The sequence below is a fragment of the Leiobunum rupestre genome, chromosome 10, assembly GCF_980474605.1.
Source record: "Leiobunum rupestre chromosome 10, qqLeiRupe1.1.hap1, whole genome shotgun sequence".
NCBI classification, from domain to species: domain Eukaryota; kingdom Metazoa; phylum Arthropoda; class Arachnida; order Opiliones; family Sclerosomatidae; genus Leiobunum; species Leiobunum rupestre.
Window position 1 is genome coordinate 32,326,485 of NC_143393.1, and position 144,179 is coordinate 32,470,663.

General features: G+C 36.8%; 5 protein-coding genes and 1 long non-coding RNA gene across 6 annotated transcripts; 2 read left to right on the forward strand and 4 right to left on the reverse strand.

Annotated features, from left to right (window-relative positions):
* The first annotated feature begins 4,443 nt into the window (after window positions 1-4,443).
* LOC149925413 (uncharacterized) lies at window positions 4,444-10,983 on the forward strand. Its single transcript, XM_090159894.1, has 7 exons — window positions 4,444-4,779; window positions 5,173-5,207; window positions 5,575-5,594; window positions 5,654-5,693; window positions 7,901-7,942; window positions 8,060-8,177; window positions 8,699-10,983. Exons 1-7 carry the CDS (start codon window positions 4,620-4,622, stop codon window positions 8,743-8,745), a joined length of 462 nt encoding a protein of 153 aa, XP_090016020.1. The 5' UTR covers window positions 4,444-4,619; the 3' UTR covers window positions 8,746-10,983.
* Window positions 10,984-27,967: 16,984 nt separating this feature from the next.
* Window positions 27,968-28,830, reverse strand: LOC149925414 (uncharacterized). The gene is made up of 2 exons (XM_090161746.1): window positions 28,744-28,830; window positions 27,968-28,674 (listed from the first exon to the last, which is right to left on the reverse strand). The coding sequence occupies exons 1-2, from the start codon at window positions 28,760-28,762 to the stop codon at window positions 27,968-27,970; spliced, it is 726 nt and encodes a 241-aa protein (XP_090017872.1). The 5' UTR covers window positions 28,763-28,830.
* A 10,526-nt stretch (window positions 28,831-39,356) lies between these two features.
* LOC149925415 (death-associated inhibitor of apoptosis 2-like) lies at window positions 39,357-40,002 on the forward strand. Its single transcript, XM_090161406.1, has 2 exons — window positions 39,357-39,377; window positions 39,562-40,002. Exon 2 carries the CDS (start codon window positions 39,570-39,572, stop codon window positions 39,930-39,932), a length of 363 nt encoding a protein of 120 aa, XP_090017532.1. The 5' UTR covers window positions 39,357-39,377; window positions 39,562-39,569; the 3' UTR covers window positions 39,933-40,002.
* A 1,148-nt stretch (window positions 40,003-41,150) lies between these two features.
* On the reverse strand, window positions 41,151-68,082 carry LOC149925416 (uncharacterized). Its single transcript, XR_016476856.1, has 5 exons — window positions 67,875-68,082; window positions 63,528-63,566; window positions 44,837-44,878; window positions 43,419-43,482; window positions 41,151-41,274 (listed from the first exon to the last, which is right to left on the reverse strand). It is a non-coding gene; the product is annotated as an uncharacterized LOC149925416 (long non-coding RNA).
* Window positions 68,083-68,544: 462 nt separating this feature from the next.
* Window positions 68,545-91,626, reverse strand: Pi3K92E (phosphatidylinositol 3-kinase 92E). The gene is made up of 18 exons (XM_090161747.1): window positions 91,581-91,626; window positions 89,198-89,377; window positions 88,883-89,114; window positions 88,055-88,509; window positions 78,571-78,640; window positions 78,326-78,507; window positions 78,042-78,266; window positions 77,739-77,975; window positions 77,378-77,635; window positions 75,651-75,772; window positions 73,250-73,553; window positions 72,548-72,666; window positions 72,378-72,487; window positions 71,167-71,245; window positions 70,321-70,494; window positions 70,129-70,246; window positions 69,160-69,305; window positions 68,545-69,100 (listed from the first exon to the last, which is right to left on the reverse strand). The coding sequence occupies exons 2-18, from the start codon at window positions 89,348-89,350 to the stop codon at window positions 68,839-68,841; spliced, it is 3,246 nt and encodes a 1,081-aa protein (XP_090017873.1). The 5' UTR covers window positions 89,351-89,377; window positions 91,581-91,626; the 3' UTR covers window positions 68,545-68,838.
* A 797-nt stretch (window positions 91,627-92,423) lies between these two features.
* LOC149925418 (uncharacterized) lies at window positions 92,424-107,033 on the reverse strand. Its single transcript, XM_090161748.1, has 6 exons — window positions 106,902-107,033; window positions 103,462-103,529; window positions 97,791-97,901; window positions 93,740-93,781; window positions 92,769-92,807; window positions 92,424-92,444 (listed from the first exon to the last, which is right to left on the reverse strand). The coding sequence occupies exons 1-6, from the start codon at window positions 106,987-106,989 to the stop codon at window positions 92,424-92,426; spliced, it is 369 nt and encodes a 122-aa protein (XP_090017874.1). The 5' UTR covers window positions 106,990-107,033.
* Between the last annotated feature and the right edge of the window lie 37,146 nt (window positions 107,034-144,179).

A 144,179-nucleotide genomic window follows, 5' to 3' on the forward strand; every position in this document is an offset into this window, starting at 1 on the left:
AATGTCACCGGAGAGAATGACGTCACCTATCTCCCGCTCAAGGTTCATAAATACGCTAATAGGTGGTTTTTTTTCGCTTGTCCGGGGACAAAAAGTGTAAACTTTTTACCCTAAAACGTTTTATTCGCCGGTTCTCGGGGTAAGATTTACCCTGTCCCGAATTTTGTTCGCTTGTTCCGGAGTATTAGGGTTACACTTTTTACTCCTCCTCGAAAGGAGGTGTAGAGGGAGTAATCTAGTTTTGTCGTCTGCTTAAATTTCGTTTCACGAAAATATGATGGGGAAACTTTTTTAAATAACCTTTAACCTTTAAATACTCCCTTTTTACTCCAACTCGTTTTTTTCGTCAAGACAGAATTGTAGTAAAATGACGTCATATGGCTATACTTTTTAACCTGCTCAAAAAACCCAGAACAGGCGAAAAAAAACCACCTAATAAAGGTTGCCTACTTAGCGGGGTTTTCATTTTCCCGTCGTCTGCTCTTCGGTCTTCTACGCCAGCTATGACGTCAGTGGGAAGCCTAAAGACTACTGATGCAACCTTTACTGTGTGTCGACATTGCTTTCTTAAATGTTTTTTAAAGCATCGTTTTCAATTAAAATTACCTTTACATATGCTAATAAATAAACTGAATAGTCTGTTATATGATTTGCAAATGCTCTGAAGTTTTCATTATTTAAAGGTGGTTAAAAGAGGAAGGTCTATTTTTGTTTTTGGGAAAAACTCGAGTATTAATAATTCAATTCAATGTAAAACGAGCAATATCTCATTTATCAAAGTATTTAATTATAATTGTTTATTAAACTTAAATAAAATATTTCAGTTTTAAGAATATAAAAGGAAAATTTATTCACAAAGTTATTAGAAATCACTTAATTATATAAATATTACAAATAACTATTGATCAAACTTCAATTTCAGTAGAGTTGTAACTACTGATTATATGTAGTTAAATATAAAGATTGAGATCAAAACAATAACTAAATACTTTTTTCTCAAGAGTCCATTATCATTATTTGGCGATATTTACAATGTTAAATAAAGTGTTTTTTAAAACACGGATATTGCAGTAATTATAGTCCTGAGTTGTTGTTCCACTAGGCTCACTGAACTTCCTGAAGTAATTTTGATAAAATACGCGAAAAGGTAGATTTGTCCATAATTAAAAGGGATAATACAGCTAAATCCTAAACTTCCTTCTCACAGTCCATAGGTGGTTTCTTCTAACTTAACTCATCAATTTGAAAGCCCGCCGTTTGTTAACATTTCAAATTGCCCCGAGGCTTAAGGAAATCCAAACCTTTACCTGTACAACGACACATTACCGTCCACCGCAAATCGTTTTCTACAGGTGGAAATGAAACATCGAGGAGCCATAACAACAAACAACGCAATAGTTATCCAAAACGTTTGCATATAAGAGAAAAATCTTTACGAGTAAAGAAACAGTCTACCATGTTTAAAAACTAAATTAAACTCGATCACGGCCCCCTGCACGCGCTCACGTGAGTGCGTGCGGGGGGGGGGGCGTAACTCGATTGACGTGGACCAATCAAATGCGGGTTCTTAAGGTGACGTAATCTAAAATCAAATTATTATTTTAAGTAACTCAAACTAGATGGCAACGAGTCGTTGCCGTAGTCACTCTTTGAATCGTGATTGGCTGATAATGACGAAACCCCCGAAAATGTAATTGGCCCATTTCGTATTTATACGGAATCATTCTATGTTGTAAGATTTCTATGGACTTGGTGCCCCAGGCCCTGGCCTAGTCGGCCTATTGGGTAATCCGGCCCTGGGTGGCGAATTGTGTAAGTCAGGCAGGGGCGTAGGAACCAGGGGGGGCAAGGGGGGCAATGCCCCTCCCTAGAAATTGGCTGGGAGGGGCAACTAACGTTATTGCCCCCTCCAACTTTTTGGTCAGTTGAAATCTTCACAATTCTCAAATTATAATTTTAAAAGCATAAAAAGCTTATAGAACCACAACTGTGTTTAAATTTCAGTCTTTTCCCGCCAATTTGCATAGTAGTAAAAAGTACACATGCATTCGGAGAAGCTACACTCGATTAAAAATTCAAAACCATTCTCCAGACCCCTTTTTGTTTCTCTTTGCCCCCTCCAACTTCTAGAACGTTCCTACGCCCCTGAAGTCAGGCTTAAAAAGTTCTTCTGAAAGTAATGGCTGCCGGTGACCATTTTAAAGGGAATAGAACCTCCAATGCGTTCTTTATGGAAGACCCCAACAATTTCCTGTATTCCCTTCACAATCAGCGATTATCAGCGCCGCAGGTGTGAAAAGCCATGAGAGGCAGCGGACAATATTGGAACCCTCGGAGGGCGACAGAAATACCAGAGGTTATATTCCCTTTAAATGGTGGATCTAAAGTGGAAACTTTTCGCTTGTTCTGGAACAAAAGGTGTACACTTTTTACGCTAAAATAAACTATTCACTTATTCTGATGAAGAGAAAAACACTTTATACTCCTCCTCAAAGCAGGTCGGAGTAAAGAGAGTAAACTGTTAAAACCATCTGCTTATCCAGAATTTATCTGGTCAAATGGCCACAGGCAGCCATTTTGGAACAACGTTTTTTCTTTTTACACCGACTACTTTCCACCACAGAATCGGAGTAAAATGACGTCATAGGTACATTAATTACTCCGAAATACTAGAACAAAAAAAACCGATCATCCTATAATGTGGATATAGCTTTCGCTTGTTCTGAAACAAAAGGAGTACACTTAATTATTACGCTAAGTTGAACTATTCGCTTGTTCTGGTGGAGATAATTACTCTACACCGTGAACTATTCGTCAAGGTCAGAGTACTGGGGCTACACTTTTTACTCCTTTTGTAAAGGAGGTGCGAAGAGATTAAAGAAAATCGTCTGCTTATCCAGAAATTATCTACTAAAATGGCCTAAGACAACCATTTTGGGAAAACATTATCACCACCACAGAATCGGAGTAAAATGACGTCATAGGGTTACTCTTTTTACAATACTCCGAAAAGTATCCACCTACTAAATTAAACTAATCGCTTGGTGGAGATAATTATTCTATAAAATATCGAGAATCGAGGTCGAATTGCCGTTCGAATTTCACAGAATAGCGCCCCGGGTGGTAGTATCGCGATCCACGTTATTCGTGACCGAAAACTATCGTTACGTCCCCTTTGATAGTGGCTAAAGCAGGCGTTATTAGTTTTTCCTCGCCTTTATTGGTAAATTTGACTTATTAAATAATGATACTTGCATTTTAATATCATACATCGTTTGCTTATAATCATTGAATTGGGAATAATACTGCTAGATTTACAATTACGATTTCGGTTGCCATGATTACGCGGGACCTGTTCTGAGAAGACTGTACGAAATTCATCTATACAATTAGGCGGTAGCGCCATCTATATTTTGTAAAGTTATATGGCTAAAAATAAATAATTATTAGCTAACTCACCGTAAATTGTGTTAAAAAGGATCATGTTGACAGAATAAAATTATTTTTAAACAACTTCAAAGGTTTGTTTGTTACGAGAAATCATACATTTTAATTTCGCGTCAGATTCGCGCAAAAATTCAATTGCCATATAGTGGCCACCACCAGAGACAGATGCCGCCACGGTAGAACGATAAAGTTGATAGATTTTCCTTATTGAAAGAAATTGGTCCCGTGCCAGCCAGATTTATTTGTACCTCTATTTATTCCCAACTCAATGCTTATATATTTTTTTATTATTATTATTCGGGATTGTAACGTGTGGGACAATTCAGTCCGCTCGTCCACCTGATTAATCAGGACGAGATATGTGTAACGGCCACGCCAACGGGGGGATACGCGGGGACAGGGGTGGTCGAAATACCGCCACGGGATCCCAACTTTGGCGTGCCCGTTACACATATCTAACCCCTGCTTACTCGCATCGGCCCAGAGGAGAAAACAGAACAGCTGTTTGTATCATAATATGCCTGTATACCACTAAAACAAAACCAAAAAAAAAACAATTGCCGACGAAAGAGGATATAGAGTTATGTCAGTTTGACGTCACGGCACGTCACCCATGTTTTGTCCTATAGATAAAAATCGCGACCAAAATGGCGACCATGGACAAAGCTACGGAGTGCCATTACTCTATAGTGATCGTTTTCGCTTACAAATAAGCAGGCATTTAGCACTGTCCACATAGTAAGGTCAGGGATAAAATAGACCAGAGAGCACTGCAGCGCCACTTAGATTCGTAATAGTTTTTATAATGTAACATTGGACAGTTAAATTATTTAAGTAGAGTACGAATTTTTTTTGGTTTTTCGTAGTTTTTCCGTTATGTAATAAAATATTAAATTATATTGGTTTTATAACATTTAGCTTATTTCTGGCACCGTTTACGGTTGAAAGTCTGCCTTCAGTGCTTTCGTCTGCTATATACCGAAATATAATGGCTGCTTTCAGGCTTAAGAATTTCTTATACTCATGTAATTTTGTTTATTTTACTAGTCATGCTTAATTAAAAGGCAATTGAATTACGTAGTAATTAATATCAGAGATAATATAAGTTACTATTTAATCTACGGTATCCATCTTTCATATTCAATACGGGCTGTGCGGTTGGTAATATTGCGATGGCGGCGGGTACGAGTAGCATTCGACATGGTTCAGCCTGGGTTCAAAGAAAAATGAATCTTCGACCTGTTCACCGAGGATGCCATCTAATTACTGATGAAGTTATGAAACAAGTACCGGAAATACATCAGTTTGCTGTTGGATTTTTTCATATTCAAAGTAAGAGCTTTATTTATTTTCAAAAATGCCTCGTATCCATGTATAACACTATGTTGCTGGGTAAAACAACTTGTGTATATTGAAATTTTTCTTTTGGGCTACCTTTTGCTGTAAATATCAAAGCGCTTTATTTATTTAGTGGGTTAAAATCTCCACCAATTCAAAGATTTAAATTATGCTGTGCAAACAAAATTTTATATTAATCTTTTATCTCTTAATAAGAGATATTATCTTATATTACACTGTTTGAGAGATGGATTATATCACTTTGGATATAAAACATTTTTAGTGTTTTTGCAGAATTTTTTTATTAGCTTAAAACACATTTATTGCACCTTTTTTATTGATTAACTTTTTTCAGGGCCACTAACACTAATTCTTATTTTTTTTTAGTTATGCACACATCTGCTAGTCTGGCACTGAATGAAGTGAGTTTTTCTAAATATAGTAGATTTTGATATATTACCATGGTGTTTTTTAATTTGCCATTACCTACGCTAATTTCGTATGATGCACGGTGGTCTGATCTTATAAAAGATTTTACATTTTAGCTAAGGCTGTTTTCAATAATCAGCCCCCAGTTAGTATACATGGATAACTCAAAAAAGGGTCTATACCAGGGCCACAAATTCATATGGTACTTACCAAAAGTATTTTGAGATTTAAATAATATGCACATTTGTGAATCAACCACAACTGTCTTTGGCCATTGCTTCATTGAAATATTGGCTTAGATTTGATGTATTCCAATTTAAATAAAAAAGGTTTTTACTAAATACATTTATTTTTTTTTAGAATTGGGATCCTGATGTGAGGTAATTTTTAAGTATACCTTGGAAATACGAGACAATCAAGATATTTTATTAATTTGCAGAGAAGATATGGAGATGTTCCTTAACAGAGTTGTGCCGGAGGTAATTGTTTATGTTATGAATTATTTTCATAAAGGTTAAAGTAATATAAAAATGCTTTAAAAATACAATGTTTTTCATTTTTGTTCCACTTTTTTCAAAATGGAAAAAAAACCAACTTTTCATAGGGTAATTTTTAGCGCTGACTGATATCGTAATTTAACCGATACTGATTTTGAGAATTTACTGATACTGATATCTAACCAATTTTTCCTGATACTGATATTTTCAATAAATTAGCAAATCTAAAGGTGACTCCATCTGCTTTATTTTTGAGAATATCTGAAAATATTGGTATCCGGTAAAATTGGTAATTTTGATATAGATGCGAGCTTATTAGTGGCAAAACACCCTGTAACCAGCTTTGACCCATCACTAGTAATTTTTCAAATACAAGTGGTCCACTAAAAAATTTAGTTTTATATAAACTTTTTTAAATATTTGAACAATTTTTCTCTGCCTGTACTATTAAGTGTTAGTTGCACAAATTGTTTGGTTCATTAGAATGATCGGGTTCCAATGCACGATTTATAAGAATCATTTGAATCAGTAAATATAACCATAAGCAAAAGTTTTGGAAACCAAGTTTTTGTTAGCTCAATGGACCCATGGTCGGAGTGCAGGGTCAGGTTTCACTTTTTTTATTTATTTATGGTCACTACATCATCTACCAAGCCTGAACGACTTATGTGTAGGAGATCAAGATATGTACAAGTATTCAAATCATAGTAAAAGAACAAAATAAAAACGGATATAGGATGGTGGGGTGGCGGACTGGTTAGCACTTTCGCCTCGCAGCAAGAGGAGCCGGGTTTGATCCCAGCTTGTGGCACTGGGTGAAAACTCGGAACAACTCCTTCTGCGTAGAGTTTGCAAGTTCTCTCACCGCTGGTTTAAGGGGTTTCCCCCCGAGATCTTCGGTTTCCCCTTCCATAAAAACTTGTTGGGGTTAACGGTAATAGTTAGTGTAGGGAGCTGTTGGCTCGAACGCATGGCATGCAGGGTTTGTCACCACCCTCCTACGTATTGTAACCCGGCCACCTGAACTAATGGCTTCAAAAGTCGCATGATGACTTAGGCCTAAGGTGGTGCCTTGGGTATTAGCTTAGATGATGATTATTATAACATAGCTAGATATTATTACCAGGAAATAAGGTTTTGGGAATATTTCAAGACTTTTGAAAAACGATTGGGTAAATCTTCTGGAAAAAATTCCATGTAACGTCTATATGGGCACTCACTGAAATTGTATTTTAGTAATGAAAGTCACATCTCCTGTGGCAGGAATTGAATTATGTCATTTGGGTTTCTTAATGCCGATCCCCCTCTAAAATATGAAAAATATAACTTCTGTTTCTTGTGTGTAACAATATTTATTGAGCATAAGCAACAAACAAATTTACCTGTAGTACCAGAAAAAATTATAGTAGCTCAGTAAGATAAAAAGTCACATATTAAGAGCCCCTGTATCATCTGGCTCTCTTACTAAAACTGGAGATATGTTTTCAATACTTCTGTACCTTCCTGGTTCCATCACCACAGTGTTTTAGAACCACAACATCATCAATTTAAAGGGATCGACCAGCCTTGGTAGGGAAGGAACATGTGTCACCTATCTGGGCATTAGTTTTGGTATTTCACGTCAAAGGAGAGTGGCACTACAGACCAAATTAATTTAATGTGTATTTTAATATGTAACTATAAACTTTAAACTTATGAAGTTACTTATAATTACCTACCAAGTACTGAAATATGTTTAAATAATTTAAATATTAATTTCACAGCGGTTAATGCTTGAAAAGTCATGTCTAGACAAAGTAATTTAGTCATTTTAAACGAAGGGCGGATCATTCCATAAATCATTTAAGGGTGTTCAAATAATTTAGAGAGCACAAACGGTGAAGAAAACTGGTTTTTAAAGGGGTGCATCAGCCGCCATGATATTGGATAAACATGCGTCTCTGCTCAGCCAGTCCGGACATTAGTTTAGGTATTTCCTGCCAAAAGAGTGGCGCTGCAGAACCGGTTTAGGAGGAAGCACATGTAACTCCAACCTTGCGACACTAGTGAGCCCTTTAATGAGGATAATGATATTACCGAATAAATTTTATTTGTATTCTTAAAGCCCTTAATCTTTTTACTAAATTGTTCAATGTTCCCTTAGCAATTTTCTGGTTAAACCGCTCTTTCATAATCAATTTGTTTTTCAGACTCTACCATTCCGACATTCTTGTGAAGGACCGGATGATATGGTAATTATAATCTTAAAAATATGCGCTGCTAATATCCTTAAATGCTAATTCATCTAGGCATTAGAGTTAAGACTAGGTTAAATCAGGTTTAACTGAATTCAATTTATTTCTTCTTAGCCAGCTCACATAAAGGCGTGTTTTCTTGGTTCAAGTTTAACAATTCCAGTGACAGATGGCAAACTAAATTTAGGCACCTGGCAGGGCATTTGGCTATGTGAACACAGAAATAGAGCAGGTAACTATTTACTATATATTTTTTCAGTTGCCAGTAAATAAACAAATTGGAATGATGAAATTTAAAATATATTCGAAAGGCTATGCAAGTTGTTGGGATTTGGTTCTTGAAAAATATGTAACAAGCTGTTTTCCCCAGTCATTCTCCCTCTACCAATTTTGAGTTTTCCCAACTATTGATAGATAGTTTTACTGGGTTGACTGCAGCTTTATTTTGGTATCCAGAAAAAGGTTCCTGGTTACCTTGAGGAGTTCCGCCCTGAAGCGTTTTATACGAGAGGTTTATGGGATTTTGAATCTTCAAGAATTCGAAATTAATTTGTGGTGATTTACAGTTTGAGATTTTTGTACAGATTTTAAAATTTTAAAGTTGATTTATGAATAGGTAGGAAAATTAGGTTGTATTATAATGTAGTGATGTATTATCTTACTATGTTAGCAACTGATATACAGGCTAGAAAGTGCAATTAAATATTTCCTCTTTAATTTTCATTAAATGGTTTTGGTACACTTTATTTTTAGGTTCTCGAAAAGTGGTGGTAACAATAAACGGAGCGCTGAAGGAATGATTGTGTTATGTGTCCACAAGTTTCATTAGTTGGATTCATATGAATTCTTCCATAAAAATAAAAATCACAGTCATGCTAAAATATATCAGAACTGATGTGTCTCGCACGTGGCTGAGAGATATACTTTTTTTATCCACGAGAATGTGCTGTGTATGTAAATTCCAATAATCTCCACTGCCAATTAAAATAAATGATGCTAAATAATATTTTCTAACTTGGGTGCAGAAATTTCGGATACTGGTACATAAAAATTTAATTTTAAAATGTGATTAAACTTCAAAACAATTAATTTGAAATTTTAACTATGGTAGCAGTTACATTGTGGCGTGGGACCCCCCTAGGGATACTGTGGTAGTTTGACTGAAAATTTTTATTCAAAATACAACTGTTTAGTACCACCTTTTGCAACAGGTGAGCACCCTATGAGGAAATATATTAAATTTTTAGTTATTAATAGTTGTTTAATTATTTCTTAGTTTTAATAATAAAATTACTTTAAAGGGCAAAGCAAACGGTCGGGCACAGTTTGACGGGAAAATCTTGTAAGGACCATTTGCAATAGAGGAAAATTTGCCTTTCATCTATGTACCCCTAAACCAAAATGTTTCTATGCACCGTCCTGGTTAGAATATTGACAAGAGTAAATTTTAACAGTCTGAATAATTTTTTTGATGGAAATTATTCAATCAAAGATACTTGTTTTATGTACCAGTACCAATTTATCTGAATTGGGTTTATAGACTGACTACATAGATATTTGGTTTACCCAAAACCTCTCTAAAATCATTAAGAATATCTATAATATTTGCATTAACAGTATGATACGATTTAAGAAATGAAACTTGCAGGAACCAGGTCATGATGTAAACATGAATTTTAATTGCCGAATTTAAAGCCCCTTATAGGTTTTCCAGTTAATTTTTCGTTTCAATATATAATCATGAATTTACTATGGTTTTGAGTTTCTATACTGTTAAGAAATACCATAAGTGTATAATATTGTTACATAAGAGACAGACTGCATTACGGGCTTCGTCGCCGTTTTGCGTTCTCTTGTTAACGCGTCACACGTAGCCTTTACAGCGCACCGCTAGGGGATAATTTCTTCTTGTGATGACATCTCTCCGTTACTAGCTCTCAGTAGAATATTCCCCAAAGTGACAAATTTATGGAACAATATTATAGATTTATGGAAATAACTAATATTTTGTTGAAAGACCAAGTTAAAATAAACTACTATCCATTATTTTTCCTACATTCAAGAAATGGCATATCAAAATTAAATTTTTTTTGAAACATTTAGAAGAACTTCTGGTACTATAGAAAAACGTTTGGTTTCCAATTAATTAAAAAAAAGTTAAATTATATCTAGCCCCTCCAGTTGGTTAAGCTATTGAAAAACTTTTAAACATCATACCTGTTTAAAATATATCTCAAAATAACTCATTATATACAATGATGAGTAATTTTTTTAAATGGTTGGAAAAATTGGAATTTGAAATGTTTAAAAAAATTCAAAAATTGAATAAATATGACAATTTCAAAGTTAATATAGACCTTTTATTGAAAAAGCAAAAAGTAACGCTTGGTGTAGTTGAGGTTCACATTTGTCTTTATGTAAGTGCGTACGGTTTATTTGTATATTTCAAGCGTGAAGTTTTGTACAAAGGTGTACATATTTAAAAACTATTTTTTCTCCATTTTAGATTTGTCAACGGTTTATTTGCTCAAAATATTTGTACTAAATATCCAATGAAATTATGAAACATAGATCTTCCGTAACCTAGCAGTATTCCAAAAAATTGCCAAAAAAATTTAACTATTAAAGGTATAAAATTAAGCCAAATCCAAAGGTTTTGCATAAAAGTATGATAATTTTTTATAAAATTAAAATACTAATACATAAAAATATTCATATTTATTGAAATTTTTCAAGTCAAACAAGTGCACTAAAAATTATTTGAATATGATAATTCAGATCATAAATGGAAGAATAGGTAGTAATACTCGTGTCAAACTTTTTTGGCTAAAATATGAAAATTTTACTGAAGCTTTGTATAACTAAAATACCATAGTAAAGACACTGGACCAAAACCGTTTTCAATAAGGTCTCTATGAAGTTGGATTTAGGCAGCAAATTGTGTCAAAAATCGGGTTTTTAATTTTTATGGCACTAAATATTATATAGATTGTGAATACGCATGTCAATTGAAAATTAAATTATAATATAACCTTGAATTTGTTTTTACTTTCTTCGTAATGTGATTAACAAATGTAGCATAAAGATACCCTCAAGACTGTTTCGATTGTGGAACAGTGGAAGTCTTAAAGGCGGATAAGATATTCTATTTTCTCTTTTGGGAATTATGGCCCCTGCTAAACTGAATTTGTCTTGAGGAGTGACAGTTTGGACTGCTTGACCAAAGGCTGAGACTGCTTTTGAATAGAATATCTATAATGAGCATCACTCAATCTGTTAGAGCTATCAAGCAAGTTGTCAGAGATCAGGGGTGTAGGAACATTCTAGAAGTTGGAGGGGGCAAAGAGAAACGAAAAGGGGTCTGGAGAATGGTTTTGAATTTTTAATGGAGTGTAGCTTCTCCGAATGCATGTGCACATTTTCCTACTATGTAAATTGGCGGGTAAAGACTGAAATTTAAACACAGTTGAGGTTCTATAAGCTTTATATTGCTTTTAAAATGATAATTTGAGCCTTTTGAAGATTTCAACTAACGCCCCTGCCAGAGATGTCAATTAGTTGTCACTCAGTACAGGATGAGAGGGGTGGAAATTCCCTCTCCTCTTGGTCTTTAAAGCAACTGGGGGCTCTATCTTGGATTAATAATAGCTTCTATTATTAATCCAAGGCTCTATTATTGCCAGTTGCCACCTGTATTAAGAAAATTTGAAAAAGCCCCTGTTATTAGAGATAGCCATGAATCTAACCGATTCTTCGAAAATAAACGACTTTACTGGAGAGCGTGGTGCTATCTATTTATGTCAAAGGAAGCTAAAATTTAAAATAGCCGAAAGATAACGTCGTCAGAGAGCCTGTATAGTGTATTATAGTTAGACAACTTATAATTTATTTCTTGGGCTTTAACTTAAATTATACATACCATGTAAAAATAGTTTATAATTGCTGTAATTTATGTTATTGACCAATTAACAAACGATCCAATCAACGCGAGAGATACTTATAAGTACCGCCTTTTTTATTTCGACGCTAGTGACATCTATTGAGCAAAGAGCTACTTCATGTCGAGCCGGCACTTGCTTTAAGCAGTGAAGGAGGGGAGAGTCAACACAAGCTCCGCCACTGTTCATGAAGTATTTCCGTAAATGAAAAAAACAAAACAAAAACGGCGTGACTTGTGCTTACAGGACCTCTAGCTCAGTAATGCCACAAGCGGCGGAATATTTCTTATTTCATTCCTTATATACCGTCAGACGCTTCAATCTTGGAGGAGAGAGAAGCATGCTGTATTATGTAGGTGAAAAGGCTTAAAGGGCAAGCAGAGAACTTACCCCCCCCGTTCGGCACTGTAAGTAAGTGATCTGCATGTAGACGGAAAAAACCCTTGAGAAGTTGAGTTTAAATTTCAAATTAAGCCTTGCGCGTTCGATTGAAGTTTTATTATGAGTTAATTTTAATTATACCGTAATTATTTACAACGCGACGTTATTTTTAATCACGCTGGACTGATGAGATAACTGGAGTCACCTGTTGAGCCAAAAGCGGTTGTACTTGCTTACTATTTGGTACTGAAACCGGTATTTGCGTTATAGTCAACCGGATCCAATATCAAATCAAAATCAAATCAAATATTTTAATTCTTTTTAGGTTTGTCTAAGGTATTAGAGGGCCAAGTCTTCATGCGACTTATAGCCCTCTTTTTACAAGTATATCATAAAATAACAAAAACAGAAGTAAATATATATTGCGGGCAGTATTGCCTAGTCTCTCAGCCAAGATCATTAGTATGGGCCGTTCTTGGATGGCTGTTCTGATTGCATCTCCGACTATATTGTTCGGTTGTCCGGGGTCATTTCCTCTTACGAGGAGTGTACCCGAGGTGTAAATCACCGATTTTGATGAAACTCGTGGGGTATGTAGACCTTGGGGTAACATGAATTTTCACCAAGGGAAAAGTTCCGCTGGGCTACCGTTTTGCTATGGCAACCGAAAATGTTTTTGACAACATAAAATGAAAAAATCTACATTTAAAAAAGCATGGGATTTTCTCGGTTTCACCGGGGGGCTACTTGATGAATTTCACCCAAAATTGTCAAAATTTAGCATTTTAGTTGAAATTTAAATTTTTATTTTTTATTTGGGTTTTCAAAAATTTTCACATGCTTTTTTAAATGTAGATTTTTTCATTTTATGTTGTCAAAAACATTTTCGGTTGCCATAGCAAAACGGAAGCCCAGCGTAACTTTTCCCTTGGTAAAAATTCATGTTACCCCAAGGTCTACATACCCCCCGAGTTTCATCAAAATCGGTGATTTAGACCTCGGGTACACTCCTCGTTAGTTCGGACGATATTTTGAGAAATTTTCTATTTCTCCTGAACAGGGACCCATTTGCAGTCCTGACTAAATAGGATCGTGGTATAACTTGTTTTTACACTGTACTCCTTAGCCACGAGGCATGCGCTTTACGTGGATCTAGTCTGACCTGTTATCCTATGGATAATGGAGGTAATTCCATTGACTTGGGAATATTAATCTAGAGATCCAATCAAATCTGCTCCCCGCGAAACAAGTTTTTGAAAAATACGAATGTGCCGTCTGCTCTAAAATGACGAGCAAACGTTATCATATGACCCGTGGCGCCATCCATTATTTTGAAGAAAAAAAATCTTTTTGCTTGAAAACGCGTCTTATTTAAACGAACCATTGAGAGATAGACGGCGCCACGGGTAGAATGATAACGTTTTCTCGTCATTTGGGACGCCGATGGGAGCAGACGACAGTATTCTTATTTTTAAAAACTTGTTTCGCGAAATACTGAAATCCGACGTTTTGATTGGACCTCTAGATTAATATTCCCAACTCAATGGGTAATTCGTAGGTCCCCTTATCGTTAGGTTTTTTCATTTTATCTTGTCTTGCTATATTTCGCTCTGGGATGCCTGGTATGACCTGCAGCATTAATAATACGTTTTATACCGGTAGTAGTCTTTGCGTGCGCCTTGCAAAAATCATTTGATTAGGACTAAATCCCATCATCTTGCGGTGTATTACGCCATTCCAGCATTGCTAGATCGATGTCTTGCTTGGTATAGATTGCCTTTTAATTGAACCAGACGCTTCGCCACCTTCACGGCAGACTCAGCCTTGCCGTTTGATTGGCTATGATACGTTGACGTCGTTATATGTTTGAATCCCCGCTGGCGAGAGATACGAAATTTGTGCCATTAGCGGTCACCCGGTCTTGTGGTATGCCGTGTCGAGCGAAGTGTTGTTTTGTAGCTCGTACTAATGCTGATGATGTTGTAGAAGGTAGGGAATCCAACTCCAAATAAAAGCTGTAGTAGACGACTGTTACCAAGTAATTTCGTCCATTAAATATAAATATATCTTGTCCAACCATTTGCAATGGAGCTTCGAATAGAAGTGTCTTCAGCTTGTTGAATGCTGTTTTCTGTGCTTCCTGCCACGTGAACAGAACATTTTTCACGAGGAATAGTCGTAATGGTTCACTAATACTCGACATAGAGGGTAGGAAACGTGCCAAATAATTTACACTACCCAAAAATCGATGTAGTGATTTCTTGTCTGTAGGTGGAGACATATGTACGATTGCTTTAACTTTCGCAGGGTCTGGGCGGATACCGTTTGCTGTAATTAAATGGCCTATATAAGTGACGACCAACCTGAGTTTGTCTGGGTTCATCCTCTTGGGCTCGTTGCAATAATGCAACTAAGTTCTTGTTGTGGTCTGCGATATATTCCCTCTTCCGAGTAACAAGATGTCATCAGCCACGTCCTCCAACCCATCCATGCCCTCGATAACTTCAAGTATTCGCCGTTGAAATTCCTCGGGTGCCGATGTTAGTCCAAATGGGCATCTTTTGTATCGGTACCTGCCAAAAGGGGTCCAAAATGTGATGAGGTCTGAACTTGCCCCTTGTAAGCTTTATCTGATGAAATCCATCTTTAGCATCCAAGACTGAGAATATCTTTGCGCCATTCAGCTTATGGAGGATGGTATCGATGAAAGGTATCTGGAGTTTTCGAGTTCTGACATGTTTATTTCTATACACTATGACCAAGCTACTGATCCACGCGGTGGGCTTGGTGACTTTTTCAATTATGATACGTCGGCTCAAATCATCTAACTTCTCCCTTAAGGGGTCTAACAATGCCACTGTTACTCTTCGTGGTGCATGCTGCACCGAAAAAGCTGTTGGATCGACGTCTATGTGATAGGATTGGCCTATACATCCCAACCCTTCAAAAACCTTTGTAAATCTTTGCACTATAGCCCTGGCTTCAGCTTGTGCTTGACTCACTGGATCTGTGACTGGCCCCTTTCGTGGTTCCGCTTGCTGTGTTAGTCGAAAAGAATCTGATTGATACTCTACCGTCTGGTAAACATTATTTATCGTCACCAATCCCATCGCTATTGAAGTAGCTGCTGAAAGCAATGGTGCCACTCGACCTTCTACGACTTTAAACCCTAATTTATGAATAATCCTTCCTATCGAACATCTCAATTGACATTCTCCTAATGGTATTAACATGGATCCATGGTACAACCGTAATTGTGTGGTTGATGGGATTAATGGAGGGCTGCCGTGTTGTTTCAGGGTACAATAGTCAAAATATTAGATAGTATTACAGGTGGCTCCTGTGTCTATTTGCAGTGGCGCCGATCCTATGGGGGCGGCGGGGCCGAAGCCCCCATTGGGAAAAATCAATGGGGGCTCTGCCCCCATTGGTAAAAACACCGATGTTAAAGGCCATTTACTTTTCAGCATCCGTAGCAAGAAAGTGTTGCCAGCAGCCTCATTCCAAGTTTATTAGTGTGCTTCAGCCCCCATTGGGAAAAAAAGCGATCGGCGCCACTGTCTATTTGACACTTGAGTGGTGTAGGCAACTGGCTTGGTTCATGTACAGATAGCGCATTCCGTAAAATTTTGTAGGATGCTCGGTTCTGCCTATTATTGCAATGTCCTCAATCAGGAATAATTCTTCAGTCTGTCTAGCTTGATTAGGATGTTGGCCTTCACTAGCATAGGATTGGTACTGCGGTACAAAAGGCATCTGGGATACTGGGTAGGCAAATGGACTACCATAGTACATTGGTGCTGCTAACTGCGAGGCAGGGTGAGCCGCACTTGTGACTAGAGGAGGAATGGAAACCATTTCTTGAACCTGGTGGATCCTGATCTTTGAGTCATCGGTATGATGGGGTTGATCCCGCCTTATTTTTTCACACGCGGCCCGATAATGATGCAAAACATGACAATAATTGCAAGACTTCCTGTATGCTGGACAGTCCTTAGGTCTATTAGCATGGAATTGTGGGCTCATACAGTAGCGGCGCTAAGGTTTTTTCACAGGTGGGCTAATTATTTGGTGGCCCCTAAGAATTTTGTGGCCCTTACAACCATGGAGTGTAGCTACACTCCATTTTACAAATTTAGTGACCCCTTATAAATTTTCCAGGAAGCGAGAAGAGCAAGGTCGTTTTCTTCGTGCGGCTCTCGTCGCGTTTACTGGACCCCTATGACGTTGTATCTGACCTGGAGGGGATACGCAACGGGGGCGCATTCGGGAAAAAATGTTGCTCCTCTCTTGAAAACGTTTCTTTTTCTCTTTCTCCTCCTGCGCAGTCGCGAGTGACGTCTCTGGAGTTCGTGTTTTCGGAAGACCGAATTAGAGGGGGCATATAGTTTACTTTCATTTGTCTGTCGTTCCTTTTTTCTTTTTAAATATTCTCAAACGATACGTTGAAGGAAAAGTCGCCCAATTTTAAATTAGATAAACCAGCAATTTTCAATTTCAGTTTAATTTAATTTAATTTTATATCCTTTCATTTTTCATTATTTTTGGAATCTATTATATTATATTGTATTATAATATATTATATTATATTTAATATAATATATTATATTGTATTATAATATATTATATTATATAGGCTTCGTGCGTAGTTTAATTTTGGTCATAAGTATCGCCGCCTACCGACCGAGGTTTAAATTGAATATAGGAAAGCTGTCTGCTGAAAGCTCAACCGAAAAACCTAGAAATTCAAAAGTTATCTGCTATTTCTTTACATATATTTCCTAAGCTCGAAGCTTATAATACGAAAAAACAAAATTTCAATTAATATTTTTAAACCTTTTCACGGGTAATTCTTCGTAAAAATAATATTATTTTATTTCTAATTCCACCATGACCTAAAACTAACATGGATCGAAATGATTTTATAATCTATTATATTTCATAATATTATATGTTAAAATCTATTATATTTCATAATATTATATGTTAAAATCTATTATATTTCATAATATTATATGTTAAAATCTATTATATTTCATAATATTATATGTTAAAATCTATTATATTTCATAATATTATGTGTTAAAATCTATTATATTTCATATTAATATATTTTATAATCTATTATATTTCATAATATTATATTCCATTGTATTATAACTTGGTAAAATTATAATTTAAATATTATGTTACTTATGTTAAAAATAAATAAAACTACGGTGACGTCACTTGCGTTTGCGCAGTGAGATAAATATTTATACTCGATTCTCAGGACAAAAGGGAGAGAGACGACTTGTTGCCTGACATCCAGTGACGTGTTATTAGGGGGGAAACCGGATATCTTTCCCCGTTGCTTTTTAACGGGAGCGTTTGGTTTTTCTTGTATGAAAAGAGGCTGTATGCGCCAACCTATATAAGATATTTTTCTAGGAACCTTGGGGGATACGTGCATGCCCGGGGTATTTCCCTAAATTCCCTTTCTTTTCTTTCTATTGTCCATTCAACTTTCTATCAATTTCCGCTCCCTTCCTCCCGAATCTAAGTGTTTATGGTCTACTATTGAGTAAACAAATTGATTTTTTTCTCGGAAATTTTTTTTCGCAATAAAAACAAGTTCTAGAGATAAAGAAAATTCATAAATTGAAATATGTGGCCCTTTTAATAGAAATATGTGGCCCCTCTCAGAAAGGCAGGGGGGCTAAAGCCCACTTCAGCCCACCCTTAGCGCCGCTACTGGGCTCATACAATACTTGCATCCACGCTGTATTGTCTGACTGTTAGACGCCGAGGTACGGGAGTATCCCTGAATTGAATTGATCCGATTTGGAATTGAGTGGGCCGATGTTTCTGAACTTGATGAACTGAATCTGAGATGTCTTCTGAGTTAGTTGATTTGGCCGCCTGGAGGCTGGGAGTCTAATTTCTGCAATTGCAATCGTGAGCGCTACCCTACTCTGAATGCACTGAGTGGTTGATCGATCGTGACTATCGTTTCTTCCCGATACAACTTGTCTCGAGTTTTCCGATCCGTGGTATTCATTACAAGCTTGTCCCTGACAAATCCATTCGCCATGTCCGAGGTATAATTACAATCTCGCACTAGCTGGCGGAGTTGTATATAACATTGATCCACCGTCTCCAATGGAAGTTGATGTGCTGCTAAGAAGAGAGATCGTTCATATAAAATATTAATTTTAGGTTGAAAGTGTGATTGCAATGCATCTAAAATTGTTGTATCTTTCTGTAGTTCTTCCGCGGTCAGCGGCAAACTGTACATCGTTTGCTTACATTCTTCCCACATACATGCACGTAACAGAGCCACTTTAAAGCCATCACTCTTAGCGGTGAATTCTGAGAACATCAGGTAATCTTCATAACTCTCACGAAATTCTTTAAAATGTCGCGCTAGATTCCCAGTCATGAGCATTGGTTTTGGGTATGGGCCATGTAGCTACATAATTGATAAAAAATGTAAACGTAGAATGAGGTACCTTGACTTGACTAGGTAACACAGCGGGCCTTGGCAACGAGTGGGCCTTAGCGGTGAGTAGACGTAAAAACGCAGGTGGACTTCGTTGTGACTTGGAGAGACGTTTACTAGCTTGAATTATTGCTTCTCGTCCAACCGACTTCTGGCACCATATTTATAGTGTATGTTTTAATAATAAACCAATAAACTAGTTTAATTAAAGTCTATTTTGATAGTACATGATCAATTGAGCGCGTCATAATGGTATTTTTCTTGTCTCGCGTAAAAACGTTTAGACGTTTGAAGGTTGAGTGTTGTTTTTGACGCGCGTTGGTGGAAACAAAGCTCGAGCAAAGGCTCGAGGCGACCGAGAAATAATATCTAATTGTTGAGGAAAAACAACTTTTGTCGTTTCATTGCGGGTAACACAATAAGCATATATATATTGATTTAACGAGTTGTTGGAACGCTGTGGTTATATGCCGGATTAATAATATTGATTAATTAGGCATTTTAGAATTTTCCGAATGGGACTCGAAGTTTCGATAGGCCATATCTTAGCAGCCGTTCGATGTAGCCGGATAAGAATGGCAATTTCTAAATATGAATAGACAATTTGAATCCAAAAATGCAGGTTTCAGGGGCGTAACATCATTTTTAAAAAAGTTGTCAAAAACGATATTTGGCGTTTCCGGCGGATATGGAAATGCTAAACGTGAATCAAGACATAAGTATGAAAGATATTAGTAAAATATTAAAAATAAAATTGGTTTCAACTTGATATCATTCATAGTTTTAGAGATAATCGCAAATAAGTGCCAAAATCCCAACAGCCGAAGACTTATTTAACAGAATGTACAGGGGTACAATGTACCCCCTTAAAATTGTAAAATGTGCCAAATTGGTCTTTAAGGGGCGCTAAAAGCCTGCTGAAGAGGAGGGCGTCAGATTAAATATTCAAGCTGTACCCCCCTTAATCCAAAGCGTTCCTACGTGCCCGAGTCGTATTTATCTTTTTGTTGGGCGCAGTCTTCCTACAAATCTGATGTGTCAATTTGATACGTAAGACTGTCTGTAAACATAAAGTAAAACTTTAGATTTGGCTGCGGAATAGTTTTCAATACGTACCAGTATATCGGTCAAAAGTAGAAGCCTTTTCACCGTTCTGCGGTTTAATGACGCCGTTGTGAAATCAGTAGCGGCGCTAAGGTTTTTTCACAGGTGGGCTAATTATTTTGTGGCCCCTAAGAATTTTGTGGCCCTTAGCGGGAACCTTGGATTGACCATATTTCGCAAAAGTGGTGAAATGGAATAAAACCCAAAATTTTCCAGGAAGCGAGAAGAGCAAGGTCGTTTTATTGTTGCGGTTCTCGTCGCGTTTTCTGGACCCCCTACTGACCTTGTATCTGACCCGGAGGGAACACGTGCATGCCTGGGATATTTCCCTAAATTCCCATAAGCCCCTTTCTTTTCAACTTTCTCTCAATTTCCGCTACCTTGATTGATTTTGAAAGATTTTTTTCAGAAAAACGTTTCTTCGCAATAAAACAAATTTCTAGAGAAAATGGAAATTCATAAATTAAAATATGTGGCCTCTTAATTATGAATATGTGGCCCTTTTAATATAAATATGTGGCCCCTCTCAGAAATGCAGGGGGGCTAAAGCCCACTTCAGCCCACCCTTAGCGCCGCTACTGTGTGAAATCTATCTATCTAAAATCGCGACCCGCATATAGGACGGTTTAGAATAAGCTTCTTCTTGGTAGAGTAAATGCCCGCAATGTCATTTTGAAAAATTGTGAATTTTCAAACGTCGAAGAATTTTTACTTTACCGCGTTTTCGGGGGTCGGGACTAGTTTTAAATATTTACGCAAACGAAGTTTTCCATGGTTTTACCCTTGATTTTTTAATTTTTAATTAAATTTTAATTATAATTACTTACCGAAGACTGCGTTGTTCATTAATTTGAAATAGTCTTTTTCAAAATCATTAGCCGCCATCTTCCTTTTCTCTGTCTTGAAGTCTATTTAAGTCTTCAACCAGTCCCCGCTGCCCCAGTGGTAGGCACGCGCGCCTGTGAAAAAGTTAGTAACAAGTTTTGGCAAGCTTTCCTTAAATAAAATGATCAGTTCTGTCATTTGACCCGTAGAATAAGGGAAAACAGCTTCAGCTTTAATGGACATCGCTTCCGGTGCCAGCGGGTAGCAGTTATGATCATCGTGTAGACTATAGGATACTTTAGATCAATCGCAACGATGAATCCTTCTGTCGCTCCGTCGGGACAGTTTAGTATTTCACGATGACTGCTAGGCGAGGGATCTACCCATTTGAAAACCTGCATGCTGGGTTATAGTTCCGTACACGTTGTTATAGTCTATTAAAATTAGAAATTAACACAATTTCAAAATATCTTATGTTTTTTCATAAATCTTACCAAGATAACAGATGTAACTGTTAGGTTTGGTTGGATCGTATGTATCTAGATACCTTTTGTTGGCTTGTGCGAAACGATGGCTTATCATTGATACTTATACCGTTTTCTATGAAGAGATGCATGTCCTCGTACAGAAAGTGCTGCTTGTCACACAAATCCCGGATCTAGACGATTTGACATACACACCTGACGAACATTCTGGAAAACGTCAGCTAGAAAGAGTGTATCGGATAACAGATAGATATCATGATATCGGCGTTTTAAAAACCAAACCAAGTAGATAAATATGAGGTTTATCCAAATAATGTATTATACCTAAATTATCCACTCTTGAGTGTTTTCCACACGTTTTGCGCGTGTTCATAATCGGTTTCAGATAAAAGCTCGTCTGTTAACTAATTAAAAAAGTAATCGATGGGCGGTAGGCTTCAAACCGTTTTTCGGTACCTATGTATGAATATGGATAGTAAATTAACTTCTTCCGGTCTGAAAACCGAGTTCAATAGGGGAAACTTGCTAGGCCCACCTTTAACTAAATTGAAAAGTTGGGTCTCAAGTAAAGCTGGTAAAAATCGTATGGAAGCAACGAAACTATGAGCTTGTCTAGAGTAAAAGAAATGCACGTTTTACTATTTGTAGCTATACCATCTATATTTTTCATCTTAATCTTGGCAATATGTTGTATAATACGATGCGCATCATATCTGTGGGATAATAAATGTTCAGTATAACATTAAGATAACAATAAACGATTAAAATACCTACTTAGATTGTGAAGAAAAGGTGGAATAAATTTTGGCGCTATTATCTTCGAATTGCAACTTTGACACGCTTATCCTCTATACACTCCAGTGTAGTGGTCGAGGTCGTGTGTTTTGACCCAAGGTTTTTGCTAATGCTTCTTCACAAATGTAACTATGCGTCGCTGCCTGGTACGAATCTCTTGCGTCACCCGTAAGTTGCATGGGAATATTTCCTTCAACTTGTCAGATATGATCACAGATTCGTTTAAAAGCATTTTTAGAAACTTCAAAGCGCCATCTTTCCCTCGGTAGGTCTCGTGTTTTTCAAGATTGCCTATAAATAATAATGTTAAATAAACAGTGTTTGGGTTTACCAGTGGGTCCGATTATGGTGTATGAAAACCCGCATGTGACGTGTAAAGGAAGTGTCGTGGTTGATGATAACGTATTGTCGGGGAGACAAGCTGACACCTTTGATTGCAAAGTTTTAAAATCCGAAACTATGATGTATGGAACCTGAAATAAATTAAATTTCTTAAATTTATATTCAAATAATTTATAATAAAATTACCATTTGCTTGATGCCGAAATACTCGGAACTTCAAAACGGGTTCGTTATGTGTCATTATCACACGCTGCGGGTCATGAACATTGCAATCACGAATGTGATTCGTGTGAACTTCCTCTGTATGACAACGACGACAGTAAAATGTTTTGTGATCGTGTTAAATGAATTCACTTAAGAGACGACTAAGATGACGTGTCAATACATAATGTTTATTTTGTACGTGTACAACCAAAGAAAATCGATTTCTCTTGATTCGTGCACTTTCGTTTCACTCAAATATTGCGGAAAAAATCCTTTTTCATGAGCAAATGTGTTTATTGAACAATTATTCACTTCTTCGAATTTTTAAGTTTATAAGCATCAAGTTCAAAAAGGAAAGTAATTTCCAAAAAATACTAATATGACTAGGGGTTTTAGTAGCTGGGTGAAGTTTGGCTAGTATCTACCAAATAAAACATTTATTGTCACTAGGTCAGGCATCACATTCAACGTGGCTCGTTTATTTTCAATCACAGGTGGTAATTGAAAATAAGTTCCACCTACGAGAGGTAAGTACTGGATAATGTTAATTTGCAGAAATAAAATTATATCCAAAACCTAGCCACTGCCGAGACCTTCATAGTTGTTCGAACTATCCGCTATTTTGTCCTGACTTGAGTTTATTTGTTCTGGGATTATCTCGGGTGACAACGTAGAGTGTGTAAAACCTCTGAAGTATGACATTGCCGCAACGTCCGTATCAGTATATCCGAGTTCCAGAGTATCACCATGTACCACTTTATTCCCTTCTTGTTGTTTAATGTGTTTATAAGTTAAGTGTCTAGCTTTGCACGGTGTTCATTTATGAACAGTACGGGGTCAGAACAACCATCTAATTCTGTTTTTCTTGCCGATAAAATAGCGTCACCTAGAGCGTTAATTTCTTCGATTTGATTTGCAACTGGAGGTATATCAACGGCTTCTTGGAAATCAGCGTCTAGAGGGTTGACAACGGCTGGTGGATCATCAACCGCTTGTTGTTGTTGACAATCCCAGTTGTTCATAAATTCCAACAGAGCTTCGTCTTCAGGTTGCGTACTTAAATGTTCATTGTCGTCGGGTTGCGTGCTCAACTGTCCACGTAATTCGGAACGATCGATTGCCCGTATCCGTGTTGTGCATCCCAGTTTTCTATAATATCCCATAATCCCTTGGTATATTTCGTGCATAATAACATTATTGTCATTATTAAACATTCCTCCTAGAGCGTTCATTGCGCGGTCACACTCGCTGTGCGTTATTTCTAAGCGCGCCGGCAACATTTGCGTAGCTTCCACTTGTAAGACATAATCATCGAGTTTATCGTAATCGACTTGCGTACAAAATAGCTCATTTTAGGGCTCGATGAAGAAACTTTGATTTTCGGAGAATACGTTCAAAGAATCGTCCGTAATCATTTATAATCTCAGAGATGAACTTGTAATGGACGTGGCTGCAGATCGGACTGTGCATTATCTCCTATAGAAAGTGTTTTTTACAGGGGAATTCCATCTTCACCCTTACAAAACCCTTTTATACCTATTGGTGGGTCTAACATAATACAACACTTTTTCGGGTTCATCACTTTACCCGAGATTCCCATTGTTTAAAAATGACGTTTGTCTGTGTTTACCCCAAACACAATATTGTGCAATTTTGGGTTACATCCACCATCCTCTTTCCCATTGGATAAAAATGACGTAGTCATAGTAAAAGTCTCCAATCGGGATAAGGGGTTTCTTGTGATTTTCTTCAAAGTGCACGTGTCATATGATTGTCATAAAAAAGGGGTTACTCTGGGGAAAATGGTTCCTTTCTTAGACGGATTATTTACGATCGACTGTCTATCTCCCGTGGTTCATCGGAAACTAGCGAACATGCACCTGATGGTTTTTCCACGACTGGGGTAGAACCGAGTAGAACTTTACGGAATAATGGTTTCACACTATATTTAGTATCTATAACTAGACAATAAAAAAAAATGGTACCATTAGGGGATTTCATCATTTACTTAGCTTTTGGGGTCTCATTGAAAAGACCCACGCCAATATTCTTAATATTGATGGATTTTTGTAAATACAATGTCTCTCAAATTTACAAGAATTGTTATTGTCACGATTTTTTATTTATTTATCTAACAAACTTTAGACTAATATCGCTCATTAGAGATTTATTAATAGCGATGATATCTCCCTACTGATTGGAGCCCTTGATGATTTAGTTGCAATCAAATGCAGTGGCGTAGCTGGGGGGGGGGGGAGGGGGTGGCACGACCTGGGTGCCACCCGCTTGGGCGTGATTTGGGGGTGACATCCGACCGCGAAAAAAATAAAAATGTACACAAACTACAGACTAGTAAGTAGCAAACGATGATATGCGCCCCGGGTGTCGCCCATGCTAGCTATGCACTGGTCAAATGGTTGGTAATAATAAAATTTTGGATCCTATTCAATAATTAACCCAAAAGGGTTAATTTTGATTTGGAAATAATGCACTCCGCCTTTTATTTCTACGACACCGCCCAAAGAAAGTGTCTTCGAAATAAAGAGCCAAACTCTCGGTTTCAGGTGGGAATTTCGTAAGTAGAACCTCAAACGCCTCAGTAACTTCGGCCACAGGCAAAAAGGCCAAGGCTGGTAGTTGTCGAACCTAATTGAAGAAACGTGTATTAGACCTTATAAATGTTAGGAATTTCATACCCATCTCTCGTAATTGGAATTGCGTAAGGATTTCGCCGCTTTTGCTTTTGTCGACGTATGTTCCTTTTGAGAGTCAAGGTATTTGAAGTCTGCTTGCCAAATCCTCACTGACTGATTGTGCCATATCCAAAAGGATTTGGTGAGGTGTCATATGAATTTCCTCTGCGGAACGGTTATATAACATAACCTTTGAAAAATGGTATTAATAAATTTAATACTTACCTGCTTTTCTCTTCATCGTGGATCTAGCTTGAAGCCCTTCAATCGTCACGACATCGCCGCTATGAGTGTTTTCCCCAACTTTAAGTAATACCACTTCGTCTAAAGTATGGACCCGTGCCTTGCACATTTTACGTTAGCGGCATACCCAATAGATTTTACTGCTTACGGCGCACAGTGGGACGAAGCGGGGAAAAAAGTGGGCATTTGAGGAAAATTTTAAATCGATGAAAATTTTTTCTTGGGTATTTTAGCTATTATCCTTGATTTTATGATGCCTTTAACCATAGCATACTGTAATACCTGAGATTTCTGTTTGCAAGTCATATTTTATTTTGTGGAGGCCATAGAACCTGTTAAAGTGACTAAACTCGTTAAAAAAACTTGTATATGTTTTGTCATCCTAACTAATTCTTTTATACAAAAACCATAAATTAAAACCAATTACTTCTAGGTTATCTATGTATATTTTTAGTCTCTGTTATTTGACGCATTCCAATTTAAAAAAAAATTGCTCTGTCTATGGACATCTAAAATCTTAGTTGCTCTTAAAAAGTGGTAAGATACGAATAATTCTTAGATTTTAAAAAAAATTATCAAATAATATTATACAAGTAGTCATATTTCTCGATTCTAGTAGTATTCTAGTTTATAAATATCAATAACCCATATCCATCCGGGTCCCTCTGTAGCACAAATAAAATAAAATAAAAACCCCTACATTAGCTCATTAAGATCTACATTAATTGGAAAACCGAAACCCAAAGAATTGTGGCCTGAGACTTTATCTTTATTCAGCGACTACCATTATCCTTTTGACGATGAAATTAACGAGCCCGATTAGTGTAAACTTATGTTCTTTATTGTGGTTTCAAATGATTTAAGCTTCAATTAAATTTATTTATTCTTATTTATCATTTTAATTTTATGAATTACTAGATTTTAAGTACTTATGTAATACACGTGTAAAACAAAACAATAAATTTTCGTTGGAAACAATTTCTATTAGATAAAATAATAGGTCTATCCATTCAACGTAAATTATTCTTCGTAGAAAATTTACAAATGGAATTTAGAGTGGAAAGCTTCCACTTTATTTTTATTGAAATATTTCCCAAAAATAAATACAAACAGATAATTGATTAATTTTAAACCAAACACTTGCAAGAACAAGGATCAAGAGCGAATATCTGAAAAAGTAATTGTGCTACAACATCAAAAAGTACTTGAGGTACTCATTTTGGTGAAATTCAATGACTGTCAACTCGTGTTTCAGGGTGATTATAGCTTTTTGCTTTTGATTTAAAATTGAGCGCCATTTTATTAGTCAATTTGCATTTTTGATCTTTATTTTATCGACTTTCTGTTGTGCAAATCCGATTGAATCAAAGCTATGTAGACCTAGAATAGGACGTGGAACACTTTTCTAATTGAAACCATCTTCGTAACTCTTACGGTTTTCGAGATAAATTTTGGATTTCGATGACCTTGAACCATGTCTTCAAGGTCATCGAAATTTTCATAGTAGGTATTCCCCTACTCACTGTATGCGACCTGAAAATTTAAATTTTCTACCTAAAACAGGTTTGGAGATATTCGCGGCGCCTACTTTTTTCTCGTTTCGTCCCACTGTGCAGCGTCACGTTTATTTACAGTGTACGTATATCCATCGTGGCACAAAATATTTCTTCCTCGTTGGGAACACTTTTCTAATAGGCTACTCATTTCAAGATTGTGTGGAAGTAAACACTTCACTTATATATATGTATCATTTATTTAAAAAACTGTATAATATTTTTTATAAGCGACTTTTTCTTATATGTATTAAAACTTTTTTTGCGTCTTTTTATATATAAATATATATTAATTGTTTGCATAACCTTTTTTCTAAGCGACGTTTTCTTATATGTATTTATCAATTTTTTGTTAGCGACGACGTTTGAATGAAAAACTATTAATAAGCGACGACTTGTCCATCTTATGAACTTTCAGAGAGGGGGATGTCCCGCTGGTGATTGAGAATTTCATTCTCAATCACCAGCGGGACACAAAGAGCTTGGCTCCCTCCGTTCACCCGCGCCTCTCCCGTTCCTCCCCCACCCGCGCCCCCATCTCAATCACCAGAATTTCTAATCACCAGAATTTCTAATCACCAGATTCTCGTTCACCCGCGCCTCTCCTCCCTTGATCACCAGAATTTCTAATCACCAGATTCTCCCGTTCACGGGTTGCTTTCCCCCCAACCCCCATTCACTGGATACTTTATCTCTCGTTCACCAGCTCCTTTCCCCCATTGCTTTCACCCCTTCTAATCACCAGATTCTCCCGTTCATCCCTTAATCACCAGAATTCCTAATCACCAGATTCTCTCTCTCTCTCGTTCACGGGTTTCTTTCCCCCATCCCCATTCTCCAAAATTAGTTTTGCTCGCACAGATATCTGGAGATTAGATTTTTACCCGTTTGCTTATCGCTTCAGAACTCCTTAATTACTAATCTCTAGGCAATAAAAACAAGTTATTTACATTTAATTTTTTTATTTTAGAACTTTGTTTACATGTTAGTAGGTACTATCAGATATTCCATTAGATGGTTATCTTGTGCATTACTCAATGAAAACAAATTAAAGTAGCTAAGTTTACAGGTTAATTGATTATCTACGAGTAAATTAGTAAAATCTTGTAGTACTTCCGAGGGTGATTTAAAACAGCCAAAATAAGATTTTACTTGATGGTACGAATTAAATTGATCTGGGTACAAAAATAAACCCTCGAAAGGTTTTCCATATAATAATTCATGAATTTTTTTAAGGTTTTTAACAATAGCTAAGTACATGCATTCGATAACATTTTTATGTTCGTTTAAAAGATTTATTTGAAACCGAATAAAATCAATTTTTTTTTGGAACTCACCGATTTCGCGAGCTCCCAGATCCAGAACATGACCGTAGGCAGAGTTCAATTTGATGTTGTTGGTTGTGGCGACGACGGATACGTTGTTGTCGTGATAGTCGATGATGTTGTGGGTTAGAGACGATGCTCCGGTTTGCGTAGCGGCGAAAAGCTCTCCCCAAAGAGAGAGTAGATTGGTGAAAGCTTCGGAGGTCAGGAACAGAATATTTTCGTTCGATTTTTTGAAGAAGAGAACTTGTAATTTTGATCCGTCGAAACCAAAAGAAATGTAGACTGATCCTCCTAACGTGATTTTTATGTTGATACGTCTTTCTTGGCCCCTGCGTTTGGATACGGTATGCGTCTCGGCTATAGAAAATGAAAATGTTAAGCCTTTGTCTATTGAAATAGTAATAGTATTAATAAAATAATGCTTACCAATAGATCGTTTTTCCATGTTTACGGTAGATGAGGAGAGCAAAGCGGATGCACTTCTTTTCAGTTCAGCGTCTCAGAGAGAAATGACGCATGTGAGATTAATCAGTTCCTATCTTGTTGAGATTAATTCATCACGTGATCTAAACTTCAAATAACCCTCAAATTCTATCGGCTCTCTCTCTCTCTCTCTGAGATAACAGTTCTAGACACTCGAAATTAAACCGTCCCGTGCTCGAAACTGCCTCTAATTATTCCCATTGACGTCACATATTAATCCACTTGGAAGAAGAAAAAAACCCATTGTAGTTTCCTCTCGAGAGCTTGTGATGCAATCATATCCTAGAAAACAATACAATTAATAGAAATTAACATAAAATTAGTATACTTTTAATACCATTTTGTGAACTACAGTGAAAAAAGTTACAATTTTACGGTAGAAACGTTTTCAAAATACCACAAAATGAACTCAAATAAGAAAATTGTAATTAAAATAATCACTACGGCTATAATTTTAGAAGGTTGTTTCAGGACGGTGATTATGGCAGATGTTTGTACTTCAGTGTCCATATCGGAAATGAAGTTAAATGGAATATTTTGCGTAAATAAGTATAAATTTTAGCATAACCCTAATATATTCTCGAGAACTGAACAAGTTCTTTGGTAATAAGAGATAAGCTTACTATCTTCCCCTAGGCCCTATATAAGGGGGGTGCCTGAACCGGGGGAACGTCACTCTATTGTTGTTCTTTGTGCGTCTAGTACCAGGATTTTTGAAGCGCGCGCTCTCTCTCTCTCTCTACGTAAGTTTATTTTGATTTTTTTTTATCGTAATTTTTTGAATAAGGTTTAAGTAAATCGGCATTAAAATGAAAGGTGTACAATACCCAGAAATTAATTTAGTTGATACCCCGGAAATGATTATAATCGACTCCCCTGAATTGATTGATATAACTGATAACGAGCTCCCGGAAGTACCCATAGTAACTTTACCCAATTCTCCAGAAATGGAAATAATAGATTTAACTGATACCCAAGACCCTACCCTTTCCTTAACTACAGTAACTGATTCGCAATTGGAACGTTTAAAAGAAATGACAATGGTACGAGATTATCTTAGAGAATATCAACTAACCCATCAAATCTGTTCGCCCCCTATCGATAATTTACCTTCACCCCTTTTAAGACCTAGTTCTATTCCACCTGACGAAGTACGTTTTTCGCCCTCGTATACGCCTATGGATGCTCCCTCACCCTTTCTAGAATCAGATGACACATGTCACTCTTTATCTTTGGAAGATAATTTTATCATGTCGTCCCTCAGTACGGACAGCATTCGGCGCTTAGCTGAGAACGTACAATTTTCATTTGTACGCTAGTACTCGAAGGGAGATAACCATGCAATTTATTCATCCGTTTAATTGCGTAACGGCAGGCCCGAGTCAGAGTGGCAAAAGCTATTTAATTGAATCTATAATTAATCACGAAGAAGAAATGTTTGTTCCGGGTTTCAAAGAAATACATTGGTATTACGGAGAATGGCAAGCTCTATACGATAAAATGAAGCACAGGGTAGTTTTTAAAGAAGGATTGCCTGTTTTATCTGATTATGACGGAAAAGATCCTATATTATTAGTTATCGACGACCAGATGAGCGAGAGTAAAGGTCAAATTGGTGATTTATTCGTGAAAGGGACCCATCACCGTTCTCTAAGCGTTATTTTTATTACACAGAACTTATTCCATCAATCAAAAGATAGCAGATCCATTTCCCTGAATTCGCATTACATAATTTTATTGAAAAGCCCCCGAGACCGTCAGCAAGTGGCTTATCTCGCTAGACAAATGTTCCCTGATAAGTGGCGTTTTGTAGTTGACGCTTACGAAGACGCGACTTCGAGACCTCACGGTTACCTAGTATTCAATTTAACTCAAACTTGTCCCGAAGATCAAAGAGTCTTGACTAATATTTTACCGGGAGAAACGTGCTACGCTTATCTCCCTAAATAAATAAATAGAACTAACATTTCGTAATTTCTATCAGTTATGAATCATGTCTCGTAGAGTACGTATCGAGAGAGACGCTCTCCGATATCTCGGTCGTTGCAAACCCGTTCAAAGAAAAGCCATTTTAGCTAAAGCCGACAAATCCCTCATAGACGCTATCAGTGAATGTATTCATAACACTTTAATTGGTAACGTAAAACTATCAAATACCCAAAAAACCAGGTTATCTCGTCATAAAAATACCCTTCGAAAACTAGCTAGTAAGCGGGTAGCTTGGAAAAGTAAAAAGAAATTGTTAGTTCAGTCTGGGGGCGGATTTTTCTCGTTTCTTCTACCCGTCGTTTCAACCCTTCTTGGTTCTATATTCGGTAGTAAACAATGAAACACGCCAGAAAAATGATTCTCGTCCCTAGCGGCGTTTTAAAGCCAGACCCGTTCCCGCACCCCCTCGCTCTGACAGTCTCTGAATTAGACGTTAAGATGGACCAAATATTAAATATGAAAGATTTAGACGACGCCTCGAAATGGATTTTATACGAACAAGCTTTAATGAGACACGGAAATCTACGTAAGCAAGCCTCGGCTCCTAAAGAAATCGAAATTGCCCCCGCATTCGACTCGCTAAGTAGGGACTGGATAGACGATTTGCCTTTGATATATTACCAAAAAGCGCAAAGCATGGTGGATCAGTTGGAAACTGTACCCGAAAGAATACGGTGGGATGAAAACGGGGAGCTCGTAATAAACGGTCGACCTATTAAAGGTTCCAATATTAGCGAAATTACCAAAGCGTATTTAAATCCTAAAACCCACCCAAAACCTATCGGATATTTCGCGTTTATTTCCAATTTAACCCAATTTAACTCTTCACCGGCTATCCAAGGCTTTCCCTCCCCGCTAGCTCCGAGAACCCGACAACGACGTTCTCCCGTTAAGCGCGAGTATCCGGTTCCTCAAAGTGGGCGTGCGCGCAGGACAGATAAGCCCCGCCCCACTCGTAGCCTTGACCGAGATCACTCCTCCACGTCTGACTCTTCTCTTCACTCTTATAAACAAACAAGGAGTCGCGCGCAAAAGTCTAAAGTATGGGCGAAGCTATTTTAGAAAAAATATATTTTAACCCGAAGCATCCGGCTTCTTTCGGAGGCGCTGAAAGGTTATTCCAGTCCGTAAAGTCTCACGGCTTAAGTAGGGAAACTGTAGAAAAATGGTTAAGAGGAATCGACGCTTTTACGATGCATAGGCCGAAATATAAAAAGTTTCAACGAAATAAAATAGTAATTAGTAATATAAGGGAACAATACCAGGCTGATATTAACGATATGCGCTCGTTAGAGGCAGATAATGACGGATACAAATACATTTTAACAATTATAGACTGTTTTAGTAGAAAAGCGTGAGGGTTACCTCTTAAAACTAAATCGGGGAAAGAGGTTTTGAAAAATATAAAAATTGTTTTTAAAGACGGAATTCCAGATAAATTTCAATCGGACAAGGGCACGGAATTTAGGAATAAAGAAGTACAAGGATATTTCAAAAAGAATAAAGTTAAATTTTTTAGTACCGAAAATGACGAAATAAAAGCCTCTATCGTAGAAAGGTTTAATAGAACGTTAAAAACAAAAATGTATAGATATTTTACCCATCACTCCACAAATAGATATTTGGAAGTCTTACAGGACTTGGTCGAAGCGTACAATTCCTCTTATCATAGCTCAATTAAAATGGCCCCTAATGACGTTTCGGAAAATAACGTATTACGTGTGTACAATAATATCTACTCTAAATATTATGCCGAGAAACTGAAAATGAAACCGCAATTCCAAGTAGGGGATTTGGTTAGAATAAATACAACTAAAATGATATTTCAAAAGGGTTTCGAAGCTAATTATACCGAAGAAATATTTAAAGTCGTAGCTATAGTTAAAAGACATCCTCCCGTTTATAAAATAAAAGACCTATCAGAAATCGATATAAAAGGGACGTTCTATTCGAGAGAGCTTCAAAAGGTCAGGGCGCCTCGTTCGTTCAAGTTAAACAAGATTTTACGTCAGAGAACTAAAAACGGAGTAAAACAATTGTACGTTAGTTGGCTAGGATATCCTCCATCGTTTAATAGTTGGGTTAATCAAGATGACGTCTGGGATTTACATAACACTTCCTAGTAATACTAGAGATAAGAATAAGAATAATTCAGAAAATACTCTAGCCTCGTATTCTACAACGTTGGCCAAACCCATTAGTTTACGCGGAGATTGGGAAATTGCTCTGGTAGAAATTATTTATCCTTTATCTTTTTATAACGTAAGCGAGCCAATGGGATGTGGAATAGAAATTAAGGAATTACTATCGAAACCTCCAGCCCACATAGTAGATTACAAATATACCTACGACTTCCGCGAGATACCTCAGGGCTACTACAAAAATCCTCATGAACTTTTGGCCGTACTTAATGAAAGTATTAAAAGTTTGAACCTTGATTTAAAGGAAAGCGCTAATTCAGAGTTCGATAATGATTCATTAGGAAAATTTGAATATAGTTTAGAAAGTGGACACGTACAATACACTTCCTATAGTAAACATTATTATCAACTCGAGTTAACGCCAAAGTTGAGGAAAATTTTAGGATTTAGAGATAATGTTACTGATATTTCACCAAAGGTAGCATTCAGATCAGATTCCCCTATGCAATTAAACTTATTCATCCCCGATCTTATGTTCGTGTATTCCGATTTGGTAGGAAATGAAATGGTTGGGGATACATTAGCCCCCCTTTTGCGAACAATTGTTGTAGACCAAAACGCCCCCAATGGATCAACCGTTTCAAAAACTTTCGATTCTCCGCATTACCTTAAACTGAGTAGAAATTATTTTGACTGTATCGACATTAATATAAGAACTAGTTTAGGTGAATTCGTGCCATTTCAGTTTGGTTCAGTCACGTGTAAAGTACATTTACGACGAGCTCAGTAAAAAAAAGAATGGCTTATCAGTACGTCGATAGAAATTGTCCCTACATGCAATATTATTTAAATCAGGCGGGGGGCGGAGTAGATTTACCTTATTTCTCTGGGTTTGCGGGACAAAAAGGACACGGAATTGGTAGCTTTTTTTCTGGGCTAGCTAGGTTTGTATTCCCATTCCTAAAACAGTCTGCCAAATACGTGGGAAAAAGGGCCCTTTCTACAGGAAAGAAAGTACTCGGAGACGTCTTGCAAGGTCAGGACTTAAAAACGTCGGCCAATAAACGAATGACAGAAACTGTGGACGAAATGGCAGCGCAAGAAGGTTCGGGTTCGGGTCGTCGCAAGAGAAGAAAAACTACTAAGAAAGCATTGAAGAAGAAGAAAAAGAGTTCAGTTAAACGCCGCAAGTTCACGCGTACGGTTCGCGATATTTTTGCTCTCTAAAAAAATGGAAGTACTTAAAAGCGAATTAAATATTTTCAATGAACTACCAACTCAACTCAGCGTTGAAAAGGGTCAAACGGTATGGTGTAAGCCAATTTCATCTATCGACAGCAGTTCTATCATCGAATTCGTGGTACCGGGTACGGGAGACTCTTACACAGATTTGGCAATGACAATGATATATTGTAAAGTAAAAATCGTCAAAACCAACGGTGACAACTTGGATGCCGGGTCTAACGTTTCGCTCGTGAACAATTCTCTGCATTCGCTATTCAAACAATGCGAAGTGAAACTCAATGATACGACGGTTTCACCATCGGCCTCAAATTATCCCTATAGGGCCTATATCGAAACCTTGCTCAACTTTGGGTACGATGCAAAAAACACTCACCTTGCGACATCTGGATGGTACGATGACACGGCTGGAAGTATGGATCTGATAACAAACGCAGGATTCATAAAACGTCAGGTTCTAGCTGCTGAATCAAAAGAAATTGAACTTTACGGGAACATTTTTTGTGACATTTTTAATTTCAACAAATATTTAATTAATGGCGTACAACTTAAGGTTTCACTCACTAGAAATAGCGATAATTTTACCCTTTTTAGCGACACTGTCGACGCGTATAAAGTCGAATTTATAGACGCTGCTCTAATTGTACGTAAAGTTAAAATTATGCCTAAAATTTTATTAGCCCATCAGCAAGGATTATTACGTAGCAATGCCAAATATCCCTTTACTCGTACTGAAATTAAAGTTAAAACATTAGCTAGTTCTATTCAGAACGATAGTTTTGACAATATATTCTTAGGTCCGATGCCCAACAGAGTCATTATTGGTTTAGCCACCAACAAAGCGTATAAGGGTTCCGTTAAGTCTAATCCTTATAATTTTGAAAATTTCGACCTAAATTATCTGGCTCTATACGTTGATAACGAACAAATCCCTTCGAAAGCGTTGACCCCTAATTTTAATAGTAAACAATTTACGCTAGCCTATCATTCGCTATTCTCGGGATCTGGGATACTCTACCAAGACGAGGGAAATCACATCGCGTTGGCTCACTTTCCTCTAGGCTTTGCCCTATATGCTTTTGATTTAACCCCCGACAATTCGGCCAGTGACGTCACGTTTTGGAACCCCGTAAAGAGAGGGCAACTACGTTTAGATTTAGGATTTGGTACCCCTTTAAAAGATTCTACGGTCGTTATCGTGTACGCTGAATTTCAATCTTGTTTACAGATAGATAAAAATAGGAACATTATTCGAGACTATTAAAATGACTACGACAAACGTGGACTTATCTCAGGCACTGTATAAAACACCGAACTTTTTAGGCGTGTTTTCTTCAGATAATTTAAAACCCATGGTGAAATATCCGCAATCGCTTATCATTAATTTTGATAAAAGGGGAGAAACAGGTTCTCATTGGATTTGCGTCTACGTCGATGGCCGAAAACGGGGATTCTATTTTGATTCAATGGGGCTTCCCCCATTTTTACCCACAATCAGAAAATATTTAAATTCAATGTGTAAGACGTGGACATTTAGCAAAAGACGATTGCAAGGACTAACTAGTAACGTTTGCGGCGAATATTGCGTAATGTATATTTTGCATAGAACTAAAGGACAGAGTACAAAAACGTACTACCAAAAGTTTTCCAAAAATTGGGAAAAAAACGACAGCAAGATATTTTTATCTTTCGCAAATCATGCTAGAAAAATCATCACATCGAATTTAGCGAATCCATTAGCTAGAGAGAGAGGTATGGTGACTGACTGGAAAAAATCCGGTTCCAGAGGATAAAACAATATATTCCCACGCTATCTGGTATCTTTTAGAGATATGACCCGACCTCTCTCGAAAACATGCGCGCGCTTCTATGGGCGCCAAACCATTTACTTTCGAATAAAATAAACCATCCAAAAACAAAAAAATTAAAATAGAATCAGAAAGTATTGGTAAACTAGTTAGGACAACGTGGGTGGTTTACGCAATCTAGCATGAAAACAAAACATTGGTAGAAATATATTATTGCATTATTCCTGTACGTTCTATTTAAAGTACTTTCTAAAAGTCATTGAAATCTGTTACCGTCTTGAACCATTGAAATATGTTTTCTACCCTGTCATTAACAAAATATCTTTAGTACACGCAAAATAAGATTGGTGAAAAAAAACATTGCCTTAGATAATTTAACAGGGATTTAGTTAGCTTTGGGTCATGTAATGATAAAAAAGATTGAAATTTGACTCTGCCATTTTATTTAATAATATAAACTCATGTACGCGAAAAAAACAATTGTAAACAATTTTTCCTATGTAACTTTTTTCACTCTTAATAAATACTTTAAAAAACGTAACAAAAAAAGACTCTTTATTGAAAATCGCTTACCCTTTTTTTCCAGAATTTCGTTAAGTCAACCAGTCCGATGCAAGAACGTACTACAATGCGGACTCTTATCTGTAAATTTGTTAGACTTTGCACGAACCTAAACCATCTTCTCGTGACGTACGCTAAGAGGAAGATGGTGGAAATTCCCAGTCTCACGAAATTAATTATCTACGAACACTATTTAACCAATGGAAAAATTTACAGACTTTACCCACTTATTTACACACTGAATAGATTCCACACTCAATCACTAACTTAGATTTCATCACGGAAAAGAAGGAGATAGGATATAGGGGCTAGGAATTGGTGGGGATGGAAAATGGTATAAAAAGGGAGTAAATCAATTAGAACAAATTATTCCAACCTTTTTCTTTGCTTGGAGCAAAAACTAAATCGAAATCAAAAATGAGGTAAATATTATTTTAAGATTTAAATAACTTTTAGAACAAAAATTTTAGATTTTAATTTTCTTTATGTAGAATTGAAGAAATTAAGGGGATATTAATACAAAGTGCGAGCGATGATTCTATTAAATTTGAGATTAGAATAAGGTAATAAATTAAATTTCACGAATTATTTATACTGTACTAAAGTTAAAATTTTATGTATTGTTCTGTTAGCTTTGAGGTTGGAGAGCCCAGGAAGCTTCTTCAAGTCTGGGAACATCAATTATATTGGGACGATGAGGGCGAAATACATTCCAGTAGGATACTACTCATCGTCCCAATTATTTTATAATAAAAAAATTAACATTTATCACGATTCTTTTATTTTCCTATCCAACAATAATCATTTCAGTATATATCAAACATTACAATAACAAGGATTATATGAAATTGCAATTGCTAAAATAGTGTATTCTACCGAGTTAATAGTCTCTAAGATTTCCTCCTGGGGGTTCCCCCCGAAACAGGATTAATTTTTATCAAAGTTGTATCAGAAGTAAATTAGTGCGAAGTAAGCGCAATGTATTTTCAGCTATTCTAATTTGCCTAATTTAACACGTGACGAATTTTTTTCGCTAACCGATGAGCAGTAACCTCTATTTTTGGTTACATTTTACATTCTCCCGTGACGTCAATTGGTTTCAGCCAATGAGAAATCAGGATTTACTTGAAGTTTCGAGTGTTATTTGATCTCTAGATATACGACTCAACGTTCTTTTAGTTCCTGGACCTCATCGAGAGGAGACACGTAGATTTTCGCGCTCCGTTCCCCGCCTTCTCGACTCTATTTACTGGCAAAGGCTTCAGGATTTCCGTAAAAGTAAGTGACTTTATTATTTTACTGTAGAGGGAAATTAGGCCTTGTTTAAATTGAAGTAAATAGACTTAGATTCTAGTCAAATAGTCATAGAGTCTAACCAAAATAAATAGAAAAACATTTATTGAAATTTAGGCTTAACCAATTAGGCTTAAGAATGTTGACAATAGCTTATAGAAACTATCAGTTTACAGTATGGACATCGAAGCGTATCGACTTGAAACTTTTCGTCACTGGAGAAATCCGCACGTTACTAAGGAACAACTAGCGAAGGCTGGATTCTACTATATTCAGCGGGGCGATAAAGTACGATGTTACAAGTGCCACGGCGTATTAGAAGGATGGGAATCAGGAGACGTACCAGAATGGGAACATGCTAGATTCTTTCCACACTGTCCGTCGAGGGATAATTCACCATCGGAAAAAAAGTACCTTTCGCAAGAATGGGAGATCCCGGCACCACCAAGGGCAGCGGCACTGGAGGATGACGATTTCATATCTATTCCGGTCAGACGTGGTGAGGTAGAACTTTTAATAAAATTATTTATACAATCCGCACTTGCAGAAGGTAGTTCGTTTCAGCCCATTAAATGAAATTGTACATATTCCTTACGAAGATCGAGTTAATTTTTTTTATATTGATAAAATGCGATTTAAACGCGTTATTTATAATGTCGGTCTAATATTAGAACCTGTTTTACGCAATCATGTAATTAAAAGTAAAATAAAATTGGAAATGTATATTTCTTGTTTTTATTGCCTAGAGATTAGAAATTAAGGGGTTCTGAAGCGATAAGCAAACTGGTAAAAATCTATTCTCCAGATATCTGCGCGAGCAAAACAAATTCTGGAGAATGGGGGTGGGGAAAGCAACTGGTGATTAGAAGGGATGAAAGCAATGGGGGAAAGGAGCTGGTGAACGAGAGATAAGGTATCCAGTGAATGGGGTTTGTGGGAAAGCAACTGGTGATTAGAAGGGGTGAAAGCAATGGGGGGAAAGGAGCTGGTGAACGAGAGATAAAGTATCCAGTGAATGGGGGTTGGGGGAAAGCAACCCGTGAACGGGAGAATCTGGTGATTAGAAATTCTGGTGATTAGAAATTCTGGTGATTGAGAGAGAGAGAATCTGGTAATTGAGATGGGGGAGAGGCGCGGGTGGGGGATGAACGGGGGAACAGAGGGAGCCAAGCTACAGCCCCGAAACAGGATTAATTTTTATCAAAGTTGTATCAGAAGTAAATTAGTGCGAAGTAAGCGCAATGTATTTTCAGCTATTCTAATTTGCCTAATTTAACACGTGACGAATTTTTTATCGCTAACCGATGAGCAGTAACCTCTATTTTTGGTTACATTTTACATTCTCCCGTGACGTCAATTGGTTTCAGCCAATGAGAAATCAGGATTTACTTGAAGTTTCGAGTGTTATTTGATCTCTAGATATACGACTCAACGTTCTTTTAGTTCCTGGACCTCATCGAGAAGAGACACGTAGATTTTCGCGCTCCGTTCCCCGCCCTTCTCGACTCTATTTACTGGCAAAGGCTTCAGGATTTCCGTAAAAGTAAGTGACTTTATTATTTTACTGTAGAGGGAAATTAGGCCTTGTTTAAATTGAAGTAAATAGACTTAGATTCTAGTCAAATAGTCATAGAGTCTAACCAAAATAAATAGAAAAACATTTATTGAAATTTAGGCTTAACCAATTAGGCTTAAGAATGTTGACAATAGCTTATAGAAACTATCAGTTTACAGTATGGACATCGAAGCGTATCGACTTGAAACTTTTCGTCACTGGAGAAATCCGCACGTTACTAAGGAACAACTAGCGAAGGCTGGATTCTACTATATTCAGCGGGGCGATGAAGTACGATGTTACAAGTGCCACGGCGTATTAGAAGGATGGGAATCAGGAGACGTACCAGAACTTGAACATGCTAGATTCTTTCCAAACTGTCCGGCTAGGGATAATTCACCATCGGAAAAAAAGTACCTTTCGCTAGAATGGGACATTCCCCCGACGCCAAAAGCAACTACGGTCTCTGACAAAAGCTTCTCACCTGTACCAGAAGAAGACGTTTGTAACTGTCCCTCGGATGTCAGACGATACTGTTGCTAAACACTACAAATACGTGAGTTAGAACTTTTAATTAAATTAAGTTGCAGGAGATCGTTTCACCCCATTTAAATGCCTGTAAACTTAACTACTTTAATTTGTTTTAATTGTGTAATGTACAAGATAACCATCTAATGGAATATCTGATAGTACCTACTAACATGTAAAACAAAGTTCTAAAATAAAAAATTAAATGTAAATAACTTGTTTTTATTACCTAGAGATTAGAAAATTAAGGGGTTCTGAAGCGATAAGCAAACGGGTAAAAAATCTAATCTCCAGATATCTGCGCGAGGAAAACTAATTTTGGAGAATGGGGATGGGGGAAAGCAACTGGTGATTAGAAGGGGTGAAAGCAATGGGGGAAAGGAGCTGGTGAACGAGAGATAAAGTATCCAGTGAATGGGGGTTGGGGGGAAAGCAACCCGTGAACGGGAGAATCTGGTGATTAGAAATTCTGGTGATTAGAAATTCTGGTGATTAAGGGATGAACGGGAGAATCTGGTGATTAGAAGGGGTGAAAGCAATGGGGGAAAGGAGCTGGTGAACGAGAGATAAAGTATCCAGTGAATGGGGGTTGGGGGAAAGCAACCCGTGAACGGGAGAATCTGGTGATTAGAAATTCTGGTGATTAGAAATTCTGGTGATCAAGGGAGGAGAGGCGCGGGTGAACGAGAATCTGGTGATTAGAAATTCTGGTGATTGAGATGGGGGCGCGGGTGGGGGAGGAACGGGAGAGGCGCGGGTGAACGGAGGGAGCCAAGCTCTGTGTCCCGCTGGTGATTGAGAATGAAATTCTCAATCACCAGCGGGACATCCCCCTCTCTACTTTCTTAGGGTACCAGATATCCAGCGACAACTTGTCCCAGACGACCACTAGGCCAGCGACGACCAGGCCGGCGGCCACTTGCCCAGCGACCAGTTGGCATGATCCCAGTAAAAAATTGTTCATGAGTCATTTTTATAATAATATTCATATTTTTAATGATTTATTTTTGGGATTTAATGTTGAAATTGCCAATCCTAAATAATAATATCCAAAAAGTAAACGAAGTATAATTTTGTATTTCAATAGACTTTATTCTTTGTGAACGGATTATATAATTTTACATTTACAACTAAATTCGTTTTTAACGAAAAAATATTCCTATAGTGAAGGAATCTGAAAAATACATATTGGAGTTAGATATAACGTTTGAATTATTCAAATAGCAGTGTAATAACCTTTCCTTGAGTTCATGCAGCAGCATATCCTATATTGATCAAGGGTTAGACACAATCGTAGCGGGTAGTTTTTGAAGTTCAACATCGTTAATTATTGGTAGTACTGTCAGTCGATACATGGCTGAAAGAAAGACATTTAGGAAAATATTAGTTTATACACGGTGTTTCAAAAGGTCATGCAAAAATGTTAAGGAGTTGTAAAGGGCGAGTTGAGAAGTATACCTTTTTTTCCCATTTTCCTACGATGAGTTAAAAGAGAGCCAGAGAGCTTCGAAGTAGGCTGCAACAAGTGCAAAACAAACCAGCGGGGACTTACTGTTTAAGTTTACTTTTTTACGCCGCTGGTTACCTCGATTTGTTTACAAAGTCCTTTTATACCTATCACACGAACCCAAACCTTAATGTTCGCATTTCCCTGCTGCTTAGTTTTGCGCTTGTTGTAGCCTACTTCCAGGTGATAGTAGGCCACACTTTGAAGCTCTCTGGCGCTCTTTAACTCATCGCAGGAAAATGGGGAAAGAACAGGCATACTTAATAATAATAATAATCAGCTAGGCTAATACCCAAGGCACCACCTTAGGCCTAAGTCATCAAGCGACTTTTGAAGCCATTAATTCAGGTGGCCGGGTTACAATGCGTAGGAGGGTGGTGGCAAGCCCTGCATGCCACGAGATCAAGCCTACAGCTCCCTACACTCACTATTACCGTTAACCTCGACAAGTTTTTATGGAAGGGGAAACCGAAGAAATCGGGGGAAAACCCCTTAAACCAGTGGGGAGAGAACTTGCAAACTCAACGCAGAAGGAGTTGTTCCGAGTTTTCACCCAGTGCCACAAGCTGGGATCGAACCCGGCTCCTCTTACTCAACTCACCCCCTACAACTCCTATAACCTTTTGAAACCACCTGTATGGTTAGAACACAAGTATAAAATATATAATCTAATACGTGTGAAGTATTCATCCATCTCTTTCGAATGAAACATGGTTTCAATGGAAATGATTTTCCCACGAAACCGTTCATGGGTACCACCGTATATAATATTTCCCGATTGGTTTTTGTCGAAGCCTTGATTTCCAGGATATTTTACTGATAACAAAATATTTATTTTCTTTGATGAAATCTTGTTCAGGAAATATGAAAAATTACGCCAACTGCCACTCCGTGAGGAACAACAACTCATAGATAGATAGGGAAACGGAAGTTAGGGTCAGGGAATCTAAAGCTTAGTTCCTACAGATGTTTTCGATGGTAACCTTTCCAGCAGCCCAATGAATATATAAAATTGCAATTTACCGTCCACTAATTAGTCTTTTCAGTTTACATAGAGCCACGTATCGGCGAACGCGAAAAACTCAAACTCATGATTTTTTTTCGTATGCTTAACAGGAGAAAACGCAGCAGTTTATGAGATTTTCTCGTTCGCCGCTACGTGGCTCTATGTAAGCTGAAAAGGCAAAAAAATAGAAAACGTTTCGACGAGATTTTGTTAAAAATTATGTTCCATATAGTACAGCGCATGTGACCTCATGTGTTTTGTTGTATTTAATTGTTAGTCTTGACATATGGTAACTTAATTCCAGGGGTGAAGGTCGAGATCGCATTGTTTATTTTTATTTAGAAGATTTTAATATATTTCCATCGTCTATTAGGCATCCCTATTTATTCCAATAGTCGTCTACTTAGAAACTTGTTGGGGTTAACGGTAATAGTGAGTGAATGGACTCGCTTGGCATGAAGGGCTCGCAATGTAAACCGGCCACCAGGGATAAAGATATTAAAATCCGCTAGATGACTAGGGTTGTGCCTTGGGTGCCTAGCTGATTATGACTTCTTCTAGAGGACCTCTAGGTCTGTCACGCCACTAGCGGATAAAGTTTCTTTTAACTCAGTCTGACGAAGATAAATATAATAATTACATTGCCTAAGCCTATTTACTTACTTAAAGTTATATTTTAACTGTATAGTTTCAAATATGTCGGGTCTAAATGTTAACAGACGCGTTTGAAAAATTCGGGCCGAATTTCAGGTAGCTCCTTCTCTTTAATCCCGCTTCCTAAAGCACGAGATTCTGTAGCCCCAATCTCCAAATTCAAACGATTCTGTGACCCTATTTTTTCTTCCAACGTGTATTTTGAGAAATGAGCCGGAATCTTCGAAGCTACACGTTTCAAGCAAATGACATTACCAGGATAGAGAGATGAATAGTTCTCTCGTTTGAGATATATTATATGATTCCTAAACCATTTGAAAGTGGTTATTATTACTTTCTTCGATTTCCGTTTTCCTCCTCTCTGCTTCGATAGCGTTGCTTTCAGCCACTTCCAGTTTCTGAGAACACAAACGACTTTCTGAGAACACAAACGACTTTCTGAGAACACAAACGACTTTCTATAAGGACAGCACAGGCGGATATTATAGGCTTTTCCGTGCCATTGAAGGACCACAGTCAAGGTCCATGTTTGATATTTGACCAAGGATTCTGTATTTTAAGGATTAAACGGTTATTTTGCAATTAAATATTTAAGTTTTAAATTTTTTGGGACCTCATTAATTAATATAATTCCTTTTTGCGTCTTCCGTTGTGTGGCGCTACGGGTAGGGAAGATATAAGCGAGCCTTTTTAAAAGAAAATTGTGGTTAACTTTTAGCGGGTAAGATTGACACCGAAACAGAAATAACCATTTTAAAGCGTTTATACATGGTTTATAGGTATTTTTCAGTTATAGGTAAGTGTCATTGTCATTAATTATAGGGTTTGATCAACTTTTAGTTGATAAAGTGAAACAATTTTAATACGACCGTTATTTTAATAAGAAAAATGCGGTACTTCGTCAGATATACCTTCGAGGCGGTTACCAAATTAAGATAACCGATTACAAAATTTAGTCTTAATTTTGATATTGCCTCGAATGGCATATTCTGCCGAAGTACTGCGTTTTTCTTATTCCGTACTTGTACTCGGGGTTTGTATTACATGAGACGTGAAGCGAAAATACGAAAAATCCTAATTTCGCACACGACAAAATCCTATTTACTCCTTTAGAGGTCGCTCAAAACGGCACACTTCCTTTCCCCCCATCAAAATCACCTCCTTTTCAGAAGGAGTAAAAAGAGTAGCCCTAATACTCCGGAACAAGCGAATAGTTTAGGGGGCGGAGTAATTTTCATCCCCGGAACAGACGAATAAAACGTTTTAGGGTAAAAAGAATACACTTTTAGTCCGAGAACAGGCGAAAAGAAACCACCTAATAAAATCTCACTAACGCCTGAAATCACAATATGGTGAAACCAATCAAGTGGGATATGCTTTGTTTTACCAGAAAAAAATAATTAATATTCTCATGGAGAAGGTATTTAGGATTTAGAAGTTTATAGCATGGGAATTGAATACCCCATTGCAAAACGATATTTTACACATACTAGGTTTTGACCTGGCTTATCAAGAAATGGTGTTTTTGATTTGAGGTTTTTACTGCATATTTGAAAATTACTCCTAAAGTTGAACCAACTACTAGCTCAGACGTTTACTAACTTATGATAAACCGCAGCGAAGTTAGATATTCACGTTAGAATTAAATATATTCGTGGTTTAATACAAAGACGGAGGATTACGAAGATTGGAAAATCAAATCAGCATTTCTACTGAAGTTAAAGATCTCAATAAGTTGAGCACACAGTTTACCTTTTTTAGTTCTTCATTTTCAATTTCCAAAGACTCCAGCTTCTAAAGAAAAAACTTTAATCAATTTTCAGCTTTGTTCTAAATATTTTTAGCGAGGTTACAAATAAATATACAAATCTTTTGAGGTACAAAAGTAAAAATCCTAAAAATAACTAAAATCCATTTGTTAATATTGTACAAACAGTTACTCTGTTACGGTTCTTGTGTTATTGCGTGGTAAATTGACTGTTGAGAAACGTAGAAATAGTAAACCCAATTAATGTTTATGTCGGGAAAAAACTTCGATTTCAAATTGGATAAAATACAAAATGTTTAATAACAAAATGGAGAATGCATCTGTCTATCTCGACAGTCAAACCACTACTTACAAAAAATACAGAATATTATTGAGTCTTCTGTGCGACTTTAAAAACAAAAAAGGTTCTCACGCCTTGAGTCGGGGGGGTTAAAGTTCAAATTTCCAAAACAGTGGATAGCTATAAAAAATCAAAGGTCCGAAGTCGACGAAGCGATTCCGTTTATGAAGTCCGCAAAAGAAAATACAAGTTTCAAAGAAAAATATAGCATAATGTTTATTTTTGGTTTTTTAATTTCCAACACACTCCCCCCAATGAACTTGAGTTCATTCTTTTACTATGTTTACTTCTAGAGGGTAAACTAATTTTATTGGTCTTTTGATAAAATTTTTGTTAGATAACTGAATGTTGCAAGATCGCACAATTTCATCACGTCCTTTAAATAGTTCCACAATCTTTCCCGTTTTCCACATCAAGCGAGGTACCTTATTCTCTATGAGGGCTACATCTCCAACTTCAAACGTTGGTCCATTTTTGGCTTGGCTTCTTTCCTGCGCCGAGCGCAATTCTAAAATGTAGTCTTTACGCCACCTCACCCAAAACCGATCAAGCAAGGTTTGCTGGTGTTTATATCTTCGTATAATCTCTTCTCTGGAGCTTCTGTAATTGGCTGGTTCTGCAAAGGTTCTGGATGGTAGAGTGGTGAGTCGACCTTGGGTCAGAAAATGGCCAGGGGTAAGTGGCGCGGGTTCTCTTTGGTCAGAGTAAATATAAGTCAACGGCCTTGAATTTATCGTCGCTTCTACTTCCGCCACTATGGTGGAAATTTCTTCCTCCTTTAGGGAAGCCTTTCCCAGTGTTTTCTTCAAAGCGGTCTTGATGGAACGGACCATTCTTTCCCAAAATCCGCCCCACCAAGCCGCCCTTTCCACTATATTTCCATCTGATTTTCAGATTGGCCACGTAATCCCTGACTTGCGTACTCCGTATGGTCTCAAATATTTCCTTTAGGTCGCTGTCGGCTTTCTTGAACGTCAGAGCGTTGTCACTATAGATGATACGCGGAATTGCTCTGCGTGCCGCGAATCTTCGAAAAGCGTAGAGAAAGTGTTCAGCAGTTAAATTTGAAACAATCTCTAAATGAACAGCTCTTGTGATCGCGCAGATAAAAATGGCGATGTATGTTTTTCTGACATCATTGTCATCCTTTACGAAAAGTGGACCACAAAAGTCTATTCCGGTTACGTTAAAGGTAGGTGCTTCCGTCACCCTATCAGCCGGTAAAGGAGCGGTTATCGCGCTACCCGATTTAACTCCGAATTTCTTGCGAATTACGCACTTCTTCAATCGTGATTTCACCTTTTGTCGCGCTCGTAATACCCAGTACCGTTCTCTCAGCATGGTGGTAAATTAACAAGTTGGTAAATCTGTGTTTGTACGGCAAAATTCGCGGATGTTTTTCTTCGTAGGAGAAAGTTGAGTATTGTAGTCGTCCGCCTACTCTCATCAAACCGTCTTTTTCAATGAAAGGATCCAGATAACTTATTTTTAAGTCTGCCGGTAACTTTTCTCCCTTTCGTAATTTTGCAAATTCCTCCCGAAACGATTCTGATTGTACGACTCGTACTAAAACAATTTCTGCTTCTATTATTTCTTCCCCCGTAATTGGGGCCATAATTGGTTGATTCCCGTTCTTCTGGATGAACTTGACTAACCATTTAATTCTTACGATTATTCTGAGTAACTTCCGTAAGTTTCCATATCTTTGCCAATCCAAAACGGCTTTCATTATAACTGGCTCTATTGCGCAGCTACCTTGAAAAGGTTCCACCTTTTATGTCTTGCAACGTTCTCGGTCATTCGGACGTGATATCCGGTAATCTAACTTTTGTTTCAGCCATTCTTCTTTTGGTAACCGAAGCCATATTGGGCCATGCCCCCAAGCTTTTTGCGCCTTAAGTTTATTAACATCCAACCCTCTTGTTGGGTAGTCGGCTGGGTTTTCCTTTCCATTCATGTGATTCCATTGTTAGGGTTTTGTTAAAGCTTGTATGGCTCGGACCCGGTTACTCACAAAAGGTTTAAATTCTTTTTCCGATGAATTTATCCACCCTAAAACAATATTGGAATCCGTGAACATAAGTATGTCATATTTTTTATCGGCGAAATTGTTAATCTTGCGCCTAGAAGCGCCCCCATTAATTCCAGTCGTGGTAGACTGACCTCGGTGACTTCCTTTTCTTGTATTGGCGCGACACGCGTTTTCGACGCCACGATCGCCGTTCCGATGGTTCCAATTTCACTCGTTTAGCGAAGGTATACGACCGCCGCGAAACTCTTTTCGCTCGCGTCACAGAAGCACACTAATTCCCGTTTAATTATTTTCCCAGAGGTTTCGTCAAAATAGCAGCGAGGTATCTTCATATTTTTCAACTCTGGAAGCTCCCTGCACCATTGCATGTATTTCGAAATCGTGTTTTCCGGTAAGACATCATCCCATGAGAGCTTCTTCTCCTTCCAAAGTTCTTGAAAAAGTAATTTACCTCGGATTCTAAAAGGCGCTATGAGACCCAATGGGTCGTAGATTTTGGCTACGGTTTGTAATATTCCTCTTTTAGTATTCAGCCCCTGATTTTCCGTAATTGACGAAGTGTTAATACACAGCGTGTCTGGCTCTGTCTCCCAAAGTAATGCTAAAACCTTGACTTCCGGTTTGTTTTCCCCTTGATGAACACCGTCATTCTTAATTCTCCTGAATTGGTTTGAAACTTTCGAAGATTCATCTTCGCCCTTTTAAATATATCTCGTGACTGTAGGGACAGTTTTCTCGCTTCTTCTACAGTGTTTCCACCTCCAAGAAGGTCGTCTACGTATTTCCGGTTCCTAATCACATTGCAAGCATCTGGGTATTCATTATCATTTATCTTTAAATGATAATCCACTGTCGCGTTCAGCAAGAATGGGGAACAATTAGCCCCGAAAGGGACTCTAGTCATCCGATAAGTATCAAAGTCTTTTTCATTTTCTCCGGACCTCCATAGAAATCTAAAGGCATCTCGGTCTTTCGGATCCAGTAAAATTTGCAGGAAAGCTTTTTCCAAATCCGCGGTGAAAGCGACAGGACTTATCCGAAATCTAACCAAGAGGTTCAATAAATCCTGACTCTAACGCGTGTAGTTTCTACGTCCTTCGGAATTACCTCTTTGTGTGGTAAATAACTCGTCACGTTTTGAGAGATGACATCATTCGGTACGCGTTCGACGACTCCTTGGGGTTAAAGTTCAAATTTCCAAAACCGTGGATAGCTATAAAAAATCAAAGGTCCGAAGTCGACGAAGCGATTCCGTTTATGAGGTCCGCAAAACAAAATACAAGTTTCAAAAAAAAATATAGCATAATGTTTATTTTTGGTTTTTTAATTTCCAACAGTGACCACGCAATAACTCAGGAGTCTTAATTTCCTAAGCAATATACATGTATGGACAGACGGTACATTCATAATTTAACAAAATTATATACATAGTTTGCATCCCTACGTCATCAATAACGCAGTTCCAAGTATAGATATATGCACCAAGAATAAATATGTAATATTTGTAATTTGAGCAAGAAGGAACCGTACAATAACGCCATTTTGCTGGTGTAGTTTCCTTACTAATATTCGAGGGTTAAGAGTTTCAATCGTCTGTTTGCGGATTTTAATTATTTTAAAATGATTAAGAATTTAGTTTCACGTTAAAAATGATTACCTGCCTTGTTAAAAATTGTTCGATTAGTTCAATTAGAAAGAGAGACCGAATATTGTCATTTTATTCGATACCGAAGGTAATTATAAAAAGGATCACCACAAAGGCCTAATTTGATAAACTTTGCCAACCTCTTTTCGTAGATATTCCTGTCGTCATTTGCTATTTATTTAAATAACCCGGGTTTTGCTTAAGGTCCATAACGATATTATTTTAAAAACTTTAAAGCATATAAATCTAATTTTCGTCAATTTTGTCGCTTCAATGAGATAACCAACAAAATGGATACCTATTTAGTAGCTATCGGCGAAATGTTTTGAGTTTTTGACCCCCCTCCCGGTTTCCATGGAGACCATAGGCGCCTCCCTTCGGTGCAAACTATGTATTATTGTTATTTTACTATTAATTACTATAATTATGTTAGTAGGCTAGCATACTAGTAGAAGGAAAGTGAGGGTGTGGCATCGATCCCGGGGTCGGGGTCAGGTTCGGGATCGGGGTCCGGGATTTAAGGGGTGAAATGGGGGTTAAATCGTCGAAAAGTCAATGTATTTAGGGTATTTCTCGCGACGATTTGTTTTCTCATATATAAACATATTATGTCCAGGCCAACTTGTTCATTTATCTACGCTTATCTCGAAAGATACTTGAACGTATATCTTATCAAGTGTTATCGTACGGAATAAGTTGAAATGATGTAAAAATTGATAACCTAGGCGACGCGTGCGCAGATTACCCCGGGGGACGCGGTTAATTTGAATTTAAGAGTGTTTTGACGTCATGGAATATTCGTTGTTAAAGTAGAATGGAAATATTTTTAAACTTCATTTTAATATCATTGTAGTACTTAAATATGCTTGGCACTTGAACCAATCTCACGAGTATTTCTTAAAACGAATATCTCGATCGCGTTTTATCGTACGAAATAAGTGGAAATTATGTAAGTTGTATGATTAATAACCTAGGCAGGAAGATAGCGCGCGCGTGCCCGGATTACCTGGGAGGCGCGGATTGCCCGGGCGCGCGGTTAATTTGAATTTAAAACATGGATTCCCTCTCCGAAATAATTCATGTACCCAAAATTGGACCGCAAGTTTTTTTCTTTTAGGGGAATCTCTATGGGAGTTTAACATTACAATAAAGCTAATAGGTCCAGTTTGGGGTACTTTTGGTCCGAAATGAGGTACATAGGGCCGAAAATGGTGACTTTGGTCGTTTTAAGGGTACTTTTGGTCTATTTTGGTCCATTTTTGGGTACATCAGAAAAGCAGTTGGAAAAACGAAGAGCCTTATTTTTTTTTCCACCCATCTCCAAACTCCAAAAATTTATTGCTTTAATTTAATTATCGCTTCCGTAGGTATAAAATAAGATAAAAACCACTTACCTATATTTTAATTACGGTAAATTAAAAATACTTAATTAGTGTACTAAGTTACGTTTAAAAGAACCTTTTGTAACAATTCCAATATGTAAATATAGGTATAAGGATTGAAAAAATACTTAAAGTGGTTTTACTGATAAACTCTAAAGGAATTTAACTTTAAAGGGTATCTTAGATTATTGTTTTTAATTTTATTCAAGTTGAAAACGTATTAAGAGTCCTTCAAAGTACTATAAAAGGATTTTATTTACGAACTTAATTCATATTTTCTTCAAACTTTCAATTCGCTTTTATTACTATTTAAATACGGTAAAATATAATTCTTATACACAAATATAGTCAGAAAGATACTATAAAACACTAAAATTAAAATTAAATTAAATTTGTGTGGATAAGATTTGTAAATATCATTTTGAAACTAATAACTTTCACGCTTTATTTAAGTCAAGCCAATAAAAACAATTACCTATATTTTAAATACGGTAAAATATAAATACATTTCCGATATGTAAATAGGTAGAATAACACTATGAAAAGTTCCTTTTTCTTCTTTTAATACGACAACACACAACTCTGATACGCAAATATATAAAGAAAATATACAAAAAAATTTACTCTACGTTCGATACGTTAAAATACATTTCCGATACACACAAATATAGATAAAGAAATACTATAAAATGTAAAAAGGTAGAAAAATACTACACATTAACCATTATGAATTTAAGCTTACAACATCCTTCACGTATAGAGCATAACATATATGTTCAGAGTTAACTTGTTTCCTCGTTATCTTTATCGCATGTGTTTTAAATAGCGTATGGAATAAGTTAAGAATGTACTGAAATCGTGTATGTTTAAACCTCGTAGAATAAAGAGTAAAACATATGTTCAGAGTCGGCTTGATTACTAAAGCGAATAACAGAGACGTTTCAGGTGTAGTCACGTAGGAAGAAAAATACTACAACACTCTCTATACTCTACATTCAACACGTTAAAATATACTTCCGAAATGCCAATATAGGTAGTAAAATACTACAAAATCTCTATACTTTACCTTCAATACGTTAAATTACATTCCAATATGTAAATATAGGAGGAAAAATACTACAAAAGTCTCTTTTCTTGGCGTTCAATATGTTAAAATAGATTTCTGAAATGCAAATGAAGGTAGTAAATACTACAAAATCTCTATACTCTACCTTCAATACGTTAAATTACATTCCAATATGTAAATATAGGAGGAAAAATACTACAAAAGCCTCTTTTCTTGGCGTTCAATATGTTAAAATAGATTTCTGAAATGCAAATATAGGTAGTAAATACTACAAAAGCCTCTTTTCTTGGCGTTCAATATGTTAAAATAGATTTCTGAAATGCAAATATAGGTAGTAATTACTACAAAAGCCTCTTACTCTACGTTCAATACGTTAAATTAATGATATGCCTCCGATCGAATCGTTCATTTTTTCCTATTTAAATATACGCATTTAAATTAGAATTGCTTCTAGTGTTCGGCAGTCGATTAATTATTATCCACAAATTTTCCGATTTATTTAAAAAACGTTGGTAAAAAGAATATCATTTTAACTTATTTAATTGTGTTTTTTACCCAACCAAGCATTTATTTGAATAAAAGTGGTATTTATTTAAATAACCAATAGTTAAATAAAAATTGTTAAATGTTTAAATAATCGAAAGTGAACAAGCCTATTTTTTAAATAAAACAAACAGACTTTAGAGTTGATAAGATTTGTAAATATCATTTGAAACTAATAATTTTCACGCTTTATTTAAGTCAAGCAATTACATTTTTAAAAATGAAAGAAGTTAAACAATATAAAAATTTGTAAATATTGTAAATATTTTTAGGTAATAAAGAAATTAAGAAATGTTTTAATTAAAATATCTTTCATTTTCTACTACATTTTTAAAAATGAAAGAAGTTTAACAATATAATTATTCTAATATAATTTCAAAATCAGGTATTATTTAAAGTACAAATGCATAATTTTGTGAAGCAATTCTAATTTAAATACTTTTATTTAATTAATTTGTGTATCTGAAATGTATTAATTGAAAAATAAGTGGGTTTTACTATTTATCACGGTTTTTTATATATATATATATATATATATATATATATATATATATATATATATATATATATATATATTGGAATTGTTACAAAAGGTTCTTTTAAACGTAACTTAGTACATTAATTTATTTTGGAAGTTCAAAACGTATTAAGAGCCCTTCAGAGTACTATAAAAGGATTTCATTTCCAAACTAAATTAATATTTTCTTCAAACTTTCAATTCGTTATAATTTGAATTTAAATGAAAACATCATGGATTATAGGTGCGTAATCTACTATTAGACCGAACTAATTAAAAAAAATACTTAAAGTAAGTGGTTTTACTGATAAACTCTAAAGGAATTTTGGAATTTTCTAGAATAGCAAAGTAAAACTAAAACGTAAACCAAGTTTAAAATGAAACTAATAACTGGGAGAAAGGTTGAAATAAGTAATTTTTTTTGATTTTTCGTTTTTTAATTTTTGAGTTCCCTATATTATTATAAACTAAATTAAATATAATTTTTGAAAATTTGTGATAAAAGATCTGCTCCTTCGTGTTTTACATATATTTAAAAACTCGAGATTTTAATGAATTGTTTTCAAAGCATGAAAAATATAGCAGATCCTTTGATTTTAATTGTAGTTAGTAGTTACTTAAAAAAAAAGTCGCTAGCTGACTTGGAGCTGGTGTAGTTAAATTTTTTAAATGTGTATTTTAAACTTTGTTTGTAAAAGTTTTTTTTGAAAAAGTTTAGTATTATAGTTTAAATTTATTTAATAAAATAAAATATAAATTATACATTTGGTTTAGTATTTTACTATTGCAAGTAAAATTAATAGTAATTTCAATTACTTTTTTAGTTTTTTTTTGACAAATATGCAAACTATTTAGTTATTTCAAAAACAAATACGTCGAATTATTTGGTATTCGAAATACTATTGGTTAGTTTTTATATATTTAATTTTATTTTTCAGAACAATTTCTCTTTGTCTAGCTTCTTCTAACTTTAATTTAGATAGCCTTAAAGCCAAGTATTTAACAAATTTTGTAATCAAGTAGATGGAGCTTTAAACAATTTTTCAGTCATGTAGTCAAGGAAATGTTCAAATATACGTGTATTTGGTCATTTTGATGGTCAAATAGCCCAGTATGGAACTGCGAGATGATAGTCAGACATTGAGACGCGGGTGGCGCCAGTGCCCCAGCGTCCACGCCAGCCCCGTCGGTGCCCCATTTCACATTTCAGACGTCGACGGAGGCTCGGGGCACCATCAGGGCGAGGGCGCGGACGCTGGGGCACGGGCGCCACCCGCGTCTCAATGTCTGACTATCATCTCGCAGTTCCATACTGGGCTATTTGACCATCAAAATGACCAAATACACGTATATTTGAACATTTCCTTGACTACATGACTGAAAAATTGTTTAAAGCTCCATCTACTTGATTACAAAATTTGTTAAATACTTGGCTTTAAGGCCATCTAAATTAAAGTTAGAAGAAGCTAGACAAAGAGAAATTGTTCTGAAAAATAAAATTAAATATATAAAAACTAACCAATAGTATTTCGAATACCAAATAATTCGACGTATTTGTTTTTGAAATAACTAAATAGTTTGCATATTTGTCAAAAAAAAAACTAAAAAAGTAATTGAAATTACTATTAATTTTACTTGCAATAGTAAAATACTAAACCAAATGTATAATTTATATTTTATTTTATTTTATTTAATAAATTTAAACTATAATACTAAACTTTTTCAAAAAAAACTTTTACAAACAAAGTTTAAAATACACATTTTTAAAATTTAACTACACCAGCTCCAAGTCAGCTAGCGACTTTTTTTTTTAAGTAACTACTAACTACAATTAAAATCAAAGGATCTGCTATATTTTTCATGCTTTGAAAACAATTCATTAAAATCTCGAGTTTTTAAATATATGTAAAACACGAAGGAGCAGATCTTTTATCACAAATTTTCAAAAATTATATTTAATTTAGTTTATAATAATATAGGGAACTCAAAAATTAAAAAACGAAAAATCAAAAAAAAATTACTTATTTCAACCTTTCTCCCAGTTATTAGTTTCGTTTTAAACTTGGTTTACGTTTTAGTTTTACTTTGCTATTCTAGAAAATTACAAAATTCCTTTAGAGTTTATCAGTAAAACCACTTACTTTAAGTATTTTTTTTTAATTAGTTCGGTCTAATAGTAGATTACGCACCTACAATCCATGATGTTTTCATTTAAATTCAAATTACAACGAATTGAAAGTTTGAAGAAAATATTAATTTAGTTTGTAAATGAAATCCTTTTATTAGTACTCTGAAGGGCTCTTAATACGTTTTCAACTTCCAAAATAAATTAATGTACTAAGTTACGTTTAAAAGAACCTTTTGTAACAATTCCAATATATATATATATATATATAAAAAAACCGTGATAAATAGTAAAACCCACTTATTTTTCAATTAATACATTTCAGATACACAAATTAATTAAATAAAAGTATTTAAATAAGAATTGCTTCACTAAATTATGCATTTGTACTTTAAATAATACCTGATTTTGAAATTATATTAGAATAATTATATTGTTAAACTTCTTTCATTTTTAAAAATGTAGTAGAAAATGAAAGATATTTTAATTAAAACATTTCTTAATTTCTTTATTACCTAAAAATATTTACAATATTTAAAATTTTTTATATTGTTTAACTTCTTTCATTTTTAAAAATGTAATTGCTTGACTTAAATAAAGCGTGAAAATTATTAGTTTCAAATGATATTTACAAATCTTATCAACTCTAAAGTCCATTTTTCAGGTATTAGTAAGTATTTCATACAAACTAACTTCTAAAATATGGATTTAGTTCGTAAATAAAATTCTTTTAAATTACTTTGAAGGACTCTTTATACGTTTTGAACTTGAATAATATTAAAAACAATAATCTAAGATAACCTTTAAAGTTAAATTCCTTTAGTTTATCAGTAAAACCACTTACTTTAAGTATTTTTTAATCCGTTCGGTCTAATAGTAGATTACGCACCTATAATCCATGATGTTTTCATTTAAATTCAAATTATAACGAATTGAAAGTTTGAAGAAAATATTAATTTAGTTTGTAAATGAAATCCTTTTATAGTACTCTGAAGGGCTCTTAATACGTTTTGAACTTCCAAAATAAATTAATGTACTAAGTTACGTTTAAAAGAACCTTTTGTAACAATTCCAATATATATATATATATAAAAAACCGTGATAAATAGTAAAACCCACTTATTTTTCAATAAATACATTTCAGATACACAAATTAATTAAATAAAAGTATTTAAATAAGAATTGCTTCACTAAATTATGCATTTGTACTTTAAATAATACCTGATTTTGAAATTATATTAGAATAATTATATTGTTAAACTTCTTTCATTTTTAAAAATGTAGTAGAAAATGAAAGATATTTTAATTAAAACATTTCTTAATTTCTTTATTACCTAAAAATATTTACAATATTTACAAATTTTTATATTGTTTAACTTCTTTCATTTTTAAAAATGTAATTGCTTGACTTAAATAAAGCGTGAAAATTATTAGTTTCAAATGATATTTACAAATCTTATCAACTCTAAAGTCTGTTTGTTTTATTTAAAAAATAGGCTTGTTCACTTTCGATTATTTAAACATTTAACAATTTTTATTTAACTATTGGTTATTTAAATAAATACCACTTTTATTCAAATAAATGCTTGGTTGGGTAAAAAACACAATTAAATAAGTTAAAATGATATTCTTTTTACCAACGTTTTTTAAATAAATCGGAAAATTTGTGGATAATAATTAATCGACTGCCGAACACTAGAAGCAATTCTAATTTAAATGCGTATATTTAAATAGGAAAAAATGAACGATTCGATCGGAGGCATATCATTAATTTAACGTATTGAACGTAGAGTAAGAGGCTTTTGTAGTAATTACTACCTATATTTGCATTTCAGAAATCTATTTTAACATATTGAACGCCAAGAAAAGAGGCTTTTGTAGTATTTACTACCTATATTTGCATTTCAGAAATCTATTTTAACATATTGAACGCCAAGAAAAGAGGCTTTTGTAGTATTTTTCCTCCTATATTTACATATTGGAATGTAATTTAACGTATTGAAGGTAGAGTATAGAGATTTTGTAGTATTTACTACCTACATTTGCATTTCAGAAATCTATTTTAACATATTGAACGCCAAGAAAAGAGGCTTTTGTAGTATTTTTCCTCCTATATTTACATATTGGAATGTAATTTAACGTATTGAAGGTAAAGTATAGAGATTTTGTAGTATTTTACTACCTATATTGGCATTTCGGAAGTATATTTTAACGTGTTGAATGTAGAGTATAGAGAGTGTTGTAGTATTTTTCTTCCTACGTGACTACACCTGAAACGTCTCTGTGTTATTCGCTTTAGTAATCAAGCCGACTCTGAACATATGTTTTACTCTTTATTCTACGAGGTTTAAACATACACCATTTCAGTACATTCTTAACTTATTCCATACGCTATTTAAAACACATGCGATAAAGATAACGAGGAAACAAGTTAACTCTGAACATATATGTTATGCTCTATACGTGAAGGATGTTGTAAGCTTAAATTCATAATGGTTAATGTGTAGTATTTTTCTACCTTTTTACATTTTATAGTATTTCTTTATCTATATTTGTGTGTATCGGAAATGTATTTTAACGTATCGAACGTAGAGTAAATTTTTTTTTATATTTTCTTTATATATTTGCGTATCAGAGTTGTGTGTTGTCGTATTAAAAGAAGAAAAAGGAACTTTTCATAGTGTTATTCTACCTATTTACATATCGGAAATGTATTTATATTTTACCGTATTTAAAATATAGGTAATTGTTTTTATTGGCTTGACTTAAATAAAGCGTGAAAGTTATTAGTTTCAAAATGATATTTACAAATCTTATCCACACAAATTTAATTTAATTTTAATTTTAGTGTTTTATAGTATCTTTCTGACTATATTTGTGTATAAGAATTATATTTTACCGTATTTAAATAGTAATAAAAGCGAATTGAAAGTTTGAAGAAAATATGAATTAAGTTCGTAAATAAAATCCTTTTATAGTACTTTGAAGGACTCTTAATACGTTTTCAACTTGAATAAAATTAAAAACAATAATCTAAGATACCCTTTAAAGTTAAATTCCTTTAGAGTTTATCAGTAAAACCACTTTAAGTATTTTTTCAATCCTTATACCTATATTTACATATTGGAATTGTTACAAAAGGTTCTTTTAAACGTAACTTAGTACACTAATTAAGTATTTTTAATTTACCGTAATTAAAATATAGGTAAGTGGTTTTTATCTTATTTTATACCTACGGAAGCGATAAATAAATTAAAGCAATAAATTTTTGGAGTTTGGAGATGGGTGGAAAAAAAAATAAGGCTCTTCGTTTTTCCAACTGCTTTTCTGATGTACCCAAAAATGGACCAAAATAGACCAAAAGTACCCTTAAAACGACCAAAGTCACCATTTTCGGCCCTATGTACCCCATTTCGGACCAAAAGTACCCCAAACTGGACCTATTAGCTTTATTGTAATGTTAAACTCCCATAGAGATTCCCCTAAAAGAAAAAAACTTGCGGTCCAATTTTGGGTACATGAATTATTTCGGAGAGGGAATCCATGTTTTAAATTCAAATTAACCGCGCGCCCGGGCAATCCGCGCCTCCCAGGTAATCCGCGCACGCGCGCGCTATCTTCCTGCCTAGGTTATTAATCATACAACTTACATAATTTCCACTTATTTCGTACGATAAAACGCGATCGAGATATTCGTTTTAAGAAATACTCGTGAGATTGGTTCAAGTGCCAAGCATATTTAAGTACTACAATGATATTAAAATGAAGTTTAAAAATATTTCCATTCTACTTTAACAACGAATATTCCATGACGTCAAAACACTCTTAAATTCAAATTAACCGCGTCCCCCGGGGTAATCTGCGCACGCGTCGCCTAGGTTATCAATTTTTACATCATTTCAACTTATTCCGTACGATAACACTTGATAAGATATACGTTCAAGTATCTTTCGAGATAAGCGTAGATAAATGAACAAGTTGGCCTGGACATAATATGTTTATATATGAGAAAACAGATCGTCGCGAGAAATACCCTAAATACATTGACTTTTCGACGATTTAACCCCCATTTCACCCCTTAAATCCCGGACCCCGATCCCGAACCTGACCCCGACCCCGGGATCGATGCCACACCCTCACTTTCCTTCTACTCATACTAGTCTTATATCCCACTAGTGACTATAATGTTACTAAAGTTGTGGAAACTATGGTTCATTTAAATGAAATAAATATTTTTCAGCATTGAAAGTTAGTCTATACTCATTTAAAAATTTAATTTCCTAAATATTCGAATAAAACCAGCTCCTAATCAAGTATACTCGATAACCCGACTCGTTAAAAATATTACTCGAAGTTTTTTCCGAATTACTTGACTCGAATAAGAGAATATTTCCCCTTTATCAAGTACTCGATTACTTGATTCGACTTCAATATTACGCGACTCGATTGCCTATAACCACTACTCGCACAGCCCTAATTACTTTGTTAGAACATTAATTAGTCAATTTTAGCTAGGAGCAACAAACACAGCACCCCACACAAGAAGAACGCAACCCGTCCAAAGTCGTGGATTTTCTTGTGTACATTTTTCATTGGTTAGATGCTTTAGCGTCTGCTGCCGTCGGATGGGGAAATTTCTGAAATTGTCTCCGTAAAACGTTCAGCGTAAAGGCTCGTCCAATGAAATTTGTACACAATACTGACTTAGCGTGTTTAAAGGCTAGCTGCATTCTCCTTGTGTTTGTTGCTCCTAAGTTTTAGGGCTCTAATATATTTGGCATGTCTTTATTTAAAGAGTAAGTTGCAAATTATTTGTTACCGCCTTAATATTACTTTTAAACGAAGAAATTACGTTTAAAATACCCGTTGCTTCACGTTTCGTAGCTAATTAGATATAATTAAAAGAACGGGAAATGTTTTTTTGAATTTTGCCGTGGTCATTGACGTCATTGACAACGAGTTATCTCATTGGTCGCTTTACCCAACATAGAGTTTAGGCTTGCATACTAATTCTTGGTGCCACTATGATGCTAAACAAAAAAACCCTATTGAACCATGGGATTCTACTAACAGAATTTTTATACGGTGCTCGTGCTCCGTGCGCGGCACACGGTGCGCCGTAGAGTCGAGCAATTTGATTCATCGTGCAGTTAAAGTTAGAGAGCGCGCTCAAATTTTTGTTTGTGTTGAGGTCGCGTGAATACGCACGAGACCCACTACACGGAAATATTAGGAAGCGTGCGCTCCAAATAATAACACTTTGTATACATGTATGCGCCGCGTGATTTGAAAAGATAATTTCTAGGCTTTTATTTTTTATTTCGATAATAAGCCTAATATTACGATTAAAAATCTCTGGTTTGAAAACTTCTACAAGTAAACAGAATCGCTCCACTTCAGTTCCTTCTATTTTAGGAATAAAACTACAGCTTCAGGATTTTGGGGAGCGTAAAAGGTCAGTTTCGGACTCAAAATTAGTACACTAAAGGCCCATTTTCATGCTCGCTGGTAGCGGATAAGAATCGTCAAAATTCGCTTCCGCCACTCGCAAGCGTGAAAATAAAGCTAAAATATCTGTTTGAATCAGATCAACGCGGAAAGTGAAAAAGTGTATAGCGGAAGCGGATTTTGTCGATTTTTACCCGCTACCAGCGAGCATGAAAATGGGGCTTTAGGCTTGGAAATTTGTTTCGACAATCCCATTTTTGGATAGAGAACGTCCAGGGCTTCAAAACAAGCCCGCATGCATTCGTTTTTATTGCTATCGATTTTTCGTGCAACCAACACTTTAATTAAAATTAAAAGAATGTTAAGATAATAAAATATCGTATAGCGCGTGAAATGTTGTTACGCGAAATAGGCGCGATTTGAAATGATTGGCGCGTGAAGAGTTTTAAAAAGACCTTTACCGAAGCACGGCCAACTTTGATTTCTTGCGCATCTCTCGCGCTACAGCGGCCATCTCATTTGTTGACGTTTCTGTGTTAACCTATGAGCAAAAGATGTGTATGACGTCAGCGCCCCTAGCGGATTATTATTTTTAGTATAGTTTTTACATTGAAGACAATATAACCACCGAGCGTGGCGCTGACCTCCTACACATTATAATACAGTTTATAGGGGGAAAATCCTTGCTCGCGGAATTTCGACGAATGTGTTGGCCGTAGTAGCGCGAACAGCGCGTGATCAAAGTTGGCCGTGACCGAAGTCAGTTGGAATTGAGTTTTGAAAGATTGCTGACGTGTAATTAAAAAGAGGCTTAAAAAAATATATTGTCGTTCTTCTTCCCTTGTCTAACTCGCAATTTTACAGGGTTGTTACTGTTAGAGCATGAAGGGGATTGGGAGCGACGCTTAAAAATTGTTCCAACATATTATTTAGTTCTAATTAGGAATAATGACTATGTACATGAATCTATTTAACCCATGAATATCCAACTCTATCATTAGCCACGGTATACTGAGGGAACGTGGGGCGGAGCCTATTTTCGCGCCATACGAGTGATTTACTCTTTAAGCCAATAAGAACGAATTCGGAAATGATGTCATTTCAGCGCCAGATAGTTTACGAGAGCTCGGAGCCTCGGAGAGCAGAATAGCCGCGAAATGACTTCTCAGGTACGGACGGTTCACGTTATTTTGTTCAAAATAAGCTTTACAGTTATAATTATTTCTAGTACAAAAATATAAATTAAAAAGGAATGTTACTCCGATATTTTGAAAGCAATCTTATGCTATCGAGTGTCTGTGAGATTTATAACAATTTAAACATACAAACTATCTCTGAAAAGCTAAGCCTCGGTGAAACTTTGGAAGAAAACCTGAGTCAATTTTTGCCATATTATTATTAAATAATAAATGCTCTGTTATCATTTTATTCTAATAAAATCTATTCTAATAATAATATGAAATAGATCTATTTATTTAAATAGATTAATGATAAGTACTGCAAAAAGGAAACATAACCATAACGCGTCATTTTAGGAACTAACGCTTCGACTGCTTATAAATAACAGCTGACACAGCTGAGTTCTACTTCGACTCCGTCACTATAAATAGGCTCCGCCCCACGCGTCGCCAGAGGTTACCTAGGGTATTCCAGTTGAATATTCATGGGTTAAATAGATTCATGCTATGTAACAATTACTCATAAGTATTCCTCTGTATAACATTTCCATAAAAAAAATTCAATGAGACCTTGTTTCACACGGAACATACAATAAGTTGACCCAAATTTTTTAAGGATCTTATAACGCGTTTTTGGAAGTGACGTAATTTGCATATCTCGTTTCATTTAAGAAAATGTTCTAATGGCATACTTACGAGTGATTATGTTACATATGCTAAACGCATTATTTCCCCCCTTCCTTCCCAAATCAGCCCGGTATCTGATTGGTTACCTTCAAATGACGTCTTTCGTCTCCTGCGAGCGGAAAATTCTACCATGATGCCCGTGTATATCGTATTTAAGCTATGACAGTAAGGTTTTGCCACCCACAATTTTATCCTCTTTGTTACGTTGTGTTAAGAATTTAGATTATAAAATAAGATAATGATCTAAATAAGAGATTCAGCGGAACATTTGAGTACACACCATCCCCCATGCGTTATGTATATCTTGCGTAATAAAGTTTAATTTGGAATACATTTTCTATCATCCTGTACATGAACTTAAGCGCTTTAAAACAATTCTGAATAACCATGTTATTTAAGCACAAAACGTAGTACTCATTAAAGCTATCCTGTTGCGAGGACCTGGCCACTGATTGACAACACCCAACAGGGGCGTATTAACCATTAGGCAGAGTAGGCACGTGCCTAGGGCGCCATTTTTCTAGGGGCGCCAAAACTCTGATAAAGCCCCACTGTCGAAGTACTTGGCTTGCCCCTACTTAGCTAACCAACCTGTTAGACAATGCCCAGGGGCGGCAAATGTTCATGTGCCTAGAGGCGCCGAAAGTGTTAATCCGCCCTGACACCCACGAAGTTAAAGCAGGTTGCCGCTCGACGTAAAGTAGCTCTTTTTTCAATAGATGTCACTAGCGTCGAAAAAAATGGCGGTACTTAAAGGCTTCGCGCGTAGTTTAAATTTTGGTCATAAGTATCACCGCTTACTGACAGAGTTTTAAATTGAATATATGAAAGCTGTCTGCTCGTGCAAAATTATCTCTGCATTACAGCTGAAAGTTCAAACGGAAAACCTAGAAATTCATAAGGAGTCTGCTATTTCTTAACATATTTAGTTTACAGATATTAAGGCAGATGGCACTAAATTTCCTAAGCTTGAACCTTATAGGTACCACTCGCGTTGATTGGGTCGTTTTGAAATTGGTCAATAACATAAATTACAGCAATTATAAACAATATTTTTACATGGGATGTATAATTTAGGTTAAAGCTCACTAAATAGAGTATAAGTTGCCTAACTATATACTTTACAATGGCTCTCTGACGACGTTGTCATTTGGCTATTTTAAATTTTAGCTTCCTTTGACATAAAAAGATGGCACAACGCTCTCCAGTAAAGCCGCGTTTTTCGAAGAATCGGATAGATTCACGGCCATCTCTAATAACAAGGGCGTTTTCATAATACAGGTGGCTCGCCACTTGCTTTAAAATACGCCAAAAATAAGGAAATCACGTTATAGATATAAGCTTTTAAATTACAAATTTTGGACCTACCGATTGACGTACCATTCACCCTTCTAGCCCTAACGCTCAGAGAATTAGATAAGAGTGACGTTACGCAATGATTACAAAGCCGCGCAACCTCCCCCTAGCGGCGAAGTAAAAGCAACACAGTTTTCTTTGGTGCCATTCGATAGCGCTCGGAGACGTTAGTACGTGGAATTAAATCCCCAATCATAACTTATAAGATTCATTATCTAAATTTATCTTTTTTTCCTCGACCTAAATACGTAAAAATTATTTGAATACGACCATTATTTTATTTTCGCCAAAATTGTTCTTCGATACACCATGGGCAAACTACTAGCCCATGGATACACTGTGCAACAAAAACTTACTTCAAACATTGATTTGAGCCCATTGAACGTCAGTGGAGTCTGTTGAAAAATAAATTAATGATAACTTAATATTCTCTGGGTGCGCCACTGGCTCTTGATAATATCAGAAGTATTTAACTGCCTTACGAGATAGTTATCTACCTATACTGACCATTAATTTGCTTGAAATATGTATCATCACAATTTTCGAAATTTTTCATTTTACATAAGCCACGGTCACCGGACAACTAAAACCCTCTAACAAGTGAAATTGAGTCTAATCAAAACAAGTAGCGAAGATACGTGTCGTAAACTCTGTTCGTCTGCGCTAGTTTTGGAAGCAACACGAAGACGGTTCGGCGGGTAGTTGTGAAGCCTATTATACGCAGTATTTTGCTAACCTTGGTTATGAAGGATAAATCATTTTGTGGCTATATTTTTGCGATAAACCAGGGTACATGAAATGATTGAACGATACTATAACCATGGTAAAAGGCCCATTGGACTGCAGTCCATGCTTTAATAATTCGTCGTCGTGAAACCTGATTTATTAAAAAAATACAAGCACGCAATAAAGATTAATACTAGTTGCTATGTAAGCCCGTGTGAACTTCTTCGAATAAACTGGCATCGAAACCATTTTCAATGGTTATTTTTAAACTCAGTATTGAACCGATCCGTCGTGTGACCATGGCTTTTGTTAGTCCACAAGCAATTAAGAATATTCTAAGAACTTGTTCTGCCGCACGTGGGTAATCTCACAAATTTCGGTAGCTGCTCGTAGTAGCGATCATTGAGTTGAGAATAATATAGAGCCCCAGAGCGGATTTTCTCCATAGGCATGATAGGCTTTAAATTTTGCATTAGTGGCAACGGGACTGAAAATCAAGGAACTTTATCATTTACCTTTCACAATGCATTATCGTCTCGCGCCAGACTGCACGCGCATGCAAGTCCACGAGATATTAATGCTGTCTTTTTTTTCTCAAAAATAAGAAAGACTTTATTGGTGTATATGGCATCATATAGAATTAGTCAACAAAAGCATATACAAACAGTGATAGGAAGATAAATAAACAAACCAAAAACCAAAACTATTGGACTCGGTAAAGTTATCGAATGCCAAAGGCGCGGAGCAGAGTACACACGTCCGAAATAATCGGTAGTACACCTCGACAAAAGGCCATACGGAGTCTAGATACATAATGGATAAAGTCACCTGCAGTAAGCGAATGGCGGGGACCTCTAACAGCCCGACATTCAAAAAGAATTAATGCTCTGTCAAAGGCTGTTCAATATTGCAAACAGAAGGCGCCAGGCGTACTTTGATAAAGTTCCTTGATTTTCAGTCCCGATAATTGCCACTAATGCTAAGCTTTAAGCCTATGGAGAAATTCTGGTCTGGGGCTCTATATTATTCGCAACTCAATGGTAGCGATGCTCGCCCAGCCAGTATATAATTAGTGAAATGTTTATAAGTGTATCGTTGAACATCCGCTTAACGGGTGTTCCCAATTTTGTTTAAACTTAATTTTATTAATTTCTTTAGTCCATTATAGTGGTACTAGGATATTTCATTTTATTTAGTTAGTTTATTAATTAGGTGCACAATAAAATTTAAGTTAGTATAATTTAGTATTGTATAAATGCCTTCTTTTAAATTGAATAATAATTTGGTAACCTTCTATGTATGCTTTTTAATTTCTAACAATTTCCCTAGACTAATATTATCTTAGTTTTGCCACAGGCCCCAATAGTGAAAGCTAAATCGTCTTAGGTGAAAGCCTCACGGTTTTCCGGAACGTATAGTCGCGAAGAGTAATAGGCTCTCCTCAGACAGTTAGGCTTAAGCTAAGACCATTTACACCTGGACTACAATGCCAACGTTATAACTCCGATTTCAGAGTGTCCGCTACAACACACCACCAAGTGGAGAAAATCCGCGATAGTAATCCACAAACATGCAGCAACCCCCCCTTTTTTATACCCCTTCTTTAGGAGGCGAACGGCTTGCGCGCGCTCTCTCTCTTGACGCCGTAAATAACGGGCGAAAATTGGTCAGGACTAGAGGCCTGCGCCGATCTGATATGGGTCGGCGGCGACGTTTGACCCAAAATATACCGGCGGCGACGGCGTGGCCAAAATGACCGGCGGCGGCGGTGTAGGCCGGCGTTTGTATAAATTTTAGAGCTATTTCTTGTAGCGACAGTTTAAAAAACACGCGACCAGAAGGGCAAGGGCAAATACCAACTCGTACTAGTCCTTCCATGGACTAATTAATGTACTTCGCAAAGGGACGCCCCGTTCCCGAATATTTGCTTCGGGCGTTTGTTAAATGTGCGCTCTGGCGGCGGAGTTAGGAACTAACTAACTAATGATAACCGGGGAAGAAGGAAAAAGGGTGAGGGGAGGGAAAATACAAATGTAGCTCAGCAGCTGGAAAACACGTGGGACTGGCTCAATTTCTAAAACTTTTTTTTTTTAATGTTTTAAGGTCAAACGACAACCAAAATTATTCGCAGTTATGCCGGGACGAAATTCGGTTGAAGGCTCGATATTGGCTTTTAAATTTTTTGGTCATGCTCTACGATAACGCTCTGCAGTGGCGTAGACAAGGAGGGTTCAATGTCAACCCCCTGGGCCTACCTTGACAATACTAAATTGACACCCCCTTCTCGACACCCCTCTTAATATTAACATTCTTGGACCCCCTTTGACGAATTTCTGGCTACGCCACTGACGCTCTGAGCATTCCAATCAGAAATAAATCCGAGTTACGAATAATATCATTTTTGCTGCCGAAGGTTATCATCGCACGGTGAACATACATATTGCTCTTTTGATATGTTATTTTCCATTTAAATATAATTTAAGGTATTATGATGTGATTTTATAATTCTAAAATGCAGTATATCAAATGCTTAATTTATTGAATTTCAAGTAAAAAATTATTATCAGTCTCGGATTGGCCATAGAGGTAACCTGCCCGATGGCGTGGATCCCATGGATCGTTCATGAAGTGGGCCTCCGTAAACATAGTATAGTTGTTAAAGCTGGGACCCTTAGTCTCCTAGCAACCAAAAAATATTAGACCCTGTCCGCCACTGATTATTATAATGCAATTTTAGAACATTTAAATTTAAAGATAATTAAAATGTGGATAAGCCTTGGTTATATTAGTGACTCTCTCTATACCCAAGATAGCAATGCTGAAATCTATTGACGCTAAGTGAAAATGCTATTACTCTGCGTCGACCGAAATCCGAAAACCAAAATTTGACGTTCAACGTCGTGTTCAAATGAGGTTATTTTCGCGTAAATGAAAACCAAGCTTAAAGGCCGACTACATAAATCTTCGGTTTACTGTCTTTCACTGGAAGTAGGCTGACGGCATGGCACACGTGCATTGCAGTAAGCCTACTTCCAGTGAAAGACAGAGTAAACCGAAGATTTATGTAGTCGGCCTTTAATATACCAAGAAAAACTGTATAAAGAAAAAAAAGAAACGGCAACGCGCCGTTCTATGTATCGGCGGCGGCGTGCACCGATTTTCGAACAATCGGCGGCGGCGCTATCAGCGCGTTAAAAATTACCGGCGGCGCAAGCCTCTAGTCAGGAGGACTCGCGGGGCGACCGAGTAAAATGTCGGGAGAGGAGCACGAAGTGAACGCGTTTTTTCAGCCCGTATTCCCTTGTGGTAGAGAGTTGCCTCTAAATAACGATGGTGGCGTTGGAGTAGCGGCGACACTAGCCTAACAACAACGCCTACCTTCATTGCAGACTTGCAGTCCAGGTGTAAATGGTCTTAGGCTTAAGTAAGACTTCTAAATGTTCGGCATATACAGTTACTGTCAAGTAGATATAAATTCTCACAACGCGGTCAATTTTCATTTCAGTCGTGAACCGTGTACACATCCACATACGTGATTAAATTCGATCTCATTGAAAAGGGTTTCAAACTTTCAACGTACACGCTAGAAGGGTACTTCATTCGAAATTCATATTATAAACCTCTGATAATACTTATAATGCTTGGATGAAAATGCTGAATATTAGAATTTTAAAGCTAAACGAATTGTGAAAGAATTAAAACGTTCTTTACTTAACGCAATGAATATTCAGTGATTTAAAATATGCGCCTAAGCCTTCGTATACAGGGTACACAAAAACAAAATTGTTTAGACAATACTCAGAGCAATCCATGTTTTAGTCATGTTTTCTGGTCTAACAAAATGTTTAAAATGTTTTCGTTGGCAGTTGAACTCTTCAGAACTTTCTATTTCAAGTCGAATGTTGGTTAAAAATATGCCGATGATATTAACACTTTTGCTCGGAAATTTGATGTTACTCTTAAATAATTCTACTTACATTTCGGTCCATGTTTTATCGGCAAAAATACGACTGAAGTGCCTCTGTGATTTTGTAAAACAATCTCGACTCTCAGCAACAGTCCACTGATCCAAGAAAACTGTAGACAACAAAAGCCGGGCCCAAATTGCAAGATATAAACAGAGGAGCGACAGGTTAGTCGGCTAACAACATGGAACGTAGCGCCACTTCGTAACGAAAACGCTCAACACTAGTGGCCCGGGACACTTTAAATGTGAGTAAACCACTCACATAAGCCGCGTTCACACTACGCATTTTGGAAACGTTTTGAAACGGTTTCGAAAGATCAAATTCTTGGTTCTTTAAAATTTGAATAGCCTATCATGCTGCACCCTTTATGCACCCTAATGCACCATGAAATATTTAATTTTGCACCGTACCGTTCTCGAGTAGTTCAAAATATGTTAATTTCTAATATTTTAAAGTTAATCCCTCGCCAGCCAACTTATTAAAGCCTGCGACTTCTTGTTTCTTTAAAATTTGAATAGCCTATCATGTAGCACCCAATAAGTACCCTAATGCACCATCAAATATTTAATTTTTCACCGTACCGTTCTCTAGTAATTCAAAATATGTTAATTTCGAAAAAAACTATAAAAACATGTTTTAACCCATTTCAAATAAATTTTTAATAAATATCTCGGCCGTATCTACAATTTAAAACATCAAAAACTACAACATTTTACTCAAAGCGAAGCGATAAGTCTATATTTCGTGACCGCGAGACAAGCTGACAGGTTTGTCTTTTATTGAAACTCTCTAGACGTCGCGTGAATCTTGATAATACTTTGCTAGCATCTCTAAATTTGCTTTACAGGACGTGTGTTTAGTATCGCGCGAGTCTAGTAGACGCGTCAAGTTCAAAGAGTTCGATGTTTAAACCTTTCAAGATCAAGGAGCTTTCGTCTCGCGAGAACAAGAAGCTCGAAGCGGAAGTGAAAAGCTACTTGTGGGCAAAAATGTGAGCAGCCCAGTTAAGGCTAGTTTTCCAGCTGTTTCTGATGGCATCATTGAATTTGGTCCTGAAGTGAGCCAGCGCCTCGCCTTCCGAGCTCTCCAAGTCCAACGTCTCGCGCAGATAGTCTAGATCCTTCTCGCAGCTCAGTTCGGGGATCCCAGTCGAGAGCATCATGGCGAACAGCGATATGATCAAGGGCCCTTTACGTCGTAGCATCATGAACGAATCTTCGCAATGGCTTTGAAACCTTCGTCGTAATTATTAGTATATAAGATATCTAGGTTAAGAAAGTGAAGCCGGAAGTACCTGCTAAATTCCTCTGATTTCCGGGTGTTTCCTCTGGTGATGACGTGGATGAAATCGTTGGAAAAAACGAAAGGCACTCTCTCGCGTCTGACCCCGAATTTCTCTTTGAAGTTGCCCATTATGTGACCGAAATCAATATGGAACAACTGGAAACAAATAATTTATATTACAGGGTTGTATTTTCAGATTTAATTTTCTGACTTTTCCTTATTTTCCCTGAACCTTTTTCGATGTATATTTTATTTATTTATTTATTTCCGAATCAAAGTGACTTTTCAGATTTCAGTTTAACTAAAATCCGTTTTTAGATCACATTAACCAGATAAATTTAATTTCGTTGACTTTATACAAATAATTAAAATTCCATGACCTTTCCCTCATTTGTTTTACTATTTTTCAAATTCCCTGATTTTTGCCTGTCTTTTCACATCAATAACTTTATACAGGGTGTTTTAAAAGGTTATGCAAAAATTTTTAGGAGTTGTAGGAGGTGAGTTTAGAAGTATCACTGTTTTTTTATTTCATTTTCCTACGATGAGTTAAAAGTGCGCCAGAGAGCTTCAAAGTGTGGCGTACTAGCCCCTGGAAGTAGGCTGCAACAAGCGCAAAACCAAGCAGCAGGGACTTTAAATACTGTTTAAGTTTACTTTTTTACGCTGGTTACCTCGTTTTGTTTACAAAGTCCTTTTTCACCTATCACACGAACTAAAACCTTAATGTTCGCATTTCACTGCTGCTGGTTTTGCGCTTGTTGCAGCCTACTAGCCCCTGGAAGTAGCTGAAGCTCTCTGGCACTCTTTTAACTCATCATAGAAAAATGATTAAAAAAAAACTGGCATTCTTCTCAACTCACCCCCTACAACTTCTTAAAATGTATGCATAACCTTTTGAAACATCCTGTATACGTTAGCAAACCCATTGTCAAATTGAAACTAGTGCAAAAAAATTTTCGTCCATTTAGTTTTTTACCTGACCGTTGGTTTTGACCATAATATTGTCGTTGTGTCTGTCGGCTATCCCCAGAACATAGGTGGCGACGCTGTAGCCGGCGCAGGACAGAGTAAACTCTTCAATCGCCAGATTTAAACTGTAAAGGAAAGAGCGTACGAAAGATGGAAATGTTTAAGGTAGAGTTTGGTCGGACTGGTAACGCGACATTACCTGGCTTCTGTGGGGTTGACTTCTTTGAGCCAAGCCAGCAAGAGTCCCTTTTTGAAAGCGGAGGTGGCGGTCATGCCCCGTTCCGTTTGGATTTTGGCTATTGTCTTGGCTTCCTGCACTATTTCGATCAGACCCATCTTCTGGTCGGTCGCCAAACATTGGTAAGGAATCATCCTTCAAAAGTACGAAACCACACTACTCCGTAAGATTAGCATTTTAAGGGGAGTTTAAAATTAAAGTGATGGTAATTGTTTTGGCAATAATTTAGTTTAAAATCCTCATTTCACACTCGGTTAAATCTGTACTTTAAATTCGGACATAATCTTCATTGAACGACTCGCTTTCTACTAGCTAGGAGTAACGCGCGAGGGAAAGGCGCGAATGTCTGATAGTGTTTTATTTTCCATTTGACTGCTCCAGAGTAACTCAGAATATGTTTCGGACGTAGTTAATCTCACTCCAATTGAAAGAGAAACAGAACACATTACGAAGATTCAAGTGATTTTATTCTCGAACTAAAAAGGATCAGGTTAAAAATGTACCTCAAAGCAATCTCGAATTCTCGATCCGTTGATCTTTAAAATACCAATAGAATGACGTTACTGAACTCAAAGATCGTTTATGGGGAAGCTTTGATAAACTTATACCAGTCGCATAGCGGCATAGACAGCGGGATTACTAGGTACCCCCTCTAGGGAGTTTTAATTCAGGTGGCAAGGTAGTATAGTGTAATTTCAACACCGGTCCAATTTTACAAGGTCTGACAGCCCTTGACGAAACTCTCGCCATACCACTGACTTATGAAAAATACTATGACTTGAATATTAAGTTCACTTGTAGGCCTACCTTAAGTTAAGTCCTTCGTCTTGCCATATTTTATCCATAATTCGAAACATCTGAAGAGTTAACATGTCTTGACGTAAATCTGAAAAGTAATAACAGTAATGGTAGTAGTCATAATCCCGCGCATTAGCGTCACTAGGAGGTGTGTGTGTGACAGAATATCAGAGAGGGACAATCTTCGTAATCAAATTATTTCTTCAATTTTTCGCGGATAATTTCAAATGTTGATTAGAAAATCTTCTGTCACATTTAAAAAAAGCAAATGAGGTACAGTCTCGGACAAAAGTCGAATGATACCTTTTTGGAAAGGCTAAAAATCGGAGAAACGTTTGGCTATTTTCAATTTTATAATCCTTGCTGCCAACTAAAACATAGTTAAATTTGAAATGAATTTCGATTAGTCTTAAAAAACGAGATTTTTGGTTTTGGTTTTTCCTCAATATTTCCGGAACCACTTCCGATTTTGAAACCGAAACCTGTTTTGGAAAGGAAACAATTCCACGCGTCGATTGGTTTTCGTCACGTGGACGAATTTCCCGAATTTCTATTGGTTGAAAAGGCGATGTTTTAGTTTTTTAAGACAAATGTTTCTCCGTTTTTTAACCTTTCCAAACCGGTATCATTCGACTTTCTACTATAAACTCTTAGAAAAATTTAAAAAAAAAGTGTTCTGAAACTTTTGTCCGAGACTGTACGTAAACTACTGAGTTGGGAATATTAATCTAGAGGTCCAATCAAAACGTCGGATTTCAGTATTTCGCGAAACAAGTTTTTAAAAATAAGAATACTGCCGTCTGCTCCCAAATGACGAGAAAACTTTATCATTCTACCCGTGGCGTCGTCTATCTCTCAATGGTTCGTTCAAATAAGACGCGTTTTCCAGCAAAAATATTTTTTTTTCAAAAATAATGGATGGCGCCACGGGTCATATGATCACGTTTTCTCGTCATTTTAGAGAAGACGGCACATTCGTAATTTTAAAAAACTTGTTTCGCGGGGAGCAGATTTGGTTGGATCTCTAGATTAATATTCCCAACTCAATGACGTAAACTACTGATTTGCTAAGGCTTAGAGCTCTCGCTATCAAATTGGACGCTTAGGACTCGTGCTTTGCTTTTCCCCATTCACGTTAAGTTCCGCCACATTCCGAGTAGTGGTATGAATTTCTTATACGATGAAGAGCAAAACCCAGGAAGCGATCGATAAGTAGTTACCGTCTCCATTCTTGAACATGATCTTTATATCTTCGGCTCCTTGGTCGGTGTTCTCGAAAACAAGCTTCAGGGGTTTCATCTTGGAGTCCATGTAAGCGCATTCTTCCACCCTAGAGATCATTCAGCCCGTTTTAATCCTGGGGTGTCGTGTTAAAGTAGATGATGCTCACTTGATAGTTTTGATCCTCTGTGTGGGGTCCAGGGGGCTCAATTGGTTCTGGAAGTTTTGCGCGAAACGGTCCTCGGAGAACATGCATTGCATCCACGAATATAACTCCTTTTTGGGATCCTAAAGACGACATAGAAAATATTTTCAGAAGATAAAAGCAGAGGCGAACTGGTCACGACCTAGGTTAGCTTGGGGTCGCTCAATTAAAGGAAGTACATTCTACATGGCACCTAGAAGCCACAAACACAGCACCTCACACAAGGAGAACACGCAGTGTTGTGTACAAATTTCATTGGATGAGCCTTTAAGCTGCACGTTTTACGGAAAGGCGGAAGACAATTTTCCCCTTCCGACAGCAGCAGGCTCTAAAGCGTCTAGCCAATGAAAATTGTACACAAGAAAATAGACGACTTTTGACGGGTTGCGTTCTCCTTGTGTGGGGTGCTGTGTTTGTGGCTCCTAGATGGCACTACGGCTTGATTTTAACGTAATGCCCCCTTGCTTCAATTAAATGTGAGGTTTGTGATTTACCATAAGTAACTAACTTTAAACACCCTTTAATAGATTGACGGTTTAAACTGTGTCGCAGCAAAAACTATAATTTTGATTTACACAAGGTTATTGGTTTGTTTATGAATTAAAATAACGGAAAAAGCTAAATGTAAGTGAGGGAAATTTGAGGTCGGCCAAAATGAACGCTCACCCTTCTGGTCTCGTTTAAGATGGTTTCGCTGATGGTATGCAAGTTCCTGAGCGAGATGACTTGCTTCAGGAGTTTGTTCATGTGGTTTTGCGCCCCGTAGCAATAGGCTTCCAGAATAACCCCGAACAGGACGGAGACCGGTGGGCTGCTCATTTCGGAGCGCAACAACCAGAACAAGCGGTGTCCAATATGTTGGTTGTTCAAAGCCCGGTTCAGCAGAAACTCCACCAGGTCACCATGCAAATACGACTTGTGCTTCAAAGCTTGGCACAGTTGCAACAAGTACAGAGATAAGTCGTCGTCACTATAGTTGACGACAATGAAAAGAAATCACAATGAATTATATTTCCTCGCGAGAGTCCATATGTGAAATTTCTTTTAAATCATAGATCCTATATCATATTCCATAAAGTATAGGAATCATTCTACATGCAAATAAGAACCATCTGTAGACTGTATTATAGACGTCAATGAAACACCCTCCGGGTTGAGGGGGCGCTTGAACGACCTCAATGCAGGTGTAAAAATCGAAAACAGAGTTTATATAATATAGAATTATAAGTCTAAGGATATGATTATTCAACAAATACATAATCGCTTTAAAAGCAGTGCCTTTCTTATTGCGCAGTGGCGCTATCTCCATGTGCCCTTTGTAGTCGTAACTTAAGCTTGAGGGACTAAACGGATATTTATTAAAGAAATAAAATATTTTGAACTAAACATTTAAACTTTAAAACACATCATAATGCACATAATGTCAGCATGACGAATAGACTTTGTTGTTAACCAGATTTCATTAAATTCGCACTTCTGGCAAAAACATACATTAAAATATCATGAGTAAATGAACCGAGGTTATAAGAACGCTATCTACTATCTAGGCTGCAGACATTATCTTATTCCCTCCGCGGCGTATTTACCTATTAGACGAAGTAGCTGCGCGCCTATGGGGCTACTAGTTTGGTTTATGGTGCGCTCCTACTTTCTGCTGTGGAATACGAAGAGGGCGCTATTTATGTCCAGGGTAAATGCAAAACGTGAAATCTCGAACGCAACGATCGCCTCTAACAGAATGCCTCATTTGAACAAGCGGTGCTGAGGAAGCCGGCAGATAGAAAATGCCTAGAGCCGGACTAAAACTTGAGTTAAGTGCATGCCACAACTAAGAATATTCTTTTTTTTCTAAGCCTAGCTTTGGTTAGGTTAATGATCTAAAAGTGGTTGGTGACCAAAAACGGAAACATATCTGACCAATGTCCAGTATCAAAAGCGACATAAGACCCAAAAGTGTGTCAGTACGGTAGAATGTTTAATGGGTGCTTGTCACGAAATAAAAAGAGGGAGTGGGAGAGGAAGTTAAACATACGTCCTCGAAATTACCTCCACTTCAGCGCCGCCGAGTGGGGCATTTTAGAACGTATGTCTATGGGCCGAAGAAAGAGAATCGTGCCAGACCATAGATTAGATATAAATATGCTAGTACTATTCCAACTAGTAGGCTATGTAGTCAATTGTGAGACTAGCTCTCAGTAAATATTTTAAAGGGCGCAAAGGTACAGTTGACACACTTTTGGGTCTATGTCGCTTTTGCTAATACATTTTCGTAATGTTATTAGTTTAAAGGGGGCACTAACATTTTCTTCGCCTATGCACGCCAAAAGTCTAAATACGCCACTGTATTCCCTTCAACTCTAGGTTTCTAAACTTTACTACTAATAATTCAAAATAACGGATGAAATATAAAAGTGGGCCATTTTCGGTGTGAAGAAACAGCGCTACCAGACAACCGACCAAAATAGATAGCAAGTGTTGCCTGGAGGCTGGAAAGCTATTCTGTAAAAATCAAAAATGATTAAAAAATCTCGAGCCGTCAAAAATGGCAATGCGCGTGTAGAGAAGGGCGGATATCGAAATATCAAACTATCGATTGTGTAAGTTCAATTTTAAGTAGTAGGAGTATGTTACGCTATATCCGGTATTTTAGACAAATCATAAATTAAATGTTTAAGCGATCGTAAAATACCTGTTTATTTTTGGTGCGCGAGACTTGAATTGGCACCATCGACCGTTCAACAGTATGTCGAAGCATTTCATTAAAATCACTTACGTCGGCATTACAGACCGCCACGATTTGGAATTTGACCAATGCTATCGATAGTTCGTTATTTCGATAGCAGCCTGTTCCGCACACGCGCATTGTCATTTTAAACGGATCATAATTATTTTTGTATATGAATATGTCGTTTTAAATACACCGAAAATAACGGACTTTCGTTAACCGGCCAATTAAGGAGATTGGACTCCATCGTGTACTTGTACGGAGGGAAAAAGAAGGGTAATTGAACTAGTTTTCTTGCCAGCTTAAAAACTATGATTCTATGACGTGTGTGGTAAGGCTTACCTCATGGTCTCTAAACACCTGACGGCGAAGGTCCGGACATTCTGGTCGGCGTAAGCGTAGTCCAGCAACTCCAGAGCTTGTTCCGGGGGGAGAGGGGGCCACTCTTGCAACAGCAACACCAGCTACGGGAAGGACGAAATCTTTAGTCCACAATTTGGGACACTACCCAGAGCGGACTAGCTTAGGAAATCTCTAGGTTTTACCAGACGTTTTTAGTACACGATCTATGGTGGAAGTATCGAGACATTTTCTTTATAATATCGTTTTGACCGGCTACGTCTCATGGTACAACAACCACATTTGAATCGGCCGAAAAACGGGGAAAATTGTGCCTCGTTAAATGCTCATTTTCTGTTTTCTCAGCGCGTGCGCGATAAACAACTCGAGGATTTAGTGTAGGAATTACAGAGTTGCAGACGACAGGAGAACCTTAGCCTCCAAGGTCAAAAAATACTAATACGCCGGTATTAATCAGTCTTGGATTAAGTAACGTATAGGGATATGTAGCGACCAATTTAAAAGTTCTATAGTTTATTAATTAACGGATGTGTATCACCGTTTAAAATTACCGTATTAATTTACTATTACGTGTATTTCTCCGAATAAGTTTATTATTAGGATGTGAAGGGTTAAAATTACACTTACTTTATTTACTTAAAACCCATATTTTCCCTATGTAACAGTTTCAAAAAAGGTATATGATGTATATTGTTACGCAGCCACTGCCCGACGGACGGACGGACTTCTCTCTCGCGCCAATCCCTCGCTCTCGCCTCTGACCGGAGAGAACCGGCTTCGCGCCTCTCTCTACCGCTAGAGGAAGCGCGGCGCTAGGGTCGCCCCTGACCCATATAAAATGGGTCGCCGGCCCTCGAATGAGGTTCTTCGACACTTTCTCGCCAGTGTGGACTTAATCTGAAAAAGCTCAGCCCTTCGAGTCGGAACGTTAAGGTGGATAGCTCGCCGGCTGGAAAAGCCAGCCCTGACACGTTAACCCGCTAGTCGGAGACTAGTCCCCCGCGTACATCGTTTGTATGGTATTGCCTTTAAAGTGTTAATAAACGTATTTGGATTTCAAACTCTGTTATTATTATTCTGCCTACACCTACACGTATCTATACGTAACAATATTTGCTTCCAAAACGAAGCTGAAACTAACAGCCTGCGAAGGTATTTGTTTCAAGAAAATAAAATTGGCAGGAAATAAAAACCTTTCTCGTAACGTCGTAGTTACGACCGCCATGACATTATAGCCGCGTTCACACTAGACACTTTGAAAACGTTTTAAAACTTTTCCAAAGTGTCTAGTGTGAACGCAGCTTAATTTACTTAAGAAATCACAGGGCAAAACACCACGCGATCTTGGATGCAAATAATTACGTGACCACCATGGCTGACCTACGCATCACCTTAGGCGCAAGTCAGCGAGCAACTTTTACAATGCGTAGGATGGTGGTGCCACACCCTTTATGCCACGTAAGCCAACAGTTCCCTATACACTCACTATTTCGGTTAACCTCTACAAGTTTTTTCGGAAAAGTGAAAACGAAGAATTTCGGGGACAAACTCTTTAACCAGTGGAGAGAGAACTTGCAAACTCAACGCGAAAGGAGTGGTTCCAAGGTTTCACTCAGGGCTAGAAGCTGGGATCGAATCCGGCTCCAATTGCTGCGAGGCCAAGCTTTCTTTCGACTCTCTCACCATTTCCTCGCAAATTTGAGACTCACTTCAGCGACTTCTCTGTGATCGTTCCATTTGAAGCTTCTGAGGAGCTTCGGCAAAGAACGGGGCAACTGCTGGCGACAGTCATGACGCAATAGCCACAGAAGCTCCTTCTCTTGTTCGTGCATTTGATGGAGTGGATCTCGGTCGCAAATTTGCCTCAACTGTTCCAAGTGACTTTTACTGGCTTTCGGCCGCTTTGGAGGACACGACCCTTTCAGTTCTGTCTCATTATCCAACTCGTTCTTGGCGTAATCCAAAATCTAACAGAAATATTTTTTCTTAGCTGTAATGATTGACGCTTCCCTTCCCACACGCTTTTTATTCTGATCCAATGAATAAATTAGTATCTAAGTTGAGACCTACGTAATACATTGGTGGATAGCAGACTCTGGCGGTATCGTTGTACCTCCAGAAGGTAACGATAATGGAACTGGACGTTTCCTGATGAGGGTTGCTGGCCACCGTGCCGAGTGGATTCAGGATCCCTTCCGTCGAACATTCTTCCGTGTAAGGCCATGTGTGAAAACACATGGCGCCGAATTTCAAAGCGTTCTTGAAATCGTAAACTGTGGTATTAAACCACGCCACTCTGTAACAGTCCTACAGATATATTCAAATTGACGTTATTAAAATTACTAGTATACTTGGAGCCACATCCTAAGTTACCTGAACCGCATTCCTCTGTTGTTTACTTTTCTTCTGCCTGGTCGGTTTTATTTCGCAGATGGCCAAGCAGAGCCTGGCCATTCTAGGAATGTCGCAGACGTTGATGTTGAGCTGAAGTTCCTCTTCCCACTCACACTCGCCGTTTTCATCGAGTACCGCTTCCGCCGTCTGAGCGATGTCTGCCACTTGGTCGCCGCCATGGTACAACCCCGCGTACAGCACCATCTAGTGGGAAGACTCTTAATTTTTAGCAACCAAACGTTTAGCGATAATATGGCGTATACCCTGCGTGTCTGGGCGTCGGTACTGCAGTACAATTTACAAGCTTTGTTGATGATAATTTTAAACTTTTCGTCGATGGTCCAAGAGATGACAGTCCTTTTCTTGTAAATGGGGTTCATGGCGTAAGTTGACGATCGACTGGGTTCCAATTTGTCCAGTGACTCGTATATGCCTTGCGTTTCTACTGCGTACAAATCATTTTCACATTCGTGAACTGTATTTAACGAAAGAAGTACGATGAACTTACATTCTATGTTTTGGGTCGGTAGCAAGATAAACTCGGGGATTTTGTGATCTTCCACTCTTTTCCTCACATACTGAAAACAAAAAGAAAAAAGAAAGACTTCATACAAGGCTAATTATAGCCTTGGGCACAAAAAGCTACAGCGGTTGTTTGAATTTTAGTAAATGTCATGTTAAGAAAAATTACAGAAACGTTTGACCATATTTTTTATGATAAATAATGATAATAATATACATATAATATATTGTGTTCTCCCAAAAACGTTCTCTCAAAGACTCTTTGTCTAGATAGTATATGCTCCACGGCTCTTTGTCTAAATAGTGTATACCCCACGGCTCTTTGTCTAAATAGTATATGCCCAAAGACTCTTTGTCTCGATATTGTATGCCCAAAGACTCTTTGTCTAAATAGTGTACGACCAAAAAACTCTTTCTCTAGATAGTGTTGGCCCAAAAACGTTCTCCAAAGACTCTTGTCTTGATAATGTATGCCCAAAGACTCTTGTCTAGATAGTGTATGCCCAAAGACTCTTTGTCTAGTTAGAGGTCCCCCAAAGACTCTTTATAGACTTCACTAAAGTACTTTCTCTAGATAGTGCCACATCTAAGCATTTTGTATTTTACCATTTACTAGTGCTGATAAGAAGTGTACCATTGGCATGTATTTAAACTAAAGACTAAAGGGTGTAACTTTTTTATATTTTTATGGTTTTACAAACCTATTTTAAACTATTGTGTTTTACGAAAAGAAACAAGTTGGCAAGCCAAAATATACCTCTCCTCGGAAGAATGGTCCCTTGTGGTATTAATTTCTCGAGACGACCATTAAAGATATCTCCGCAATTCAGAGTTATTTACTAAAAACGTAATCTCGGTTCAATCCCTGCCCGGTATAAAATTTTAATTTTAATTTAAATAGTTGAGACGAAACAACCGAGTTTAATTTATTCAGAATATTATAAATTAAGTAGTTACAACAGCGAGTTAGACTTACTAAAACAATGCGCAATTGAATTTCACCCTATTTACAGAACAAGTTTATCAGTTAAATATAATACGAAGCAAATTTTAATGAAAGAAATATCTACAGAGGCTATTTCTATTTTTCTCGCTTACGAAATACTTGCCGCATCATTAACGCTCATTTTATTTCAACACTCGCCCTTCATGAAGATACCGTAGAATAGCTATATTCGACATCTGGTAGTGGATGACTCGTAGTTTTCCTGTTGACGTTGTGACACATACCGCATGAAAAAGACCAAAACCGCCCAATTTCCAATATCATATAATGACTCGCCCAGCCAGGAAATCAATGACTGCATTAGGAATCATAGATGTCCAAATATCCACACCAATAAAAAATGAATTAACAAGAAGCGAAAAACTTACCATTCACAAAGCACAGAAAGCCACTTGACTAAACGACAGCTCGTATATCAATAAATTACCGTAGACGGAATAGTTAGGGCTTTTTATAAATAAAACAAACGAACCCAATTGATGAACTGCATTAAACATCTTAATCAGTCGAGAAAACCTTTGAAATAAATTACGAAGTAATGACGACCCAGTTAAAAACCCCGACCACCATGTAAACAACTCGATATTTTCTTCATAAATGAACTATTAACCTTAAACCTATTACGCTAAACACACAATAGAAAAAAGACTGAGAAAACGAAATAAATTACAAAAACCTAACGGGTTCTACATTTAACCATTTTATCTGCTGACTGCGCTAAAACAAGATTTGGCCTTTAAATTTTCATACGTAAAATATTAAGACTTTAACAAGTTCACAATAATTAAAAAACAAAGTTCAATAAACAATATATACAGATATTGTATTCATCCGTTTAGTAAAAAAACCCGCCTTATCATAATGGTTCCTTTACTTTAATATTTGCGCTTAGGAAGTCAATGGCTCGGCGGTGAACTATCCGCATGGTAGCAATGCGACCCGAGTTCATTTCCTGATCACGACCAAATTTTACATTAAAATACTAAAATATTTAATTAAATATAAGATTAATATAATTTATAAATATTTAATTAAATATAAGATTAATATAATTTATAAATATTTAATTAAATATAAGATTAATATAATTTATAAATATTTAATTAAATATAAGATTAATATAATTTATAAATATTTAATTAAATATAAGATTAATATAATTTATAAATATTTAATTAAATATAAGATTAATATAATTTATAAATATTTAATTAAATATAAGATTAAAATAATTTATAAATATTTAATTAAATATAAGATTAATATAATTTATAAATATTTAATTAAATATAAGATTAATATAATTTATAAATATTTAATTAAATATAAGATTAATATAATTTATAAATATTTAATTAAATATAAGATTAATATAATTTATAAATATTTAATTAAATATAAGATTAATATAATTTATAAATATTTAATTAAATAAAAGATTAATATAATTTATAAATATTTAATTAAATATAAGATTAATATAATTTATAAATATTTAATTAAATATAAGATTAATATAATTTATAAATATTTAATTAAATATAAGATTAATATAATTTATAAATATTTAATTAAATATAAGATTAATATAATTTATAAACATTTAATTAAATATAAGATTAATATAATTTATAAATATTTAATTAAATATAAGATTAATATAATTTATAAACATTTAATTAAATATAAGATTAATATAATTTATAAATATTTAAAATGATGTAGAATAAATTAGGTGGGATAGTTACCAATCAAGAATCATACAATATTGGAAAATTGTACGAAATAAAAACCTATTCGTATATTGATTCATTGACGGAGATGGTGTTTGACGCCAAAAAGAATTACATGGTTACTAAACACTAAATATTATAACACTTTTTTATATTAAAGTTCGATGCTATGTACACTTTTTTCATTTCAGGGTAATATTTCTGATTTAAAACTGATGGATGAGACTGATGAGACCGATCCTCGTTATATTTGTAAACATATAAGTTTACAAGAACAAATCCCGTTTAAAACAGACGTTTTAGCCAAACATAAATCTAGATTTTAATTTGAGGCATGGAGTAGTAAAGTACAAGGATTAAAATATTTTACAGGCGTGATGATTATTTTAACAATATTATTTATAGCAAAGATTAGGTATTTACATTTGAAATTTACGCTAACACTAAACAACTTAAGCCAGCCTTCTAGCCAGGATTGGATTTCGGAGGGGGATGTGCCCCCCTCCCATATGTATGGCAACATTGTTTTTTATGTCTCAGCAGCAGCAGCAGCAGAGTAGTGGCTCTGGTACACGAATTCCTACATTTGCACGGCATTAATTCTCCATCTAATATATTGACCATATCCAAAGGCATATTTTCCATTTTATCCATGGTTATAGACTCGCCAACCAATATCAAAACGTGGGACAGACCTGATAATATTTCTAGAAACCCCGTCACGTGACTGCTATGGGTTTTACTCAAAAATACCAAGTTACCGATATGACCCTTTCGAAAAACATCGAATGAACCAAAGACTATGTATACGCTTCACTTAGCGAAGCGTATATATAGTCTTTGGAATGAACTCAAGTGGAAACATTTGGAATTTCCCAAGCCCAGGCAATTCCCTTTTTACAGGCCCTCCGTAGTGAAAGGTTGGGACCACTCACTACTTCGTGTCTTTTTTATTTCGGTGGCCCTAAAAGGGGGAAACGAAATTATAATTTCCCTCTGAAACGGGTGTTGGTGATAGGATTACCTCGATGTGTTCGTAAAGGCGCGAGCTCGGTGGAGTATGCGCTTGAGGCTGTGTAATATTGTTTTTGGTTTTTATCCGTGGAAGTACGGTTATAGCTTACTTCATTTGAAACAGGTAGTTTTGTCTTAGTAGATGGATTAAATAAGTCATTTACTTTGTAATATTGTTTTTGGATTTGTCTTAATTTTTTATTCGCATTTCTATAACATTTTGATTTTTAATTTGTATTTTTATGAAATTCAATTTATATTTCTGATGAGCTATCTTAGGATATTAAGCTTTCCCAGGGAATATTTTTTAATTTGTTTTTCAATGAAATATTTTATTATTGATAATTTTTGTTTTGCAGTATATTTTCTTATTTTTTATTTTCTAATTTTTATTTCTTGATTGGAGTACTATTTTATTGTGTTGTCAGTCACTTACCAGGACCAGTTTATGGGCCATGTAGCGAGTGTCTATAAAAGTTATTTTTATTGAACGCCTTTCTTCTAGGGGCTTCTCGTTTCGCTTTGTAAACAATTGTAAAGTGTTTTTTTTTTCAATAAAATTACTTATTATTTTACCAAAGTAAGATTTATTTACTCCATTGAAAACGCAAGTCTATAGGTGATAAGCTAGTTTTAAAAATTCCTCGAAATGAATTTAGACGAGGGAAGAGTTGCTCTTTGTTCGGTCCAGGGAACTAAAAAAAGGATTATCTCTCTAGGGGTCCCTCTTCGCTCGGGTCCCCGCGATCGTCGAAAACTTTCATAGCCCAATTTTAGTTTCTACCCTCCAGCAGTTCATCCCCCTTTGGATGGAACACTTCTCGATATCTCGGTTCCTGTATCTTCGAGACATGCTGTCCCCTTTTCAAAACCGGCCGATCTCCGCCACCCTGCCTAACCTTGAAAGTAATTTTGAAAACTCCCGCAAAAATATGAGGTCGCCACTATGCAGAACGTAAATATGGAATCACTTTTTAGAAAACAAGTGAGGTCAATACCGATTTTTTTCGGTGATATAGTGTCTTTAAACAAATTAAGAATAAAAGAATGAACCGGCGAACGATATAAGTTGACAGCGTTTTCAAAAAATGGTGCTAAGTTAGTAAAGGACGAAAATCCCATCACGTTCCAGAAATAACTTGAATATTCCGCAACTCCGAAAGGAGAAAGCCGCAGTGCCGCCAAAGTGACCAGGGCTCACCGCCAAGGATTCCATGAGCCTCGATCCAACCGGCGCCTCCGAAGAATCGAAAATTCTTGTTCCGACGATGCCCGCCAAAGCATCGCTCTTTGTGAGTAACTTCGTTTATCGTTATATGGGTATTCTCAACCGAACGCGTAATTAAATCTAAGGTGCACCATTAGATAAGTGATTTAGTTTTTACCTCTCCTAGTTACCTCTCCCCTAGGAGGGGTTATACAATCACCGTGTCTGTCTGTCATGCGAACGCGTTCGCAGTTTCCGTGCAAAGGTTAATCATTGCGTACGCAGTTTCTCGAAATCTCTGCGTTCGCTGTTGCTAGGAATTAGGGAACGAAGTCGAAGGGTTGGCAAAACCACCGTGCGACGGTGAGCGTTAACGGATTAATTTGCGGTTTGGATTGGTTTGTATGTTGTTTTTTCGTTAACGTTCACCGTCGCGAGAGTTTTAACTCAGGTTGATTGGATATTTCGTTATTGTAATGTTTATGTGTAGGGTGTGATTGTTTAGTTGTTTTGTTTGGGTTTTGACGGTTGTTGGGTCTGTTGTGTTTGTGTTTGTTGTGTTGGTACGGGTATTTTCTTTTCGACTTATTCTAACTCTAACCACTCAGCCACCAATGCTTGTTAAGCTACGGTGTTTTTCTAAAAAACAGCTTTGGCGAATGTCCTTTACGAAGTTATAACGTTAGGTACTATAATTTATTCTACATCATTTTAAATATTTATAAATTATATTAATCTTATATTTAATTAAATATTTATAAATTATATTAATCTTATATTTAATTAAATATTTATAAATTATATTAATCTTATATTTAATTAAATATTTATAAATTATATTAATCTTATATTTAATTAAATATTTATAAATTATATTAATCTTATATTTAATTAAATATTTATAAATTATATTAATCTTATATTTAATTAAATATTTATAAATTATATTAATCTTATATTTAATTAAATATTTATAAATTATATTAATCTTATATTTAATTAAATATTTATAAATTATATTAATCTTATATTTAATTAAATATTTATAAATTATATTAATCTTATATTTAATTAAATATTTATAAATTATATTAATCTTATATTTAATTAAATATTTATAAATTATATTAATCTTATATTTAATTAAATATTTATAAATTATATTAATCTTATATTTAATTAAATATTTATAAATTATATTAATCTTATATTTAATTAAATATTTATAAATTATATTAATCTTATATTTAATTAAATATTTATAAATTATATTAATCTTATATTTAATTAAATATTTATAAATTATATTAATCTTATATTTAATTAAATATTTATAAATTATATTAATCTTATATTTAATTAAATATTTATAAATTATATTAATCTTATATTTAATTAAATATTTATAAATTATATTAATCTTATATTTAATTAAATATTTATAAATTATATTAATCTTATATTTAATTAAATATTTATAAATTATATTAATCTTATATTTAATTAAATATTTATAAATTATATTAATCTTATATTTAATTAAATATTTATAAATTATATTAATCTTATATTTAATTAAATATTTATAAATTATATTAATCTTATATTTAATTAAATATTTATAAATTATATTAATCTTATATTTAATTAAATATTTATAAATTATATTAATCTTATATTTAATTAAATATTTATAAATTATATTAATCTTATATTTAATTAAATATTTATAAATTATATTAATCTTATATTTAATTAAATATTTATAAATTATATTAATCTTATATTTAATTAAATATTTATAAATTATATTAATCTTATATTTAATTAAATATTTATAAATTATATTAATCTTATATTTAATTAAATATTTATAAATTATATTAATCTTATATTTAATTAAATATTTATAAATTATATTAATCTTATATTTAATTAAATATTTATAAATTATATTAATCTTATATTTAATTAAATATTTATAAATTATATTAATCTTATATTTAATTAAATATTTATAAATTATATTAATCTTATATTTAATTAAATATTTATAAATTATATTAATCTTATATTTAATTAAATATTTATAAATTATATTAATCTTATATTTAATTAAATATTTATAAATTATATTAATCTTATATTTAATTAAATATTTATAAATTATATTAATCTTATATTTAATTAAATATTTATAAATTATATTAATCTTATATTTAATTAAATATTTATAAATTATATTAATCTTATATTTAATTAAATATTTATAAATTATATTAATCTTATATTTAATTAAATATTTATAAATTATATTAATCTTATATTTAATTAAATATTTATAAATTATATTAATCTTATATTTAATTAAATATTTATAAATTATATTAATCTTATATTTAATTAAATATTTATAAATTATATTAATCTTATATTTAATTAAATATTTATAAATTATATTAATCTTATATTTAATTAAATATTTATAAATTATATTAATCTTATATTTAATTAAATATTTATAAATTATATTAATCTTATATTTAATTAAATATTTATAAATTATATTAATCTTATATTTAATTAAATATTTATAAATTATATTAATCTTATATTTAATTAAATATTTTAGTATTTTAATGTAAAATTTGATCGTGATCAGGAAATGAACTCGGGTCGCATTGCTACCATGCGGATAGTTCACCGCCGAGCCATTGACTTCCTAAGCGCAAATATTAAAGTAAAGGAACCATTATGATAAGGCGGGTTTTTTACTAAACGGATGAATACAATATCTGTATATATTGTTTATTGAACTTTGTTTTTTAATTTTTGTGAACTTTTTAAAGTCTTAATATTTTACGTATGAAAATTTAAAGGTCAAATCTTGTTTTAGCGCAGTCAGCAGATAAAATGGTTAAAGGTAGAACCCGTTAGTTTTTTGTAATTTATTTAGTTTATTCAGTCTTTTTTTTTAACTATTGCGTGTGTGTTTACAGTGGCGGCGCCAGGAATTTACACCAGGGTAGGCAAATCAAATAAATAGGCCCAATACACCCCCCCCCCTTTTTCAACAAAATGCTTGAATAAAATATTACGATTAACACCTTTTAATATACTTGGTTCCTGGAATACATTTTACAATGAAAGACTCAAATATCACTTTTTCATTATACATTTTATATAAGGAATTAATGAGATTCGCCTATTGTCACTTCTAGCGAATTTTATCTCTTGGGATAAATTTGAGGCCCTTTCTAGATCAATTTATAGGATGATTTGGGGGCCCCCTTGAAATTTGAAGGTAGGCAGTGGCCTACCTGGCCTACCCCCTAGCGCCGCCACTGTGTGTTTAGCGTATTAGATTTCAAGGGTAATAGTTCATTTATGAAGAAAATATCGAGTTGTTTACATAGGTGGTCTGGGTTTTTAACGAGCTGTCGTTTAGTCAAGGGGCTTTCTGTGCTTTGTGAATGGTAAGTTTTTCGCTTCTTGTTAATTCATTTTTTATTGGTGTGGATATTCCGACATCTACGATTCCTAATGCAGTCATTGATTTCCTGGGTGGGCGAGTCATTATATGATATTGGAAATTGGACGGTATTGGTCTTTTTCACGCGGTATGTGTGACAACGTCAACAGGAGGTTTACGAGAAAAATACAAATACCCTTTGTATATATTTCTTTCATTAAAATTTGCTTCGTATTATATTTAACTGATAATCTTGTTCTGTAAATAGGTTTAAATTCAATTGTGCATTGTTTTAGTACGTCTAACTCGCTGTTGTAACTACTTAATTTATATTATTCTGAATAAATTAAACTCTGTTGTTTCGTCTCAATTATTTTACAATTAAAATTTTATACCGGGCGGGATTGAACCGGGATTTCGTTTTTAGTAAATAACTCTTGATTACGGAGATATCTTTAAGGGACGTCTAAAGAACTTAATACCACTAGGGACAATTCTTCCGAGGAGAGGTATATTTTGGCTTGCCAACTTGTTTCTGTCTTATATTTGTATCTACTATTTTTTAAGTTTATTTCATTTACCCGCAAAATCGGTTGTTTCGTCTCAATTATTTTAATTAAAATTAAAATTTTATACTGGGCGGGATTGAACCGGGATTACGTTTTTAGTAAATAACTCTGAATTGCGGAGATATCTTTAAGGGTCGTCTCGAGAAATTAATACCACTAGAGACAATTCTTCCGAGGAGAGGTATATTTTGGCTTGCCAACTTGTTATATTTGATTTAACGTTAGTTTATAGTATGTGTAAGTGTTTTCCCTATTGTAATTCATTGTTAATAAATTATCCTTGCTTTATATACCTAATTCCTAAAACGTCTGTGTTCCCCTATTTTAACACAAGCATATTAATGAGACACGTTTTATTTAAACTTTTAATTTAACAATCTCTTAGACTAAAAGTACGAACCAATCTAATTAATCCCATCGAAAGTATTTCTATAATTGCAAAACGTCTCTAGGGGTCTTGACTGCTTACCTTGTACTGGCTGAGAGGATAATCGCCCAGAAGGTACTCGTCCTTTCCCAGAACTTTGAGCACGTAATCGGTTCTGTCTTCCCGTCTGCTCTTGGTAACGCGGGCCTTCTTGGCCAGTATATTATCCAGCAAGGCATTAGTCGTGGTACTGTGCGCGGTGAAGAACTTAAAAGTGCCTTGAGACACGGTTATTTGTTGATTCAAAACATTCATGCAGACACTGAGCCTCTGGCATTGTGGACTGTGGATGCTCAATAATAGATTCCCTTCCATGGTTCGGCTTAAGAAGGTGTTGCTCGGTTTGGTGCAGTCCAACTGTAAAGGATACTGGTAGAGCACTTTGGACTGCCAATCTTGCCTTTCCCTGTCTTCGGCCACCGCTTTACTTAGTTGTTTCATCCTCCACCGGAAATCGTTAACTTCCGGGTTTTTCAGGGCGTCGAAGTCTCGAAGGTCTTAAAAGTAATTAATACACTAGAATTTAGTTTAATCCGCAATTGGAAATTTTCAGCAAGAAAAATTCGGGGCTAGCCACTTCGAAAAAAATTCCGATATTTGTCAAATAATTCCGATATTTGTCAAATATTTCCGATATTCCTCAAATATTTCCGATGTTTCTCAAATATTTCCGAAATTTCTCAAATATTTCTTATATTTCTCAAATATAATATATGTTTGTTTTTGAGATCTTCAGAAACATTAAAAATATTTATAATTCATCTTGATTCCTGAACTGTGTATTATCCTGTTTCTCGCTATAATTGTACAATTGATTTCTTACGTAGGTATCCGATCGGGAAAATAGCTATAGCGACGCGAAACAGTCACCTTTTCCGATGAGCGTCCCAATTTGAACTTTGAGGGCATCCTCGGCGCGGTCGCTTTTCCTCTCGACCAGCTTCAAGATGGCTTGGAAGGGCTTGACCTCGTCCAGAAGCCTCTCCTCGTCATTCAGCTCCTCCCTGTTGGCGGTGGTCGGGTTCACGCACACGAACACATACGTCTGCGGGTCGTGCAGAGACCCGTACAGAGGGTAGTTCTGCGCATCTTCGAACAGCTTCTGCGTTTTCAAATCATGAACCACAAATTAAGATTATTCTTTAATGACGTATTCTTTTCAAGCAAAGCGTGTGCGGTAGGCACCTCTTTAACTTCCAGAAGGCACATTTTGGAATTAACTCGCAAGGGTATCATAATGCCATTGGGCATCAAGACCATGACTTCGCTCGTTTCCCCGAAAGGACACGCTGGTTCGCTCCTGGCCCAAACGTCGTACGGATTCGACACTGGACCCATTGTCCACTTAACAGATAACTACGATCTCTGCCACGTATTATATAAAAGTAATTAGTAAACATAATACGTTGAATCCGTTGTTAATATGCTCTAACTTATAATTAATTATATTAATACACTTCTAGCACTCTTTTGTGTGTATTTTGTGATGACGCGTAAGCTAACCCTATATTTATCCAAAAAGGTTTAAATTTTAGCAATACACCAATTGATATACTTTTTATTGTTACATAAGTATATTTTTGGAGTAATTCTGTAGCATCCTTTAGGTTAATGAACCAGTTTGTTTAACTTATTTTAATAGTATCTTTAAATAGTCTAAAACAGACACTGAGGGGAAATAGAAATACTAACGTAATACCACGTAATAGTGATATACATGTATATTATATCCTGTACAAGTTAAGTATGTTAGTCTAGTTTCATATCAATCTATATTATAAGCACCGCGCTGTTAAAGTATTTTTTTTTTTGTTTTATTACTTTTAAAAATTGAATGTGTCAAAATTAAAGTGGTTATTTATGGTCTCTGACCTTGGATCTTGCGCGTGGTGTGCGGGACTTAACGACTTCCAGCGAAAGTGTCCCGACCTCTGACCCTGGGGGTAATCAAGACTAAGTTCCCCCTTGGTCATTAGACTTGGCACATCCCACCTCGGCCTATTGGGCATTTCTAATATGGATGCCATGAGGTTATTGGGTCCAAGTGACACTATATCCGACCCGGATGAAATAGGTCACGGCCCCCTTTTGATTAAAACCAGAAGTCAGTGATTTAGAGATCCAGAACAAAAACTAGAAATAGAAGAAGTTGGAGTTTCTCTCTCTCTCTCTCTCCTAGCTCTCGGTCCAAGAGAGACTGACCAACCGCTCCAAAATAAGGTTAAAAAAAGACATCGAAGTGTTCACCGGTGCTTCTCGGTAGCGGTTCCGCGACGCCAACTCTAACTATGTGCGGTCAGGGCCGTCTTTAGCTTTCAGGCGCCCCTGGGCTAATTATATTAGGCGCGATTTTATATATTATTGAATACTTTAGAATAAAAAAATAAAAAAATTAAGGGCCAGACGGCGCCCTAGGGCTTAGCCCTACCTAGCCCAATGGTAGAGAGGGGCTTGTGTGCGGTCCGCGATAACAGGAGCCGACGATTCTCCCTCTCGACGGACTACCTCGTTGGACGCTGCCTTTTATTTCACTTGAGTATAATTTTAACTCATAATGGCGATTCGTCGCTACTTCCGCGTTAACCACAAACTATGGTTAGCGGTGTGCAATCGGGTTGTAAGCCGATAATACAGCGCCCAAAAACTTTCAATGGCCTTCGGGCGTAGAACATTGTTAGTGTTGTTTTAGTAATTATGCTATTTTAGTATTTGGGTCAAGTTACCATTTTTATATGCCTCTGGCATTAACCCTACGGGTTAATTTGTTATGTATTTGAGTGTATAACCTTTTCACGGCCTTTGCGCCATTTCTTGTTTCGTTTAATGAAAATAATATCTGGAGTCCACTATTAAATTTTACCTATGGCAATTCTCAATGAATAGTTTTATTTCCTTCGTAGCTAAGCCGAAACACATCCCTAAGATTTTTGAGCCAAGTAAAAGTTACTATCTCGCTAACCCCAATAGTGTCAGTTAGGCGAGTACCCGGAGCAACAATAAATTGTTTATGGGATAAATATCCTGTTACAAAATGTTTCAATATACATTTGCATAGCAAAATGCACGTTTTCTTCAAGTTTACGATTTTTTTATAAAATAACCAATGGTTAATCCGAAAACGAACTACACAGACTTTGAAAACTCAAACCGTACGTTAAGACAAAAAATCACAACGACCCTATTGAGAAAACGTCGTTCCATTGCCAGAACTCCCGGAACGAACAAATGAAGACCGCGATATATTCCAAAAATTAATATTTGGGCATTACAATTTATAATCCCTATTTAAGTAGATTGCGAGATTTCTAATCCCTATTTAAGTAGATTACAAGATTTCTAATCCCTATTTAAGTAGATTACGAGATTTCTAATCTCTATTTAAGTAGATTGCGATATTTCTAATCCCTATTTAAGTAGATTACAAAATCTCTAACTCCACATTAAAGTTCATTTCTAGATCGCCGGTTTGTAAAATTTTAATTCACATGATTTCAAGATTTCTACGCGCAGTAGAGGCTTTCACGGTACGTATTTTATTAAGAAAATAAGATTACGAAAAGACTCTTACCTTGCTTTGGATATTAGTTATTTGAGCTTTGAACTATCTATAGTAATCTCTCGCGTGTAGTTGGAATTCGAAAAAAAAACCACAATAATTCCAAAGATGCCGAGAATGTTGAAATATCAAGCGCGTGTAAGTGTTTCGACTGATAATATTTTTAGTTATCGTTCTTTTACCGACATTTCCGTCGGCTGTTTAGTTTCATCTGTGCTTTTTTAATAGAGTGTGTTGCGCTGTCCCTTGGCCTCGAGATTGTACAATTTTCTTGTACTAATGTCAAAGGTTAATACTAAAACCGCTGGTATTATATTGAGGCCTGGGGCCCCTAGGCCCCCGCCTGGATGCGCCAGTGAATCGTTCATGAAAGCCCATTTCCCTAGGTACCTGAATGGATTCTTAATAAGGTTTAATGTCCCTTTATAGTCTGGTAAATATGGTCCAGGCTGTGAGGCTATGAGTCATCCTTATTGCCGCAACTGCATGGGGACAGAGTTTTCCCTTACGAACAAAAGTAGCAAATCCGCATCCGCGTTCGTATGGGCACACTTTATTCTCGCAAAATTCCAAAAATACGGGCTAGTGTAATGGGAAAAGGAACACCCTGTATTTTCTCTCTTTTCTGGAGCTACTCTCTGATAACGCTCATTTCCTGGCGTTGAACGAAATTATAACTAACTACATGGTGCCAACTTCCCAGAATTGTTTTTCCAAATACGGAATAACAACATTTATGTAGGATTTATTTACGTCGATTGTATATTAGCATTTGTACTTAATTAATCTAGCAGAAAGTGTTTATTGTAAATTTTTATTGTTGGAATAACTACAATTTCATTTTGAAATTTATCATTATTCCTTGTCCATGCATTCCTGTAAAGTAAAAGTTAACCTTAAATTTACGAAATAATATTTAGTTGACAGTAAAATATGTAATTAGGTATCCGCCTATATTAAAAGGTGGGTAAAAATGCCGACCAACGCAGCAAAATTTTAATTCACATGAAAGACCAAGAACAAATTAATTGTTATTTCGATACACGTCGTCCGAAACGCAGACGATTTTAAACCAAAAACACGTAACTACGCAAGACAGGAAATTGGTCTCCATATAAATTCAAATTTCGTAGAGTAGGTCGACATTTTTACCACCTTTTAATATAGGCGTACAAATATTTAAAAATATGTTCCACCTACTTGGTAAGGTAACAATTTAGAAGTTGCCTCATTGTCTTTCTGAAATAAAATTTGCATAATTTAAATCTTGTCCGGTTAATAATACACACGAGCCAACATTTTTGCAAAACAATGTTGCCCAACACGAGTCCGTGTGAAGGGAGAATATATTTCCACAACGTAACTTATGAATAAATAAAGTTCATGGATTGCCTTCATAGGATGTGGCTGTCTTAGGCCAGGTGCTCACTGCTCTTCATAACGTCTCCGTCCTACCTTTCACAAGCCTCTGCATAGAGTAACCCACTCACATAGAGTGGAAGGCTATCAGTGAAACTTGTTAACACTTTTCGTACGCAACGTCTTGTTTTCGAGGCGTGAAATAAACAAGTTAGTCTAAAGATAATGTACAATATCTGGATAAAAAAGTAACTTTATACTCCAAAAAATTTAAAAACAATACCATCGCTCTTCGGACTATATTTATTCACGCCTCGAAAACAAGTTGGCCCGTTAGGATTAATGTTTCATGCTCTTCCACAGGGCCTTCCACTCTATGTGAGTGGTTTACTCTATGAGCCTCTGCTTCGTAACGGAGACAATTCCTTATGGAAGGCAGGACGTATACGTAACGGAGAGCTAGTAGGCGCCTAGCCTAAGAGGCAGACTACGTTTATAGACCTTTATGGCTTTCTAAATGCCGCTCTCTAATTGGCCCGAGAATAGCCCATGGGGAATCGGTCTACACACGACATCATCGGCTACAGCTAAACCGGGTGGTCATTGGCTATTCAAGGGCCAATTGGAGAGTTACGCTTCCCGTTCAAGTGATTTAATTTATGCTAAGACGATAGTGACAATGGCGTGGGGCGGAGCGTAAAGTCCCGCCCCTATGACCGGCTGGTACCTTGAATTGTACATAACCAGATCTTTATTCATGGATGTTTATGAATAACTTCATAATTTAACTGAAAGAATAACATCTGACTAACCTCTACAACTGCTGTAAAGGCAGCCATCGTGCATTTTACTACCTGAAAAACGTGAAAGATTTGGTTAAAAATATTCAAACGAAACAAATGGATGGTTCACCAATCTGTAAACGCTATAACCTGTTCACTCAACTATCAATGCTATGAATTTTACGATGTAAACCCACACTTATTGGAACTTGTGTCTTGTGCAATAATCAAATAGAATTAAAAACGATAAACGATTGCGTGGAAATTGTTAAAAAAAGCCCCCCTCCACTTAAAAATTAAGAGAAACAATCAAATTGAATGAACTGCGTTTCAATTTTAGATAAACTATCAAATTTAAGGAATGACATTCAAATTTCAGAATTACTACATTTAAATTTCAACGTGTGAGAAACATAGAGCAATTTAATTTGACTTTCTAAAACCCCCGTGTTCACCAGTTGTTATATTTAATTATGATTAGTGTTAAGTTTTACATTCCGTAAATTGAATTGAATTGAATTATATTCAATCAGACGCGCTTTAAAGCGGCCGATTTCCGACTGAGCTTTAATATTAAATTGTAAAGAGTTAGACTCATGAGTCATGAATAATCCTATTTGAGAAAAACTGCTGTCGATTTCTAGTGTAACAATGCGCCTTGAAAATTGTCGGCGCTTTACGCCTTACACTGTAGCCGCGTTATTTTGAAGAGCTCAGGCCAAAAGGATTTTTAATTTTTAACGAGTTGCAAACATTTAATGAGATCCACGAAAGAACTGCAATTAGGGCCTGAGCTGGTTTCCAAAATACTTACAAAAATGGATTCTTGGAAATCTTACTCCTATAGTCGAGAGCTATTCATTAATTAAGATACTCCAGTAACAAATAATTGTAATAATAAAGCTTTAAGGATAAATTGTACAATAGTTATGGACCAAGACGTATCCCGATTCCCGTGTTTCGTTTCGGGGTGGTTGTAATGATTGAAACCCAGGGGGACTTGGTGTGATTGGACGGCTGGAATGGTTTGACTCAGTAGCCCCGCCAGGATTTTTTCGCGAGTAGGCACTGCGTGATTAAGAGGCCCCCATACAAAACTCCTTTGTAATTTTTGTTGTTCTTTAACTAGCCAAATTGTATATAATTATTTAAAAATTATATTACTATTAAATCAATAAAAATTTTATCATTATTAATTTAATAAAAATGTTATTATTATTAAATTAATAAAAATGTTATTATTATTAAATTAATAAAAATTTTATCATTATTAATTTAATAAAAATGTTATTATTATTAAATTAATAAAAATTTTATTATTATTAAATTAATAAAAATTTTATTATTATTAAATTAATAAAAATTTTATTATTATTAAATTAATAAAAATTTTATTATTATTAAATTAATAAATTTTTTATTATTAAGTATATTATTTACAAATAAATATTACCAACTTTACTTTTAATCGAAGAATTCCACCCTACGATTACCTCTTTAAGCAAATTCATCAACTACTTATTTAGGCTTATCTCCCCCATTGTTAAGGGGGAAGACTACAGTGGCCATTGTCTAGTTTCGCGCTATTTCAAGCTGAACTGTTTTATTGTTGTGTTTTAACTTATTAAATTAATATTGATGTGTAAAACAGCCTCTTGCTTAGTGCTTAAAATAATTTTGACAATTTTAAATTTCAAAGTAATCTAATTATTACGTTTTAATTCGGACCCCGGAGCTAAACACGTTGGGCAAGTGCCCAAACTACCCTATAGTAGTTGACCTCTTGAACAATAATTTTCCTCACTAAACTTTCTTTTAAATCATGACATTTTTTTTTAAATATCTAATATTCCAATAAAGTTTCCCCTATTCCCAATATTGTCGGCGGATGTGTAAGTGTTCCCCTGAAGTGCTAAATCTTGTTGGGCACATAAAATAATCACTTCCACGTGTGTAGATAGGACCTCTCTGTTTCTAATAACGTCTAGTCTATGGTGGTCGTTAACCTGGCAAACTATTGATCCACGGGATTTGGATTCCATGTAGTCTAAGTACATTTTGTAGGCTAGTTGGTGAGAAGATTTGTTGGAAGTGAAGTGTTCTTCGAATTAGAAATGCAGTGTTTCTACTGCCTAAAACATGACGGCAACAAAAACAATACACTACATCCTTTGCAACTGAATATTCAATCATTTGATATTTGTCATACCAAGAAGAATTGAAACCTCGATTTTTACCGCCAATTAATCTTTTAGGAAAAGGATTTAGTTTAGGCTGAACTGGAAGGCAATCTTTATCTAGACTAATATCCAAGTTATTCAACGCGTGTAAGCCCATTTATTTTGAATTGGACACGTTGTTTGATGTATTTTGTGCATGGTTAGCGTTGGGGTTTGCAATTACTTCTGCAATTTCTCCTTCATGAGTCAGTTCCATTTCCATATCAGTACTGACGTTTGGAAGAACTTCAGCAGTATTACTAAAACAGTGACTGTTATCAGTCTCCAAGGATTCTAAACCCTTTCCCAATTCTTTGACTAGGTTTTTCTCAGAACTATAGTTATGGCTTTGCGCCGACGATTTCAAAAAACGTGCCATTGCACCTTTCTGATTACTAACGAAACTATCTTCCCTTTTCCATTTTTCTCATTTTAGAGACCCAGATAAAAAATTTCTGGTACTCATATTTGAAAATGCTACTATTATATACTAATAGCGAAATAACCCTAAAAAGGTTTAAGAAAATAAAGCTTAGTTAAAGCTATGTAGTCTTCAAACAGACTTTTTAATAATACCAGCTATATCAAAGCCTTGAAAAAGGCTTTTTGAATAATTTAGCTAGAATAGCTAATTAGCCTTGAAAAGGGCTTTTTGAATAATTTAGCTAGAATAGCTAGTTAGCCTTGAAAAAGGCTGTTTAAAAATTAGCTTAAAACAGCTAAATAGCCTTTAAAAAGGCTGTATTGGCAAAGTTAGTCTCGGAAGAGACTTAGAAAAAATTTGACTGGGAGATAATCGAAATTGAGAACTGCCTGTTTGTTCAGGAGCAGAAAACGAAATGAAGAAACGCGCGTTATCTGGGACAAGTCCGACCACCGAAGGTCTAGGTCCTTTCTCTACGATCAGTGGCCACTAATATCACGTGATTTCGCAAAAGGGACAAGGAGTAAAAAAGAAAAAACCCAAATCCCCAGGACGCTCTCTATTCAAAGTAGTGACTGGTACGATGCTTTACGCTTAGACTTCAGCTCCGCTGGGATTTCCCTTCGTTTAAGCGTTGCAACGGTTTAAGTCGTATTAAAGAAATCCAGTTTCTCACTTTATGCCCCCTTTTGTAGAATTCCTAGAAACTAAGCTTATGTTTATTGTATTGGTTGGAGCTAAGTTATCACTGAGGCGAACAGGTGGTTTTTTTTTGCTGCTTTCCTTGCACGACAGACTTCCCCGTCCCGGGCTAGTCTTTTGTCATATACTCTATATCAATGTTAACAGAGTACACTACCAAAAGCAGAAACCACAGAGTTCGCTGCCTTTGGTTGTGTACTCAAGTAATATTGATTTCAAGTATAGGTGGTTCAAAAGGGAACGTTTTGTTAGGGCCATTTAGGACTCTTGGAAATTGGAATTGAATGGGAGTTCTTTTTTAGGGGGCTAGATGACCAATTTTTAAAAATAAATAAAATTTAAAAATCACATTTGGAGGCCCCAGAGGCAATTTTTTTTAAACTTTTAGAGGCCCCTAAAATAGGCCTAAAATTTTTGAACATAGGCACGTGCCTACTTGTGCCTACTGCTGGCGGGGGCACTGGTTTGACTACTCATTTTTTGTTAACCCCCATCCTCTCCATTGTCCCCAAAACCCCCTAAATATGCCCTGGATAATGAATGGGCAGTTTGCGTTAATAATTACTAAAACCACCACCGAAACACTAGGGGGGGGGGAGAGCTTACCCCGCTTCTATGAACACATGATACCGAATGTACGGCAATGAAATTCGCAGTTTTGAGGGTTTATTAAAAAGTGAAATCTAAGAAATTTAACTTTCCAGTCAATCCAAATGAGATTGTTTTTAATAAATACCTTTAATCCAAAATCTTTTTGTTTGTCGTCGCACATCTTCTTGTAGTAATCAAGCTCGGAAGTAGCTTCCTCTCCGACTTCTTTTTTGCACTTTGCATTATACTCTTTCAACTGCAAAATTCAACAAACTATTACGTTCTACCATTTATTTAATCATTTACACCAATGAATAAAGAACGTCTTTCCGCGATGTAGCGGCAGGACGTTTATAGATTTTTATAACGCTCTAATTACCGCTCTCTAATTCGCCCGACAGGAATCCATACCTCTACTTGGAACGCTTATCGCGGCAGATTTTCGTCTCGATGTGGCTGACGGTTTTTTTTACGTCACTATGTTAACTTAACAAACAACAACGTAAGAGGGGAGCGCGCGTAAAGGGGATTTTTTATCTCGTAGGCGGGGCCAAAGCCGTCAGAGTGATCTTACCATACGCGATACGCCACGTATTCTCATTGGCCTGAGAATAGCCAACGAGGAATCGCTCTAGCTATGGCAACATCATCGGTCTCAGGCCATAGCTAGACCAAATTATTACGGCGTTTTTGTCTTTATGAAAACCAGCCCTTACAAGGACCATTTAAGAGTATCTTGCACTAGTTCCTAGCTAATTGTTGAATGGGTTTTATCAAAGATGATAGAACTCAGAATCCTAGATTCGAATAGGCCTTATGATAAAATAAGCTACGCTTGCGGAACTTGTTTTTATGTAGCAAATACATAGAAGTTCAGTTCAGTTTATACTTAAAAACAGGGTACCTCATTGAATTTACCCTTCGTAGTGAAACGTCATCAATACCCACTTCCGGCACGTGACCTCCGAAAAATCGGGGTCCATCGGTCGCTGTATAGTCCTATCGCCGCCCACTTTGATGACGCGCTATTGCGCGAACAGCGCGGTGAGAAAAAATTATTTAAATAATATCTTCTTATCGATTTTTTTATTCTATGCACTTTTTTACGAAATTAATTATAAAAAATGGAAATTTTTTCTGGCAGCTCTTTAAGCGAATTCAATGCTAATCGGCGATCACCCTGGCTCAATATCTCTTTTCGCTTAACAAGATCAACCGACCTTCGTATTTGAAGTGCTCGCTCGTTTAGAGAGGATTTTCAACAATAAGCGCTCGTAATGTTTTCCCACCTCTGGTTTTTTATCCGTAACGGGGTTCTTTAAATTTTATAATTTATATACAAATTCTTAATTTTCAAGTAAATTTAAAATATCCCCGATTGAGGTTTATTGGATTCTATAGAAATTTGGTCGTCCATGTATAGTTCTTGAGCCAGCTTGCATTTTTTAGTCATAAGATCTTGATTAGTTGTTTTTTTTCTTCAATATACGGGTACTTCATTACAAAATTGCCCGTGTTTTCTGTTAAATGGTTTTCCATTTCACCAAAAGCATTGTCGAGGACTTCGAAGAAAATCGTTTTCAAGGTAGTTTCTAAATCAATGCCAGAGTTTTTGCGATTCTTGTCTTACGAACCCTTTTTCCATGATCGTCCTGCGTTTCATAATTGATCGGATTGGGAATCCTTACTTCAGCTTTTCGGCTCTAGCTTTAGCCGTGGATAAAACCTCGGGGAAAGGCTCATCGCTGCGCGTTTCTTTAAATGGTGATATAGTTGATCTAACCATATCCATTGCTGAAAAGAAATCCACGTTATTAGCTTGAGAATATAGCGACAGCGAATTTACAGTGGCCAGAATTTCGTTCAAACAGTGAAGATGAAATAATACGTAATAGCTGACGGATGAGCTACGGTGGCTTCCAAACTACACACGTACGCGTTAGTGAAATCCGAAATTACCGAAACGTAGTTCCAAAAAGCTTACAACCAGAGATGCTGCGTCTTTCACGATGGCCACTTAGAGATTGAAAAATGTGGCCAACGAGCCAGACAAGCTCTATACTTGCCGAATTTCAATGCGGATATTGACAAGAAATGTAAAAGTTACGCAACATGTAATAAGCTACAGTACATTCCGCAACACGAACCGCGCATGATGAGAGAAACTCCAACTAAGCCAAGGGCATAGAAGTTGACCATAGAGTAAACCACTCACATAGAGTGGAAGGCCCTATGGAAGCGCATGAAACATTAATCCTAACGGGCCAACTTGTTTTCGAGGTGTGAATTGTAACAATTTTTCCTGAGACACCAGGACGACTACTATACCCTGGTGGGCCTACTATCTATGCCAATTGCTATCATTACGGACTACCACTATGGTGACTACTATGACTACTACTATTACTACTAACTACGACTTATTTCTACTGTAAATCAGGTGGAGTGAATAATACCTAGGTTTCCATGTTTGAGTTCTACGTTTATTTAAAAATCAGGACCCCCTAATAACCCCGACACTATAAAACAATATTTGAATCATAACCCCGACACTTATACAACATAAAACAACAACCCACAAAATAGACATGCACACGCGCTACTATAACAGAATGAATATACTACGACTAAATTAAATAATTAAATGAGATAAAGCCAGATTGGATGACAGATTATATTACTACTACGATTCAATTACATTACAATTAAATTACTATTTTACTATTTTAAAATATGATGCCGTTTGCCTCCATTATAGTTTAAGTACTTATCGTTTATTCCGCACATGTCTCACGACACACGTCTCGGTGAAGAAGGAAGAACGTAGAGTTGATGAATAGTTGGTTGGCGCCAAAGAGGAAGAATTAGAGGTGAGATGAGTGGTTCCGTGTTGGCATGGTGAAGATTTCGATGAGGTACCGGTACGATTGCTATGTTTTTTTATTTCAACTTTAAAGTTAATTTTTAGGCAGCATTAGAATCAACTACTGAGCCGGTCATCGGCTAAGTTCTTCTTCTTTATTTTCTCGAAAAGTTCCTGGTTTTAACCAAGAGTTCAATCCGGGTACTTTCCGTCGCCCCAATGAGTGACCAGGGGTGGAGTTAATCCGCCCAATGGTAAAATATCAGTTTAATTGGGTTTACCCCAAAATGGGGCCCTAAAAGCTATATATCACTGTCAGGGTGGCAAGATCCCAAAAATGGTTTATGACATTTTTTACGAATGGGGTTTAGCAGAGATGGCATCTAGAAATCTGACTTCTGGCTATTAACGATACTCTGGCATCCCTAAATTGGCTTTTCCGAATACCGCGTACATAAATTAAACACGCGTAAAAATACCGAATGACAGAAATACAACAAAAATAGCGTCGCCGCCTAGCGGCGCTTCAAACAAAACTCAAACGTGGGAACGTGGAAATAAGGGTTTAAAATGGGTCGCTACTGACGCCGGTCAGGCTACCTTAATTGCCCGGCCGGAGAAGGGAAGGACAACAATTGGAACAGAGTGCAGCCTGCTGGGACTTAGGGACCTATTTACCTCCCCGTCTGATTCTGGGACAATAGCTATTTTCTACGGCGAAACAAGGAAAAGGTTTGATTTCCACCTATGTGGCTATTTTAGGCCTAAATTGTAAGATTGATATCGAAAATTGCGCTACTATTCAAATTCAATATAAAAATTCGTTACAGAATAAATATAGTCCGAAGAGCGATGGTATTGTTTTTAAATTTTTTGGAGTATAAAGTTACTTTTTTATCCAGATATTGTACATTAACTTTAGGCCACCTTGTTTATTTCACGCCTCGAAAACAAGACGTTGCGTACGAAAAGCGTTAACAAGTTTCACTGATAGCCTTCTACTCTATGTGAGTGGGTTACTCTATGGAAGTTGACGCTCTAAAATCTACAAAAATGAGTACAGTTGTTCGGAGTCTCAAAATAATTTTTGCACGGTTCCAGTCGATTCAGTGGAGTTCCGGAAGTTTGCGAAAGACTACGATTTCCAGTCAACAAAGTCTAGTCAATCAGTATCCACCATCCAATGCACTAGCGATAAAGGGGTTCAGATAGCTAAACGTTTATTAAGTAAAGCAAACGATTCTGGAGATGATTTGCTTAGTTATCGTGCCACGCCATTAGACCACGGCAAATCACAAGCTCAACTACTAATTAAACGAAGTCTACGCACACACGTATCCGCCTATGAGAAACCAAGTTATACCCCGAGACTCTCTAAACATACACAAACGACAAAAGTACGAACTCTTCCAATACTACAACCAGGTGACGTGTGAGGGTTCAAAATCCCAGCAATTTGGAATGGGGAGAAAGGGGAAAGTTGTAAAGGAAGTAGCACCACTCTCGTACCAAGTATATGTTTCCAGCCCCTACCTGACCGAAGTCGGAGGTGGGGATAGGACTATTTGACCACAGGTAACATCTCCCAGTGCACCACCGCCCTTATGGGTTACAAGTGCCGGAACCCGACTCCCCGGTAAAGCCACCAGTAATTGCACACTGCGACCCTTAAAGGACCTCGTACAAAGTACATAAGTCTATGTATTTGTACCCCGCTGCTCCGCCTTAAGCACTACAGCGGCCTACGAGACTAATCAGGCCGGGACAAAAGTGCGCTTTGCGAAACAACGTTCGGCCAGTGAGACAGCCATCGTGACTGCCTCATGCACATATAGCAAACAAACACCATCCTCATGGCCCAACAAAAGCCGACACCATGGGCTGCCCGAAGCCCACCCTCGCACAGCTGAGGACTAGAGTGACTAATTCTTCCACCTCAAACTACCCTCCTCAGTAGGGTATAGAATGCCGAGTATGGAACACCCCTGAGGTTCCAGTGACCCAGCGCTCCAAGCCCAACGACCCAGAACGCTGGGTATATATGGAGCCCCCAAATGCTCCAGTGACCCCATTCAACTCACCAGATAGGGACAGTGGGACGTACAAAGTACAACTCGATGATGGTGCAGTTCTCAGACGAAATCGCCACTAGATTTTTCGAACCGCTGAGAGCCCAACATGCCTTACCAATGAAACCACCATACGGGTTTCAGGGAAAGCAATCAACAACACCTAATACACCTATTGGCGTGCATACTCCAAGAAGAAGTTCGTCTGTTGCACAGTTACCCATGGAACACCATCTCGACGCAAAGGGGAAGTTCCAGTGAGAAGTACGTTTGGAATTAGCAAGCCACCTGAGAGACTGCACATTTAATAGAAGTCGAACTTCGGAAGCAGTTTTCAATTTTGTCAAACGCAGGCGTTGGTGTTAAAAACAAACCTATATCTACGATAACTAAACTTATAAAAACACACAATATATGTTTAATTTTGTTTAAAAAGAAAAGACGTATCGATAATACAATTTGTATTACGAGCCATTGTAATCCATTAATAGATGGCGATACCATCGCTTATTGTATTGAGGGTAACCTTGAACCGCAAGTGCTGGCAGTAGCGCGGAAAAACCGACAATAAACAGGTTGTTTGCTGAAAAGCTACTAGCTATACTTTAGTTAACAAATCTATCGTTGATTAAGGACGCCGAGAATAAGTACTTAATGATACACTATCGAGCTAATTTTTTCGGAGTTCCAGCGGGAAGTGGGTAAACGCTATTGATTACGCGTGAGGCAGTAATTTAGAATCCGGGGTACGAGGTTTATATTATCTTTGGTTTTATTGAAGCGTAGGTTTGGAGAAGCTGTCGAAAACGACATCTATCGTACCATCCAAGTACTACGCTAGAGCCTTCACTTTCCTTAAGTAACTAAATAAAGAGTTTACGTACGTAAGCCGGTCCCTTCTCCTCCACACATTTGAATGATTTCTCTTTCAGCGCATCAGTGCTCACCGCGCCTGCAATTAATTGATAGCGTAAGCTAAGACCATTTACACCAGGACTACAATGCCAACGTTATAACTCCGATTTCAGAGTGTCCGCTACAACACACCACCAAGTGGAGAAAATCCGCGATAGTAATCCACAAAAATGCAGCAACCCCCTTTTTTTATCCCCCTTTTTTAGGAGGCGAACGGTTCGCGCTCTCTCTCTGGACGCCGTAAATAACGGGCGAAAATTGGTCAGGACTCGCGGGGCGACCGAGTAAAATGTCGGGAGAGGAGCACGAAGTGAACGCGTTTTTTTCAGCCTGTATTCCCTTGTGGACGAGAGTAGCCTCTAAATAACGATGGTGGCGTTGGGGTAGCGGCGACACTAGCCTAACAACAGTGTCTACCTTCATTGCAGTCCAGGTGTAAATGGTCTTAGGCGTAAGTAACACAATACACATTATTTTGACACTGAACATTTTAGGTTAATAATAGTATACAAGTAACACAATATAAATAAATGTGACACTACCTATATAATTGTAACCTATTGTTTAAATGCTAATTTACCTCTTTTCGAAACTGACGTTCTAGCCAAGCTCCAACTTGGACTTGCACTCGAAGTAAATAGCGTGTTATCGTCCTTGGCAAAAGTATACTTCGCCTAAAGCTTGGTTTCCACTCGGGCGTGTCATAATGTTTGTTTAATGTTCGGTGTTAATTTTTCTAAATTGACATACTTATTGTTATGCTACTTATGATACTAGTCTGTCGTGGTGTGATTGCCTAAACGGAAGTTTCGGATGAGGAACCTGTTACTTAATTACATCAACCTAACACGGTAGGCATTCTGCTTACAGTATATATAAGACTAGCTTTAATAACCGGCTTCGCCCGGCGTCTTTTTGATTTGTACGTAATAAAGTACGGCACCATAACAAAACCTTCTTCAGAAAACTTCGTATATTTATTTCGTTCTGACGATTCTTCCTAATAACTTTTGGGAGAGCTAACTTTGAGTTTGTTCTTTAATTAGCCGACTGAAAAGCTACTAAGATTTAAAAACCCAGCAAAACCCGCTAACTTTCAATACGCGAAAGAATACGGGCGAAAAGTAAAACCCGCTAACTTTCAATACGCGAAAGAATACGGGCGAAAAGTAAAACTCGCTAGATTTCAATACGCGAAAGAAAACCGAAAAATAATATCAAGGATCTTCCTTGATAATATGGTACGCGAAAAGCAAAACTCGAAAGAATACCGAAAAATAATACGGTAAAGAATACGGGTGAAAAGCAAAACTCGCTAACTTTCAATACGCGAAAGAATACCGAAAAATAATACGGTCAAAAATACGGGCGAAAAGCAAAACTCGCTAACTTAAGCAAAAATTGCTAACTTAAGCAAAACTCGCTAACTTTCAATACGCGAAAGAATACCGAAAAATAATACGGTCAAAAATACGGGCGAAAAGCAAAACTCGCTAACTTAAAGGGAATATAACCTCTGGTATTTCTGTCGCCCTCCGAGGGTTCCAATATTGTTCGCTGCCTCCCATGGCTTTTCACACTTGCGGCGCTGATAATCGTTGATTGTGAAGGGAATAAAGGAAATTGATGGGGTCTTCCATAAAGAACGTGTTGGAGGTTCTATTCCCTTTAAGAAAAACTCGCTAACTTTCAATACGCGAAAGAATACCGAAAAATAATACTGTAAAGTACGGCACCATAACAAAACCTTCTTCGGGAAACTTCGTATATTTGTTTCGTTCTGACGATTCTTCCTAATAACTTTTGGGAGAGCTAACTTTGAGTTTGTTCTTTAATTAGCCGACTGAAAAGATTTAAAAACCCAGCAAAACTCGCTAACTTTCAATACGCGAAAGAATACTGGCGAAAAGTAAAACTCGCTAACTTTCAATACGCGAAAGAAAACCGAAAAATAATACGGTACGCGAAAAGCAAAACTCGAAAGAATACCGAAAAATAATACGGTTAAAGAATACGGGCGAAAAGCAAAACTCGCTAACTTAAGCAAAATTCGCTAACTTTCAATACGCGAAAGAATACCGAAAAATAATTGTTGGCCGGGGACTAATTAGTGGCTGCGGGAGGGCGAAAACGTAGGGGGGGGGCAACCGGAACGGGCTCAAGAGAGAGCGAGAGACCGAGAGCGAGGGGGGAGTAAAGTTGGGGGACGGTCGCCGATCGGTCCACGGAAGCCACAAACATACAAACATTGAGGATTATATATAAGATAACTGCCAACAGTATAAGATAAAAAGTTTAGCTGGTTCTCAGTAGCTGAAGTACAAGGGCGTATCCAGGATTTTATTTCAGGGGGGGTTTTGAGGGAAAAATTTCAATGGGGGGGTGCTGACGGAGGTTTCACTGATTTTTATTATACACCCTCCCCCCAGTCATCAGCATTTCGGGGGGGATTGAACCCCCAAACTCCCCCATAAATACGCCCTTGCTGAAGTATATAGTTTAAAACCCCTTAAAGACTCTTTTGTTTTACCGTTTCACAAGATAAAAACCTAACAATCAAGTTATAATAGAAAAAGGCTTAAAAATTTGCAATAAAAATATTCTAACTTGGAGTTACTATAAAATTAATAAACTACTTTTCCAACTATTCATTTCGTAACTTGGAGTTACTATAAAATTAATAAACTGCTTTTCCAACTATTCATTTCGTAACTTGGAGTTACTATATAATAACATAAATAAAAGATAAATATCGTAACTTTAAAAAAATTAAAGTTGCGATATTTTTAGGCCGTAACATCTTTTAAATACCAGTTAATATATTCCTATTATCTATTATTGCGAGATATACGGTCCATATTTTAAATTAGTAAAGGTTCGAAACAGAGTTACGATAAAGTGAAAGGACCACAGCATCACGTGGCTAATGGGGAGAAGCTATACCTGAAATACGGACAGAATTTTTCATACAATTCTGTGAACCTTTAAGACATTTTTAAACTCGGGTAATGATATAAAGAACAATTTGCAGGTTCAGACTCTGTGTATTTATACTTCCATAGCGAATTGCAGATTTAGTTACCCTTTAAGGTAGATGTCCCTACACTCCAACGGGAACGACCTCCTGAAGCTAGTCGATCGACCTTATTCCCGATACACTCAACAAGGGTTAAAGATTTGAAATTTTTGTAGCAGTTTTTAGCATGGTATTTGAACACCCCCTGCTAAAACTAGCTATATTCTTTGCACATAACTAAGCTTTGACGTGGTTTGTCAAGAAAAAAGTTTTAACTCTCAAACCTGATGGTGCTTATGGGCTACGTTTTGCTATTTGGCCTCCTTTGTGCACAAGCTGATCAACCTAACTCGATTGCACAACTCGTTTCTTCAATAGAATGGAAATACTTACTACAAAATGATTCTAGAAACATCACTAAATGTTCGTCGCAAGAAATTAAAGCTAAGAAACAGCACGAAAGTAAAATTTTAAACAACATGTTCCTGGATTGCTTTGAACAATACTATGAAACGTTAGCTTTTAAATACTATCGTATTTATTACTTGGGAAGACCTGATCTCCTCTGCGCGCGTAAACGGATTCCGTTAATTGAAAGAGGTTTGTTTGAACACATTGAGTAAGACACGAAAGAAATAATTCCAGCAGATACGGCTTTTTCATTGAATCAACAAATTTGATTAAATTTATAAGAAGGTCCTCCTTTTTACGTGATAAATATTTCTATAACCTGATTAAACAACTTAAATCTACCTTCAGATTATGTTGTTTTTGTCACATGGTTCCATAAATGACCATATATAATTTTACATGGAGCCTAGAAATCGATTTTAGAGGCCATTTGGAAATACAAAACCAGGTATCTCAAACAATTTTAATTTAATTGTATCGAGCCATGCTTTCTAAAAAATCGACAACTTAAATATATTTATTTAAAATGAAGATTTTGAAAAACGCCAAAATGCAAATAGGCGTAAGTCAAGTTACCTGGGTTTGGAACTACGATTGAAATTTACTTTCGGTAAAATATGTAAAAGTTAGGGTTCCGAAAGGGTATTTAACAGGTGGTAAATTATGTGTTAATAATGGTAAATAACGTGATGGTATAAAATGGGAAAAGTGTTAAATAATGGCAGATAAGGGTAAATAATATATTTCCATGAATTATTAACAGTATTTAAAACTAAAACCATTTAAGGAGATAAAACCTTTAAGATTTAGAAGAGACTTGTAGAGTAATTAAAACGAAGTTTAAAATCTTCGAAAGTTGATATGTTCCTTTTTGAATGATTTTCTTATAGAATCATTCGGTTATAGGAAAAATATCTGCAATTGGAAGAGAGACCCCAAATCGAAATCAATTGGCGCTTGGACAATAAGGACCCATACGTTTTCCAATTGGAAAATGCTACCAAGTCCCTATTGCTTTATATTATCCAAGCGACAAGTGATTAATCTTAAAATTAATTAAGTAATATTATTTTTATGCTTTTCCGGTAGCAGATTAAACATGAAAGTATGACAGCTCTAAAATAAGTATTTTTTGATAGTTATAAAATTTCAGTCACGCTTTACCGCGTAGAATACGCGCCAAAATAGTTCTTTAATAATTTAATATAATATATTTTTCTCTATCGCTACTATTGAATTTCACATTTGCACGAAACGTTTCAAATAGGCGAAACTATAAAGTCGACGGGGAATGAAAAAATGGGACTCACGTGACTAATTTTATAAAATACGGTGATTATATTAGTTCCATAGCGTGCACATTTTTCTTTCCCATTTTAACAGGTTGGGTAAGACCAAAAGAACTACATATGTTATCTTTAGACCAACGGTGGTTCTCGTTGAATTCTTGCCTCTTTTAAAATCTCGCCTATTTACCGTGGAACACTCGCTTGAAAAATAGTTCGGTTATTATATTTTTTTCGGCCGAAACTAATTATATCATAGCGCATCTCAAAATCTCGTGGAGCCCCTAGAATTTCGAATGAAACTCTGGAGTTCCGTGAAGCTTCATGTGGGAATCACTGTTATAATTAGTGTAACAAAATTTAAAAAATGTAATGCATTTTCCTTGTAAATAATATGTTATTTGAAATAAAATGAGAAGAACGATTTAATAATTTCCAATATTGAAATGAAGTCGACCAAAAAGAAAGGTCTAAAACCTTTCTAGTTTTTGACCATTCTTTTTGGTCGACTTCGACTACGGAGTGACGTAGACAAGAGCGATTTTCGAATCGCACATCATAATTATTTTTACACTCTTTAATTTTGTATATAATCTCTTAACGTTTATAGAGTTTATTCTGGATAAACTTTGCGTACATTTGTTTGTTATGTTGTTTCGTAAAAACATGAATTCTAAATTTATTTTAAAGTCTGTCCCTTCTTAGCCGTAACACTCACAAGAATAAAAACAATTTTTTCAGTTCGTAGAACTAGTTTTTATTGTATAATGTATGTCCCTTTTTCAGAAGGAGAAAAAAGATTATATGGAACGTAATAATACTTATTTAGGTGAAACCAAATTGGTTTCATATGAAAACACTGTTTAGAACAGCGAAGACTTAACGAAGTATTTAATTTCTAGTCAAATTTAAAGATAATTCATAAATAATAAAAAATCTAGTTGCAAATTGAGTTCGTGCAATAAAATAATTAGCGATTTGACCTGTATGTAATTGTAATTTGGTTATTTCAGGCTATTTCGTTCTCAATTAATCGTTAAGAGTTGGATGCTTTTGTATACTTTTTGAATATTGTAGGCAGCGAAGAGGCCAGTGTAATGGTAAAGGGCGTGCATATGAATCTAACGGGCGTGAGTTCATATCTCGCTTCCGCAATTATATTTTATTACATTTTTTCATTTTAATTTTACTTTCAGTTTGAACATTTTCTCTGCTTTTTATATCAAATAATTTATATTACTTAAATTCCTCGAATTCATTATCTTGTCATTTTAATTCATTTTGGGATCCCAACGCCATCTCGTTACAAAAAAATTATTACGAAATTTGGAATTGTTGTATTTGTTCTCTCCACTGTGCCCCGGCGCCTTTCCCGTCTCGTATTACGTCTCTCCCTTCCCTGAGAATGGACCGTCTCCGTTTCCCCCCTTTACCCTGTTGCCGCTCCCCAAGTAGCCGGTACCGCGAAACGGGAATTTGCTAAGAGCGTCGCCAAAAAAAAATCGAATTTCTTTAAACTAATTATTACGCACTTAAAAAAACCCAACTAAATCGAAACATATATAAGGCACAGGTTTCCGACGTCCGGAATCCAGTTTTGGTTTTAGATTTCGCCTAGGACCAATAGTTTTAGAGATATAAAAATAACAAGCAATGCATGTTAGAAAAGGTTCTCAGTCGAAATTTCGGGGCTTATGGTTTCAGCATAGACCAAAGCCAGGCGATCCGGAACAGATTGCGTTGTAGAACGGGGGGCTTGTAGAAGGCAGGAGTTGAGGGTAAGAATAAACAGTAAAGCTATCGCTTTACTTTAATAAACCCGTTGGACCCGAGCCCAAGAATTTGAGAGGTAAGTGGTATCTAAAGCCATGGTCACCCTAGATAAAAAAAACCTAGTTTAAAGACCTTTTCACAAGAGCCAACATTTTTTGTTGTCATTCGTGAGCAGTTTTCCACACAGGTTTGCAAAACACGTTGTGTTTTTGTTCACATGCTCCACGAAATTTGCCGAATTTCACGCATTAGCCTTCGAAGAAAAATACTCAAAATATCTCAATTTATATTATTAAAGGAACTTCATATTAATATTATCATATAGTTTTGCGAAATTAAAAGGATGTGTAAGAAAATTATTAAATTTTAATATTGGGCGCTAAGCCTCGGGCAGAACCCTGGGCGTTGTCGAAATATTTTATCCATTCACACCATGAATAAATTCACGACATCAGCCTGTCGCAGGGGCAAGACTTCATGCTTCGCCCCTGCCATTGTCACTAATGCCTAGTGGCCCTAGTGGATATCAGTGGCGATTTTCCCCACAGGCGCACGAGGCGCGCGCCCTAGGGCCCCCGATTTTTAGGGGCCCCATTTTAGCCAAAAAACCAAAATCCGGAAAAGCTCTAAATCCAAAGCTGATACTTAAAATAAATTAATTCCATTTATTCGAAAATTGCGAAAATTCCCGTCGTAGTGTGCCCTACCATATTAATAATATTAAAAAGGTTAGTGTTCCATTTACCAGTGAATCACAACAAAAAAATACTGCTCTACCTTACTTTCAGCTGAGTCACGCTATGTACAAGGACTAATTAATTAGTCCATGCTATATATAAAGATGATATCGATATGCACAAGATTTGGGATGAACGGCTTCAGTTTTTGATCTATTCTAAAGCAGAACGTCTTGAATCGCCCTCACAAATGTATGAAAATATAGAACGGGATTTAAAATTTACATTTCCGAATGTTGAAACGCAATTACGAATTTATCTAACTATTCCTGTCAGCATATGTAACATAATTACCCATAAGTATGCCACTGTACCTTTATTCCATTCAAAAATCTTCACTAACGTTTTGTTTCACCACGAACCAGTAAAAAGGTGGACTACGTTAGATTTTAACGTTTTTATTAATCCAAGTAATTTTGGGAGTCACACTATAGGTTCTTAACATATGTATTTAAGCCAATGGAAAACTTCTAAATTGAGAAGGAATTTTTTGCGTCGGAATTTTAGTCAGCCCAATGTAGCTTTATTGAAATTTATAAACTAAAGTATATCAACCATTTGGCCAGGACTAACCATACTTTTGGATCTTACGTATTATTCTGTGCCGAATTGAATGAAACCAACCGCAATTCCGTAGGATAAATCGTTTCCGAGTTATAACGAAATATGTGCGAACCATAAATGGTGTTTTTTTCAAAATGTTCTACTACTAACAACGTAAGTGCTGAATAGAATGAGACCAACCGTAGCGCCGTGGAACGAATAGAGTGATGAAGGAATATACATTAGATAATTGACTTTTAATATTCAAACAGGTTCTGTAAATGTTTTATTTTTTAATTTATTAACGATTTCAAAGTTAAATGTAATATTTTTCTTTATAAATAGGGATAAAGTTTTGAATCAGTCATTTGTTATGATGTTGGAGCTTGTTATTTTTGTATTTGAGGCTTAGACGTGTTTCTATGGCATTTTTGGTCGTAAGGGAAGAAAATTCAAGTAGAAACGTTTAAAACGAAGATGGGGCGACTATAGAATATCAGTATGACGTCTTGCAATGTCACACATGCTTTTAGTAGTAAACATTAATCAAATACAATGATATTAAAAAATATATTAAAAATAAATTAAAAAATAAGAAAAAACATTTACAGAACCTGTTGGAGGATTAAATGTCAATTATCTTATGTAAATTCCGTCATCACTCGTTATCTATTCGTTCCACGGCGCTGCGGTTGGTCTCATTCTATTCAGCACTTAGTAGTAGAACATTTTGAAAAAAACACCATTTATGGTTCGCACATATTTCGTTATAACTCAGAAACGATTAATCTCTCGGAATTCCGGTTAGTCTCATTCGATTCGGCACAGAATAATACGTAAGATCCAAAAGCATGGTTAGTCCTGGCCAAATGCTTGATTTACTGTTTCAACATTTAATGAAATTTCGAAAAAAACACTTTATTTAGTGTAATTTTGGTAATAACTCCGAAACTATTAGTCCCAGCGATCCGCGGTGGGTCTCGTTCGATTCAGCGTCCACACATACTACAGAAACGATACCCAGCTTGACTCGATTGCTAAATTTAACATTTGGACTTTTGTTATTCATATTAGAGAAAAAAGCACGTGATTCAGTACAAATTCGGCCATAACTCGGAAACGGATCATCCTACGGGCATGTGGTTGGTCGCATTCGACTCAGGGTGATATTGACTACCGGAAACAACACCAAGCACGGCCCGAGTCGGTGAAAGCAAATTTCGGGGTAAACTGCCCCCTCCTGCCGCCCTTGCCCCCCCAAAAACTATGTTGTCCACCCCGCATCGCTGCGGACTCATCGGATCCTCAAAGTAGACACCAAAATGGAATTTTTAAGCCACATTGCAAGTTGGGACGAATTTTGCCGCTGAGCTACCCTCTTTTACCCGTACTAGAGGGGGGAAGCTCCCCCATCCCCGAATTCCAAGTGGGTATTTTACCCCTTTGGAATTTACCGTGTGGGTAGTGCTACCCACTATAACCACACCTTCCACTGGCCCGGGCCTTAATTTTCTCCCGGGTTCTGTATAATTTTCTACATAAACAAAGTTTCATCGTGTATCTTGCTTTATCGAAAATACCCAAAAAATCGAGGAATCTAATAAAAACGGCGCACGGGCAGTAGCGGCGCTAAGGGTGGGCTGAAGTGGGCTTTAGCCCCCCTGCCTTTCTGAGAGGGGCCACATATTTCTATTAAAAGGGCCACATATTTCAATTTATGAATTTTCTTTATCTCTAGAACTTGTTTTTATTGCGAAAAAAAATTTCTGAGAAAAAAAATCAATTTGTTTACTCAATAGTAGACCATAAACACTTAGATTCGGGAGGAAGGGAGTGGAAATTGATAGAAAGTTGAATGGACAATAGAAAGAAAAGAAAGGGAATTTAGGGAAATACCCCGGGCATGCACGTATCCCCTCCAGGTCAGATACAACGTCATAGGGGTCCAGTAAACGCGACGAGAGCCGCACGAAGAAAACGACCTTGCTCTTCTCGCTTCCTGGAAAATTTATAAGGGGTCACTAAATTTGTAAAATGGAGTGTAGCTACACTCCATGGTTGTAAGGGCCACAAAATTCTTAGGGGCCACCAAATAATTAGCCCACCTGTGAAAAAACCTTAGCGCCGCTACTGCGCACGGGGCTTTCGATGTAGACTCAGACCTATTACAATCACCCGTTAGTCACGAAAAATTCAAAGAACTTAAGCTTGATTTTCACTAGTCATAAAACCACGAAAAAACGGACGAAAACCTCTCGTGACGAAAATTTTTACGGCTGAGTACGTTAGAACAAAGTGCTCTTTTTCTTGAACCAACCGACGCTACCTTGGCGAAATCCGCTTTGATTGTCTTTGCTATAAGATGGTAATTACTATTTTTGTGATACATGCTAGGAGGTTATTAATTGGCTCTCCGTAATCCCCATTTAATTCGAAGATGAAAAATGTAGACGCTACTTGAAGGACAAAACCTCTAAAAACAGTTCATCTTTATTTCAAGAAACACTTTTTGTATTATTTAGTTTTCACTGTTTTCTTCTAAAATGCAGGCCTATTAGGAGACACAACAATTATCGGAGTATAATCATTTATATATAATAAAATTATATTAATATTAATTCAAATAATTAATTAATTAATATTGATTATTATTAATATAATTATAATAATATTATAATATCAGAAAACTATGTATGTATGCAATTGGAATGTCTAAGGAATACTATGGTTGCCATGATGATTCTCATAGAAAACAGGTTTACAGACGGGCTGAGCTAAACTCAGCTCCTAGTCAACATTAAGCCATATCTCGAATAGAAGTTCCCTTACCTTCCGCGCTCTTCTTTAACCATTTAAATAATGATTAATAATCATAATAATCAATTCAGTGCCAATTGATCATTAGACATTCCAAGTGTATATTAATTATTTAATTTTTAATGATATACTAATATTATAATTAATAAGTAATTTATTATCTTACAATGAGTGGTCTCAGTTTTTGCAATGTTTCCTGTTGTTTCTGAAAATATGAAAAATTATATATTTAAATATTTATTGACGAATAACTATATTTAGACCGATTAGGTAGTGAAATATTAGTGATTTACTCACTTTAAATATGTCTTTGTATTTCTCTGTAACACATTTGGTTGCCTAATATATAGAATGGTTAAAGAAATGTAGATTACGATGAAGAATTAGATGTGCTCGCGAATTTAGTCATAGCCACCCAGGAAAAATAGAACGTCCAAAGATCGCCTTAATACGATGTGGCTGTCGTAGAGGCAGGGCTAAGATTTTGGATTCTTATGACGCTCTAAATTCCGCAACTCCAATTGGCCCGGAAATGGCCAATGAGGAATCGGCATCATCGTCGGTCTCTAGCCATAGCTAGGACGAGTGGTCATTGGCTATTGTAGGGCCAATTGCAGAGCGTAAGTTCCGGCCTCTGCGACTGGTTGATGCAATCTAGGAGCAACAAACACAGCACCCCACACAAGGAGAACGCAACCCGTCAAAAGTCGTGCATTTTATTGTGTACAGTTTTCATTGGTTAAACGCTTTAGCGCCTGCTGCCATCGGAAGGGGAAAATACGGAAATTGTCTTCCCCCTTTCCGTAAAACGTGCAGCTTAAAGGCTCGTACAATGAAATTTGTACATAACACTGCGCTAAGATAGGCGATAGCGGGGAATGGAATAGTTCTTCTTATAAAATAACCTTGGCCATCTTCTGAAAATGTTGCCTCCCCGCTTCAGCTGTGGATCCGTTTTCTCTCCCACTAAAGAGTTTATGAACTTATTCTTAGGCATTGGCTGAACTATTCCAGGGCAACATTTCAACAAGTTGGGCAAGCGTAAAGACATTTTATAAAATCAACAATTCCGCTCTATTTCGATGACGACTCGTGTTAGAACTGGTGTTCACTAGCACAGAAACGCTGTCAAGAGAATGGTTGTGCATCGCTGCTCAACGTCGTGGCGTTTTTGCTTTAGTGAAAACTGGCCTTTACATTACACTATAAGACTATCAAACCAAAAGAATATCAAGCCCCCTAAGTTTGGATTCGTCATAAAGTCGCGTGTATTCAGCACAAGACAGGCGGGGGGGGGGGGAGTAGAATCTACGCTACCTGGCGGAGAAAAAGGGCAAATCCTCACAGCCTTTCCTAACCCCAACCACATATACTACCTCTTGTCATCCGGGGGATTTGTGCAAAAATTTAAATTGTTCACCACCAGATGGATTTATGTAGCCAGTTTAGCCAGTCATTTGTCTAACGTTAAAATCCCATTCGTTTCAAACTTAGGGTAGCCTTGATATATGTGAAAACCTTTAATAATTTGTAAAAGAACTAAAAATAAAACAAGCTGTCGCGAGAAACTATTTAGGCGCCAGATTGTCTGGGAGTAAAATTTCCACTAATGTATTTGTCCATTCTTGTATCCTGCCCATTGTACGCGCCCCCGTGAATTGCAACACGAGGGTCAATGTGGGAAAAAGTGCAGCGTCACGGGTTGGAAGGGAAAGATTTGGACATCCTTTCCACCAGTGGCGCCACCCGACCCCTTGGTCCCTCTCCCCCATCTTGTAAAAACTATAAATACCTCCTCCGCAAAAATGTAACCACTGTCTCTCTAAAATTCTCTCTCATGACTTGACGCAGAATAAAATGTTTCTTTTTCACCAACATCATTATTATGTAACTATACTTTAAGTCCCTAATCGAGCAGGCAACAAGTAAACCTAGCGTTTTTCAGTCGGCGCTATGGTAAAAATAATTAGCTCTCCCAACCCCGGTAGTTCCTAAAACTAAAAACTACAATATAGTCTTATGATTAAACCTTTAGGCTTCCAATTACCTTTTTGGATTTTTCTTCGTTTCCAGTTTGACAGAGTTTTATCAAATACTTTATTAATTCGGCGTTTTCTTCGCCAGCTTCTTTCTTGCAATCGTTCATTATATTTTTGGCCTAATTTCATATAAAATGTACGGTATAGAAATAGCCGACTGTATTAAATCTTCATAGTTAACTTAAATGGCTTTAAAAGTCGCTCGATGACTTAGGCCTAGGGTGGTGCCTTGGGTATTAGCCTAGCTGATTATTAAAAAAAAAAAAGTGGGGCACAAGGTGGAGGGAAAATGCTGGTAGGGCAAAACGTTATTTCAAACTTTGACCCCATTCATTCTTATTATTTTCCCAACGGCAGATTGATGCCGATAAGTGTCCCCTAACTCAGCGGTTCCCATTTTTTTTGCTACGGAACCCTAAATTATCCGCCTAATTCTGGCGGAACCCCAACTAATTTTTTTTACTTTTGTTAAAAGACTCTTGACATAAAATAAGATGGCCGCGCTGCGAATTATCGGAACCCCAGTGACCCTTCCGCGGAACCCTGGGGTTCCGTGGAACACCTTTTGGCAACCGCTGCCCTAACTGACCCCAAATATAGCAAAAAAAAAGTTATTTGTTTGCTTTGTGCCCATTTTCAAGGAAAATGACTCCCCTACCTGACCTTTTCTTCTACGGATAATGTTTCGACTCTCCTTTATTCCCTACTCTATTTATATTGAAAAATCGACTGCGAACACGTACTACGACTTGTTTTACCGTAACTAGCGATAATCACCCCTAACTTGGGACTTTTCATTGCCACTGAAATGTCTTTCACAAGCGGTGAAACACTATTCTTATCCCTCTATCGGGGAAAATATGCGTAACAATGACAGTGCAAATGCTAAGGTATCACAATGAGCAGCTATGTTTAAAAAAAAGTAGATCTGACGCCAATCCTGTTTTTTTTTTAAGTGGAAGCTCCTTGTGATACTTTCGCGCATGCGCAGAGTAAGTTACGCATATTTTAACCAGGAAAGGGATCATGCTATCTATATTATAAGGAGCGCTTGGTACGTCGGTCGTCGTCGGTCGTAAGTCCGAGCTTTCGGGAATGTTTGCTTAGTCTGTCATGAAGCCAAAGGCGGGGCGGCGAAGAGAAAGCCAGCGCGGGACGGAGAGAGAAGCTGCTGCCTTTCGCTTTGTTATTGGCTCAACTATAGCCTTTTTTTGTTTTCGCTTACTCAGTAACGGTACCAAAGGCGGGGTGGCGAACAGGGCGAAGACACAGGCCGCACGGGACAGAGAGAAACCAGGACTGCCTTTCGCTTTGTTACTGGTGGTGGTTCGACTTGCCTATCGGCAGAGATAGCGAGGCGCCATCTTAGTCTCCCCCCCTCCGCCCCCCCACGCTGAAGTAATTATATCAGTTTTCTAGGAATATTTCAAGCGTTCTAGACCCATTTCAGTTTTCGAGACCCATTTCAGTTTTATAGCCCCATTTCCGTTTTCTAGACCCATTTCAGTTTTCTAGACCCATTTCAGTTTTATAGCCCCATTTCCGTTTTCTAGACCCATTTCAGTTTTCTAGACACATTTTACGAAGCTCTCTCTAGGTATTTTACGCGACGTTCTCTCTGGATATTTTACGAAGCTCTCTAGGTATTTTACGCGACGTTCTCTCTGGATATTTTACGAAGCTCTCTAGGTATTTTACGCGACGTTCTCTCTGGATATTTTACGAAGCTCTCTAGGTATTTTACGCATCTCTCTAGGTATTTTACGCGACGTTCTCTCTGGATATTTTACGAAGCTCTCTAGGTATTTTACGCGACGTTCTCTCTGGATATTTTACGAATCTCTCTAGGTATTTTACGCGACGTTCTCTCTGGATATTTTACGAAGCTCTCTAGGTATTTTACGCGACGTTCTCTCTGGATATTTTACGAAGCTCTCTAGGTATTTTACGCGACGTTCTCTCTGGATATTTTACGAATCTCTCTAGGTATTTTACGCGACGTTCTCTCTGGATATTTTACGAAGCTCTCTAGGTATTTTACGCGACGTTCTCTCTGGATATTTTACGAATCTCTCTAGGTATTTTACGCGACGTTCTCTCTGGATATTTTACGAATCTCTCTAGGTATTTTACGCGACGTTCTCTCTGGATATTTTACGAATCTCTCTAGGTATTTTACGCGACGTTCTCTCTGGATATTTTACGAAGCTCTCTAGGTATTTTACGCGACGTTCTCTCTGGATATTTTACGAATCTCTCTAGGTATTTTACGCGACGTTATCTCTGGATATTTTACGAATCTCTCTAGGTATTTTACGCGACGTTCTCTCTGGATATTTTACGAATCTCTCTAGGTATTTTACGCGACGTTCTCTCTGGATATTTTACGAAGCTCTCTAGGTATTTTACGCGACGTTCTCTCTGGATATTTTACGAAGCTCTCTAGGTATTTTACGCGACGTTCTCTCTGGATATTTTACGAAGCTCTCTAGGTATTTTACGCGACGTTCTCTCTGGATATTTTACGAAGCTCTCTAGGTATTTTACGCGACGTTCTCTCTGGATATTTTACGAAGCTCTCTAGGTATTTTACGCGACGTTCTCTCTGGATATTTTACGAAGCTCTCTAGGTATTTTACGCGACGTTTTCTATGTATATTTTACGAAGCTCTCTAGGTATTTTACGCGACGTTTTCTATGTATATTTTACGAAGCTCTCTAGGTATTTTACGCGACGTTTTCTATGTATATTTTACGAAGCTCTCTAGGTATTTTACGCGACGTTTTCTATGTATATTTTACGAAGCTCTCTAGGTATTTTACGCGACGTTTTCTATGTATATTTTACGAAGCTCTCTAGGTATTTTACGCGACGTTTTCTATGTATATTTTACGAAGCTCTCTAGGTATTTTACGCGACGTTTTCTATGTATATTTTACGAAGCTCTCTAGGTATTTTACGCGACGTTTTCTATGTATATTTTACGAAGCTCTCTAGGTATTTTACGCGACGTTTTCTATGTATATTTTACGAAGCTCTCTAGGTATTTTACGCGACGTTTTCTATGTATATTTTACGAAGCTCTCTAGGTATTTTACGCGACGTTTTCTATGTATATTTTACGAAGCTCTCTAGGTATTTTACGCGACGTTTTCTATGTATTTTAGGGAGAGAGGGAAAACTGCATTCAACGGTTTCAACCGCGTATTCAACTGAACGATCGCGCTTATCAAAAGAACGCGTCGTCGCGGTGACTGATAAATTCATCTCAGATAAAGACTATAGATGGCAGACACGGGCTTACATTTTGGAGGATCGAATGGTACTTGTACCATTGCGATGGTATTTATTATCTGAAGTCTTTAACCTTTAATAGGTGTGACGTAATCTATAAGGTCATAGATAAGTCTGAGAATTAGCTGAAATCTTTGAAGCAACCCGAGGCTTGATTAAGGGTACTTTAATATCGAATAAAGAATGTTGGTTTTTAGTCTTGTTTAAACTTGAAATTAGCTATTTTCTTGACATAATTTTGGGTAAGCTGTGGGCTGGTGGCGACTCATTCGCCATTGTGTCGAAAACTGTTTGTTACCTTTCTTTGAGTAGGTACAGGTAATCACCCTCCGGAAAAAAAGCTTTTTTAAGGGTGAAATTAAGAACCTTTAATGGTGCCTTTAGAGTAACGTTTTCATCATTAATTTTAAAATTCATAAAAGTCATGGCTATATATAACTTAAAAGTTAAAATTTAAAAATGTATAATAATGGAGACAAGATACTTCACGATTAAAATTTAATTAATAGAATTAAAATGTTAAAATTCCATTTTAAAAATGGCGATCTTTCGAACCGAGGTTCATTTTTAAGCAGTTGCTATATTACATTGAGTTTGTAATGTAACAACTGCTTAACCGTTGGTTATTGTAATAAACTATTGTAAATATTATAAGGTAATTATTAAATAAGCTATTCGCCATTTTGATTGAGATTAGCCCTGATGATAGGCCTGCGCCTAGTGAAAACGAAGAAGACCACCGTAGAAATCTAAACAATCACTGCCCTAATCTGCTATTGGTTCAAATTAGGACACGAGTACCAACAATTTGTTACAATTTCTTAGGAAGTAGAAATTGGTAAAATGGGTATATGCCGACCAAGAAAATAGCTAATTTTAAGTTTAAACAACACTAAAAACCACATTCTTTATTCGATAATAAAGTACCCTTAATCAAGCCGCGGGTTGCTTCAAAGATTTCAGCTAATTCGCAGACTTATCTATGACCTTATGGAAGTAAAGAGAAGCACATTATAGACTTGTAAAAATCCAGCTGAAGAAGGAGGAACAGTTCCTCCGAAACGTAGGATTTTTTAAATAAATAAATTGTGAATTTTAAAAATGTTTTAAGTCTCTTTTCATTTATGGCCTTATGGATTTCGTCACACCTATTAAAGGTTAAAGACTTCAGATAATAAATACCACCGCAATGGTACAAGTACCATTCGATCCTCCAAAATGTAAGCCCGTGTCTGCCATCTATAGTCTTTATCTGAGATGAATTTATCAGTCACCGCGACGACGCGTTCTTTTGGTAAGCGCGATCGTTCAGTTGAATACGCGGTTGAAACCGTTGAATGCAGTTTTCCCTCTCTCTCACTGGCGAAGGCGAAAATTTTCGAAGTCCCTAACCCTAAAATACATAGAAAACGTCGCGTAAAATACCTAGAGAGCTTCGTAAAATATCCAGAGAGAACGTCGCGTAAAATACCTAGATAGAGCTTCGTAAAATGTGTCTAGAAAACTGAAATGGGTCTAGAAAACGGAAATGGGGCTATAAAACTGAAATGGGTCTAGAAAACTGAAATGGGTCTAGAAAACGGAAATGGGGCTATAAAACTGAAATGTGTCTAGAAAACTGAAATGGGTCTAGAAAACGGAAATGGGGCTATAAAACTGAAATGTGTCTAGAAAACTGAAATGGGTCTAGAAAACGGAAATGGGGCTATAAAACTGAAATGGGGCTATAAAACTGAAATGGGTCTAGAAAACTGAAATTTGTCTAGAAAACTGAAATGGGTCTTGAACGCTTGAAATGTGTTTAGAACGCTTGAAATATTGCTAGAAAACTGAAATATATCTAGAACTATCTTGTTTAGTTTTTTCCGGTTTGGCGCCCCATAGGCGAGTTTTTAAGTTCTTTTTGCGGGAAAAGGGTACCTCGGAAATTCTCGCATGGGTAAAAGGGGGAGGGGGTGGTACTGGGGTGGATTGACTATGGGGAAAAGGTAGAAATTCTCGCATGGGAAAGAGGGGTAGGTGGGCACCGTGGGCTGACTGAGGAGGAGTGCCTCGAAACACAGCTAGCTGAGGGCCCGACCGTAGGGTGGGCTTCTCGGCTAGTCTTTAATAAACATCCGCACAACTTCATTACCTGACCAGTAGATGGCGCTAGTTTGAAGGGCGCTATTTTTCAAATAACAGAGCCTACACCGCCACAACGACCTCGTAACTAGGACTTTGCACTGAAGCTCACAAGAGTCACAAAGAAAAATCAGTACGTTAATTCTAATATAAAAATCGAACGTTTCATGCACTTCCGGATGTTATTATTAATGACACTGTTTGGGATGATTACGGCACTAGACACTATTACTTTAAATTTTGAAAATTATGTTTCAAAATAATTTGATTAAAATAATAAATATTTAAGAGGAGTAGTAACTGTAGCTTAATGAGGCGTTAAATTGTATTTCGATGTTCTAAACCTTTGGGCGTACTTTCGGTAAATATATATTTCAATAAACGAGACTGAAATCACAACAATACCGGAAATTTATAGTAAATTGGCCCAGTTGCTATTCATCTTCTATATTTTCTATAGTGGTCGCGGGTTCCAAATTTTTAAATGCAATTAGGGCATAGAAATTAGAGAGAGGAACGGAAATTGTAGACTCGACGAGTCATTAAAATAATCTTCACGTCTCAAAGCTACTTCCGGTTGCGTTCCGGCTTTCTATTGGCTGATCGAGAAAGGAAAATAATTTCATTTTTTACACTCTCATTGGCTGATTAAAATTCTTATTTCTTAATCATTGAGCCCGGAATCGGGATTTCGCGGGATGTTGTGGAGAGTATTTACATTAATTTTATTAGATATTTATTATTATTTATGTAATGTTTTTAGTGAACTTTTGAATATGTGTTGAAGGAATCTAAACAGAAAACACATTTATCACATCTTAGGCCTTAGCGTTTGACGCAAAAAAATATTTACCTTTCTAGTCTCCATTGCATCCTATTTTACACATTTAATTTGTTCCAATCAACGATAAATTATTTATCGTCTATTGGAACCAATTAAAAGTATGATATTATTCGATAATTTCCAATAAAAAATAAATTGTTGGGCTTTAGAATTTTATTAACCAAGCTAGATCTATGCGAAGTTGTAGCAGACAACTGAAGAAATGACCGTGTTACGTCACAAACTTTAACCGGAAGAGAGTAGACCTAATCTACTTGCAGTCGAAAATGCGACCGACATTCCATTCCTCTCTCTAATTTCTACAGTTAAGGGGAGTTTCTCACAAAAGTCGGAGCTTCGCCGCTGTAACAATAATTTATTTTCTCTTGTCCTTGATTCGTGCTTGTTAAATCTACGAAATAAAAAAGACGAGAATGAATATATGATATCTCGGAAAGTTATCGTCACTCGACCAGAACAGTATTGTAGTTTTAAATAATACTCTATAATAAGATTTGTACTATTTATTAAAGGATAATCATCGGTACATTCCCATTATATATACATAGTGTTTTAAAAATGGCTGTAGGAGCGAGAGCCAAACGAGGGGCAGATCACTTTGTTACAGGATGTCCTAATAATCATAATTTAAAATTTAATCATGATTTAATCATTTTTAATCTTTGTACAGCCAAAGCTACAGATTAAATTTTAATCTAATCTAATCATGATTTAATCATACGAGGGTGTCCTAATAATCATTGGAGTGAGTTGCCCCTCGCGGAGTCAAAGGACTCTAGAAGTGATTTGTAATCGAAAATGTTCTATGACCAGCATCAGTTACGGAGTTGTGAATGCCTCCTAATTAAGGTATCACAACTAACATAAAAAAACTAATAATAATCAGCTAGGCTAATACCCAAGGCACCACCTTAGGCCGAAGTCATCAAGCGACTTTTAAAGCCATTAATTCAGGTGGCTGGGTTACGATACGTAAGAGGGTGGCTTCAAGCCCTTCTTGCTACGAGAGCCAACAGCTCCCTACACTCACTATTACCGTTAACCTCTACAAGATTTTATGGAAAGGGGAAACCGAAGAACTCGAGGGAAAACCCCCTAAACCCGTAGGGAGAGAACTTGCAAACTCAAGGCGGAAGGAGTTGTTCCTAGTTTTCACCCAGTGCCACAAGCTGGGATCGAACCTGGCTCCTCTTGCTGCGAGGCGAAATTGCTAACCACTCCACCACTCCAACTCCATGAATGCGTTATCATTTATTTCACAATTTTATCCCTGGAAGAATAACCTTCGCTTTTAACCACAGCCGTTTGCCGTTAAAGTAGTCCCAAATTCTTCCGCGATGATTGTCCTCGTCGGGCACTTCAGTCGCGTATACCAATTAGTTTGGTTGCCATATTTGTATACCATTTTTATCTATATAGGAAAACGCGTGGGTGACCCCTAAAGCTTTTGATAGTCAAATTCAGAAAAAGTTTTTTTTAAGTGGTTACATCCAGGATTTAGGGCCGAAGTAATCTTGCGACTTATTGTAGTCGTCTGTTTCTGTTATATATTCTTAAATACACGAAAACAGTGAAAAATTATAAATAAAATAAAATTATGATTTTGCGTAATTAAATGGTATTGATTTGAAAAACAGTAAAAATTATAGTGAAAACTTAACTACAGTTATCAATTAGCGCTATATTTGAAAATGATGCTAGGCCTACGTCAGTTCACTCAAAAAACATTTTTATTATACGACGTACGTCACTCAACGGTCCATCACCAGAAAAACGACTATTCCAGCCGATGATTTCGATGAGCAGCGTAAGAGCGTTCAGTACCTAAAGCTCAAGGTGGCTTGAAGCTAGTAATATTTCCGTGTATTCAATGTTACCTTAAATGGGGGACATTCAAATAGGAAATGTTTTACAACTCCGTAACGGCGGCCGTAGCTCAAAATGTCTTTTCCAAATGAGCCCTAAAATCAATGGAATTTTGGTCAAACCACCATTTTTTAAAAAACCCTGTATTCGCAATAAATCGATTCGAAAAGTCACTGAGTTAATATTTCGTTTCCCCAATCTCGTGAAGACTTATTACCCTTAACAATGAGAGTACCCGAGGTGTTTATCGCCAATTTTGTTCAAAGTCGGGCGTAATGTAGACCTATATGAGATATGAAATTTCCCAAAAGGAGACCTTGCACTACCCATTCGATTTGCCAAGGCAACCGGAAATGTTTTGGACCATTTAAAACAAAAATAAGATATTTTCCTTTTTTAACCCAAAATATGTTACAATTGCAATTGTTTAAACTCACCTCTCTTGGTACGCCACGCTAACCGCTGTCATTTAATCGACGACCACGAATTATCGAATGTGAAGAGCTAAGGGTATGCTAAATGACTACGAGATATTACCATGCCAATGATCATTTAATACCCAAATTAAACGCTTAAACAAATACAATACTACGCACCTACACAATTTCAATCAATATCGACAAATAACGTTGCAATTCCCCGACAATCCCAACCCACATGCATCATCATTCCAAACCCTCATTAAAATAAACCCCGACACTACTACTATATACAATCATTAAACCGATACTAGTAAAATCTTATAAAAACTATTTGCCAAGCCAGCCATGTAAAACTTATAATTGTACTTATCACAATTTTCGGTACCGACCGCTGATGCGTCACCTTCGGAAACGGAATTTGAAGAGTTGAGTACAGTTGGCCACGGAGGAAGACTAGACGATTGAAGATAGCAGCGACGAACGAAGGCTCCGACAACGAGACAGGTGGTGTTCGCGCATAGCGCGACTTACGAGCGAAAAACTTATTTTTTTGTTTAACTACGAACTCTTTTAAACGCACATTTGACCCTACGGTCCAAGCCCCATACACGCTAAAAAAGGTTGGGTCAAATTTAACCCAATTTTGGTCAATAATACCCAAAAATTTGGGTCCGTATTTCTCCAGTCCAAAAATTTAAAGTTAAACAACCCAATTTGAGCAAAAATAATGACCCAACCTTGGGTCAAACCTTGCTTACCCAAGTAGTTGGGCAAATGAAAACAACCCAAAAATTTGGGTATTTAGGAAAATTCCCAAATTAATGGGCTAAAATAACCCAATTTATTGGACAGTTATATTTGCCCAGACACTTTGGTAAAAATATAAAAATTGGCCAAAATCTACATTTAACCCAAATAATTTATAAATGGCCTTTGCCGAATAATACAGACTAATTGGGTTACTTTTAAACTATATTCAATAGGAATGAACTACTCAGCCATTTGCAGCTCTCCATAATATCTTTTATTTCGTGAAGACATTTAATAATCGTTTATTGAAAACTAAAATTTTTAATTTGCAACCTTGATTGTACTCCACTGTCATACAGAAGCCTCACTGTTCTTCACAGAGTGGCTAAGACCTTTTTAAAATGACCTCCTATCCACAACTTCAAGATACAAATCACAAATGTTTTGAAAATTAGCTATATTTCTCTGTTTCGCAAAAATAAGTTTTAACTTTTCCAAAAATCTTTTATATATTAACTCGTATAGGTCAAAATTCCACCAATTCCACTCATCCAATCCACAATTCAAGAGTCAAATCAAAAATGTTTGGAAAATTAGCTATATTTCTCTGTTTCGCTAAAATAAGTTATAACTTTTCCAAAAATCTGTTATATATTAACTCGTATAGGACAAAATTCCACCAATACCACAATTCAAGATACAAATCCAAAATGTTTTGAAACTTAACTATATTTCTCTGTTTCGCTAAAATAAGTTTTATTTTTTCCAAAAATCTTTTATATATTGCGACGACAAGTTTGGGTTTGATGATAAAAACCTTTATTTCAGTAACTATTTACAGCAGTAGTTTGGTTTATGGGTGCGTGGACGGAGAGAATACCGAGGACTTGATGCGTCAGTGATCGGCGGGGCTGGATCTAGTGGTAGCGGCGGGGTCGAGTCAGGAACGGTCAGTGGATCAGGACAACGCGAACCTCCGGGAACGAGTTGCTCCACAATCCAGTCGTTACAATGCCCCCTCCCTCCGGAAGACCCGCCTCGGGTCTAACTGCTTCGTGGTCGGGCTGGTGGTCGTCATGGTTGGGTCGGTGGTCGTCATGGTTGGGTCGGTGGTCGTCATGGTCGGGTCGGTGGTCGTCATGGTCGGGTTGGTGGTCGTCATGGTCGGGTTGGTGGTCGTCATGGTCGGGTTGGTGGTCGTCATGGTCGGGTTGGTGGTCGTCATGGTCGGGTTGGTGGTCGTCATGGTCGGGTTGGTGGTCGTCATGGTCGGGTTGGTGGTCGTCATGGTCGGGTTGGTGGTCGTCATGGTCGGGTTGGTGGTCGTCATGGTCGGGTTGGTGGTCGTCATGGTCGGGTTGGTGGTCGTCATGGTCGGGTTGGTGGTCGTCATGGTCGGGTTGGTGGTCGTCATGGTCGGGTTGGTGGTCGTCATGGTCGGGTTGGTGGTCGTCATGGTCGGGTTGGTGGTCGTCATGGTCGGGTTGGTGGTCGTGGTCTCGTAGATAGGCGGGCTTCATCCGAGTAACGTTGACGACCTCGGTGTGGCGGCGGCGGCCCGGGTTCGTTTTGACGGTGAAGGTAACTGGACCGGTGCGTTGGATGATCTGAAATGGTCCATGGAATTGATGGAGAAGTTTCTCCGCTCGTCCCCGCTTTCTCGTTGGCTTTTGGATGTACACCCACTGGCCGGGGGTGAAGCTGTCATCATGGCGGCGTTCGTCATAATGGGAGGCTTGTCGTGCCTGCGCGGTCTCGATGTTCGCTCGAGCACAGTCTCGGGTTTCCGCAACTGTGAGAGAGTCCTCGGCTATGCTGTCGGCGACTGGTAGGGTGCGATCGAGAGGCGTGAACGGGTCTCTTCCATACACCAGAGAAAATGGACTCGCTCGGGTTGATTCTTGTACCGCGGTATTATATGCGAAAGTGACGCCGGGTATAGCGTCGTCCCAGTTGCGGTGGTCTTCGTCGACATACATCGAGAGCATGTCGGCCAAAGTTTTATTGAGTCGCTCTGTGAGGCCGTTGGTCTGCGGATGATAGGCGGTGGTACGGAGATGGCGGGTTCCAATCTGCATCAAGACTTCCGTCGTCAGCTTGGCCATGAACTGTGATCCTCGGTCCGTCAATAGTTCCTTCGGGGCGCCGTGGCGAAATACCACTTGGTCCACGAAAAAGGCGGCAGCTTCGGCTGCGGTAGCTTCGGGTACCGCTCTGATTTCAGTCCACTTTGTCAAGTAGTCGGTGCATACCAAAATGAACGTGTTTCCTTGCCGCGACTTGGGAAATGACCCGAGAAAGTCCATCCCGACTCGTTGAAATGGTTGGTCGGGGCAAGGCAAGGATTGAAGTCGTCCAACTGGGCCGGTCGTCGGCGTTTTGCGGGTCTGGCACAAGGAACAGGTGCGAATGTATTGTTCAACTGATTTCTGCAGTTTAGGCCAATAATAGCGCTCGGAAATGCGCCGAAATGTTTTGAAAAACCCCATGTGGCCAGCGGACGGTGGATCGTGAGCGGCTAGAAGTACATCAGAGCGTAAAGAGCTTGGAACCTCCAGTAAAGGCCGCTTCTGGGCTTTGCGGTAAAGAACGTCATTCGTCAGGAGGTACTTAGTGGCTCGGCGTTGCAAGGCGCTAGAAACTGGGATCGATGGATCGTGGAGGTGATGTATGATGGGGCCAAAGACTAGATCGGCGAGTTGTAACGTCGCTATATCTGGTAGGTCGATTAAGGCGTTGATCGGGCCAGCCTCTGTGGGAGCTCCGGTGATTTCATCGGCAATAAGGCGGCTTAAGCAATCGGCGTTGGAATGGCGACGCCCACTGCGATGTACAATCTCGAGGTCCTGGTCTTGCACTTGTAACGACCATCGGGCGAGACGACCGTGGGGATCTTTAAGGGTCTGCAGCCAGCACAGGGCGTGATGGTCAGTAATGATGCGGACGTGACGGCCGTAGATATAGGGACGAAACTGCTTCAGAGCCCATACGAGAGCCAAACACTCCTTTTCCGTGGTGCTATAATTGACTTCTGGGTCCGACAGGGAGCGGCTGGCATATGCTATGACGTGTTCGTTGCCATCCTTGCGCTGCGAGAGAACTGCTCCCACGCCCTTGTTTGAGGCGTCAGGGTGAATCTCCGTAGGGAGCTCAGGATCGAAGTGGCACAGGATCGGTGGCTGCGTCAGTTTGGCATTCAGCGTCCGGAAAGCTCGTGCTTGTGCCTGACCCCATTGAAATATGGCTTGCGGACTTGTGAGCTCGGTCAAAGGCCGGGCGATTGTTGAAAAATTCTTTACGAATCTGCGATAGTATGAGCAGAGCCCTAGGAATGACTGCAGGTCTTTTCGAGTGGTGGGAGCCGGAAAAGCGTCAACTGCTTGTGTTTTAGCTGGATCTGGTGAAACCCCTTTCTCTGATATGATGTGGCCTAGATACGACATGGAGCTGTCTGCAAAATGACATTTTTCGGCGTTGAGGGAAAGACCGGCTTCGCTGATTCTGCCCAGTACTTGCTTTAAACGAGTAATGTGGGCCTCGAATGTTTCGGAGAAGACTACTATGTCGTCAAGGTAGACTAGACAGGTATTCCACTTGAGGCCGGCAAGGACGACATCCATTGTCCGCTGGAAAGTGGCAGCGGCGTTGCTCAGCCCCATGGGTAGGACGTTGAATTCGAAGAGGCCGTCCGGTGTACAGAAGGCGGTCTTTTCTCTATCGTCGGCGGCGAGCGGAATCTGCCAGTATCCTTTAGCTAAGTCCATTGTGCTAAAATATTTTGCACCGTGGAGTCGATCCAGAGCGTCGTCAACTCTTGGCAACGGGTAAACGTCTCGCTTTGTCAGATCGTTGAGCGGCGGGGTCGAGTCAGGAACGGTCAGTGGATCAGGAACGAGAGCTGGGCGAGGGTCTGGTCTGTCGCTGCAGCTGGTCTGTCCTTCGTCGGCTGCTGCCCCGGCATTTGTAGGCGGAGCGCGGCTCCCAGAGAAGCGGTCGTCCCACAATCCACCTCTGGGGGATGGGGGGTGAGCGCTGCCTCGGGGGGATGGGGGGAGAGCGTTGTCTCGGGGGACAACGCGAACCTCCGGGAACGAGTTGCTCCACAATCCAGTCGTTACAATATTAACTCGTATAGATCAAAATTCCACCAGTTCCACTAATCCAATCCACAATTCAAGATAACAACCAAAAATGTTTTTAAACTTAGCTATATTTCTGTTTCGCTAAAATAAGTTTTAACTTTTACAAAAATCTGTTATATATTAACTCGTATAGATCAAAATTCCACCAATTCCACACATCCAATCCACAATTCAAGATAAAAACCAAAAATGTTTTGAAAATTAGCTATATTTCTCTGTTTCGCTAAAATAAGTGGCAAAATTGCACTACAGCGGCCTCATGTAATTTCGTGTTTTTTTTTGGTGGAGAATGTAGCACTTGACGCGTAGATTACGAAACTAATTTTTTTCGGGGCCGCAAATGATAATTAAATTAATTAACTTAATGTTAAAAATGTACTAATTTTAGGGAATTACCGTGGTTTTGTATTTTTGGGTGGCGGAGAATGTAGCACTTGACGCGTGACGCGCAGATTACGAAACAATTTTTTTGGGCCGCAAATGATAATTAAATTAATTAACTTAATGTTAAAAATGTACTAATTGTAGGAAATTACCGTGTTTTTGTATTTTTGGGTGGCGGAGAATGTAGCACTTGACGCGTTGATTACGAAACTTTTGTTTTTGGGTCGAAAATGATAATTAAATTAATTAACTTAATGTTAAAAAGTTAATAGAGTGGAAACCTAAACAAACAGTAACAAGCCGTGGTGTAGGCGACAACCCGACGAAGATAATTACTTCCAAAACACGTAAAAGACGTTACTAAACTCCCCGTATTGGCGCCTGACGGCGCCGCGCACTCGCTTCGCTCAAGCGCTGGGGGCGCGCAGCGCCTCCCCAACCCCATACTAAAAAAAGCGATGGGCCATCTATAACGCGACCTAGAGGACAGTACCAAGCCTTACGCATCAAGTATATACTTTTAATCTCAACCAGAAACAAAGTGGCCCAATAATAGAAAACACCGAGAAAATGAACAAAAACTGTAAAAGATTTGATAAAGTACGGGAATATCACTTTGTGGCCCAAAAATACAAAACACCGAGAAAATGAACAAAAACTGTAACTGATTTTATACACGACGGAAATAAGTACAACAAAACACGTGCAAATGCCCAAAAATTATAAATTTAAAATTACATTAAAAAATTAAATAATCATTTGCGGCCAAAATAAAAATTACCCTCGGCATCTACGTGACAAGGTCTATCAGTCGCAACCAAAATTAATATAAAATTCAATGAAAATGAGAAATTTTTAAAATTAAAAAAATTAAGTTAAACAATTAAATAATCATTTGCGGCCAAAATAAAAAATACCCTCGACATCTCCGTGACAAGGTTTATCAGGCGCAACTAAAATTAATATCAAATTCGATGAGGCCGCTGTACTACACTTCACCCAAATAAGTTATAACTTTTCCAAAAATTTGTTATATATTAACTCGTATAGATCAAAATTCCACCAATTCCACTCATCCAATACACAATTCAAGATAACAACCAAAAATGTTTGAAAATTAGCTATATTTCTCTGTTTCGCTAAAATAAGTTATAACTTTTCCAAAAATCTGTTATATATTAACTCGTGTAGGTCAAAATTATACCAATTTAACTCATCCTATCCATAACTTCAAGATAAAAACCAAAATTGTTTTGAAAATCAGGTAATTTCTCTGATTCAGAAATCTGTTATATATTAACTGGTAAAGGTCAAAATTCCACTCATCCTATCCATAACTTCAAGAAGAAAAACTAAAAATGTTTTAAAAATTAGCTATATTACTCTGATTCACTAAAATTAGTTGTAATTTTTCCAGAAATGTGTCAAGTTCCAAATTGCACCAATTCCACTCATACTATCCAAAATACAGAACCACATTTTTGTCCAGAAAAAATATCAGTTTTGCCTTTCTCTCAAATTTTTGGCTTGCCATATGCACGAATGTTTGGTTCGTCAATACAAAGTTTGAAACGCATTTTTCAAGTAGATGCTTATAGTACGAAACTCGTTTAGTAATTTATTGCCTGTAAACTGAACACATAAATGACTATTGGTGATATTACAATATAGTAATTGCGGTCATTAATTTCGAGAACTTCCAACCAGTTTACATTAGTATTCAAATAAGCTTATATTGTTAAACAAACAGACCTAACTAAAACTTAACCAATGTTTGGAAGTAAAAAACATGTTAACACAATAAACAAACCAAGCCTAAACTTATTACGTATAGGAAATGCATAAAATTTAGTTAAGAACATAATGCAATGTTTTAAAATATCTAAGTTCATACTGCTTATAACTTAAAGAAGAATAATTTAAAATTACAATTTAATTACGTCTGTTATTTTAGTGCCGACAGCTCAGTTTATGGTTGTTTTGTGGGCCTAAAAACTCGAACGTTCCTGGAAAATTCTAGAATTAAAAATTTTAGTTTCGACTATTTAGCGCGTTAACGTTAAATGAACCAATAATAACTCAACATTCAAACAATCAGAACGTTTAGCAGCCGACATTATGAAGTGTTACTAGTTTTTGAGTACATTGAACCCAAGTTGGGCAATAAGACAAATCAGAGAAATAACCCAAACACATAACCCTTTTCAAAATAACCCAAAAGTTTTAGAACAACCCAAAATGGGTTAAAATTAACTCAAATTGGGTCGAAATAAATTTTACCCAAAATATTTAACCCAACCTTTTTTAGCGTGTACTAGGGTTTTAATTTTACGAAACACTGTAAGTTGAGCTTAAGTTGAGATTCCGGATTGATAGACAAGTAAAAATAATAATAATGATTTTCCACAGAGTTCCCTGGTTTTGATGTCAAGGTTCATCCGGGAATCTTGGGTCACGTGTAGGTGACCCAATCGCTGACCATGGGTGGAGTTTATACTACCCAATCCAAAAATTACGAGTCGTTACAATAGAGTTCTACAACTGATACTAAGAAATTTTAAAAGTTATTCGGAAGATGGCTTTAAGGCTTATTCATCATGGCTTGGCAATTACCCCAATTACTAACCCACCAAAATACACTAATAAATTATATTAAAAGTAAAATCCCCTGACGAGTAAAAATATTCCCACATAAACCTAAGCGTACACTTTCAAAACAAAGTCATAAATTCGTCAACACGAAAGGTAAAATATTGGCGATTTGACCATTGGCACGGTATTTTTTTTTAAGAAAGGATTAAAAAGAAAGGTTGGGGGCTCCCTGACGGCCATTAAGTGAGGGAAGGGGGAGCACTTAGGACGGCGACCAACAAAGGCGATTCTTATCTTCGCCGACCGAGCGGGTTCCAAGAAATGGGCCCCACACAACTTTATCTCAAACTTGGGGAGGGGTTATTCTACTACTTTTCCTCCCCGTATACAATTAGCACTCTTATTTCAATAACTCTATTTAATTAAAAAATTTCGTTGCACAATTTTACCCCAAAAATGTTCGAATTTACCCAAAGTTGAAGACATTTACCTAAATGTGGTCCAAATTACCCATTTCGTGATTTTAAATTAAAAAAAAATCGTAGCTAGGACCCTGTGAAACTGAGAAAATCTCATGCTTTTTTAAATGGAGATTTTTTTTGTTTTAAGTGGTCAAAAATATTTTCGGTTGCCATGGAAAATCAAATGGGTAGTGCAAAGTCTCCTTTTGGGAAATTTCATATATCATATAGATCTACATTACGTCCGACTTTGAAGAAAATCGGCAATAAACACCTCGGGTACTCTCCTTGTAAGTCATAACGGTAGAATGTACTCACTACATATGTATTCTTGCATTACATTCGAAACAGTCGGCCGAAGGAAACAGAACAATAACAATACTTTCCACATTTTTGTATATTTCGATTAAACATGTAACACTAATGCACGTGATATTCCACTAAATTAATTATATCTAAAAACCTTGGGATTTTATGAAACTTTTCTTAATTGGTATTTAACTTTTAGCATCGTGAAAATGCCAGTGTCACGAGAAAAATAAACCGAAGCAGTAAGCCAAGAATGTTTTGGTTTTGAGAATGACGAATTTTTATCCTGGCAACCGATCTCCCTCACCCTAGAACATTACGCTCCTCCCCTTAAAAGCCAATCAATAAGGCCAGTATTTCATTGGTTCCCTAAAATTAACGTTTTTGCTTCGCCCCTCTCGTGACAAGGGGAAAAGTTAGACCATGATGCCCACGTATCGTCTCGACCTTCTCATTCTCACCTTGTTCTCACTTAGTATATATAAATACTTTCTTGATAAAGCTGAGTAAACGTAAGTGTAGTTATGGGTTATTTTCAAAGGTTTTCTGTTGTACTTTGCCAAATGTTATGTAGGCCGTTTAACGGAGTTATTTGTTTTGCATACACGTGAGCCATATAAAACCGTCATCGACTGAGAAGTGACGTCAATTACGTCATATCCTTGCAACAAAATCTCATTGAGAAAAAGTTCTTTCTGGCACACTTATGAGTAATTATGTTACATATGCTTGAGCTTAAACAAAATGTGTGTTAAAATTGTTTCAGTGGTGAGGCCAACGTTTTAAGAAATGCAGGATAATCTTTTTTTCTGGAAAATGGGAACTCTTTTATACGTCTACAAATTTTACAAAAGATAAATGGTCGGGCGTTTCTGGAACCTAGGAATGTGAATGACCCGTATCCTGGAATGGAAAACTGTATTCCCCCAATACGGGCTCCCGTCGCACCTACGCTCACGTAGCTCGAGCTAAAACTTTAACCTAAGCCAGTAGCGCCATCTTACGGAAGGCAGTGTTACTAGATTAACATATACGCGTGTACATATAATTTCGTGTCCATAATTTCCATCCTCCTAACTGGAACCCCTTGAAAGTGAGAAATTACAGGAATTCATTAAGTTATCATAGGAACAGAGATCCTGGTAGTCGCCGTGCTTGTAAATACGCGAAAATCCACCAAAAACTCGACAAGAAAAATCTCAGTATCAGCGACGTCTTACGGCCGGGAGCAACTGCACTTTTTGAACCTTAGACTATATAATACAGGGACGTTTCGGTTCCCCATAAAAACGAGTAATTCACTGTGCTGATGTGCGAAGGTTTCACACGGAGCGGCCATTTAAAAAAACGGAGTTCCGTATACTAGCGTTTACATATTTTTAAATATGGCTGCTACTTGTGAGACCTTCGCACTTGCGCAGTTGCTGTTACGCATATTTTCCCCGATAGAGGGACAGGAAGAAGAGTGTTTCGCGGTTGCTAAAGAAATTATGTGGCAGCGAAACGTCCCTGTACACATTAGTCCCAGCTCGAACCGACGATATTAGACCCAAAAATTTCAAACTTATTCTCGTCTCGGAAATAAATCTTACATTCGAATTAAATTGCTTAAAATAGTTTGAAAATCCCTTGAACTTTTTGTTCAGCACTTTATTGTAAAACGTTTATTTCTTTAATTAGGTTTCGTAGGGATACAACATAAGTTATTAGGCGTATATTTAACCTTTGTGTTTTTCAAAGAGAGAAATGGCTAGAAAATGTATGGAGACGTGATCTTTTTGAGAAAGATACAGATTACCTAGGCTCTATCATACTCATAAAATATGCGCCCGGACTTTTGAGGAGTCATGTTTCAGGAATGATAAAACGTGAAACAACAACACGGTAAGAAAGATAAAAATGACATGGATTTTATTTAAATTAAATATTAAATATACCAATTGATTTTTATTTAAATTATCGTAATAAATTAGAGTTAAATTTCAGTTTCAATTTGGTTTCTTCTTCGTTGTATGTTAACTACGAAAATAAAGAGAACCACGTGCCGATAATGATTCCTCCCACGTACAGGCGGCGCTGAGATCGGCGAAAAATGTGAAAAAACCAGGTTTACTGCCTGTATAGAGAGTTTCGTATCTCTATAAGCGCAAATGTAAATTGTAGCGTTCGACAAGCTACATCTGTTGCAGTTTAAGTTAAAATTTAATTAAAAATCCAACCTTGCAAAAGAGAACTCCTAATACTATTAAAAATGTTATTTGCTTGACTCGCAGCTGCCCTCGTTGATATTTGAAAATGCGTTTCTGAAAAGCAAATAATGCGGGAGGAAATACATCATTGCCCAAAATTATTATCAACGAAGTATCATTTTTACATTTTATATTGTCAGGCGGAGTAATACACGCGGTAAAGTTTGGGCAGTGACGCGTATGGCTGAACAAATCTTTTTTTTTGTTTGACAGAAAAAGTTAGATACATAATATTTCAGGCTGCATTGAGCACCGCTTGTGTTGTGTAGGTCAAATGTTTAGTTTAATATAACATTTGTATTTATAAGTAGTTCAATCGGTTAAAATTAGCATATGTTTATAATTATAATAATTTATACAATAGATCATCGATCAACATCAACTAACTGAATTTTATCAAGAACAATTTTTTTTAGTAAAGCAGCCGATTTAGTGTCTACTGTTTGTCACTTGAGGAGATTATAGATTTTTTGTATCTAATAGTGAATTTGTCTGTTACAGTTGATTTTTACCTCTCCGAGGGGACAAAGTCCCCTAGGAGGGGTTAAACAACCAGCGTGCCCGTCTGTCGCATTTTCGGTCAAAGGGTAATCACTGCGTACCGTTTTAGCAGTTTAAAGGTTGGCAAAACCACCGTGTGATGGTAAGCGTTAACGGATAAATTTGCGATTGCGTTGAGTCTCTTTTTTTCGTTAACGCCCACCGTCGTTACGTTTGTTATTGGTGCGTATTCTCCAACTTATTGACTTTCGGGACGGACCGAGTGCTGAGTGTTATGGCAACCTCTCAACTAGTATTTTTTAAGTTCGTTTCCTTTTCCCCGCAAAGCCGTCCAGTCTTAGAGGAACCTCTAAGAGCGTAAGTCATGCCCAAAAGTTTATCCGGTTTCATTATAATAACGTGAAAAATCGTATTTGTGAATGGTAAGGTGTTGCGCTTCTTGATATTATATTTTCTATTGCTTGATTTCTAAGTATTTGAACTAATTTATTGCTTGACTGCGTTATAATATTTTTCTATGAATTATTTTGATTCTGAAGTCTGATTGCTTGACTGCGTTATAATATTTTTCTACGAGTTTTGTTTCTGAAGTCTGATTGATTGGGTTGTTATTGTGTATTTTTCTATTCGTTATTTTTATTTTTTGATACTCTAATATTTTAAATTGGATATAGTATAAAGTTACTTCTGCGTATTTCGAATGTGCGTGACGTGGAGGGTATTTTCACGTTTTATTAGGATTAGTTTTTTTAATTTTAAATATCTTTCGTTTTATTTGTATTTTATTTCGTTTTTCAGTCGTATATTTTTATCGAGTTGTATACATCGTGCGCTTACACTTATGTTGGTCTGGTTTTTAACTGGGTCGTCATTACTTCGTAGTTTATTTTAAAACGTTTTCTCGACTGATTAAGATGTTTAATTTGAAATAAAATGAGCTTTAAAGATGCGGCAAGTATTTCGTAAGCGAGAAAAATACAAATACCCTCTGTAGATATTTCTTTCATTAAAATTTACTTCGTATTATATTTAAATGATAAACTTGTACCGTAAATAGTGTTAAATTCAAATGTGCATTGTTTTAGTACGTCTAACTCGCTGTTGTAACTACTTAATTTCTATTATTCTGAATAAATTAAACTCGGTTGTTTCGCCTCAATTATTTTAATTAAAATTTTATACCGGGCGGGATTGAACCGGGATTACGTTTTTAGTAAATAACTCGGAATTGCGGAGATATATCTTTAAGAGTCATCTCGAGAAATTAATACCGCTAGGGACAATTCTTCCGAGGAGAGGTATATTTTGGCTTGCCAACTTGTTGTTTATAACAATAGAAGTGAATTAAGTTATTATAATACCTTCAAAGCGGAAATAATATTTATAAACAAAATTGGAAAGTAAACTTTCACCTATTTGGAATATTGAGAACTGCCTAGCTCTTTCGCCAACATTGTGTACGTTTAGATATTGTTTACTTTAATTTTTTGAAAATGTGACGTCATTATGCTCTTTAATTCATTTTTTAATGTTAATAAATAAGCTTGTACGATTGTTATTAAATTTTACACGTTTTGTACTGTGTTTATTACTCATTGGCATCGTTAACCGCCCTCTGGCGGCACACTGCTCACCCTGACACTTCGAACTCACTGCACCTCTTTCAATTAGAAACAACCTATAAATCAGTAGCATTCGAATGTTTAATCTATTTCCCTAGGACAAGATCTGTAATTATATTCCCATAAACGTCATCAACTGGACTTATTTATCGACAAGCCCTATGGCGGACAACCCCCACCCTGACACTCGCAAGACTATTGTTGTCGAACTCAGCGCCCATTTTTACCTACAATCCACCTATAAATATGTTGCATACATAGTTTCCAAGTATATCCGTCATAGCGGACTATTTTTTCGAACACAGCGCCACTTTTTCCCCTAGAATCAACCCTCAAACCTTTTGCATTATTTTTTTTTAAATCGCTGGTCGCTCCGGTATAGTACTTCTTATGTGTTTATTACTCCATAGTTTCGTTACTGACTCGCTGAACTGTACATTTGTCGCCATAGCTCAAGAACTATACCAGATATGAACTTCTCCTTTATAAGGACACAATGGGAGCTTAATTTGAAACTGTATACCAAATGTCATTTAAATCGGTTCAGTAGTATTTGCTGTAGAGCGGTCTGCGAGGAGAAGATGGAAGAAGAAGAAGAAGAAGAAGAAGAAAAATTAAGCCTTACTTTGCCCCATTACTATACGAAACGTCACCTCAACCCTGTTCGATGGAATTCGTATATGTTTGCCGCGTTCCTGTAACCTTTCAAACCATACATCACTTGTTTTGATATGACCTATAGTTTTTGAGATACGAGGGGGTAAAATCGGCTACATTCTGACTCGAGATAATATAGCAAGTGCTCGGGTAGGTGCTCTACTCTATACCCGGACCTTGTATAGGGACTACCGTCCCTTTTGATTAACTGGGGTGGGATGTCGCTTACATAGTTTTTACAATTTGTGTTTTTTTGTGATTAGGTCAGGAGTCAACCAGGAGTCTGGTGTGGTAGAAAACGTCTTTAACGGAAAGGCTTTATAATATTCTTACAAAAAATGTACAAAATGATCAACTGGTGCGCACCCAAATCATTCTTGAACCCGTTCGAAGATTCGAGGTGTGTTACGAATTCGCGACCGAAAACTATTTTGCGCTCCCTAACGGCAGCGGGCGGAACTACTTGATGTAGGTCAAAGTTAATGCACTGTGGAAGCTAGCAAGTTAGAACCTTAAGCAGACGCTTGACGTAATTAGACCCCTTATACCGTTCGGCACCGTTGCGTCACCAGGATTGGATTTCAGGGTGGGCACGCAATGGAAAAAAAAATAAAAAATTGTACATACAACCATACGGTTCATGGTGGGCACTGCCCGACCCCCCCCCCCCCTGGTTACGGCCCCGCATGTACTGTTACCTAACAACATTACATTGATCATTGTATTTACTAAAATTGTTTGAAATGGCCCCCATTTTCATGTAGGCAAGCTTGGACCCGTCTTCGGAAAGATTCTCGAAGACGACGAAAGATTTCTGGTCAATTATGCGTTTACGTAGGTCTTCATCGTCTTGTATACAAAATTCCTTGATATGGCCCCAAAGATCGAAATCACATGGGTTCAAATCAGGAGATCTGGCTGGCCATGCAACAGTTCCGCCTCGACCTATTCACCTCAAGATAAGCTCTAACCCGAAGGCTAAAATGAGGGGGTGCTCTGTCGTGCATAAACCACATTCGTTGTCTTACTGCTAGCGGAATATCTTCAAGTAGCTCTGGTAAAGTGTCTTGTAGAAAGGTTAAGTTAATTAATTGGTCGCCAACAATTCCGCACCAGACGGTAGTCGCGTGCGAATTTTCTTGCTGCCACTCATGACGATAATGTAAATTAGCCTCGTCAGAAACGTCGTTAATCTGCTAATGAAACCACTGACAAAATTCTACTCATCTTGGATAATCGGCCTTATTTAAAGATTTAACCTTTAAGTCAGAAAATGTTTTTAACCTTTTTATTTAGAAACAAAATGGATATTTCGAAATTACGAAAGAAATAATAAACGATGACAAATGAAAGTTAAACTAGCATAAATTGTAAAACAACGTATTATTCATGAATTTAAATAAAAAAAAACAAAAGTATTAAAATAAAAAAACGAGTTTAGATTTTATTTCAAGATTGCGCCTTTTGACAAAACAATAGTTTTTCAGTCTGCAACTTTTGCGTATTTCCAGAACTGCTAAAGACCGTCTTACGAAATATATATATTTTTCATAAAATACCCATAATGTTTATAAACAAAAAACATTTTTAGCTGTCAACCAGGCGATAAGTTACCGTTATGGGCCCCTTTCTTTTCTTTGTTGCTGTTTTGTTTTTTAACAAAATAGGCGAGGAACCTTTTTAGTGACGTACGGAGTTGCTTAGGGACGCTGCAAAACTACACCGGATTTTGGCTATAAATACTAAATAGTAGCTTCGCAAGTACCCCAATTCAATTTGTCACATTTACTTGTCGGCCACTCAAGAAAGTAGTCTGCTCTTTTCCAGTTTTCTAGTTTAGTAAGCTTTAGTGCGATTTTTTCGAAGTTTTACCTTGCATCGTTAGTTTGAAATATCTCGTTTCTTGGATCTCCATTCTACACCGAGTAAATATTTTTATTTACAATTTTAAAATTGATTCAGTGCGTTCGATTGCACTCTGATAGTTATCCCAATACTTTAAGTAAAATGTTTTTAAACATTAATCTTAGTCCGGCATAGTTGATTCATCTCCTTCTTTTATAAACTATATAGACCATGTCGAGTAAACCTACGTCACCTAGTGTAGGAAGCGAAGACCAATCTTCGAGTCTTAAGAAGTTCGTAGTAGACGAGGAATATAAAACCAATTTCTATAGTGGTGAAATTGGAAATAAAAATATTGAACACTACTTTACGTATGCTGGAACTTGTCCGTCGGGGAATTCAACCATTAGCAAAATAGCTGTTGCAGTTTGCAATATTTGTGATAAAAGATTGAAATCACCGAGTGGTAATCCCTATAATTGGGAACGCCACATTATGGTATTATACTTTAAAATAGTTTTAATTTAAATGTAAGGCAATAATGATTTAATTTTTTTCACAGGACGTTCCTAAATTGCCCCTGCAGATAATAGACAACAAACGGTCGGTTCCCAAAATAGTGTTTTTTCCGGGTGCACCAAGGAGGAAAAAGGCCAAGTTGGAGGAGGCCGCTGAAAAGGAAAGGAGCTGACTTTCTTGCAATGGCTGATCAAAATGGTCGCGATGGATGGCTTACCGTTTTCCGTTGTAGATGGAAAAGGCTTCAGGTGGCTTTTTCCTACGCAAACACCGATTTGTCGGTGCCTTCCCGACGGACGTTGGTGAGAGGCCTTGAAATAACTGTACAAAACACCCTGCTTCCAAAAATTAAAGTAATGTGGATTAAATGAAATTAATGGTAATTTATTAATTAAATAATAATAAAAATTTTCTTTTTAGAGCTTGCTAAGTAGCTTAAAGCCCAAGGATGTTCACCTTACCTTGGACCTCTGGAGTAGTAGGATGCGGCAATCCGTCATGGGAATCATAGTTCAATTTATTGGCTCATCTTGGTCCCTAAAAAACTTTCTTCTTGCCTTTGTACATTGTCCTGGTAGCCACGCCGCGGAAAATATCAAGAAGAAGATTTTGGAAATTTTGCTTAAGGTTGGGCCGAGCGGGTTTGGCTTAAACCTTCTCTGGTAAGTTTGTTTTGTACTAACTTCATTTTAATTTATTGCGTATTTTATTTCATATTATTTTAAATTTTTTTAGATATCTTGCGTATGTGCCGACAATGCGCAAAATATCACAAAGGCGCTAAATATGACGGGCTTTGCCAAAGGAAGTTGGACCGTCACCGGTCTGGTTTTACAACCGTCAATAGAGGTTGACAAACGACACCAAATCGTTGATGACCTTGAAAGAAGCGATGATGAAGGCGAGCAGTTAGCGGAGCCTAAATTAGGAGGAGATGACGGTATAAAAACGTTGTTTCAAGGTATATTTAAGATACCCAATTTTATGAGTTAAAATGTTAAAACCGAAATTTAACATTAGTTTATATTTATTGATTTACAGAAATCTACAGCAACCCTTCCCGCGTTTCGGAACTTCCGGACTTAAATTCCAAACCAGATGTATCTTATAAAACGCCAGATTTAAAAGTTTTTAAAAGATATAACGGAAGTCGCGGTGGAGGACGAAAAACAGTCATCGGAAAAAGCTGAAAGAAAATCAGTACGTTTTCCAATACTAATGGCTACGGGTAATCCCACCGGAAACCTAGGGCTATCTTTCAAGTGGGAAAAAGAACTCGCAGCGTATTTGGATGAAAATATTTTGGAGCAGGACGATGCGAGCATTCTGGACTTCTGGCGGCTGAGCCAGCAGCGTTTCCCGACCCTAGCAATATTGGTCAGGCGCGTGCTCTCGATTCCAGCTTCTTCCGCCGATGTCGAAAGAATGTTTTCCATTGTCGGAGCCATTCTTCGATATCGGCGGTGTAACATGACTTTAGAGCACGTTGCCCAGCTGTTGATGTTCAGATAATATAGGTTGTTGGAGTCATTATTACCAAATACAAAAAAAGGCGAAAATAATACATTTTGTAAATATATTTTTTAATGTTTTCAATTTATCCTAAAGGTGGAAAAGTATCTCCACTAGACTGATTGTAAAATATGAAACAATTATGACTACAATATATTCAGGGTTTTAATAATTATTTCTAAAAATTTTCGGGGCGTATTCAACTTGTCTAACATGGGTACTCCGACGTCACAAAATCGTCATATCACGGCCAACTTTAATCATTATTTTTGGCCGTGGTGTCAGTAGCAAAATGAAAACTTTTAAACCTTTAGCATTTTAGCCACACGTGCCTCGCCGCTTGAATTTAGTGCTACCTAGTCAAGAAAGTTAATCCTAGATATAGTTTATTTAAAATTTATCTATTGGTTTCTGCACGGCTACTTATAAAATAGACTTATCCGCTAAAAAGTAAGCTGTTATTCTTTCTAAATGTTTATTAAAATGATTTTTAACAAGCTTATTATATTTAACTAAGGCAAAAGAAAAAATGTGATAAACCCAAGGCAATCAACACCAAGTTTGTGATACCTATTGGAAATTGGACCAAGCATACTCCTGGTGACGCGCTTAAAGAAAGATAAAAAATACCAACAAAATTACTGCTGTTTGAAAGAGTTAGATGAAAATGAAGCTATTGAAGACAATCGTACCATTGCCTTGCGCATTGAAAGCTTAACTTCAAGATTTAAATCGCAGAACAAACGCTCATTTTTGTCTCGAATTCAAGAGGAAAACAATTTCACTCCTGCTGGTGAGGGTATTCTTCGCACTCAACAAGTAACTCCTACAGTTACGGTTGCTACGGTAGTACAAATTTCTCTTCCAAGAGGGCTACTCGAAATCCCGGAAAACGAAAATCTTACGGTGCTCATTGCACACACTTTGACCAAAACATCTGATAAGTTAAAACTGACATTAGAAAATGCCCTAACGTTGGAGATTGAGACTCGGAAATAATCAAGGGGGAGCACGAGGATAGAATCACAGCATCTAAGTTCGGACAGATATGTAAAAGGAGGAAAAAAGCATTTCATAGCACTGATATTTCCAAGAATAACTATGTCCAAGCTAGTTTATAAAATGAAGCAGTCGCAACTACAAAGTACAAATCCGTCCACCCCAACGTAACAACATATTCAGCTGGCCTCTGTGTTAACCCTTCCTTACCTATGCTTTCTGCTTCTCCAGATAGGTTAATCTATCAAGATGGAGTAGAGTATGGACTGTTGGAGATAAAAATACTGGCCAAATGCCAAGAAATGGGTATTAGCATTGAAAAAGCTCCTTCAACCAAAGAAACATCAGCAAACTTCTTGAAAGTTGATGAAAATGGTAAGGTTGTGTTAAATAGAAATCATAACTATTTTTACCAAATCCAAGGAACTTAGAATGGTGCGACTTACTAGTTGATCGTGGTGATAATAAGCCTCACTGTGAAATAATTAATTTTGATTCAGTTTTATTTTATGACAAAATGGTTCCTAAACTTCTTACGTTCTATGTTGGTCATGGAATTTCCTACCTTAAAAAGCAAAAGCGTGATAGTTAAACGCCTTATAATAGGAATGTACCTGATTTTAAAGCGCAATATTTAAATGGAATGTGGATCTCATTTTTCAACATGTAACTGATATTACAGCGTTAGAGATAAATGTATTATGGATCTTAGTTTTAAATATGAGTACATCTGATATTAAAGTATTAGAGAACTGTAATATGGATCTCAGTTTTAAATATGAGTACCTGATTTAAAATGAAAATTAACAAATAAGTGGATTTCAATCATTGATTTTATTGAATGTGTTTTTTTTAACGATTGCTTATTCAAGGACACTATTTTCATCCTTTTTAACATCGAGTAGCGTCTCGTTACAAAAGTTTACAAGAAAGACGCAAAGTTTCCACACCTTATTAAGTTGGTTATGCATT

Excerpts from the sequence above, each read along its gene's own strand:
- LOC149925418 (XM_090161748.1), bottom strand. The coding sequence starts at position 106,989 with ATGTTGTTTAAAATTTTACTTTCGTGCTGTTTCTTAGCTTTAATTTCT. Across the intron at positions 103,530-106,901 it reads GTTTCTAGAATCATTTTGTA|GCGCGGTGAGCACTGATGCG; the intron begins GTAAGTATTTCC and ends AATTAATTGCAG. Across the intron at positions 93,782-97,790 it reads AAAAAGATTTTGGATTAAAG|GTAGTAAAATGCACGATGGC; the intron begins GTATTTATTAAA and ends CACGTTTTTCAG.
- LOC149925415 (XM_090161406.1), top strand. The coding sequence starts at position 39,570 with ATGGACATCGAAGCGTATCGACTTGAAACTTTTCGTCACTGGAGAAAT.
- LOC149925413 (XM_090159894.1), top strand. The coding sequence starts at position 4,620 with ATGGCGGCGGGTACGAGTAGCATTCGACATGGTTCAGCCTGGGTTCAA. Across the intron at positions 5,208-5,574 it reads CTAGTCTGGCACTGAATGAA|AATTGGGATCCTGATGTGAG; the intron begins GTGAGTTTTTCT and ends ATTTTTTTTTAG. Across the intron at positions 8,178-8,698 it reads TGAACACAGAAATAGAGCAG|GTTCTCGAAAAGTGGTGGTA; the intron begins GTAACTATTTAC and ends CTTTATTTTTAG.
- Pi3K92E (XM_090161747.1), bottom strand. The coding sequence starts at position 89,350 with ATGGGTCCAGTGTCGAATCCGTACGACGTTTGGGCCAGGAGCGAACCA. Across the intron at positions 89,115-89,197 it reads GCCTTCTGGAAGTTAAAGAG|AAGCTGTTCGAAGATGCGCA; the intron begins GTGCCTACCGCA and ends TTGAAAACGCAG. Across the intron at positions 69,101-69,159 it reads AAATCAGAGGAATTTAGCAG|GTTTCAAAGCCATTGCGAAG; the intron begins GTACTTCCGGCT and ends ATTACGACGAAG.